The sequence below is a fragment of the Capra hircus genome, chromosome 22, assembly GCF_001704415.2.
Source record: "Capra hircus breed San Clemente chromosome 22, ASM170441v1, whole genome shotgun sequence".
In the NCBI taxonomy this organism is placed as follows: Eukaryota; Metazoa; Chordata; class Mammalia; order Artiodactyla; family Bovidae; genus Capra; species Capra hircus.
In genome coordinates, this window is record NC_030829.1 from 47,909,701 (window position 1) to 48,047,952 (window position 138,252).

General features: G+C 50.0%; 6 protein-coding genes and 1 long non-coding RNA gene across 18 annotated transcripts in view; 4 read left to right on the forward strand and 3 right to left on the reverse strand.

The window, feature by feature from the left end:
- Window positions 444-54,454, forward strand: LOC102171745 (store-operated calcium entry regulator STIMATE). Of its 2 annotated transcripts, none has more exons than XM_018067098.1 (8): window positions 444-757; window positions 36,481-36,529; window positions 38,342-38,437; window positions 41,730-41,851; window positions 46,627-46,739; window positions 47,730-47,807; window positions 48,558-48,707; window positions 50,715-54,454. In XM_018067098.1, exons 1-8 carry the CDS (start codon window positions 598-600, stop codon window positions 50,829-50,831), a joined length of 885 nt encoding a protein of 294 aa, XP_017922587.1. In that variant the 5' UTR covers window positions 444-597; the 3' UTR covers window positions 50,832-54,454. The 2 variants fall into 2 exon arrangements, with proteins under 2 accessions (XP_017922587.1, XP_017922588.1); XM_018067099.1 differs by lacking the exon at window positions 444-757 and adding an exon at window positions 23,624-23,944.
- Window positions 41,861-46,522, reverse strand: LOC108638636. Of its 2 annotated transcripts, none has more exons than XR_001920001.1 (3): window positions 46,016-46,522; window positions 44,342-44,441; window positions 41,861-43,397 (listed from the first exon to the last, which is right to left on the reverse strand). It is a non-coding gene; the product is annotated as an uncharacterized LOC108638636 (long non-coding RNA). The 2 variants fall into 2 exon arrangements; XR_001920000.1 differs by having other exon boundaries at window positions 44,335-44,441.
- Window positions 55,382-57,299, forward strand: MUSTN1 (musculoskeletal, embryonic nuclear protein 1). Its single transcript, XM_018067100.1, has 3 exons — window positions 55,382-56,190; window positions 56,595-56,727; window positions 56,932-57,299. The coding sequence occupies exons 1-3, from the start codon at window positions 56,182-56,184 to the stop codon at window positions 57,036-57,038; spliced, it is 249 nt and encodes an 82-aa protein (XP_017922589.1). The 5' UTR covers window positions 55,382-56,181; the 3' UTR covers window positions 57,039-57,299.
- ITIH4 (inter-alpha-trypsin inhibitor heavy chain family member 4) lies at window positions 59,623-74,630 on the forward strand. Of its 4 annotated transcripts, XM_005695856.3 has the most exons (23): window positions 59,625-59,752; window positions 60,909-61,075; window positions 63,121-63,225; window positions 63,371-63,533; window positions 63,672-63,782; window positions 64,266-64,394; window positions 65,058-65,174; window positions 65,432-65,600; window positions 65,682-65,807; window positions 65,989-66,170; window positions 66,269-66,454; window positions 68,092-68,231; window positions 68,443-68,597; window positions 68,896-68,922; window positions 69,199-69,246; window positions 69,680-69,799; window positions 70,690-70,731; window positions 70,928-70,954; window positions 71,040-71,156; window positions 71,951-72,125; window positions 73,674-73,828; window positions 73,930-74,026; window positions 74,412-74,630. In XM_005695856.3, the coding sequence occupies exons 1-23, from the start codon at window positions 59,666-59,668 to the stop codon at window positions 74,479-74,481; spliced, it is 2,715 nt and encodes a 904-aa protein (XP_005695913.2). In that variant the 5' UTR covers window positions 59,625-59,665; the 3' UTR covers window positions 74,482-74,630. The 4 variants fall into 4 exon arrangements, 3 of the variants coding, with proteins under 3 accessions (XP_005695913.2, XP_013829034.2, XP_013829033.2); XR_001297127.2 differs by lacking the exon at window positions 71,951-72,125 and having other exon boundaries at window positions 59,623-59,752; XM_013973580.2 differs by lacking the exon at window positions 69,199-69,246.
- ITIH3 (inter-alpha-trypsin inhibitor heavy chain 3) lies at window positions 78,106-92,013 on the reverse strand. 2 transcript variants are annotated; one of them, XM_005695858.3, is made up of 22 exons: window positions 91,891-92,013; window positions 91,219-91,239; window positions 90,079-90,245; window positions 89,885-89,989; window positions 89,459-89,621; window positions 88,813-88,926; window positions 87,712-87,837; window positions 87,296-87,412; window positions 86,926-87,094; window positions 86,218-86,343; window positions 85,775-85,956; window positions 83,898-84,083; window positions 83,602-83,741; window positions 82,779-82,933; window positions 82,125-82,142; window positions 81,253-81,276; window positions 80,983-81,018; window positions 80,714-80,827; window positions 80,005-80,209; window positions 79,152-79,324; window positions 78,849-78,960; window positions 78,106-78,533 (listed from the first exon to the last, which is right to left on the reverse strand). In XM_005695858.3, exons 1-22 carry the CDS (start codon window positions 91,981-91,983, stop codon window positions 78,404-78,406), a joined length of 2,676 nt encoding a protein of 891 aa, XP_005695915.2. In that variant the 5' UTR covers window positions 91,984-92,013; the 3' UTR covers window positions 78,106-78,403. The 2 variants fall into 2 exon arrangements, with proteins under 2 accessions (XP_005695915.2, XP_013828976.2); XM_013973522.2 differs by lacking the exon at window positions 91,219-91,239 and having other exon boundaries at window positions 91,891-92,010.
- Window positions 99,221-113,647, reverse strand: ITIH1 (inter-alpha-trypsin inhibitor heavy chain 1). 2 transcript variants are annotated; one of them, XM_005695862.3, is made up of 22 exons: window positions 113,478-113,647; window positions 113,220-113,240; window positions 112,823-112,989; window positions 112,278-112,382; window positions 111,782-111,944; window positions 111,133-111,246; window positions 108,924-109,049; window positions 108,723-108,839; window positions 107,857-108,025; window positions 107,643-107,768; window positions 106,575-106,756; window positions 106,130-106,315; window positions 105,048-105,187; window positions 104,128-104,282; window positions 104,016-104,030; window positions 103,433-103,453; window positions 102,793-102,873; window positions 102,569-102,682; window positions 101,373-101,574; window positions 100,329-100,501; window positions 99,654-99,765; window positions 99,221-99,498 (listed from the first exon to the last, which is right to left on the reverse strand). In XM_005695862.3, the coding sequence occupies exons 1-22, from the start codon at window positions 113,577-113,579 to the stop codon at window positions 99,369-99,371; spliced, it is 2,721 nt and encodes a 906-aa protein (XP_005695919.2). In that variant the 5' UTR covers window positions 113,580-113,647; the 3' UTR covers window positions 99,221-99,368. The 2 variants fall into 2 exon arrangements, with proteins under 2 accessions (XP_005695919.2, XP_013828975.2); XM_013973521.2 differs by lacking the exon at window positions 113,220-113,240 and having other exon boundaries at window positions 113,478-113,617.
- NEK4 (NIMA related kinase 4) overlaps window positions 125,246-138,252 on the forward strand; it is a 29,665-nt gene continuing 16,658 nt past the window's right edge. For 2 of the 5 annotated variants that reach the window (XM_018066706.1, XM_018066707.1), the window contains exons 1-6: window positions 125,246-125,552; window positions 130,289-130,555; window positions 131,491-131,688; window positions 131,879-131,986; window positions 134,573-134,727; window positions 136,171-136,312. In XM_018066706.1, coding sequence (XP_017922195.1) covers window positions 125,460-125,552; window positions 130,289-130,555; window positions 131,491-131,688; window positions 131,879-131,986; window positions 134,573-134,727; window positions 136,171-136,312 — 963 coding nt within the window. In that variant the 5' untranslated portion in view covers window positions 125,246-125,459. The remainder of the gene's footprint in view (window positions 125,553-130,288; window positions 130,556-131,490; window positions 131,689-131,878; window positions 131,987-134,572; window positions 134,728-136,170; window positions 136,313-138,252) is intronic. The other 3 variants (XM_018066705.1, XM_005695865.3, XM_018066708.1) reach the window with 2 other exon arrangements.

The following is a 138,252-nucleotide window of genomic DNA, read 5'->3' on the forward strand; positions in this document are numbered from 1 at the left end:
TAACGAAAGGTAGGACGCCGAACGTCTGGGTTGAAAGGAATATGATCAGTTTTCCTCAACGACCTGCCTCAGAATAATCCAAGCTGCTTACCGAAATGCAAGTTATTGACTACCTCTCAGAACAACTGAATCGGAATCTGAGGGAGGAATTAAGAACTATTTTTTCACAAATTCTTCAGGGGTGAGGGGTTTATCTTGGAGGGAAAAAGATTTTAGACAGATCTTCCCTGCTTCTGCCCTCAGGGCCAGGAGCTCGGGGTCCAGGGCGGGACTCTCAATCCGGTTTGAGTAGCCCGCCTCACCTGGTCCGTCCTACCTGTGGTGGGGACCCAAGACACCGCCCCCTCGCCGACCGGAGCCCCGCCCTTCGAGAGGGAGAGCGGGAGCGGCCAAGGCCCGCCTCCACGCCGGGTGTGGCCAATCAGGAGCTGCGGTCTCAGACGTCGCGTTACGCGCGGCGCTGAGTCGGCCGCGGGGCTGAGGTACCGGCTCCCGGCTCGGACTTGGGGCTCTGGGCTCGGTGGCGCGGCCCCAGCAGGTTGGGAGGCCCGGCGGGCGGGCGGGCGGCGGCGCCCAGCGCCCCTCGCCAGGCCCGCTATGCAGGGCCCTGCTGGCAACTCGAGCCACTCACTGCCGGGAGGGCCGCCCTCCACAGTCGCGTCCGGAGCGGGCCGCTGCGAGAGCGGCGCGCTCATGCACAGTTTCGGCATCTTCCTGCAGGGGCTGCTCGGCGTCGTGGCCTTCAGCACGTTGATGCGTGAGTCCCGGACCCCCGCCCCTCCTGAGGCCTTGCGCCTCAAGCTTCTGGCCCACCGGCCTCAGGGACCCTCCTGTCTGAGGAGTTCAGGCCTTGGGCCCTTTGACGAAGGTTCCTTATTCGCGCGAGCCCAGGCTGGGCATTCCCAGACAACGGGGAGCTCTGGCCCCAGACCCAGGGTCCTGAGTTCCTCATCTTATCGCGTCAGCCTCTAGTCAGGGGTCACTCCTGCTCCTCTCTTCACACCACGCACGCCTCTCTTCTGAGATGTCCCCCTGCAACCGTATCATCGCGAATTAAAGCTACCTCACTTGACAGCCTACGGCCATGACCCGCAGGTGGCATATTCCTTTCAGCCCCCTCTTAAAGTCTCTTCTTAGCCTCCTCTTCACACTTTGAATCCCTATCCCCCAGTCTGGTACTGAGTTTTTTGGTTTTTCTTCACCTTTACGTCAGGATTTACTGTCTCCCGTTTGCATGTAAATACTGTCCTGTCACCTTGCAATACCGGACTTGTTAGGTCGTGCGTTCTGTTCCCAGTACCGCCTACCCCATCTCCCCTTCTTCAGCCTAATTTTCTGTTTTGGTTGGAGCAGGACCCACCCAGACTGCCTTCTTCCCCGCATCTCCTTTTTTTTTCTCCTTTGCCTGAACGGGCTCACCTCTTCCATCTCTGACCCAAGCTTTCCTAATCAAGTTGCATCTCAAGTCTCCCCTGGCTGTTCCCTTTCTCAGCCCACTTTTGTTTATGTTTCAAGTATTCTTCCTTTCTGTGAGACTTGGGCAACTTTAGAAACTTAACAGAGAAGCAGACTCAGAGGGTCTGAGGAGGTCTTAGAATTTCTGTGCTAAATCATCAGGGGCCCTTCCTGGAGAGTTTCATGATGAGGAAGAAAGTCCCAGATAGGCCCTCTGGAAAACCGTAAGTTCCAGCTTGTCATGTGTACCACTGGTGATGGGTTATGTTTCCTTAGTGCACGTCCTTCCTTTTATTAAAGTGATAGGAGGCCTGGTTCCCCTGTGATTGCATTTCAGGGAAGGGAAGAGTTTAACTACTTTTTTACAGAGGTATTCATTCCAAAATGACTTCTCAAAACTTCCCTACTGTTCTCACGTGGGCAGAATGGGAAGTTCCTGCAAAAACTATGCTCCTTGGCATCTGGGAAGGAGCCTGCAGCCATGTGTGTCTCGTAGAGTCCAGTTGCTAGAGTTGCAGCTTTGCTTGTTTATGATGCAGGCCTTCCTTATTTGGGTGAATTCTTCCAGGCTTTAAGTAACCCTGAAGAGGCTGTTCTTGGACACTACTTTTTTTCCTGGTTGCCTGACCTTCGTAAGTCTAGCAGCAAGTCCTGGACTATGTATATTTGCTACATTTTCTCTCCATTTCAATCTCTAGTTGCCTTGCTATATTTTCCCCACTGAACAAATACCCACTTGTTCCCACAGTAATAATATGTGACGATTTAGCCAAAATCAGCTGCTGACTTGAGTGCATGAACTGTATGTGTATGTGTTCGAGACTTTGTATGTGGGTCTGCGCTTCTCTCCCCACGTCTCTCTCCTCCAGCTGGACTTCTTTTCTATCTAAAGGAACTCCAGGTTTAGGTTTGTTCCCTAACCTAAGATTTATTAGCATGGTTTTGGCTGTTTTCATGAGTTTGATTGATACTGATGGCCCCGCTTATTCCCTGGGGTTTGATACTTGTGATTCAGAGAGGGAAATGTGATTATGACAGGGCACAGTTGCTCACAGCTGAGAAGTGTGCCAGGTTGAAAGTTCAGAGTGACAGTGCTGGCCCTGTGAGTCTTCAGGGACACAAACACTTCTGTACTTAATCTTCAGTGTGAGCACAAGTGCAAATCTCACTGTGGCTGGTATATTCCGAATGCAAAGGCAGGACTAGAAGTAGGGGTTTTTTTGCTCAGTGTAAGCTAGACATGGAGGAACTTTGTGGCAATGGGTAGTAGGTCTTGGGACAGTGATAAGTAGGGGTGATGGGGAGAAGAATTGGAAAGGCTTGAGCTGTGACTAGCGTGGACACAGGCATGGACTTGAATTGAGAGCCTTTTTCCCCCCACCTAGAAACAGACAGCAGACCAAGGAGAGTCCCACTGGCCAGGACCAGTCCCGGGAAGTACTTTTCTTCTCTCTTAAACTTGTTGGTTCTATTGAAATAGAACTGTAGGGCTTTTCCATTTTGCAGAGCTGGGAAGAGGAGAAGTCATTTAGAAGCTGCTTTACATTTTGAAATGAACTTTGCTGGGGAAAAGGAAGGGGAAAGAGATGGTCTCAAGGAGGTTCTCTTGCTTGGGTTTGGCTATCTTCCTGGTCACAGGACCTGTTCCTCAATCTGGCACAGCTGCTGTCAGGAGTGCCAGGCTCCCACAACAAGACTGCTCATCTTGTAACCCTTTGAGGGAGGTCTGGGTTTGTTGAGATGAGGCCACTTCATTCTTTATCAATTTCATTATTAGAGGGCCTTCCACCTCTGGGTTTTCTGAAGTGTTTCAGAAATGCATTGGGTGTAGAAGTGGAAGGAATTGCTTTTTTCAAGCATAGTTCATCTCTCTTTTTTGAGGGGGAGGGGGCGCCATTCAACATGTGGGATCTTAGTTATCTGAACAGGGATGAAACCTGTTCCCTCTGCAGTGGAAGGGCGGAGTTCCAACCACTGGACCACCGAGGAAGTCCCCAAGTATATTTTTAATACCAGTCATCTCTCCTCAGCAGTCAAAACTAACAGCCCCTGTCCTCTGTGGAGTTCCAATCGTTTTCCTTCTGGTGCTTTCCTCCTGTGTGGTGAACTGAAGACACTTATGACAACTTCCCAGTTTTGAGGGCTGGTGCTATTCTGTTTTCCTGTTGGACCAGCTTTGTTCTATAGGATGGATCTATTTCTCTGCTAGACAGGCCATATACAGTATGGTTGCCTGGCCTGCATAAGTCTTGCAGCAAATCTTGGACTGTATATGTTTGGTACTTTTTCTCTCCTTTTCAGTCTCTAGTTGTCTTGCTGTAATGTTTTCAATCCCTTCACATCCTGATTTTGGTGAACCCTCAGACCACTGTTTCTATGTTTCTTTTTCTAACCCCCAAATCACTTTTTTTCTCCATTTACAACTTGCTGTGTTTTTTACCTGAAGGAACACCCTCTTATATCTCAGGAGAGGATTTTGATTCTCATGGGGATTTCTCATGCTGATGCGTGGCTCACTGTGTAGGCTTTCAGGTGTCTCAGGCCAGGCAGTTGGGAGTTGATGTGATAGTTGATATGTATAGCTGATTCTTTAAGCTACATAAACATATAAGCCACCATCCACAGGCGTGTGCCAGTGTCAGCATCCCCTTGTTCAGGTGGTGAGCTTTCCAGAGGCTTCAGCTAAGGTACCTTCTGTGTGCAAGGAAAGCCCAACAAACTCAGAGACAAGCTTCTAAAGGGCCTTCCCCCTCTGGGTTTTCTGAAGTGTTTCTGAAATGCATTGGTGTAGAAGTAGAAGGAATTGCTTTAAACGAGGGACCTTTGCCATGCTCTACCTGCCAAGCAGTTCCTCTTGTTTTGGTGACTTTATCTACGGTCTGTGATTTAATTAAGTCACAGCAGAGCTGAGCAGTTCTGGGGCTGCCTTGTGTGTTCCAGCCCAAGTGAGTGGCCCAGCCATCAGCTGAAGGTCATTATTGACCAATGTGTATGTTGGCACTAGGGTTATTTACTCTCAGGACCTGTAAATGCAAAGCCCACTCAAGCCTCCTTCACCGTGCACCGTCAGAATCCTGGCTGAAGTGTAGACAGGATTGCCCTTTTAACAAAGGCATTTATAGAGTTTGGATAAACCTACCTGCCTATTTTCATGTGACAGATTTGGGCACTAGCCAGTTAGGAGAAGGTGTCAGTGTTTTATGAGGACACTGCTGGTGTTGAGAAATGATAGCTTTTTTCCTGAAGTCCAAAGTAACATTACAGACTAGTCTACCCAGCTTTGAGATCTTGATCTTACATAAGAGTCCTTGCCATTTTGTCAAGCAATGAGCTGGCCCCCTTGTGTGTTCTGTACAGATATATGCATGTTGGGACAGCCTTCCTGGGATCACCCCTCCCCACCCCTTTCCAATATTTATCTTAAAAAATGTCAAATATACAGAAAAGACAATAATACAATGAATGCATATCTGCCCTCCACGTAGACTGAGAAATTGTTTACCGTTTGCCACATTTACTTTATCTCTTTATACGTTTTTAGGGAGAAGGGGGTGGTATATTTAAAGATAACTTGAAGCCTCTTGATGAAAGTGAAACAGGAGAGTGAAAAAGTTGGCTTAAAGCTCAACATTCAGAAAACGAAGATCATGGCATCTGGTCCCATCACTTCATGGGAAATAGATGGGGAAACAGTGGAAACAGTGTCAGACTTTATTTTTTGAGCTCCAAAATCACTGCAGATGGTGACTGCAGCCATGAAATTAAAAGACGCTTACTCCTTGGAAGGAAAGTTATGACAAACCTAGACAGTGTATTAAAAAGCAGAGACATTACTTTGCCAACAAAGGTCCGTCTGGTCAAGGCTATGGTTTTTCCAGTGGTCATGTATGGATGTGAGAGTTGGACCGTGAAGAAAGCTGAGCACCGAAGAATTGGTGCGTTTGAACTGTGGTGTTGGAGAAGACTCTTGAGAGTCCCTTGGACTGCAAGGAGGTCCAACCAGTCCATTCTAAAGGAGATGAGTCCTGGGTGTTCTTTGGAAGGAATGATGCTGAAGCTGAAACTCCAATACTTTGGCCACCTCACGAGAAGAGTTGACTCATTGGAAAAGACTCTGATGCTGGGAGGGATTGGGGGCAGGCGGAGAAGGGGACAACAGAGGATGAGATGGCTGGATGGCAGTTTGAGTGAACTCTGGGAGTTGGTGATGGACAGGGAGGCCTGGCGTGCTGCGATTCATGGGGTTGCAAAGAGTCGGACACGACTGAGCGACTGAACTGAACTGAAGCCAGCATCACACTTTATCCCTAAAAACTTCAGTTGAGTCTCCTAAAAATAAGGACAGTTCCCTTCATAACCAGTTTCATGATCACACCTATGAAAATTTATAACCCTGCAAGATCATCTAATAGCCAGTCTGTATTCACACAAACACACAAAAATTCCTCTGTTGTCACAGGTCTCTTATAGCTGGGATTTTGCAAAAACTTATCTGATCAAGGTCCACACATTGCATCTGGTTATGTTTTCGGGGTTTCTTTAGTATTCGTTTATTTGGCTGCCGGCTTAGTTGCTCCAAGGCATGTAGAATCTTAGTTCCCTTACCAGGGATTGAACCCGTGTCAAGGTGGATTCTTAACCACTTGACCACCAGTGAAGTCCCTGGTTATGATTTTAAGTCACTTTTAGGCTGAAAGAATCTCCCCTACATGCACACGTGCGCACACACAAAAACACACACACACAGTTTTCTGTTGTTGTTGTTAACTGACATTGCCTTTGAAAGAGTCCTGGCCAGTTGTGTATGGCGCCCCATCTTCTGGAGTTGTCTGGGTGTTACCTCATTGAGGTGTTTGGGCGGTTTCCTGGACCCCTATGTTTCCTGAGTTTGGTGTGGTGGGACCATTAGCTTGTGATGACTTTTCTTTGCAGTAAGAACACTGCATGAGCAGTGCTGTATGCTTCATGTTCCATGGTACCAGGCAACACATGACATCGGGCAGTCCCATGGTTAGTGATAAGGTCAGTTACTGGGCAAAGAGGGCGTGTTTCTAGCTCTCTCCCTTGTAGGGTACATTGTCCCCTTTGCAGTTAGTATATTATCTCTGTGGCAGTAATGCTTAGAGATCTTGTGGCTATCTTGTTCCCTGGTCACTTCACTTCTGGTAAAATAATGAAATTCAGTGATGGCTGGAATGGAGCTGAAGCTCATGTGTGAAGGTGCCATCTCTGGGCCTGTCACCCAACACGCTGTCAATAATGTCGCTCTCTGTTCCCCCCTCCCCCACACCTGGAGTGCCAGCCAAGGCACAGGAAGAGCATTCTGTCTGTCACAGGCTAGTATTGTATCCAAGGGGGGAAGAAGTGTGGCCAACAGTAGCATGGAGGAAGATGAGGGGCTCTTTTTGGGGGGGGGGTCATTATTTTTAGAAAGCTTTTGGTTTTCTAAATGCTGATTGATCTGGTAGCATTTATCAATAATGGTGATCTACTCCTTTTAAAAAAGTATTTATTTATTTTTGGCCGTGCTGGTCTGCATTGCTGTGTGGGCTGTTCTCTAGTTGCCGGAAGCAGGGTTTACTTTCTAGTTGTGGTGCTTAGGCTTCTCATTGCCGTGGCTTCTCTTGTTGCAGAGCCTGGCCTCTAGGGAGCACGGGCTTCAGTAGTTGTGACACATGGGCTCAATAGTTTCGGCTCCCGGACTCTAGAGCACAGGTTCAATAGTTGTGGCACACCAGCTTAGTTGCTCTGATCCAAACCTGGGATCCAGCCCATGTCCCGTGCCTTCACAGGCAGATTCTTTACCATTGAGCCACCAGGGGAGCCCTACTCCTTTATTTATAATGAAACTTCACCAATTTGGAGTAAAATCGGGGCAAAAGGGAGTTGTCTGAATTGGGGGATAATCAGTTGTAATCAAATGCATCTTTTTAGCCTTTTAAATATCTCTGTTTTTTGTGTTGCCCTATAGGGGCCTGTCAAGCCTCTGCTGCTTTAATGAGCTGTTTAAAATCCTTTGCAATTACTTTAGTACTTCCATGAAGTATCCTGTTGAAGAAATTTTACAAATGGTTAAAAATAGCAGGATCCCTGGCTCTGGAATCCATCTGACCTGGCTTTCATGCCTGCCTCTTCTACCTACTGCCCTTGAAGTGAAAAAGTGAAAATGGCTCAGTCATGTCTGACTCTTTGCGACCTCATGGACTGTACAGTCCTTGGAATTCTCTGGGCCAGAATACTGGAGTGGGTAGCTTTTACCTTCTCCAGGGGATCTTTCCAACCCATGGATCGAACCCAGATCTCCCACATTGTGGGTGGATTCTTTACCAGCTGAGCCGCAAGGGAAGCCTAAGAACACTGGAGTGGGTAGCCTATCTCTTCTCCAGTTCATTTTCCCAACCCAGGAATCAAACTGGCGTCTCCTGCATTGCAGGTGGATTCTTTACCAACTGAGCTATCAGGGAACCTTGGGGGTCAGCTGGTAAAGAATCCGCCTGCCATGCAGGAGACCTGGGTTCGATCCCTGGGTTGGGAAGATCCCCAGAGAGGGGAAAGGCTACCCACTCCAGTATTTTGGCCCGGATCGCAAAGAGTTGGACATGACTGAGTGACTTTCTTTCACTGCCCTTGAGCAGCCCACATATATCTCGAAGCTTTGGTTTCTTCCCCAGCAAGATGGGATGGATGATTTTTCTGGGACTGTGGGGATTAGAAAGTGTGTAAGGAAGCTGGATCAGTGCACATGTTGGGCCCTTCATAGTGGGAGGGGGTGTCATAATCCTTATTGTTATTACAGTGTTCTCATTCAGAGTTCAGTTAAGAACATCTCACAATTGCTGAAATAACTTGTTTTCTGAATCAGGTTAAACATTTTCCTTTCTGTCTTGTTTACTCAACATCTTTACCTTTAGCCCTCTTTTAAATGGTGTGAAATCAGGTTAGCCAAAAAGTTCATTCAGGTTTTCCTGTAAGAGCATACAGAAAAACCTGAACAAACTTTTAGTAGTAAAACCTGAACGAACCAGTAGTGAAAAATTGTAACCCAGCCAGCACAGTGATTGCTCATTCCAAGTTAGCGTGCATCCAGACGGGGTCGCTTTGGTATAAGTAATAATCTCTTTCCTTCTTTTCTTGAGTTTCTGCCTACAGAGTCTCACATGGGCCGTGAGTGGGCAGTGGGTGGACTGGGGCAGCCCATTTACAGGTGACAAGGTCAGAGTCCCTGACTTCATCACCCCAGGTCTCATGGTAGCTGGTGGTGGCACTGGCTGCTGGAGCCTGCATTCCTGCAGCTGGCTCTTTGCTGAGTCCCTAGTGTGCTGGGTTTTGTGCTCAGCTCTTGACGTGCTGCACAGGAACCTTGGTTGTTTTCCCTTCACAACCAAGGACAGTGAGCAGGTGAAGTGTGTAGCACTGGGCCCCTGTTCATAGGTGCAGAGCTGAGATGTGAGCCAAGTCCCTCAGGCCCCAGTAGTTCTCAGCCACTTCCCCTGCCCTCTTTCCACAGGCACGCTTCTGATTACTCTCTTTCCCTGTCTACTTCACCTCATTCTTTTTTCCTGTTGGGATAATTCTGAGTTTCTTTCTTAATAATTCTTTTTAATGCCCAGAGTATTATATGGAACTTCAGACTGTTTTGTGGCTGTTGATAACATTAAGCATGTAAATTTGAAATGACCTACCAGTCCTTTCATGTATGTTTGAGTTACATCTTAGCTTTGCTTTTCTGGCCTTGGCCTTTGTGAAGGGTTTCCCTGGCTGTGCTGGGATGGCGAGCCCACCCTGGGACCAGGGTCTAGCGTCTGAGGCACAGCCTCCCAGGGCCCCAAGGGAGGCATACATGAGTCCATTCTGTGACTGGTGAGGAGGGACTTCCAGGGCCGTTGGTGATTTCAGGTAACCTCAAGTTTTCACAGAATTTGTTTCCCTGGTGCTGTATGACTATAAGGAGAATAGTTAATAATCATAAGAGTTGGGGATGACCCTTAAGAGTTATCCTTTTCTTTGTGTGTAAGTAGAAGTGGTCTGTACACCTGTTTTAGTTCATGCCACTGCTCAGAAGTTATCCATCTAACCCAGAGTTTTTCAGCTTGACACCATTGATATCTTATGCCAGATAATTCTTGGTTTGGGGGGCTATTCTCTGCATTGTAGGATGTTTAACAGCATCTCCAGCCTCAATCCACTGGATGCCAGTGGATGCCATTGTGACAGCCCCAAAATATCTCCAGATATTGCCATTGACCTGTAGGGGGCAAAATTGCCCCTGTTAAGAACTACATTTGTTCAGTTTGTGGATTACTCAGCAGACTCTCTGTGGGCCGTAGTAGAATGGATCTGTTAAATAAAGACCTGGGTGCCAGGTGTGGTGTTGGGTGCTGCCTTGACAAAGAAGAGCTGAGACCTAGTCCCTGTCCCTGAGGTGCTCACAGCTGGAGTGGACTGCGGGAGCCCTGGTAGGTCATCCCAGTGCAGCGTGAAGAGGGCTGTTGACGTTTGAACAGACTTGAGAGGAGGGATGAGAGCTTCTGCCAGGAGACCTTGGGAAGTGTCCCTGAGGAAGACCTGCTTGGTCCCAACACTGGAGGTGAAGGAGATGTGAGGGGCTCTGGATACACAGGGAATGGTGAGAACAAGGTCCAGATAGGAGATCACTGGTGTGGCCATCGGTTCTGGGGGCTGGAGATAATGGGGGCCGAGGCTCCGAGAAAATGAGGCAGTGTGTTTGGAGGGGTTCCAGAGAGCTGCCCTTTTTTTTTTCATTTTCAGGCCTATTTTCTACAGCTTACACTTAAGAAGGGTGGTGAATTAAATCATTGGGTGGCAAGTCAGGTTCTGCATTCACCTCAGGCTCCTTTTGGATTGTTTCTTTAAGAACCTTTAAAGCAGTTTCATCACATTCCTTTTAGATCTCATGGAGTACCCCCAGGGAAGATCTGCTGTTTGTGTCTTTGGGGCTGCAGGAGAAGAAACGGGACCTAGTGACCTTCTCCCAACCCCCTGTTCTATTGGCAGTGCCTCCTGAGATAGGTGTTATGATGATGTGGGCAGACCTGCTGGGCCTGCTCGGTGCCAGGCATAGTGAACTAACCCAATTAGTCCTCACAGTCATCTTGAGAGGTGGGTGCTGATATTGTCTCCATCTCATAGGTAAGGAAACTGAGTCACCAGGAGGTTAAGTAACCTGCCCAAGGTCACATAGCCTGTGAGTAGTAGAGGCAGGCCATGTGGCTCTGGAGACACTGCTTTTACCTAATAAGGGAAATGGTTCCTTATTGGTAACTGGCTTCTGTAGACTGTCCGCTGCACTCCACACAGATAGACATAGTGGAAACACTTCACCCCTGGATTTTTGGTTCAGGCTCAGTTGTGGACAGCTGTCAGGGGTGGTCTCAGAGACCCAGAGGGTAGGCCAATCCTGGGAATTTCTAGCCCCTCTGAGTGGGGCCCCATGCTGTGGTGACATTAGGCTTTGCTAATGAACCTCTCCTATGAGAATCCCAGTCCTCAGTACGTGTTGGACCTCCTGTGCTAGTGCAGTAGGATTGCCAGCCCCTGAAATCACCTGTTTGCCTATTAGGAAAAGGCTTCTCACCAGAGTTACTGTAGCCCCGTCGATGCAACATGGCCTCCCCTGTGTTTCCTTTGATTTAGAGCATCCTCTTCATTCTAAAGGGTGTCTTGTGCCGTAATCGGGTTCCACTCAAGCTGCTTTTCTGGTGGAGGAGGCAGGAGCTGGCGAGGCTTAGCCTGCCCCCAGGGTGTGGTGTCACTTAGGGTCTCGGTGGATGAAGGGTTGCTCAGCTGTCTGGGTTGCTCAGCTAGCGTTTTCTTGGCTCTAAAATTGCTTTTAAAGACTTGATGTTGAGTGTTTGTGGCCTTTGCTATTAACAAGTGATAGGTGTCAAGAACTCTAATGCCTTTTCTCTATTTGGGACATATACGTTTTTTACATGTTCACCTTTCTCAAAATGCTTTACCCCCCACCTCCCAGTCCCAGCTTATATTCTAGTCCATGGACTTATCCAACCTCTTAGCTCATCAGTGTTCTTCACAGGCTTTTCTGTTTTCTTAGAAGACTTTTTCGCTTAATAACATGAAAATGACAGAGAGGTGAGGTGGTCACAACACCTGGATTAAATGACACAAGGCAGGCTGCAGTCCTGCAGGAAGAAATGAACCTTGGCAGCATACGTGCACCTTTTGCCAACCCCACACGCACTGGGAGTGTCTTGGCCCAGGTGGGCTCAGAGCATGAGCACAGGTTTTCTATCTGGGCAGCAAGTTTGGGTCTAAAGTATCTGTAAGTGGTTCCATCGAGGTCACGCATGGAGTGGAGACTCACTCATTGCTCCCTTAAATGCCTGCAGCACAAATGTGCTGCTTCTGCCTGCTGTGCCTTTGCTTCTGTGGTTTCCAGGTAGCAGGCTTGAGGACCGCAGATCTGCTATTTCCAGCTCTGCTGCACCTCTGGCTGGTGATGAGGGGGATAATTGGAGTCCTGAAGACATAGTGTAGGGAGACGTAAATGCGTCTATTTTTTCCTGGCAAGAGGCCTGCTTTTATAATTTTGTCCCCAAATTCTCTGTAAGACATCTCATCAGTTACTAGCAAAAAAAAATTCTAATACTGTTACCTGAAATTAGAGTAAACAGGAATGTTCAGTTGCCCCTCAGTTGGCTTAACAGATTACATACTGATTTGTTTTTCTCAACGTGTGTTTAAGTATATAATTTGCTAATACGCCAGATAGGTCAGACTCTCCAAGGAAATGTCCAACAAGCACTGTAGTCTTGCTAAGGACCTGCCTGAGTTCAAGGGCCACTGCTGCAGATGGAACAGTGTCCTGCGTGCAGCGGTTTTATAGTGCTCTTGTTCTCCCAGCAATGGAGCTTCTCAGGCACGGCATGAACATGGCTCAGGCTGAATTTTGGTCGGCGGTGATGTGAGGTGTGAGGGTGAGGAGAGCTGGGGCCAGGGACCACTGTCTGACCCTGTTCAAAGCAGGTAACCATTGAACCATACCAGGAACTCCTGGATTCTTGCTCCCACTGGCCATGGCTGCCAGTGGTGTTATACTATGGGTCCTCCTTTGCCTGGGAGCTCTTTCTGTGCTGCAGACATTCCAGACACCACTGTCTGTGCTGTAGTCCAGGCCAAGGAGCACAGCCATGATACCAAACACTGGGCTGCAGCAAGATGCTACCTGCTGCTCTTCTCTCAGCCGCCACACCTGCCAGACCCGTTCCTGCCTCCTCCCCTTACTCACAGTCCTCTTTCCCCTAAATGCTTTTCTCCTTCCTCCCACCTTGCCACATTCTCTGCATCTGCTAATAGGTGCTCCTTGACCTTAGCCCATACTGCTCTCCTTTGAAGTTGCAGGACGTAAGTCTGTACTGTACATGTTAGGTCTCTGCGTGGCCCTAGCTGAGCTGGACTGACTTGGCTGCCAGGCAGGTGCTGGTGCCCTGGCCGGGTGCTCAAGGCCAAGGCGGAAACTTGTCCCCTACTGGGAATCTGGTCAGAGAGAGAGCTAGGAGGTGGGGAGACTGAAATTTTTTTCTTCTCTAATCACCGTATGGTTCAGAATGCATTTTCTAAGAAAAACACAGATGTTCTCTTTTAGAATTGTGGTACAATTTGTCAGTGCTGGAGAAATGTAACATTAGTATGCTATTACCAATTCACAGTCCATATTCAGATTTTATAAATTGTCTTTATAGCTATTTTTCCCTGGTCCAGAGTCATACTTTGGATTCAGTTGTCACATCTCTTTAGTCTGGAATCATTCCTTAGCCTTTCTTTATCTTCTTGGCTTTGGTATTTTTGAGGAGTATAGGCCAGTGACTTTGTAGAATGGCCTAGATTAGGTTTGTCTGATGTTTTCTCGTGATTACATCCAGGTTATGTGTTTTTTGGAGGGAATATTCCCCAAGGATTGCTGTGACTTCCTCAGTGTATCGAACCCTCTGGCACCTGATGCTGGTTTATCCCAGCATTGGAATAAGCCAACACCTGACACCTTGGGTGAAGTGGTTCCTCCAGATCTCTCCACTGTGAAGGTAACATTTTCCCCTTGTAAATTAAGTAAATTGTGGCGAGATACTTTGAGACCATGTAAATATAGGGTCTGTTTTCAGTCTTTCTTGTAAAGCCTCCCCTAGGTGGGAGGTAAGAGCCACAGGCTCTGAAGGTGCTTTGGCCAGTTAGAGGTCACATTTATAGTTGTTCATTATGTGCCAAGTCCTAGTACATGCTTTACTCATTTTCTTCTCACATTAACCGCATGAGGTGGGTTCTCATGTATAGCCTATTTTATACCTTGAGAAACTAGTGAATTATCCAACAGTAAGGCAGTCACTAGGTGGGGTACTGGAATTCAGACCTGGTGGGTCTTACTCCAACAGTGGGGCTTCCCGCTGTGAGTGTGCAGTGTTCACATGCAGTTTGTGGCGCAAGGACGCTGCTCCTCCAGCCTCTGGGCTTCGCATGTCTTCTGTGTGTGGAGTTCTTCAACACCATTTGGTTCTCATTGTCCCTCATCGGCTTGGTTTTTCCCTGAGGGCATCATTGCAGTTATTTTCCCTAGACATGATAGATAGACTAGGAAAAATCCAAAGGCTTTTCATCTTGAGATTGGAATCCAGGAGGGCATATCATTGAAGCCAGAGGAATCTTATGTGGATAAATTTAACACTTGAGGTGTGCAAAAGTGGATGAAGAGGCTTTTGCCAGTGAGGGGACCACCAGTATAGAACTCGTCCTATATTTTGGTAAGCAATCAGAAAACAGACCAAAACACTATATGAAACAACTGTTTGCAGAAATTGGACATCAGGTAGCTCAGGAACCATGAGGGAAAGAAAATAATGAAGTGAGCCTTCTGGTTCTCCCCCTCAGTTTTCTCCTGGAGGCAGTTTCCAGGTCTCACAGTAGTGAGGAACAACCCAAATTGAGCCCAGCAGCCTTGCTGAATTGAGAAGACAAAGTTGAGGAAGCCAGAGCAGCTGGAATTTTCAGGGACAATATGGAGAAAAAAGAGCTACATAGGGGAAAAGCTCAAGGCATTTGTTCAGAGGTCTCCATAAGTCCTTTTCTATTGATAGATGTTAATCTGTGTGTGTGCAAGTGAAAATTCAAAGGCAGAGCAAGGAACTGCTGGGAAACTATGAGCCGGACTATTTAAGACAGGAGGTTTTTCTTTCCAGTTAGAGTGAGAGACGTTGTTGAACACTGGGGGCATTCAGGAGAGACCGCAAAAAAATCATGCCCTGTCTAGCCCTAGAGAAAGGGTGCATGGCTTAAAAACAAGCCTTGATACCATATACAAAAATTGAGTAGAAATGCATGATCTAGATGTATTGTAGAAGTGAAAACTATAGCACTTCTAGAAGAAAACGTAAGAGAAAGTCTTTGTGACTTTGGGATAGGGAGAGAGGGAGGAGAGTGGCTGGTTGGTGGAGTTGTCAGAACCTACTGTATTTATGGGTTTAGTTTGCCATCTTATATGGCTGCTGCTTGTAGTGCCACAAAACAGGTGCAACGGTGAAATCAAAGGTCACTGATCACAAGTCACCGTAATAAATATAATAATAATTTAAAAATATGAAATATCAAGAGAATTACCAAAATGTAACACAGAAACATGAAGTGGAGCAAATCTTGGGAAAAATGGCACCGATAGACTTGTTCGACACAGGGTTGCCACATGCCTTCAGTTTGTAAAGAATGTATTATCTGTACAATGAGATCTGCTCACATTCTTATGTTTGCCTCACCTTTAGCAAGCCAGCCTGTTTGCTTGTTGCTTGTATTTAACTGGTAGGAAATTGGAACTTCTGCGTTCCACACAGATTGTTGATACAGGATGAATATCAGACTAATTTGCTATATAATGAGCCTTTGAGTTATGTGTGGGAGTCAAATAGGGGCTAATCTTTTAAATGGAGCCTGCTCATCCTGTGCAGGTGACTTGCTACATGTTTTCAGACTTCTCAGCTCCTTTTTTGTAAGGAGGCAGTTGATGGATCTTTCTTTTTCTCCCTCTTTTAAAAAGGGGCTGTTATCTCAATGCTAAGTGAAAGGAAGTGCTCAAGTTCTAGCTTTATGTAGTACAGAGCTTTGTTCCATAGAGTCTTTGTATAGAATTTTTGCTCGCTGCCCTGAGCTCTCAGTCTTTCCCAAGCCACCTGCTCTTCTCTTGCCCCTAGAAGGTACTTGGGCACAGTTGGCACTTTCCTGATTCTTGGGTCACATTGTTTGGTCATTCCTCAGCAAGTGAGTGGGTTCTGTGCTTACATACCCACACCAGAGGTCAGCCTCTAGCTCTTCTTGCACAGGGTCAGGTGTGGTGAGACACCTAGCTCAGTCTCCTGCCGGTAGCTTGGTTGAGGAGCAAGCCCAGAGGAACCATGTTCCCAGCACTATTGTTGGGCTGAGTCTGAGGACAGGTAGTCAGGCCCGAACTGGGCCCTGTACTGTGCTTCCATTTTTCCCGAGGTCTCATAAATTGTGCCTGGCCTTTCTGATCAGGAGCTGGCATTGGTAGGCCTATTTTAAGTTAGAAATCGTATGATCAAGGCATGTTGATTCTCTCGGGTTGGTTTATGTTCATTCTAGACCTCTAGAGATGCCAAAGAATGTACAGATTACCATACATTTGTGCTCATTTTGCATGTTAGTAAGGCTGTGCTCAAAATCCATCAAGTTAGGCTTCAGTAGTACACAAACCAAGAACTTCCAAATGGAGTTTAGAAAAGGCAGAGGAACCATAGATCAAATTGCCAAAATTCGGTGGATCATAGAGAAAGGAAGGGAAATACAGAAAAACATCTGCTTCATTGACTACACTAAAACCTTTGACTGTGTGGATCACAACAAATTGTGGAAAATTCTGAAAGAAGTGGGAATGCCAGACCACTTTACCTGTCTCCTAAGAAACTTGTATGCAGGTCAAGAAGCAACAGTTAGAACCAGACATGGGTTGCAAATTGGGAAAGGAGGACGTCAAGGCTGTATATTGCCACCCTGCTTATTTAACTTATATGCAGAGCACATCATGCAAAATGCTGGGCTGGATGAAGCTAGAATCAAGATTGCCAGGAGAAATATCAACAACCTCAGATATGCAGATGATGCCACTCTAATGGCAGAAAGAGAAGAGGAACTGAAGAGCCTCCTGATGAGGATGAAAGAGAAGAGTGAAAAAGCTGGCTTAAAACTCAGCATTCAAACAACTAAGGTCATGGCATCCAGACCCATCACTTCATGGCAAATACATGGGGAAAAAGTGGAAGCAGTGACAGATTTTATTTTCTTGGGTTCCAAAATCACTGCGGACCATGACTGCAGCCTTGAAATTAAAAGATGCTTGTCCCTGGAAGGAAAGTTATGACAAACCTAGACAGCATATTAAGCAGAGGCAGCATATTAAGCAGAGGCAGCATAAAAAGCAGAGACATTACTTTGCCAACAAAGGTCTGTGTAGTCAAAGCTATGGTTTTTCCAGCAGTCGTGTATGGATGCGAGAGCTGGATCATAAAGAAGACTGAGTGCTGAAGAACTGATGCCTTTGAATTGTGGTGCTGGAGAAGACTCGTGAGAGTCCCTTGGACAGCAAGGAGATCCAACCAGTCAATCCTAAAGAAAATCAATCCTAATATTCACTGGAAGGACTGATGCTGAAGCTGAAACTCCAATAGTTTGGCCATCTGATGGGAAGAGCTGACTCATTGGAAAAGACCCTGATGCTGGGAAAGACTGAAGGCAGGAGGAGAACAGGGAAACAGAATGAGATGGTTGGATGTCGTCACCAACTCAATGGACATGAGTTTGAGCAAACTCTAGGAGCTAGTGAAAGAGAAGCCTGGCGTACTGCAGTCCATGGGCAATGAGTCAGATACTACTGAATAACTGAACAACAACTTTGGTCCACACCTGCCTTTCCTAGGGTGGCCTGGCGCTCCCTGTCCGGAGGGTTTTGGATACTGATGTTGTCTCTCCCCCTTCACTAGCATACACACTTCTCATTTATCATGCCATCCTTTTACCCAGGCCGCCTGTTGTTCCGAAGTGGGGAAGAGGTGAAGATAGCTATGAGAGAAACCCAAGGTGCCTGAAGCATCTGTCAGACTACTCTAGATGGGATTCGTGCTGCCAGCCTGGAGGACTTATAGATATGTTAGTTTATAGGAGACGGATGAATTCTCTGTTTATGGTCCCAAGGCTCCTTGGATTCAGGTTATTATTGTAAAGTTAAGGCTTCCTCAGCTGCTCTCTGCTGCTCTGACACCTGATTCCCAGACTCTGGGACTAAGAAAATGAACTCTGTTGCTTCTGTTCTGCTCAGACTCTTGCTGGTTACACAACATATGTTGTTGAAAAAGAGAAGATTCTGTGCCAGCTGCCCTGAGTTGAGAAGCTAGGGAAAAGGTCTTCGGCGTTGGTTTATAACTATGGTATCAAGAGAAGAGCTGACCTTCTATTTATCAGTTCACGTCCATCAGTAAAGTTAGAAGATCAGCCCCAGTGCATTCCCAGAGGAGAGTCCTCTGCTGGGTATGTGTGGTGCTGTCACAAAGCAGTGCTGCCTCTCACTTGCGTGGGCATTGGGGGCCTCTCTGGTTTGTGAACATACCTTCCCTCTGTGCCACTTGGTGCTGGCAGCTGGGGAGCACAGAGCCTAGAGTAGCAGCTGGGGGGAGGGGTGCAGGGCCGTGGGGATAGTGGAGGGATGTTGCGCACACTGGGGGACCTGGGGCTTTCCCACTCCCGGCTCTAGCTGCTGGGGCTGTGCTGTGGGAGGCCAAGCAGTGGCAGGAGCAGCCAACCTTGGACAGTGCTTGTCAGAGGAGGCCTGTTGTGGCCTCTCTGTACCAACGAACTTTGCCAGCCAGTCTCAGTTTCCACCTGCATTAAGACTTGAGTTGACTTCTTAACTGTAAGCCTTGAAATTTTGGATAATGCTTGTATTATAAATATATGCACTATTAGCTACCGTCAGTATAAAACAAAGTTCTTGAATGATTTTTCTACCTATACTTAAATTTTCTGAGCAAACTCTTTTGGAGGCTGTTCTTGACTTGTTAATGCTGTCTGGATTACACATAGAGGTTTGCGTTTCACAAGCTTTGCATTTAGTACCAAGGGGCCAAGCCCAGTCAGTCCTGATGCTGGAGCTTGTTTTGTGGGGGTACAGGTCAGCAGTGGCCTGGATTCTGGACCTGAATCCAGGTGACCATTGGCCCATCATTGTTGCCATGGAAGTTGTCTCACCACTGCCTCTGACAGTTGGAGGAGACACCCGCTTGCCCAGCTGCTCAGTGATGAGCTGCAGACTACAGAGTGGTTTTCATCCTTGGAATCCAAGGCTCCAAAATCATTCCAGCTGCTTAGAGTGGTCCAAACGTGGCAGAGAACAGAGCATATAATGGATATATAGGGACGCTGTGTTCACATTTTGGGCCTAGAAGGAGAGGTTACAGGTACAGTTACACATCCTGTGTAGCTTGTCACCTGTGAGACTTCAGCAAGTTCCTTAACTGCACTGAGATTCAGTTTCTTTATCTAAAACATAGGCTAATACTGTCCTTCCAGGGTAGATGTGAGAAGTGGTTCAGTTGGCATAGCCCACGCCTTCAGTCCATGGTGGCTCAGATGGTAAAGCATCTGTCTGCAATGGGGGAGACCCACATTCGATCCCTGGGTTGGAAAGATCCCCTGGAGAAGGAAATGGCAACCTACTCCAATATTCTTGCCTAGAAAATTCCACAGATGGAGGACCCTGGTAGGCTACAGTCCATGGGGTGGCAAAGAGTCAGACACGACTGAGGGACTTCACTTTCTTTTTAGTATTCTGACGATGACCATGATGACGCCATTTCTGATGAGGCTTTCCCAGAAACACTTGTAGGAACTCATGTGAATAAGCCTTGCATGTTGGGTTTAGGAGACGAGGCTGTTTTTCTTCAAAGATGAGATGGGGTTTGGTTGGAGACCCTTTTGGATGTAAACCTGTCCTGGGCTAGTCACCCTCACATAGCTTCCAGTCTGTTCATAGTGGCTGCTGGATAAGGGAGGTGGGGGCCAGGTGGCCCCTTCACCACTGCTAGGGAATGGCCTGAGCGTATATGACCTGCAGAAGGCCAGAGGGCGAGTGGAGTCATCTTTATGAGTGAAACAGTACACTGGGGTTTTCCTCCTAGTGAGATTCTTAAAGCTGAATGAGCCATGTCCTCAGCTTCTGTGTTTAACTCACCATGAGTGGATGTGTAGCTGTACCTGTAACCTCTCCTTCTAGGCCCAAAATGTAAACACAGCGTCCCTATATATCCATTATATGCTCTGTTCTCTGCCACGTTTGGACCACTCTAAGCAGCTGGAATGATTTTGGAGCCTTGGATTCCAAGGATGAAAACCCACTCTGTAGTCTGCAGCTCATCACTGAGCAGCTGGGCAAGCGGGTGTCTCCTCCAACTGTCAGAGGCAGTGGTGAGACAACTTCCCATGCCAACAATGATGGGCCAATGGTCATCTTCCCTGGTGGGACTGGACCCAGGCTGCAGATGTTCCCTCTGAGAAACTTGGACTCTGGGGCCATACCTTTTTCTGTTTGATTAACCATGAGGTGCAGACCTTTTAATGCAGTCAAAGCCTCTTCTCCAGCACAATCAGGATTGCTATTCGTTGGTTAATTTTTAAAAGGCAGAGAATCTGGGAAATCCTATAAAATGTAAATGTATACAATAAACATTTTATTTTAACTTATGCATGTAAGCATCAGATGTGAGGGGAGCCCTGGCCTAGAGCACAGTGACACACATCATCCACCAGGGATGATAAATAGTGCAGTAGTGATCTTGCCCCTGGTTGAAGTGGACTAAATGGACTGAAGTGACATATTTCCCATCTCTAGTGAGTCCTGCCAGCTGGAAGCTTTTCTGTCAGAAGGAAATTTTCTGAATGAGTTGGGTTTGAGGAAGGCTATAAATTACCTAATATGCAAAATTGTATTATTGTTGTTTTTAAATTATTGTTATTGGTAACAGAAGCTTTTTTCTCAGTTAATTGTTTTTAGACCTTTTTTAATTTTCTTATCACAAAGTAATACATGTTCTTTGTAAACAACTAAAGAAAACAGTATGGAAATTTGTAGCATAAAAAACAGAAGTTCCCTATAATTCCATCCTCTAGAAAGCTACCCATGGTAACAGTTTATTGTGTGCCTTCAAATTTCTATATGTATATATAATTTTAAAATAAAAATAGGCTCACATGACACATTGCTATTATGGTCACTGCTTTTTTCCCCCAGGCTTCTCTGTCCTTCACCATCTTCTGGAGTTTGTTCAAACTCATGTCCATTGAGTCAGTGACGCCATCCAACCATCTTTATCCTCTGTCGCCCCCTTCTCCTTCTGCCCTCAGTCTTTCCCAGTGTCAGGGTCTTTTCCATTGAGTCCGCTTTTCGCATCCGATGACCAAAGTATTGGAGTTTCAGCTTCAGCATCAGTCCTTCCAATGAGTATACAGGGTTAATTTCCTTTAGGATTGACTGGTTGGATCTCCTTGCTGTTTAAGGGACTCTCAAGGGTCTTCTCCAACACCACAGTTCAAAAGCATCAATTCTTTGGCACTCAGCTGTCTTTATGGTCCAGTTCTCACATCCATACATGACTGCTGGAAAAACAATAGCTTTGACTATAGATTCCTCTGTCAGCAAAGTGATGCCTCTGCTTTTTAATACACTGTCTAGGTTTGTCATAGCTTTTCTTCCAAGAAGCAAGCATCTTTTAATTTCAAGGCTGCAGTCATGGTCCGCAGTGATTTTTCAGCCCAAGAAAATGAAATCTGTCACTGCTTCCACTTTTTCCCCATGTATTTGCCATGAAGTGATGGGTCTGGATGCCATGATCTTAGTTTTTTGAATGCTGAGTTTTAAGCCAGCTTTTTCACTCTTCTCTTTCATCCTCATCAGGAGGCTCTTCAGTTCCTCTTCTCTTTCTGCCATTAGAGTGGTATCATCTGCATATCTGAGGCTGTTGATATTTCTCCTGGCAATCTTGATTCCAGCTTCTGCATCATCCAGCCCAGCATTTCGCATGATGTGCTCTGCATATAAGTTAAATAATCAGGGTGACAATATATAGCCTTGACGTCCTCCTTTCCCGATTTGCAACCCATCCATTATTCTGTGTCCGGTTCTGTTGCTTCTTGACCTGCATACAAGTTTCTTAGGAGACAGGTAAAGTGGTCTGGCATTCCCATCTGTTTCAGAATTTTCCACAATTTGTTGTGATCCACACAGTCAAAGGTTTTAGTGTAGTCAATGAAGCAGAAGTAGATGTTTTTCTGTATTTCCCTTGCTTTCTTTCTCTATGATCCACTGAATGTTGGCAGTTTGATCTCTGGTTCCTCTACCTTTTCTAAACCCAGCTTGTACAGCTGGAAGTTCTCAGTTCATGTACTACAGAAGCCTAACTTGATGGATTTTGAGCACAGCCTTACTAGCTTGCAAAATGAGCACAAATGTATGGTAGTCTGTACATTCTTTGGCATCTCTAGAGGTCTAGAATGAGCATAAATCAACCCGAGAGAATCAACATGCCTTGATCATGCAATTTCTAACTTGAAATAGGCTTGCCAACACCAGCTCCTGATCAGAAAGGCCAGGCACAGTTTACGAGATCTCAGGAAAAATGGAGGCATAGTACAGGGCCCAGTTGTTGAAGTCTAGCTTGAAGGATTTTGAGCATTACCTTGCTTGGATGTGAAATGAGCGCAATTATGCGGTAGCTTGAACGTTTTTTGGTGTTCCCCTTCTTTGGGATTGGAATGGAGACTGACTTTTTCCAGCCCTGTGGTCACTGCTGAGTTTTCCAAATTTGCTGGCATATTGTGTGAAGCACTTTCACAGCATCATCTTTTAGGACTAGAAATAGCTCCGCTGGAATTCCATCACCTCCACTAGAAACTGTATTGTGGTGTGATTTACATAGCATAAAATTCATCCATTGCAAGTGTACCATCTCTGCCTCCCTTTTTAACACTTGTATTCCATTGTATAACTTACATGTAACCCCTCCCCTATTGATAGCCGTTTACCACTTAAGTCTTACACTCTTGCAGACAAAACGACAATACATTCTTGCACAGAGTTTTGGGTATTTGTGTGAGTGTAGCTATAAAAGAAATTCCTAGAAGTGTATTTTCTGGGCCGCAGTGTATAAATATTTAAAATCAAAGCAGAAATTACCAAAACATCTGCTGTAACTTTATAAGTGATCTGTGAATTGATAGGAAAAAAACGACACACATCTTTGTCCACCAGGAGATTAAATGAAGTTCATAAATGTACTTGGCCAAGAAATCTGGTTAGCAGTGCAGTCACAGCAAATCTCTGATTTCACTAGACCTTCCCAAGGACGCTGGCTCACAGAGTAGAGTTCCACTTCCCCACATTTCCCTAGTGGCTATACCATTTACTTTACTTTTTCTGCTCTTTAACTGAGTGCCTATGTCCTAATATCCTCACTAAGTGTTTTAATCTTTGCTTATTGGGGCAAGAATAATTAATTTGCATTTTAAAAATTGGCCTTATTGGTTTGCATATCTTTTTGTGGGCTTATCAGCCTTTGGCATTTCTTTCCATCCAGTGGTTCCCCACGGAACTCTCCCACCCCTGCCGAGATCATCAGCATTAGAAGATGGCACAGCCACCCTGATCCCAGGGAAGCTGCGCTTCTAATGAGGCCCCATGTTTAGAAGGTTAAGCCTTTTTATTTGCTAGACAGTTTATTCTCTCACTTTTCTTTCACCCTTTGGCAGAACTACTGCTTGGGAGGATTAAAGGTAGATAGCTTAGAACCTAGGCTTTGTCTATCCAGTAAGAGTCCTTACAAAAAGTGTTCATGAACACTTAAACTGATTTCAAACCCGGAGTGTCTGGTTTTTGCGTCTAAGACCAAATATGAGGCCTTGACGGGCCGGTTAATCCTGCCTTGTGGTTAGTTAGAAGGAAGAATGCTTAGGGGTAGTGTCCTCTGGCAGTCTTGCTGGCAGATTACTTTGTCCAAAGCCAAAGAAAAAGCTTAGCAATTTTGGTCCTGTTTCAGGACTAATGGTTTATAAACTAGTCCTCTGGAAGAACTCATTGTGCAAATTCTTGGAACTTACTGAATTAAAAATAGATACCTGGACAGTCCTCAATAACTATGTCTTAAGTAACAGACTGAATGAACTCCTTTGTTCAACAAATATTGCATAGCAACCTGTTAGGAGCCAGGTACCCTCTTGGGTGCTAAAAATGTGAGGATAAACAGAGCAGAAGGTCCTGGTCTTACAGAGCTTACTTTCTAGTTGGGAGAGAAAACAACAATAGTCAGGAGAATACCGAAGAATTTCTGAGATGAGAGCTATTAGTGCTATGAAGAGAATGGAACAGGAAAATGAGATTGAAGGATGGGAGCAATACAGGATGTGCATATCTCAGGTGAGGTGGTCAACAGGGGCTTCCGAGGAGGTGACCTGGAAACTGGGAAAAGAGGGGCCTGACACTTGGCCAACTGGGAGCAAACTGGGAAAAGAGAGTTCCAGACATTTTGAAAATACAGCTGTGGCAAGATGGAGCATGGTGAATGTGGTATGTAGCGAGAAGGCCAGAATGGCCAGAAGGGATGAGGGGAGGAGGTCAGGGAAGCAGGTGGAGCCTGAGTCATATAGTCCCTGGGCCTTGAGAAGGAGCCTGTGTTTTATTCTTTTGCTGTGGGAAGGCTTTGTGTTTGTTTTGTTGTTTTTAAAATTCTTTTAAAGTACACCGCTCTAAGGTATAAAGTTTGACTTTTGGCAGATTTGTTTGCCATGGGAGTTTTAGGTGAAGAGTGGCATAATTTTTTTTTTAAGAGTGGCATAATTTTATGTTAATGTTTAACTATATATATTTTTGAGATTTCCACAAAGAGCTCTGTGGAGGATGGATGGATGGATGGATGGACAGACCGACCAGCAAAAAATAGACTTTTTTAAAAAATTAATTAATTCATTGCGCAGAATCTTGTTTCACCATGCGTGATCTTCAGTCTTTGTTGCGGCATGTGGGATCTTTAGCTGCAGCATGTGGGATCTAGTTCCCCCACCAGGAAGTGAACTGGGGCCCCCTGTTGCTCAAGTGCAGAGTCCCAGCCACTGGACCACCAGGGAAGTCCCTGCAATAGTCTTATTATGGAAAATAGTGTGACTCTCGAGTGGGACATGTAGAAAGAGCCATTGCCCGTGGCCTTTGGAGCTGCTGCTCTGCCACCTCTGTCCCAGGTAAAGGCTAGGAGGTGGGGCAGGAGTGATGGGTTTGAAACCCACAGCCGTGGGCAGGTTAACTTTGGCTCAACCCTGCAGGCTCTGCAGGCCCCCAGCAGCATTTGCACTGGTTTCTGCTCTGACAAGGTGCTCACTGGTCTTAGTGATCAGATTCAGTCTGGGTTCTCCTGACTGGGCCCAGCTGACTCAGCCTCCTCTCTGTGAATCATGTGATTGAAGAGGTGCTGGGGTTCACCCCTGGGGTGTGATTTCTGAAGGCTGTTAAAAAGGTCTCTTTTCAAAGATATCTCTTCCATCAACCTGAAATTCCACCCCTAAAATACCTGGATTTTGAGTATATGAGGACACCTACAAGTCCCTCCCTATATGATGGGAGGCAGCAGAAGTTGACTATCTTGCTTCCCCAAGTGACAGTGGAAGGAGTGGGGGTGTAAAGCAGGTAATTCTGGAAGGTTGCGTGGGGACTGAGAGAGACCCAGGACCTGAGGCCCTGTGTTCTGAGTAGACAGGTCGGGGAGGGGCTGCACAGAGGCCCAGCGAGCCTGCTATGGGAAGAGGGCAGCGGTCCTGGGGATCACTGAAGAGACACTCAGTCCCCTTGCCCTCCCATCTCCTGGCAGTGGCTCTGGGTGAGAGGAGGCAAGTTCATCAGAGGCCTCTCACTCTGTGGGGTGAGCACCCCCAGCTGAACTCTGACCATGGCGCTCCTCACTGAATCCGCCTGCTCAGCCAGCCCTTGGGGCAGAAGCACTGGCCTGCTTTTCCTCCTGAATCACAGCGTGATGACGGGGGTCTCATTCCATGGTGTTTCTTGAATCAGTCAGCGATGTGTCAGTTCAAATTTTTTCCTCACTCTGACTCTAGAAGAAATTCTGCAGCAGCCCCTAGTTGACTTCACGGTGCGTTTCCCATCCTTAGCCAAGAGGAGCATGAGATGTCTTGACAAGAACCAGACTTGACTTTTCCTCGGTGACCTTCAAAGCCTTCCGAGTTGCTCTAGAGTCCTCTTTCCTGACAGTCCTTCAGTGTTTCCTGAGCGTGTCCTGTGTTCCCTGCCTGTCTGTGGTGAGGCTGGAGGCCCAACCCTGCCTGTCTGTGGGCTGCTCCATCCTGGGCTGTGCCCTGATGCTCTGTTCAGAGTGTCCCTGTCACCGCAGTTTGGTGCCTACCTTTCAGAGCACCACAATCTGGAGAGTTCTTCCAGTGGCCATCCTGTGGGGCTGATGGAGGCTGGCAGACCAGGGAACCGCAGCCTGCTGTAGCTTTGTTCTGGTCCCACATGGGAAGTGCAGGCCAGAAGATTTGAAACCAGAAGTACAGTGATGCAATGGCTAATGATCTTGGTTGTATTTAGATGATGGCATTTTAGGTAATTTCACTTTCTCTAGTTTCCAAACTTATCACAATGATTTATTATCTAAAAGAGAAACGAAAGACTTCTGGGAGGCCCTGCATTCACAGCTTGCAGGCAGAGGAGCGCTTTCTTGCTGTGCGCAGGTGGGCCTGCACCTGAAGGCGCATCTTCATCTGACCGCGGTGCCTCTCTGCTCCTTCTTGCTGTGACATGCTCACTACCTGCTAAGGACAGAGCAGTTTTAAATACTCTCTTGTTAATGCTCTAGTGAAATGAATGCAGCAATTTCTTACATTTTATAGAGAGGCAGATTGAGGGCCAGGAAGGTTAAGAGCTTTCTCTGGCCCCACCTTAGTTGCCGGCATGAGATTTTGAGCCCAGAGCTTGCACGCTGAGTGCTAAGCCGTCACTTCCTCTGGCCCATGACGGAGCCTGGTGTGCTCCGCTCCATCTGTTCAGGTCAGTGCCTGCTTTCTTCTAGGTGCTGGGCTGGGTGCGAGGGTATAAACACAAATAAGTTAAGGAAGTGTCTGCCTCCTTAACTAACTGTCTAGTGAGAGAGAGAAACAGATCCTTAGCATTGCATGTGAAGTGTTAATCTGAGGGTGTTCATAGGAGACTTTGGGGAGCCAGAGGAAGGAAGGAGGCTTAGCTCAGTTACAAAGGAGGCATGTCTTAGAGTGGTCTGAACTAAATCTTAAAGAGTTATCCAGGAGAGGAAATATGGGGGCCCTGCCACATTGAAGGGACTGTGTGAGCAATAGCTAGGTCGGGAGATGCCGGACCGTGGGGACCTTGTGTTACCAGCTTGAAAAGTCCAGTTGTGTTCCCTGAGGGGAGGGAGATAGGGTGGACTCTGGAAAGTTTTAAGCAAGGCGTGTCATCTCAGCTCACTCCAGCCACAGTGTAGGGGTGTTTATGGGAAGAGGACCAGAGTCAGGAGGACACATTGATGGCAGGAGATGGTCCTTGGCCTCAGGGAGCCTCCAGGGCCCTCTCTGCCCTTGTGGTCCAAATGTGAATAATACATTTACCTGTCAAATGTGAATAATACATTTCACTGTTGTCGTGAAGAGAAGAAGTAATGATGTGAAATCCTGGACTGAATGCCTGATGCAGGGTAGTGGTGAGGCAATCATACCACTCACCCACTGCAGCTGTTTCGTTTTCACGTTGATCCTATGAAGTCGACAACGGAGGATGCTTAGACCCAGAGGAGTTAAGTGACTTGCTTCAAATAATAAAACTTTTGATAAAGCAGAGACTAGATTTCAGGTTACTTACCCCGAATGGACTGCCTTTAGTTCTTGCTGTAAGAATCACCTGCCTCTTCATTTCTCCTTGAAAGGTGGCACAGTTCAGTTCAGTTCAGTCGCTCAGTCGTGTCTGAGTCTGCGACTCCGTGAACTGCAGCACACCAGGCCTCCCTGTCCATCACCAGCTCCTGAAGTGTACCCAAACTCATGTGCATTGGGTCGATGATGCCATCCAACCATCTCATCCTCTGTCATCCCCTTCTTCTCCTACCTTCAATCTTTCCCAGCATCAGGGTCTTTTCAAATGAGTCAGTTCTTCACATCAGGTGGCCAAAGTATTGGAGTTTTAGCTTCAGCATCAGTCCTTCCAATGAATATTCAGGAGTGATTTCCTTTCAGATGGACTGGATGGATCTCCTTTTAGTCCAAGGGACTCTCAAGAGTCTCCTCCAACACCACAGTTCAAAAGCATCAATTCTGCAGCGCTCAGCTTTCTTTATAGTCCAACTCTCACATCCATACATGACCACTGGAAAAACCATAGCCTTGACTAGACAGACCTTTGTTGGCAAAGTAGTGTCTCTGCTTTTTAATATGTTGTCTAGGTTTGTCATAGTTTTTCTTCCAAGGAGTAAGTGTCTTTGAATTTCATGGCTGAAGTCACCATCTGCAGTGATTTTGGAGCCCCCCAAAATAGTCACTGTATCCACTGTTTCCCCATCTATTTCCCATGAAGTGATGGGACCAGATGCCATGATCTTCGTTTTCTGAATGTTGAGCTTTAAGCCAACTTTTTCACTCTCCTCTTTCACTTTCATCAAGAAGCTCTTTAGTTCTTCACTTTCTGCCATAAGGGTGGTGTCATCTGCATATCTGAGGTTATTGATATTTCTCCCAGCAATCTTGATTCCAGCTTGTACTTCTTCCAGCCCAGCGTTTCTCATGATGTGCTCTACATATAAGTTAAATAAGCAGGGTGACAATATACAGCCTGGACGTACTCCTTTTCCTATTTGGAACCAGTCTGTTGTTCCATGTCCAGTTCGAACTGTTGCTTCCTGACCTGCATACAGATTTCTCAAGAGGCAGGTCAGGTGGTCTGGTATTCCCATCTCTTTCAGAATTTTCCACAGTTTATTGTGATCCACACAGTCAAAGGCTTTGGCATAGTCAATAAAGCAGAAATAGATGTTTTTCTAAATCTCTCTTGCTTTTTCGATGATCCAGGATGTTGGCAATTTGATCTCTGGTTCCTCTGCCTTTTCTAAAACCAGCTTGAACATCTAGAAGTTCACGGTTCACATACTGTTGAAGCCTGGCTTGGAGAATTTTGAGCATTACTTTGCTAGCGTATGCAATTGTGTAGTAGTTTGAGCATTCTTTGGCATTGTTTTATTTGGGATTGGAGAAGGCAATGGCACCCCACTCCAGTACTCTTGCCTGGAAAATCCTATGAACGAAGAAGCCTGGTAGGCTGCAGTCCATGGGGTCGCTAAGAGCCGGATACGACTGAGTGACTTCCCTTTCACTTTTCACTTTCATGCATTGGAGAAGGAAATGGCAACCCACTCCAGTGTTCTTGCCTGGAGAATCCCAGAGACGGGGGAGCCTGGTGGGCTGCCATCTATGGGGTCGCACAGAGTTGGACACGACTGAAGTGACTTAGTAGTAGCAGTATTTGGGATTGGAATGAAAACTGACCTTTTCCAGGCCTGTGGCCACTGCTGAGTTTTCCAAATTTGCTGGCATATAAAGTGTAGCACTTTCACAGCATCATCTTTTAGGATTTGAAATAGCTCAGCTGGAATTCCATCAGCTCCACTAAACTGTCCTAGGCTAGCACTTGGTCACTCAGCCACACCCAGCTGCAGGGGAGGCTGATTACGCAGTCTACATGCTAGCAAAGGGATTTCCTTAGAAAGAGAGGGTCCAGGGGGGTTGGGGTGGGGGTTGGTAAACAGCAGACTTCCTCAGAGTCTTCCTGGAATTTTCTCCCTGCCCAGAAGACACTGAGTACATTTGGGGTTTTCACACCACTAACGGGTGTTAAAGAGGCTCAGCTGTTGGGGTGATCATTTATAATTTAGAGAAAGTGCAAACACACTTCTGGGCTCTTCCTTGACTGCTGGTGAGGTGGATTTACTCACCCCCACCCCCAGGAGTTTCTGTCCTTTGGGATTGGGGTCCTGGGCACTTAGAACCAGCAGTGTGGTTTGAGGTTACTGAAAGAGCCACCTGTCTCAGGTGGCTTGTATTTCACCCCGGCTCCACTGCTAAGGACCTGGTGATCTGGGACACATCACCTCTTCCCCCCACCATTTTCCTCACCAGGACCCACCAGGACCCTTCTGGCTGTGACTCAGAGTTCAAACTGCCTAGTTTATTCAGCAATCCCCAGCTGGCACTGGTGGGGCTGCTTTGCTGCAGGGCTTGCTGTGGAGTTGAGAATGGGGCTGCTTGTGTTTGTCCCAGTAGACAGTCAGTTACCTTTGGGCCCTAGGCCATGGTACAGTTTGAGAAATGAGGCCATCAGAGGTGTCATCCTGGTCAGCAGCCTGTCATTGGGTAGAAGGCTCCAAAATTATGGATTATTTTTCCTGGCTTCAGGTCACTGGAAGGAGAGTGTTTACCCCCAGGAAAGAACAAGAAAGCATGAGCTCACAGTCTCTGGAGCTCCCCCACCCCAGAGGGTAGAAGCCTGCTCACAGAGACCCAGGGTCTCACGTAGGGACCGGTGAGTTTGTGGTCCCAGTGAAGAGCCTGTGACTCTGATTTCTGTAGCCTGTGACATGGCACTGCCCAGGATGTCTTCTGTTGTATCACTTTGTGAAATGCCAGACCCTCAAGTGGTCACTGTGTAGCGTGCCATCACCTTCCAGCTTTAAGAGTATGACTTCAGTCATAAAAATACACACTTCCCACATGTTTTATTTTGTAATTGAATTGCCTCGGTGGATTTTCCTGGCCAAGAGAAGCTCTCTGCCAAGAAGGCTGCCCCATTCATGAGCCTCTTTCTGTACTGTGTTCACAGCAAGGGGTGATTTTATACCCTCATCGTGCTGGTTTGGGAAATACCATGAGATAAAGAGGGGCACAGGGGAATGCCACCTCCTGGGAACCATGTCTACAGAAGCCCAGGTTGCCCCATCGTCGTTCAGTCTCGAACCCTGCTTTCTGTTCCCCTGGCAGTCAGGAGCCTCTTACTGCCCCTTACACGCCTCTCACTCTCCTTCACTCAGGCTGCGCCGACTTGGACCACACATCTCTCTCAAATTGGGTGGTTTAATTTCAAAACGGTTCCACTTTTTACTACTTGGTTTCTAAGTAGAACTGCAGCTGCTCTGTGGAAATTATTTCCCTTCCAATTCTTGTGGTTTGACTTTTAGTGCCACCTCATATGTCTTCTTGTGACCTGAAAGCTCTCTTCCTCCGCTCAGTGAGTCCTTGGAGTATCAGCTGGGCAAGGCTCCAAGGAGGGTGGGGAAAGGGGGTGCCTAGCCCCTGTCCTCTAGGAGCTGACTCAAAGCTGTGTGCAAAACCACGTGGCAGCATTACATGAGCAGTGGCGAGGCTGCCGGTGTGAAACGCAGCATCCACTCACCCCTGCTGCCGTCCAGTTGTGTGGCAGCAAAAGCATGAGACTTCTAAAGCGTGACCAACTGTGCCCTGGTCCTCTCAGGGGAGGGTGTGAGCTGAAGCAGAGAGGAGGGCAGGTGGGAGTCTTGCCAGCCCCATTTGAGCATGCCTGGGAGCCCATGTGCCCTGATGAGTGCCCTCTGCAGCCATGCTTCCAGTGACCACACTGTCAAAGCAAAAAGTCTCATAATACACAATGCAGGCAGGGCTGTGAGGAAATGGGCACTTGTATGAGTTGCTGTAGCCTCTCTGGAGGGCAGTATGACAGAGTCAGTTGTACATAAGCTTTGACGCACACAGTGAACCCACACAGGCAGAGACAGCGCATGGCCTGGACATTGGCTGCAGTGGTGCTTGTAGAATGACTCAGAGATGACACAGCCACGCCAGGGGTACCACGTCACTTCCCGTCTAAGAGATGGGGCCACGTGCACAGTAGCTGAAGCTCCAGGGCTCTGTCAATGACCGCAGCGAGGGCCTGACTCTACAAAGTCTGAGACCATCTGTCTCTCTCTTTACAGAGATACTTGTCCATCTTCTGCTCACCTAGCACCCAGGTGACAGGGATTGGCCCTGAGAAGGGAGACAGAGTGGGATTTCAGTTGGAAGGGAGTGTTTTGAAATCTGAATTTTTTTTTTAAGAAGTAAAGGGAATTCCACTCTTTCACTGCCAAGGCCCAGGTTCAATCCCTGATTGGGGAACTAAGATCTGACAAGCCATGCAGCGTGGCCAAAAAAAGAAAGAGAAAAAGTTTAAAAATTGCTTTATTACTTTTCTAAGAATGCCATAACAAATAATCACAAACTTCTTGGCTTAACATAACAGAAACTTATTCTCTTACAGTCCTAGAAGCCCAAAGTCCAGAATCAATGTGTTGGCAGGACCACAACCCCCTCTAGGGGAGAATCCTTGCCTCTTCCACTTCTGGTGGCTTCCGAAGTTTCCAGGCTCCTGTCTTCACAAGACCGTCTTCTCCTCTGTCATAAGAGTACTTATAATCAGATTTAGGGCCCCCTGCATAATCCAGGATTATCTCTTCGCAAGATCTTTAAGTTAATTATGGTTGCAAAGACCCTTTTTCCAAGTAAGGTCACATTCACAGATATTGAGGGTCAACCTGGATCATAGCAGCCCCCCTTCTTCTTTTTCCTTTTACATAAAGTCACATGACTGGTAGCAGAGACAGGACTCACAACCCATCTCTCTGGCTCTTGGCCCCTACTGCTTTTCTGGAGATGGGGCCCCATGCCTGTCTTCAGGATATGTGTGCTTGAAGGCAAGAGAGCCTGCTTGGGAGCCCGTGAGGGCTCCGTGTCCTGATGGCCCCCTTGTCTGTCACCGCTCTCCACATCCTCACTCTCTTCTTCTTTGTCGCACGAAGGTCTCTGTTAGGTGCTGCTCTGTCAACCTTGGGGTCCAACTCCAGTGTCACTTCTTATCAGGCGCTTGACCTACCCTTAATGTTTGCCTGCTTCCCCTCCACTAGCCCTCCAGCCTCAGGGGATATTGGTGGATATGCTGGAAAGGATGGATTGCATGCTGCTTTGGCTTCTTGCTCCCTCTGAGTTCTCTCCATCCTGTAGGAGCACTAGGAATTGAGAAAAGATGGATTGTCCCAGGGCTGTGCCTGAGAAACTCTGTGGAGCTTCTGAGGGGGCAGCTGCCAGACCTCTGTGGGAAGCAGGTCTGTGTCCATGAGACTGGTTACCTTTCTCCCCGTCCATCAGGGACTCGGGGACAGTTCTTTGTCTCTTCCCTGTAGAGAAGTGTGTCTCCCCAGTTTTCCGTTTCTCACCACCCTAACACCGAAGCCAGAAGTGCAGTGGAACCATGTCAGTTCCCAGCTCTGGAGTCATCCTGGACTGTTTTCTTCCTCTCATACCACCCGCCCCACCCCCCGACCCTGTTGGCTCAGTGTTGAGGATAAACAGCCGGGAGCCCACCTCCTCTCGTCCTCTCTTGCTACCAGCAGGCCACGCCACCACTGCCTCATCCTGGGTTCTCATAGTGGTCTTTGCCTGCTCTCGCTGCTCAGCACAGCACAGCAGGGGCTGAGCCTGTTGAACTGTGGGCCACAACCATGCTGCCCTGCTCCTGCCCCCTGGTCACTGTGGGCAGAGGGGAGCCTTCACCCTGGGAGACCTGACCTCGTGTCCCGTACTTCCCACAGTCCCTGGCCTCAGCCTTCTGTCTGATGACTCTTTCGCAGACATGGGTGATTCTCAGAGAGCGATGCTCGCCTGCCGGGCCTCCTCAGCTGCCCCTGCACACCCGCTTCCGAGACCCCTTTGCTTCTTTCCTGCTCTCCTCTACTGTTGCTATCTGACATGCTGTGTGTTTACTCCTCTCTCCCCACTAGAGTGTAAGGAAGATGGAAATTTTTATTCATTTCATCTCCTGCCAAACGGACCCTCTCACACGGCAGGCCCCTCAATAAAACAGGGATGGGTGAACGGGTTCTTCTGCTCTTGTCCAAATTAGATCTGGGGGAGCTTTCTTAATGTTTCTTCATTCACTTAAATATATCAGAGTCTAAAATACATGTATTTTATATTGTATTCATGTATTGTATACATGTATTTTGTACATATATTCTAGGGAAATGGGGTGGAGAGGGAGAGGGAGAAAGCAGGAGAATCTGAATGTACTCTGCGTCCCGCTGAGGGCGCTCCGGGGTGAGACTGTTCCTAGGCATGGATGGCCTGCACACACTCTTCCTCTCCCTTTCTTGTCGCAGAACCCAGCTACGAGTCACATCACTTTTCCCCATTTTGCTGCATTAGTACAAGTCCATGATAGGGTTGTCTTTTTTTTTTTTTTAATAAAAGCATTATGAACATGGAAGAGTGTTAAGCCATTCAGAATGATATAAAAAGTCTACTCCCTGATCCACAATTCCTTTCATCAAAGGGAGCCCTTGTTAACAGTCACTTAACATTAACCCTAGGGGAAAAAAAAAACCCATGTGTAATATCGGCATAAATGTATATTTTTAAAACATGGATCTGAACAGAATCATGGTAGGCATACTCTTCTGTTATTTGTTAATATAACTCATTAATCTTTTCATATTAATCCATGCAGACATACCTTGTTTCTAGCAACTGCCTGGTGTTGTGTTGTACTGTGATGTATATACTTGACCCCTTATTGATGGTGTTGGCTTCTTCCTGGGTTTTTGTTATGGCAGTATTACAGTGAAGACCTATGCATCTCGGCACATGGTGCAGTAAGACTTGTACAGCATGTACCTGGCCATGCACCGCAGGTTAAGGGATTGTGGGCATCAACAGTTTTAATAGTTAATGCCAGATTGCCCTCTGAATGCAGGCACTGGTTCATTCTCCCAGAGTGTGTTTTCCTCCCAGCTTTTTATTTCAGAAAATGTTAGACCCATGGAAAACGTCTAAATAACGATTTCATGAATACCGAAGTATCCTTCCTCTAGGTTTACCCATTACTGTGTTGCCCTCCGTATTGGTGTGCTAAGACTGCCAGAACAAACTACTGCAGAATAGGTGGATTAAGCAACACAAATTTTTTTCTTCACAATTCTAGAGGGTGAAAGTTCAGGCCAAGGTGTTGGCCAGCGTTATTTCTCCCGAGGCCTCTGCTTGGCTTGAAGGTGGCTGTCTTCTCAGCGTGTCCTGTCACGGCCACCCCTCTGTCTGCGTGTGTCCTAGTCTCCTTTTCTTCTAAGGACACCAGGCATGGTGGATTAGGGCCCACCTGTGTGACCTTGTCTTACCTTTATTATCTCTTTTAAGGTCCCGTCTGCAAATAGTCACATTCTGGGTTCTGGAGGTTAGGACTTCTTCACATGAATTGGGCATGTGAGAGGAGGAGTACAGTTTGGCCCATAACATGGTATTTGCTTCTCTTTACTTTTTATATATCATTCTAATAGAATTACAAATACTTACTATAGAATCATCACTTACATTTGTTTTATTTATCATGTATAATTATAATGTAGGGCTTCCACATTATAAATTATGCCATTTATAATATATCTATTATATATAATTAGTATATATAGCATAATTTCCCCCTAAACCACTTGAAGGTAAGTTGCACCCATTCTGGTACTTCAGCATGTCTCCCAAGAATGAGGGTGTTCTTTTTGGTTGTTTTAACATCCCTTATTTTATGCTATTAGGGACCGATTCCCCTGAGGAGACAAGCAAATGAGCAGGAGGTACCCCAGCCCTGCCTGTCGGCCTTCCCTCCAGACGGCTTGTCCTGGCCCAGTTCCCTCCGCCTCTCTTTCCTGAGCCCCAGCCCTTCAGTGAGCCGGGAGGTTGCTCACTGAACCTCTGGGCCTCCCTCAAACTCCAGATTTTGTGGCCTTGCTGATGTTTTAGATCTGAGATGTGTCAGTGGGGTGACAGAGCTCCTCACAATTTCACTTGCTTTTTGGTCTATCAAAATGTCTCGAAAAACACCAGAAGTTTCTTTTATGTGGATAGGTAATCCTTGCTTTGCAGACTGAGGGCTGCCTGTATTTATTTAGAGAAGTAGGGCTTATTGATTCGGCACTGGTTTCTCCCTCGCTGCCTCCTTCCTCTTCGTGCATCCTCACTGCAGCTTGGGACTCTGCCAGAAGTCGATTCTTGCCTGCTACCATCGTGTCTGTTTCTTCTTCAGTACTTTGTGTAGGAAAACCCCACATACATGGCACTTGCATTGTTGGTTTTAGTAGAGTCATTGTGGAAATAGTCTGCCTGGGGCTTTAACGGAGGACAGGACACTGAGAACGTTTTTGCTTCCATCTGTATAAGCTGTTGTCTGCAGACCTGCCTGAGGTCAAGATTGTCAGTCTGGGGAGCCCTTTGTCATCCATCGTGGTCATGCTGCTGCTGAATGAGCACACCACCCCGACTGTCCTGGGCTGGGAGGGCCCCTGCCTATTGCCTGGGGCTTTGCTTAGTCCATCCTGCCCTCGGAAACCCACCATCTACACCATTCAGAGGTGGTTTTCCACCTCTGTGTCTTTCTGTGTCTATGTCTCTGTTTAGCTCTCTCCCTTGGGTTTTCCTTTCCTCAGAACCCATTCCAAGCTCCATGGCCTGGCACTGAGGACCCTCCCTCCTCTAGTTCCTTCTCAGCCTGTCTTCCTGGTTACCTGATGTATTAAAGTGTTAGTCACTCAGTCGTGTCTGACTCCTTGTGACCCCATGGACTATAGTCTGTCAGGCTTCTCTGTCCGTGGAATTCTCCAGGCAAGAATACTGGAGTAGGTTGCCATTCCCTTCTCCACTGGATATTCCTGACCCAGGGTTCGAACCCATGTCTGCTGCATTGAAAGCAGATTCTTTACCATCTGAGCCACCAGGGAAGCCTGAGCAAGTACCCTGACTCAGTGGTGTGAACACTGAGTGTGCTGAGGATCCCCAGCTTATTAAATGCACTTTGCTTCCTTATCACTGTGGCAAGCTACTGAATATCTGCTCTTTTTTTTCCTTTAGTCAAACGCTTCAGAGAACCAAAGCATGAAAGACGACCATGGAGGATATGGTGGGTATTTAAATATTAACTCATTCCTAGAATACTTTTGACTATTTTGAGTTTTTTTGAGGGGGTGGAGGGGGCATGGAATGTGAGCAGTTATACGTGGCATAAAGTGTTGAAATCCATTAGTCCAGTTTATCGTCATGAGCTGTGTATAATATGAAAGTACTTTTGTTTCTCCAGATAAATGTTGAGCCCACGATAGGGTTAGTGACAGCCAGATGGTGGTGCTTCTGTCATCACTCTGTTGTCCAGTTTTAGGAAATGGACGATGACACAGATGTGTCCGTCCACACTGAAGGCTTTGTTAGTTACTTCTCCCTGTCGATGGACTATGTTAAATCCTTGAATTCTCTATGTGTAGGCAAAAAAGTAATCTAAATGTGGAGATGAGTCAGATGTACCGTGTACATGCTCCTTGCATCAAAACTATAGTCTTTCTTACTCCTAGGATGACCTTGTAGCAGCAGTTTTTCCTTCTAAATATGCTGGTGAGATATTCAGACATAGCCTCCAAAGACAAAACTCCAAAAAAACTAAATTCCTCACAAGGCAACAGGCAGTTCCTCAGGACAACATGATGCCCTCAAGAAGCTGTCCTTCTTGCACCTATCGTAACCATAGCAACTTTCCCTCTGAAGGAAACTTGTGAGAAATCTCTGTGGTGAAGGCCTTTTAGTAACATTTTAGCCTTACTCTTGATTGATCTTCAATACATTGTTTCTGAATGTTGATAATCTTCTCTCAAGTCTTGAGTATTTAGCTTGGGCAGGGGGTCTGGGGGAATGTGGAGTTGAGTTTTCCACATGGTCCCCTGTGGCAGCTCCTACTTTACCATGATTTTAGGAAATGATTTTCAAGCCTCAGTTGCAGGGTTGGTCTGGATAATCTCTAAGGTCCATTGCAGCCCTGAGTCCCACGCCCATCATCCCATCAGTGGCCTGCCCAGTTCTGAAGGCCCAGCCTGGGAGGCCGGGAGAAGCGGCCGCAATCCAGAGGTCCCTCAGCCATGGACTGCAAGTGGTCTCCAAGTGCTCATGGTTGAAGAGAGACTGAGGGCCCATGTTGTCTCCACCATGCTCCTGCCATGTGTCCCAGAGACTACAGAACTTGTTTTTTCTTTTCTAAAACTCCTCTCCTCTAGCCCAAGATTGGCAAGTTATAGCCCACAGCCTCAACCTGTCCACTGTCCATCTCCACAAGTAAAATGTCAGTAGGGGGCTAGTGACCCTGGCTGCCCTTGCACTGCAGTAGCAGAGTGTGTACTCACGCAGAGTACGATGACTCTCACAGCCTAAAATGTCTATCCTCAGACCCTTCACAGGAACGCATGTCCGCCTGGGTCCCACCCATTGTTTAAGCTGCAGCATCTGAAGGTTGCTCAGGGTTCTGGCAGCAGTGCTGGATTCATGCAAGTCTTGTTAAGCTCACATGTCATTGAGTTTTTGCATGAAGTCAGCTGGGGGCTCTTTAAAGGAGAAGCACCTTGGACCTCATCCAAAGCTGTGATCGAGCGTTCTGTTTTGAAGTAACAAAAATGAAAAGGTAGAGACACATATTTTAAATGTGTTTTGTGTGTTTACATCTGTTATAAGTCGGCAGCCTATCAGGGACGCACTGATACTGGTGGTTTTGAAAGGTAGCGGAAAGGCCAAGCCCTAGTTAGTGTTAGCGGCCCCAGAGGAGGGGACTAGTCATTGGAAGGTTGGGGGTCTCCCCAGCAGCATTTTTTGTCTTATTTGAGACTTAACATTTACCCCAAATTGGATAGTACCCTCCTGTCAGAGTGATAACAAGTGTCGATTCTGTTTCGTACAGGTTTTTAGACACTTCCAAACAAGCCATAGGAATGCTGTTCATCCATTTTGCAAATGTATACCTAGCAGATCTCAACGAAGAGGACCCTTGTTCACTGTAAGTGGACCGTATTTGAGTATGAACATCGTCTGGCCCTCCATGCCTTTCCTTCTGTTGCCGGTCATGTTCCCTCTGGCTTCGGGAGGGGGCAACTCTCCTTCATCCCATTTCCCTCTGAGAGGTTGTCGTGTGCATGCTGGATGTTAGGGTTTTGCCCAGTGATGGTGGCCCTGTGCACTGGCTTTCTGCTTATCAACCTAAGTTCTGTCCCTTGGCCTTCTAGTGCCCTTACGTCTCCCAGTTTCCAAGCAGCCCTTGCGCAGCAGCTTGGAAGGAGTGACTGTGCTGAAACAAGACACACAGGGCCTTCTCTGTCAGGTCAGCCACTCGAGGTCAGAGCCATTGTTGACCACCATTGACCTTGTTGACCTGAAGACCATGAGTGGTTCTGCCTCATCAGTGCAGTCAATGTGCCTTCCATACAACCCCCAGAATCATCTGCCGGAAAGCCCAGTTGGGCCATGTCACCTGACCTCTTTGCTAACAACACTCAAACAGTGCCATGGAATGGAAAAGGTCACTCCCCTGCCTTATCCTGGCTTCATCTGCTGCCTTCCTTGCTCAGACTTGGTGCTCCAGCTGTACTGGTCTGCTCCTGGTGGTCCTCAAGCCCACCAGCTGCCTCCTTCCTCTGTGCCTTTGCTTGCACTGCCCTCTGCCTGGAATGCCCCCCAGCTCTGCCCTGCCGTGCCTCTGAGGGAGAGCAGGCTGGAGGGCTGGTGAGTCCCTTGCCAAAAGATTTAGTGTATATTTATGACCATGTTGACTAGAAGATTCCTTTAAGCTTCTCTTGTTTGGTGAGAGTGTGCAATTCTGAGATTCAGTCCAAGTCCAGACTCAAAGAAAGTTGTAAAGTCTTCCCTCCCCAGGGTTTTTCCTAAAGACCTGGATAGGTTCTCATCTGTTTGGTTGTAGTCCCAAAGCAGGGGACTGGAAGGGGAATCGTCTGTAGGGGAGTTGGTTAGGAAAGGGCCTGGTCCTTCCAGTCCTTGAGCCCAGCAGCAAGCTTGTGTTGTCCTCTGGTAAACCATCTTGGTTGGCTGAGATACACTGAGAGCCAGCTGCTCACCCTAGAGGCCCTGGGGTGAGGAACCCTATCTCCTGGTCCCACTGTGGTCATTGTGGGTCGTTGACAAACTGAATCACAGCCAGGATGGAGAAGGGGATGTTAGCTGCTGACAGATCTCAGGTGCTCAGCCAGAGGAGAAGAGGCCCAAAATGGAGATAGGTGTTGTGGAAAGAGCCCTTGGCTGGGAAGCCACACTGTCGAAAGGCGGCTCAACTTCTCTGAGCCTCTGTTTCTTCATCCATATCCCCAGGATCAGTGCGAAGGTTTCATGAGGTGATGGGTACAGGCACCATTGGAAGCCACTGGGGCACTTGTTACAGTCAGAGGAAATTGTCGTTAGAGCTTAGGAAAGACGTGGAGCTCCAGCAGTTGCTCGAAGAGTTGCTAGGGAGAGCAGAGCAGGAGAGAGAATACCTGGCCTGTGGAAGAGTGAGTGCCGGAGTGGGATCTGTTCCAGCCCCACCGTCCTTGCTTTGCCATGTGACTCTTCCCAGATGGGGGAAGGGTTGGGCTGGACCTGGGCCATCTTGGGTTTTTACATATCTACAAGGGAAACCAGTCAGTTCAGGGAGAGGAGAAATTAAAAACAAAGGAGCCCGAGCTGCTCCCAATGGCGACAGGGGTTCCCTGTGCTGGGGGTACTGTTCTGGGTGGGAGTTTGGTCCTTGTGATGTCTCAGGGGCTAGGATTGTAACACCTACTATGTGGCAGACTCTGTTCACCTTTATTGACTCATTGGATCCTCATAACAGCCCTCCAATATGGATATTTTGATTATCCTCAGTTTACAGTTAGAAAATTGAAGCAGAGAGATTTTTATAACTTATTCGAGTTCACACAGCTCGAGAGTGATGGAGTGGGAATTTGAACCCAGCCAGTGTGGTCTGAGGCCCACAGGATACCCTGTTGGCTGCCAGTCTCACCTGTGTTGAGAGGAGGGTCTAGAGCTTCCTGTCTGTGTTCCCAAGATCTGGTACACACTAGGCTGGAATCAGTGTTTGATGAGAGAATGAATGAAAGAATACATACATCTGTGTCAAGCACTCTTGATATTTTCAGGATGGGTCCCAGATGTCAGAACCGCTTGAAACCAGTGTGGTCTAAGCATGAGGGAAGCGTTAGCCTAGGGCCAGAGCTCAGTGTGACCTTGGACAAACTGCTTGGGAAGCAGTCAATATGCCGTCTCTGGTCGGAGAGTGACCCCTTGTGATTTTAAAGAGGAAAAGCAGGCAAGAGGAAAAGGCCGTTGTCCCCTCCCTCTGGTTTTCCCGCCACCCCAGGGCGCTGGTTCCAACATGCTCCCTTGGGTTTCAGAGTACTGTGCACATTATTGAGGCCAGGCTTTGGGGCAGGGGCGTGGGGCTGCCTAAGTATCTCAAGCCTCTCAACTTGGAAGTGCTCTACAGTTAGTTTGTAGTATCTGCAGCTTCTCTGGGGGGTTTCCAAGCTATGTGGCATCCAGGAGGGCACCTGACCCCATGACTGCTTATCTCCTGCTTTGTCTAGAGAGCTGGGGGGACCTATGTTCGGGGCCCTCAGGGAAGGGCTAGTGGGCAAGGGGCCAAGTGAGGGAAGAGGTGTGTGTCGGACAGATAGAAACAGAGCCCACAAGAACAAGAGGTCAGGGTGGGCGTGGTCTTCTGACCCTCCTCTCCTTCCTGCATCATCTTGCCCTTTCCATAGGTGTTTGCTGGGGCTTGCCTCCGTGGCAGGCGCTGAAGCATAGGGATGACCAAGGGTACATGGCCTTGCCCTTTCTGGTCTGAGAAACCCCAGAGGCCATTTCCTACCCTGCTCTGTGCAGCAGCCCCACCTCGGGGCCTTGGGAGGGCTGGGCCTTCAGGGAGTGAGCAGTCGTGGAACAAACTATTTTTATCGATTAAGTTCTGTTTTCCTACTGGCTTCCTTGGCTGCTCCCAGTCACTCTCTCCCAGTCTCTGTTTGGCAGGAATACTTGAGGTCTTTTGAGTCTCTTGTTGCTCTCCCACTTTCCTTGAGCAGGGCACTGTCCTAGGGTGGAGGCCTTCCTGGGCTCCTGGAAGTGACCCCTACAGCCTCCCCTGCACGGGCTCGCTGGAGGCTCCCCCTCCCAGAGCAGGGCCAGACAGGCCCAGGTCCCCAGCCTTGACCTTGACCCAGGAAGCACATGGGGCCTGGCTCCCTGGTGGCTGTTCCCCAGGTGGTGCTTCCTGACGGTGCCGCGGTGCCCTCTCCTCACAGGTACCTCATCAACTTCCTCCTGGACGCCACCGTGGGCATGCTCCTCATCTACGTGGGCGTGCGCGCCGTCAGCGTCCTGGTGGAGTGGCAGCAGTGGGAGTCCCTGCGTTTTGGCGAATATGGTAATGTAGCATGGACACCGGACAGGGGTGTAGAGGGGTCGTCCTGGAGGGGCTCTGCTCCTTGCCCTGTACAGCCCTCCAGGCCGCTGGGTTGGAGAAGGTTCAGGAGCGGGTGGCTGTGTCCCCTGTGTGGTGGAGAGGCTGGTTCTGGAGCCTGAGCTCCATCCTCTTATGTGAGGCAGGTGGGTGGGTACCTGCTTCACTGCCAAGTCCCCAGCCTTGCTGGCAGGAGCCATAGGGTTCACCCTCAAGACAGGGAGGGGACAGGGCCCTCCTCCAGCAGAGGGCACCAGCAGCCCTACATGCGGGGCGGTAAGGCCACCTTCCTCCGCCATGCTTCCCATCGGCCTGCCTTGCTGGAGAGACGGGGTGGCTCTCAGTTTGGGATCTGCTCTTCTTTCTGCTGCATGTCCGTACTTATATTGTCACCAGGCCTTTCCACTACCGGTGCTCACAAGTTCAGGACTGGAGTGTCCATCCCCCACCCCAGGGCCAAGTCACCTTGCCATCGCCTGACCGTGGGCTGGCCCCCCACCTGGCATCCTACATGTACAGTCACCAGGGACAGTAGGGGCATCCTCACTCACAGAGACGGAGCCTAGAACATGTGGCCTGTGGATACTGGCACAGTGTTGACCCACTCCGTCTTGTCAGACTGTGGGGATACAGTATTGGTAGGAAGCTGCCCTCATGCTGGCTCCAAGTGCACACGGGGTGCCTTTTACTTACTACCCCCAGAGAAACAGTTGGATGTGGCCTCAGGGGCTGCTGGTGAGAGGGGCTTCTTTGATCCTTGCCCCACTCTGGGCATCCACCTCTCTCCCACCTTCACAGTGGGCCCTTGCTATCTATGGCCAGGAGCTCCTATTCATGGGCACAGCATCAGTGGAGCCTTTGTCATGAGGGGCACACGGGCCAAGATGGGGAGGACCCACAAGAGACTAGAATTTAAAGGGAGAGCCAGTTCGTGGAGCTGGCTGTGAGTGCCTGGGGTATTTCTAGAAGTCTTAAGTAATTGTTTGTCTCCATTGACAGGAGGTGAGCTCAGGGGAGGGCTTTTCTTAGCCTCGTTACTTGATGCCTGATGAGTCACTGACTTAAGATAGTGTCCGACACACAGCGTGTGCCCCTGTGGCTTGGGGTCTTCCCTGTGGAGAAGCTCCAAGTCACTGATTCCTTAGAATGGAGGACAGAAATGGACCACGCGCCCGTGGACCAAAGCGGCATCATCCTCATTTATAGGATGCGCACCCACAGGGGTTGAGTGACGCTCACCCAGGCAGTGCACAGCTTGGAGGGCCTCTTGGCTGCTACACCAGGATACCCGATCCTCCCACCAGCTCCAGGAACAGTGCTCAGATCGTCTCTGCTGTTAAGATCCCTCCTGGAAGGCAGGACTCTCAAGTCAGCTGTAGCTGAGCGGCGCTAGGGAGAGCTGCTCATACCCAGTCGTGCTGCTCAGTGGCCTGGGAGTGGAGACCAGGCCAGGTCCCGATACGCTGGCCGTCATGGTCGTACCTGTTCCCAGTGTGTTCTGTTTGCATCCCTAAGAGAGATGGAAAGAAGTGGTTGTTTGAGCCTCTTGTTTCTGTGCCACCTTCCTCTACCCACGTGCCTCAACCCCTGCCCTTGGGTCATCCCACCCCCTGACTTCGGGAACCAGAGCCCTCAAGCCAGGGTGTTTCCAGGTGAAGCTGCCCTTTATCGAGGAGCATCTGGTTCCTCCCTGCCCAGGCTGAGGAAGGATCGTGGCTATTCTCAGTTACCTGGTTCCTGTTTTTATTGTTTTCTTTTGCTGCTATAACAAATTACTGCAAAATTATTGGCTTAAAACAGCACAAATGTATTATCTTACAGTCTGTAGTGGAGAAGTCTGACAAAGCGTCTCATGGACTAAAGCCAGATTATCAGCAGGACTGACAATCCTTCTGGAGTCTCTACAAGGAGAACCCGTTTTCTGGCCTTGTCCAGATTCTGGACAGTGACTGTATTTCTTAGTTTGTAGCCCCTTCATTCATTTTCAGGGCCAGTAACCACAGGTTGAGTGCTTCCAAGTGGCACAGTGGTAAAGAATCATCCTGCAATGCGGGAGACCCGAGTTTGATACCTGGGTCAGGAAGATCCCCTGGAGTAGGAAATGGTAACCCACTCCAGTATTCTTGCCTGGAAAAGCCCATGGACAGAGGACACTGGCTTTCTAGAGTTCATGGGGTCACAAAGAGTTGGACACGACTGAGCAACTGATCATACATACACACAACCGCAGGCTGAGCTCTTCTCATATCTCTCGGGCCTTTCACACCTCCTCCACTCTGAGGTGCCCTTGTGATTACTGGGCCACCTGGATAGGCCAGGATGCTCTCCCCATCTTAGTCAGCTTAGCCACTGTTATTGCATTTGCAGCCTTAATTCCCCTCTGCACAGTAGTTGCATAGTCTCAGGCTCTGGGGATTAGGGTGTGGACATGATTCTCTCTGCTGTACCTGTTACCTGGCCCATCCACTTGGGGCAGTAGTTCAAGTAGGGCCCAGAGCTCTCTTCTTAGGCTAGTGAAGGAGAGGGGCTTGTTTTCTGGGTATTCCTGTGGTCCCTAGAAAAGAAGGTGAACTTACTAAGAAAAACATGCGATGTGGGGAATAGACCACGCAGCCCTAAGGGATAAGGCAGGGTTCAGGGAGAGGTAGTGTCTGCAGTCTGAAGACTAGGCTGCTCTTCCCCAGACAGAATTCCTGAAAATGGTCTGTGTCCCTCAGGTACCTGCTGCTTGGGCTTTTGCTACCAGCCTCTGTCCCGGTGCTCCCTCTGGAAGCCTCTCTATGTACAGACAAGTTCCGTTCTTTTGGTCCCATTCCCATGATTTATCCTGAGGAAATAATCCAGCAAAAACACCGAAGTACCTGAGGGTATCTAGTGTGATAATAAAAAGCAGGGCACACGAGAATGCCTGGTTTGTCTCTCCTTGAAAGATGAGGCTGTGGGGAATGCCAGAAAGACTCTCAAATGAAACAAATCAGAAAAACCAGCGCATGTGCTGGTGGTTATGTGGCTATGTGCTGGATGCTCAGGGGACATGGTCTGTGACAGTGGGGTCACATGTGACTTTTCTTTTTTTGCTTTAAAACTTTCTTATTCAAGCATCCACATTGAAAAAAAAAAAGGCAGCTGCAGCTAAGCAGAGTGACTCTGAAACTTAGAGCAGTGAAATTCAGGGGGCAGTGTGAGAACAGCAGGAGGAAAAGCATTTTCTTCTTTTGTTGCCACTTAAGAGTTAGAGCAAATGGGGTGAGCATGATGCAAGCAGATTTTCGTTTGATAGTAAATGTGTTGCCACTTGTCTTGTTGACTTTTAAACACACTAGTCTCAGTTCATTCACTGTCCTACCAGTGCTTCTGTCTGACCATCCCCCATTTCACTGAACAGTTTTTAGCAAGTATTTTGAGCTGCTGTTTTTGAGAACTTTCCTCAATAACGTCAGATAGTTTACCGAAAGGATTACAAAACTCCAGTAAAAATCTAGTTAGGAGAAATTGCGCTTCTGAAATGACTTTTTGGCTCAGATGTGTCTTACCCAGAAGTGAAAGTAAATAGGACACCGCAGGAGACGCACTGAGGTCTTTCTGCCTATTTTCTGTGCACTTCTCCAAGAATTTCCAGAAAAGGGAATGGCCTGGGGTTGTGTCCATTACGGGCTGTGGAAGGCTTCCCCTGGGGCTCCACCACGCACAGCGGGTTGGCCTGGGGACTGCTGGCACCCACCCCCAGATAGGGATTGCTGCGGACACTGTGGAAACAGAAGCCAGAGATCCCTCTGGGGGCCTGGATCAGGGCCGTTGTCTCCCCTGCAGTTACTCTGCAGCCCCCTCCTGGCCACCGTGATCAAGCAGCTTCGAGTGGCTGGGGCACCCCGCCCCCACCCCCCGCCTCGGGTCTCCCGAGCTGAAGGTGTGTGGCTCCCCAGGGACCCATCTCATGGGTTCTCCCTGTCACTGAAGATGGAGGATGTTCACTGGAGGGGTCCTCCACCCTTCATCAAGTCCCTTTTGAATCATTCTGGAGGCGCTTGAGGGGCCAAGTATCTCCCAGTATGGACTGCTGGCCTCTTCTGTTTCTCAAGCACAGTGACTGACGGGATCACAGACAGACATTAGTCACAACCTCCTTACCTGGGGGGGCTTCTCTTTTTGTTTCCTTGTCTCCAGTCCAAGGTGTTTTGGGGTGCCCCTAGACAGAATCTGAATATCGCCCAGAGTCAGGTTTCTTACTTTCAGGGCTAAGGGCAGCAGGAAAGTGAGGGGGAGTGGGGAATGGCGGCGGAAGTGGGATAGGGGTGAGAGGCAAACAAAGAGGTTGTTTACTGCCTTCCTGATTCAGAAACCGCAGCCTGTTCGTGGATGGGGAGAGGATGGATAGCACCACAGCCGCTGGAAACATCAACAATGGATAATAATAGCAGTCTTGCTTAACACAGCTTCTGCTGCCAGTGGACAAAAAGAGCCAGCTTTTCTCAGCCCAAGCAATGGGCACTTACTAACTTTAGTGCCTTTGTAATTATATCTTAAGAGTCTCTTAAAAGAAAGGCCACTTTGGTATCTCCAAATTAGGAATTCTCTGATTTTTGTTTGTTCAAGACAAGCTGATTCTTGTTGCTCTGGAGGGCTCATTTAGGAGCTCTTGGATGGGGTGGGGGATCAGGGCTCATGGGAGCTGTGGGTAATGGGGGAGGGGGTGACCGAGTGACTACCCGAGTGAGTGACCAAGCCCTCTCTCCCTGCAGGAGACCCTCTGCAGTGTGGAGCCTGGGTTGGACAATGTGCCCTTTACATCGTGATCATGATTTTTGAAAAATCTGTCGTTTTCATTGTCCTCCTAATACTTCAGTGGAAGAAGGTTTGCCTCTTGTTCCCTTCTTTACAAACTCCCTGAGCTGTCAAGGAAGACAGTATTCCCCTCTTCCCCAATCCCCACCCCAGCCCTGTTGGGAAACCAAATTGGTTTTCTTTTTAACTCCATGAAGGTACCTGGATTTGGTCTGATGGGGCAGCTCCTGGCCACGTATCAAGGGCAGTAACTTGTCACTTTTCCATATAGCATCCTTCTACCTCCCTTATACACATCTGCTCTAGATTAGGCCTTGGAAATATGTAAAGCCCCGTGAGGATACAGTCCCTGCCCTGCAGTTGCCTGTGCCATCGGGTGACTGGTAAGTGTTGTCAGCAGATGTTCTCTCTCATTCACCTCTCTTGGCCAGTGGTTTAATCAAGCCTTTTGGTGCCACAGACAGTGGTTGGTCGCATGTTCCTGTGGTTCCTAACACTGCCCTCTGGCCCCAGGGCTGTGCAGATTAGACTCCACTGCCCCCAGGAAACCAGCCAAAGTAGCTCAGATCTTTGGTTTTATTTGTGGCCGAGTTTTATTTTTTTTAAAAATAAATTAAGGCTTTTGGGAGCTGTTGTTGTTGAGGAGGTGCTTGGGGTGCAGGATTTCCATTAGAAAGTGGTCAGCGCCTCATTGCTAGTATCTGTGATGACTGTCCACCAACCTCACTCTTTCCAACCTGCTGAAGCCCACACTCCACCCTGTGCCAGCTTTGTAAAGTGCTTCAGCCTCCAGTTCCCCTTCACTTCTCACTTCCACAGCAGGGGAAAGCTACTCAAGGATTACTGCTCCTAGTGGGCTCCTAAGGGGTCCCTCGTTGGCAGTCAAGTCTGGGGACTATGGCCCTGGTTGTGAGGTGTGGTTCTCATCAGGGCTCTAAGGGGAGTATCTTAGCAAAGCCTCCTCTCAGGGCCTCATGGGCCATTCCCTGCCCCTCCCCACCCCCTGGAAACTGTCTCTGTGGCCTTTCCCCCACCTCACTAAGTCTGCTTCTCTTTACAGGTGGCCCTGTTGAATCCCATTGAAAACCCAGACTTGAAGCTGGCCATCGTCATGCTGATCGTCCCCTTCTTTGTCAATGTCAGTGCCTTACTGCATTCCTTAACCTCTGTTTGCTCCATGCCTTCCCGTGTTCCTTTCAAAATTCTGACAGAGAAAACACCTTCTAGCACTTGGGTGCCTGCATGCAAGTATTTGCCAGCTCTCATCCCCACCAGACCTAGAAACATCCGGATTACTTCCTCAACATGCAGATCCTGCTTTGGGGCCTCTGTGCAAAGTGGAGGGTCCTGGGATCTTTGTCCTGCCCTCCCTACCAGGGAACTGCCGCATATGTAACAGTGACTTCTAGATTAAGACCGTTAGGAATGAAGACTGTCAGGAATTTTCCTGACTGCAGGGCTCCTAGAGAAACTCATAAGCACACTGGCTAGAAATTAGGAAATAAGGAAAGAAATGGCAAAGGAACCTGGGGGTGACAGATGTGGCAGGTGTGCCACCCAGCGACTCAGCCCAGAGGAGGAGCCCCTACCAGGAGTCCAAAGACCTTGGTTCAGGCCCTGCTCTGCCAAGTGCTCGGACACCCGGGGCAGGCTGTCCCCATCAGTCACCAGCAGAGAGCCCCTTGGAGCAAAACTCTTAAAGGGCGTAGGGATTGGAAGTCTCTTCCTTGACTTCTGAGAGGGAGCAAGGGCCTGCATGATGTCTTCCTCTCCCTAGTTGTTAACGCTGTGATCTGGAACGGGGCTGAGGAGGATGGGTGTTTGAGCTGCTTGCCTTTGCTTTCATAAGTGTCTTATCCCAGAGTGACCTGCATTTTTCTTCCCATAGGCTCTGATGTTTTGGGTAGTGGACAATTTCCTCATGAGAAAGGGAAGGACGAAAGCTAAGCTAGAAGAAAGAGGAGCCAACCAGGACTCGAGGAACGGGAGCAAGGTCCGCTACCGAAGGGCCGCATCCCATGAGGAGTCAGAGTCTGAGGTAGGGCTGAGCCCTCGTGCCGCTGACCCAGGAAGGGTCTGGTTTTGTGTTTGACTGTGGCCGTCTCTTGAATGCTGAGTCACAGCCCCACCAGGGGGAGGGAGAGGAAGCCGACAGCTCTCGTCCAGCTGGGACTTGTTCCTGCTGTCCCCTGGTCCTTCCTCGGGACCTGAAGAGTCTGGTGAGGGGTGGCCCTTTTCCAGCAACCCCTCCATCGGTGGAGCAAGACAGGAAAGGGAGGAGCGACATTGTTCCAGGGAAGCTGGCAAGGACTAGTGGGTGTGGTTGTCCTTCAAGCATCAAGGCATTTGAATCCCTGCCCATCTCTCCAGAGCAAGGGAAGTGTTGGCTAAACCAACTGGCAACTTCTGTGGGGGTAGCCAGGCCTCCCAGGGAGAACCTCATCTCCCCTTATTTTCAAGTTTCCTAAGTTGAAACATTTGGGCCTCAGGGAGATTGGTGGCCATAAATAGGAGCCAGGAGGCAAGGTTGTATGTCCAAGGCAGGCCTGTAGGTGCATGACACCATGGGTGTGGGTGACAGAAATGGCTGAGGAGGTCTTCTCGGAGAGGCCTTCACACTTGGGGATGAACGGCCCGTCTTAGCAGGCAGTGATATATTTGAGATTGAAGTGAAGTGAAGTGAAAGTTGCTCAGTCGTATCCAACTCTTTGTGACCCCATGGACTGCATAGTCCATGGGATTCTCCAGGCCAGAATACTGGAGTTGGTAGCCTTTCCCTTCTCCAGGGGATCTTCCCAACCCAGGGATCAAACCCAGGTTTCCCGCATTGCAGGCGGATTCTTTACCACCTGAGCCACAAAGGAAGCCCATTTTGAGATAGAGGCATTGACAAAACCCTGCAAGAACTTGGAACAGTTGGTTTAGCCTCTTGGGGCATCCTGGAGAGTGCTTTGAAAACCACCTAGATGGAGGACAGAGGGGAAGCCTGCCTCTTCTCTAGGCGCTCCTCAAATCTTGCATGAGGCCTGTCGGGTTGTAAGAACATGGTGAACATTATGAAGGACAAACAACGTTTTAGGCAGAAGCAGCTGCTCCTGAGGCGTCATGGTCCTGTGGTTTGGTGTTTGGGTAATAATGTGAAATTCACTGTGGCCAGAGTAGCATGTATTCCAGAGGGTAGGATAGCATGACAGGAAGTAGGTTACAGGCTGAGGTCTGCGCTAACTGGGCAAGGTGGTTTGTGATCCAGAGCAAGGAATGGGCACGCGTTTGTACAGGTGCCAGGGAGCCAGAGAGAGTGTTCTATCAGGGGACCAGGACTGGGGGCAGGAAGCCCTGCAGGGAGGGTAGTGAGAGCACCCTGCCCTGGAGGAGGATAAGCTGCCCCTGCGCAGCTGTGCTCTGGGCCTCCATCTTGGCCTGGGCTGTCCCCGTCCTTCCCCGGTGCTCCAAGGCCTGAGCAGCCAGGCAGGTGGGCCGGGAGTGCTGTCTGCTCTAGGTGCCCTAGCTGTGTGGCCGTGTTGTTCTAGGGGCTCAGAAGAGCAGAGGGCTCCTGTTTGTCTTCAGAAGTTTGTGATGTTGGCTCATAGCAGCCACTCTGAAATGGCCCTGCTTTGTGTGTGCCCCACAGGTGTTTTCCTTTCAAAAGGGGACTTTTCAGTATGCTTATGCTATATTTGAACCAATTTCAAGGACCTGGAACTCCATATGCCAACACTGGGCTTTTTGGCCAGTGTGACCTAGTGCTAAGTTTGCTCTGATGGTGGTTGGGTCCCAGCCGGAGGTTGGATGGAGAAGCAGGAGCAGAGGGAGGCGTGTCCACTCTGCACTGGTGTCAGCACCCGTGGGGGCATGTGGTGTAAATAAGGTCAGGCGAGGGGCCTCGTCTCACTCTGTTAAGGGGGACCTCCCCATCTCCCTCTGCTAATAAACCTGACACTTGAGGCCTCCTGGGCAGGTTGGCGTTCTAGACCGGGGTCCAGGGTGGCCAGGTGAAGAGGGCATCGCTGGTGGTGACTCAGGGCCATGCCTCTCCACCACTCAGATCCTGATCTCAGCTGATGACGAGATGGAGGAGTCAGACGTGGAGGAGGACCTCCGGAGACTGACGCCCCTGAAGCCCGCGAAGAAAAAGAAGCACCGCTTCGGGCTGCCTGTATGATGCATTCCCAAGCCAGGGTCGGGTGGGAGCCCGTGGCCGGCCACCGGTCAGCCGAGGGTTGCTCGGCCGCGTCTTTCCTCCCCTCCTCTCTCTGCCCCTCTTCTACCTCCGCTCCTCCCACGGCCTCAGCCACTCCCAGATACTGTGACCCGGGGAGGGGGGCTGCTGGCTTCACGCGGCAGCTGGAGGTCCCCACTCAGTTGCACTACAAACACTGACCAAATATGCAAGTGAGGCGTTTTGTTTGTGTGTTGTCGTCCCAAGTGGTGGTGTGAGGGACCCGGAAGCCCTGTCCCGCATCTGGCCGTGTGGCCTTGAGGCTGAGGACTTACCTGCATGTGGACCGTGGGTGGAGCCTCTCGCCAGGGCTTCAGGGGGGAGTGTGAAGACGGAACATGTTTGGGGGCTGAGTTACTCATTGACCAAGTTGGAGCAGTGACGCTTTCTTACTCGAAATGGCTTTTGTAACTATTGATTTCTATGGCTGGTTTTATGAGCTGTCACAGTGTTAATGTTTTTTGAGTATGTGTTTATTTCCTATGGGACTAATGGGCAAAACATAGATTTTTAAGTCTTCCGTATGCTATTGACTTTTATATGTTTAAGTTATATTTTCATACTATTGTATTTAAAAGCTCTTTTTTACCCCCAAAGAAATGGGTTTGTTTGCCTTTCATGGGACATGAGCTGGTGGGAGGAAATAGTTGGGAGTTTTTTTATTTGGAATATCGTTAGGTAATCTGCGATCCGATGTGGTAAATAATTCCAGTAGGAAGGGAGGTGGGGCTTTATCTGAAATCAGCAAACCCAGTTGTTCTGCAGAGGTCAGGCCTGAGCAGGAGGCAGCTGGTCCGAATGTAGATCCAGGGCCTGTGAGGGTGGAACAGGAAGGGCTCTGCCCAGGGCCCAGCAGCACTTGGCACTTCAGCTGGCAAGTTAGAGTCTTGGTGAAATGTGACTGAAAAGGGAGCATAAGAGGATATTGTATCCAGAGAAATTGAGACTCCAAGGCCACTCCTGTTTGTCCCCTGCATCTCTTCAGAACCTCCAGATCTGAAGTTTAAAGTGCAGTCTTGGCCTCCCCGCCTCCCATGGTGCAAGCTTCAGAGCCAGACTCTGGACCCCCCTCTGGGAGCATCCTCTCAGGCTATCCTGTGCCTGTCAGCTTAGTGTTGTCTACTTGTCTTGTGCAGCAGTCTAGAGAATGCCTGTCTGACCATGAGATCCTGTTTTTTACATCCTCCAGAGCAGCGGGGTGGCTGGGCACGAGGTGGGGCAGGTGGAGGTGAGTGAGCTCGCTGTCTGCATCCACAGGCAGGACGAAGTGCTTCTTTCTAAACTTGTGGCCCCCACTCCTCAGAATGAGCCTAGGCCCCATGGCTTTGGGAGTCTGCTGCCCGGCAGTGGAATGGACTGACCCAGGTATTTGCCTGCTGTGGGAGCAGCAAGGCAAAGCAGCCCGGTGTTTTGTCCCAGCCCAGGATTGGCCTGAAAGTTTAGGAATAGAGAACTTCATGGCGAAGGTGCAAGTTGGAAGTGAGATTAGTGCAGGGAGCCCATACTACCCAGAACCTTCCTTTTAGACCTACATAACAATGTGTTTCACTCAAGCAGGTTGGGTCTGAATTGTAACATGTGAGCCACAGTCTTAAACCAGGCATCCTGGGTCTATCCTCTGCCTCCTGCAGTCCCACCTGTGTGGGTCGTAAGGGCACAAACTTTGGAGAGGACTTCTCAGCCTGTCATTCTCTTAAGAGTCCAGAAGCAGGAGGGCCAGAGGAACCTGGACCTGAACTGCCATGGGCGGCGACTCTGCTTGGGTGGGTGCCAGTGGCCACAGGAGAGGAAGGTGAGATTGCAGCCCATCTCCACTCTCCCTTCACCCTGTTCTCATCCCATGTTCTTCCCCCTCCAACCTTCAGCTGTGTTAGTGGGCAGCTCTGCACTGGGAAGACCAGGCCTGACTCTGATCCTGGTAGGTGGTAGGCATCGCTGACTCGTCTTACTTTGTCCTCCTGTTGCCTTTCGTTTTGAATAACCTGTGGTCACACTGGTTTCCTGCACCTCACTGAGCCCAGAATCTGAGCTTTTCTTTCAGTCTTCAGATCCTGATGTTTCCAAACTAGCAACAGTGGGCAGGAGACACACAGGCTGTGAAGGATAGAGACTGGGTTATACAGATACCAGATGATCTGCTCGTCCCAGTGCCTGCTGGGCAGTAGGTTTTGGGGACCAAGAGGCACTGAGCAAGTGGTGGTTTCTCCCTGTATCCTGATTTTCAAAGGAGTTTAGACTCTGAGTGGCAGTTGTGTGGTAGCTGACTGCCTAGGGCATGGACATTTACCAGAGTCTAGTTATACAGGGCATCGTTGGCATGCTTGGCCTTACTCTCTGTGCGCACTCACACGCACACAGTTTGTATCCCCCAGGAGTGCCTCCTGCGGTTACTGAGGGCTTTTCTGTGGCGCACTGTCCCGAGATAGTGGGAATGGTGGGCTGTGGCCAGGACTTAATTCCCAGCTGGCCTCCCTCCCTGGGGTAAGCTTTCTCTCCAACTGCTCCAAGGTGCCTTATGAGGTGCAGCCCTTCACCTGCCCCAGGGCAAGCGTCGTCATGTTTGAGAAGCCACGGAACACCAGCTGGATGTTGTGCACTGTCCATCTGGTTTGTCTGAATTTGGACCTCAGCCATGCCACCTTTCATGGAAACTTGTAAGTCAAGGCCAGGAGCAAGTTTCTTGTAACTGATGGAAGTAACCTGATGAAGTAGAATTGTCACGTCTACCATCTGAATGAAAGAGACCACCATTGCCCGTTTTCCCTTTGGCTGCCAGTGGATGTTGTCGGTGGCAAGGAGGAATGTTGATGAGATCCCCGGTGACAGTGGCTTTTTGGTCTGCTCAGTCCAAAAGCCTACCATGTGAAGTCCCACTAATGAGCCTTCAGGCACGCTGGTGGCCTCCAGCCTCAAGCTTTAACTTGTGCCTCTTCCTGACAACAAGGAGTCATAGGTTAATGTTGACCATGCCTGTAAAGGGAATATATGTAAAGGTTCAAATTCAAGTTCTTTCTTCCCCTCGGCAGCGTGGGCCTGGAGGCTGCAGCCCAGAGTCCCCGACTGAAGGCTGCCCCAGGAGCCTGGAGGGAGCAGCAGGTGTCAGCATCTCACTCTGCCCTCCAGACGGCAATCCACTGGCCATTTTGCTGCCAGGTGAACATCAATGACTCTGGGAACTTGCCATCAGCCAGAGCAGCCACCCTGGAGGGTGCAGGGCTGGCCTTTAAAAGTTTCACACACTTCCAGCGAGGAACAGAAAGCTGTCTGTTTTACCCTGCAAAACATTGGTAGCTCCAAGGGGCTTTGCTTTGGGGGAGGGCCTTTGAGCTCCTGAGTGGGTGGGTGGGTTGTTTTAATTTGGTTTCTCTTTTCATGACGTTTGTTAGGAGTCAGACCTATGTGAGCAAACCGTGGCCTCCCAGTGGAGGTGGTTCAATTTGTGGTGTTATGAGTCACAGAAACACATTTTTGAAGTGAAAGGGAAGGTGATGTACTTACACTGTAAAATGGTTTACAATAAAGTTTGACATATTATTACAGTTTCTAAAAAAAGAAACTATCACTCTTGTGGTTGTTGGTTGTGTGTTCTGTGGAGCTGAAACAGCTTGGTGGGGTCAAGAAAATGTCCCCAGTGAGTTAGAAAGTTCTTCCCAGAAAACAGAGTGAGAATGAATCTGACCTCTCCTTACGGCGGATGTGGGAGCCAAAACCTGCCGAGGGGAAGAAAACAAACATGCTCACGCCGTTTTGTCTTTCCTGCTAATGTGAGTGAAAGCTCCTCTGCCTCCCTCACCCCCAGGAGTGTGTGGTACCTTAGAGATGGGGTGTAAGGGGTGAACATCCCACATCCTTGTTCCTCAGGCTGCAGGGCTGGAAGGCAGGTGCCTCCCTGGGCAGCACTGGCTGTGGAGGCAGAGCTGAAGAACCAGGAGCCGGCAGCACAGGCCAGGCCTGTCCTCATTGCCTCTTGGCCCCTGTTTGGAGTCCTGGATTCGTACTGGCAGCTGTCTGAAGGCATTCCTCATGTCAGCACTCGTCTCAGATGGAACCTGGCAGGGCTCACGTTGGCCTCCCAGAGCCAAGACCAGGCAGGGGGAATTAGGGTGGGATGAGATCTGACAGCAATGGAGTGGCGTTCCAGGTAGCCAAACGTCAGTGCCTGGTTGGTTCCGTCTGCTTGGAGCCTTCAAGGATAAAAATGTGCTCCATCACAAACTGACAAGGAGCCTGGGTATGTTCGACCCAACAGGACAGACTCTGAGTGCGCATCTACATCTACATCCACTCCTACCCTGACCCCAGGCCTAGAGCCCTGCCATGTGCCCTGGGGGTCTCCCCTTCAAGGACGGGGTGTTTGAAACTAGCAGAGGAGAGTTAAGTGACCTTCAGGGTCCCTGTCCATCTGTCTATGACTGGAGTGAGCTTCACTGTTGCCCACCCTCTCATAACCTAAATGTTTTTGGGCCAGTTGCCCTTCAGTGACCTCATCTCAGTCAGAGGCTCTGTGCTGTTTCCTTCAGCTCCCCTCATGGTTTCCTCCCAGCCCTTCCTGGGCACTTTGCCCCTTCTTTTATCCCTCTGCTAATAAACTCGCACTGGGAGCTGGACAGAGAATGGGAGCATCAGTAAAACTGTTGACAGGGCAGCTCCCAGGCTTCCCTTGGCCGCAGTTTCTCCACCTGGGAGCCAGGTGCAGGCCCCATGCTCTGAGTGCACTGTGATGGCTCAGCAAGCTGGCCGTGAGCACATGCTCCCCAGTGGCAGACGCAGGAAGCCTCCTCCCCATGTGGAGCTGGAAAGTCTCTTTCCTGTGGAATCCAGGGAGAGGGTAGAGGAGAGAGAAAAACAAGCTCAGAGTTGTCCACGCTGGCCCAGGGCCCTCCCTTTCCTCGGGGACACCCCCATGCTGGGATGGACTATCGCAGATAGACAGCTCGGACAGCCACATGCACGTTACAGGACCTGCATTCGTAAACACAAGTTGCTGCCAGGCCCAGCGCCTCCCTCCCACAAGAGAGCAGCTGTCCCCGAGGGTACGGGGTCTCCCCAGCTGTCTACTGTCACCAGGACTGCAGCCCCCCAGGCAGAAGTGCTCAGAAGCCCCTATCATCTCCAAGAATAAACTCTGAAGCCAGCGGCTGCGTGGATCTGAATCATCAGGGAGCTGTCAGAGGAGGGGGAGTGACTTCCCGGGACAGGCAAGCGGACTATATAAGCCCCAGAGGGCTGGGCGCTGCTTAAATCTCTTCCACAGCCTTTGCCTGCCAGGGAGCAGCTCCCCACAGCACCCACCATGTCCCAGGTAGGAGGGCCCAGCTCAAGGCCTGCTGGTGCCAGGGGGCAGGGGTGGGGTGGGGGAGGTGGACACTGTCAACTCTGGCAGCTGCGTCTTGAGCTGATCTCAGGGCATAAACACAGAAGGCTCTGCCTCCCCTGGAAGGCCAGGGCTCAGAGAGGTCAGGCAGACAGATGGTATGAGGCTGTGACAGCTGTGGCCCCAGAGCTCCTGGTCTGTGGGGAGAGGATGGAGACCTGGGGTAGAGGGTATGACATGCAGTCAGGAAAGCTTCCTGAAAGAGAAGTGATGCCTTGCATTAGCTGAAGTTAAGTGAGCAGGGAAGAGGGGTCTGGGCCAAGGCATGATCATGGGAAAGGGCCCTCAGCCTCAAGGCCTCAGGTTGTAAGATGAGGCTTGGGCTCCCCGAGGCTGGCGCTCAGGAAGCCCCCATCAAGAAGAAGCGGCCCCCTGTGAAGGAGGAGGACCTGAAGGGGGCCCGAGGGAACCTGACCAGGAACCAGGAAATCAAGTCCAAGACCTACCAGGTCATGCGGGAATGTGGTGAGTGTTCTCAGGATGATGGGGGCCTGGGCGCAGATGTGTGTCTGTGGGAAGGAGGATGGGTTGGGCGCAGGAGGGTCCCATGGGTCCTTGTTCTAAGAGTTCAGAGCTTGTGGGCTTGGGGTGGTGCTTACCACAGAGGGGGCCTCTCCTCTAGGAAGCCAGGCCTGCCCCTGACCCACCTCCTCCCCATCCTTCCCGCAGAGCAAGCTGGTTCTACCGCCCCGTCGGTGTTCAGCCGCGCCCGGACTGGCGCTGAGACGGTGTTTGAAAAGCCCAAAGCTGGACCCGCCAAGAGTGTCTTTGGCTGAGAAGTGCATGCCACCCCACCCCTTACCACAGGCACCACTGCGACACAGGAACCTTTCCCAAGAACTGTTTTTTTTTTTTCCCAAGAACTCTTTTTTTTTTTCCCAAGAACTCTTTTTTTATGCCAGAACACACCTTCTCACCTGCCACCTTGGGGAATGCCACCCCTGCCCCACAGCCCTGGCCCCTCAGCCCAGGGACTCTGCACTCACACCTGAGAAACACCAATAAAGAGAATGCCCAAGTGGCCCCAGCATTTGAAAGGTGTTGGTTGGTCACTGGCTATGGCCACTAAATGCCAGGGAGGGGAAGGGAGGGCAGGGTGGGTGTGGGGCACGTTTTCCACCCGTCTTGGCTCTGGGCAAGTCCCAGAGGATAATGCAGGTGCTGTTATGCCCACCGCCACATGCCACAGAGAACCTTGGGTGTGGAGACCTGGTGCTGACCTGTGTGACTTCAAACCATCTCCCCTCCTCTTCTGAGTCACAGTTTCCCCTTGTATGTGACAAGGGGCCCTACTGTGTAGAGCAGGCCACAGTCACAGTGCTCAGAGTGAAGCAGGTGGGGGCCTGGGGCTCACCCTGTCCCCACCCTTCACAGAAGCCATCGCGATGCCTCCAGGGACCCCAAGGTTCGATGGAACTCGGGGTCCTCAAATCTCCCTCCCCCTTGTTCACATTGCCCACTGCCATCTCGCATCCCCTCAGACACAAGCAGGTGAAGGCTCCTCTCCGGCCAGTGGCTGTCCACTCCCTGAGCCACTGTCCCCTCACCCCAACTGAGTGAGCCTCCCCCTCGCCACTCCCACAGATCTGCCTGAGTCACGGAACACCAGGGTTTCAGGTTTTGTGTGATTCTTCCCGCTTCAGGCCTCAAATGTCCCTCAGCACCTGGAGCTGTCGGATTCAGGGCACTAGAGAGGCCTGTCCAGCTGTGACAGCAAGACCCCAGACAGTCCAGGCTAGACCAGCAGGACCTGGGCTTACAGTGCCTGGCTTGGGGCCGATGTCTGCAAGGAAGTCTCGCCCGTCCCCTAAGCAGGTGGAGCGGGCTGCACAAAGCCTTTCTCATGTTCCCAGCCAGCCCTGCCTCCTTATATAGCTTTTTCAGGCTGGGCCCAAGGGAGCAGACCTTCTGTGGGGGCCAGGCCTGGGCCTGCCCACTGGGCCCTCTGGGGAGGCCCTTCCTGCAGATTGCTGAAGGGCTGTGTTCTCCCATGTCATTCCGATCACTTCCAGAGCCAAGGGGCGGGCGGTGCAGATGTGCACAGAGGTTCAGCTGAAGTCATGTAAAGAAAGGGAGTGTTTACTTGTAGCCACAGACCCAGCTCCCTTCCCTCGGGGCAGGTGCTGCTGGTGTTGACAGAGGCAGGGCTAATGGAGGAGCCCCCTTCCTGCCCTGTGACTATCCCAAGTGGGACCTGAAGATGGCACCCTCCCTCATCCCCTATCCCCAGAAGAATGTCACTGAGTCCTCCTTCCGACCCAGGGTTTGGCACCTGGCCACTTTTCTGAAGCATCTTTAGCCCATATGTGGCCCAAGACTCAGGAACTGAGCTCTCCCAGATCCACAGGGAGACAAGCACCAGCTGTGTCCCCATCCCCTAATATTTGCTTTATTGCTGTTATGAAAACAGTCTTTCAACTTTATTACAGAAAAATTGAAAAAAGCCATCCTTAATCCTACCACAGACCCTCCAGCCATCCTCCTGTGGCCTGGGCCCATGACAACAGCACTGCCCTGGTGGTGGCTTGCTGACAGATCGGCGTTCTGCCCTTCCTCACTGCAGGAGTGATTCACGGGCTCCCTTGGCACAACTGACCTCCACATAGGCGACTTGAGTGTACATGCCACCACCCTGAATTGCCCCCTTCAGGAACTCCGTGCTTCCCTCTCAGGAAACTCCCCACAGCCTGATCTCTGGGCCACAACATGGGGCATCTTTGTGACTCTCGGTTTGTATTGCCAAATGCAGATCTTGTTTTGGACGCCTTGCTGGAACTGCACCAAGATTCCTGGCTAGAATAATGGGGCCCGAACAGCATCCTGGGTACCCTCCCTAGCAGAGAGAAGGGGGGACCCTTGGCCTAGCCCCTCTCCTCCCATAAGTAAGATGTATCCACCCTGCCTTAGCCCCAGCAGATCTTGCTCCAATCAGGTGCCCCGAGGGCTGCTTAGTGCCCTTGGGTCCCAGTGACCAGTCACACTGACCTTTTTTCAAGGCCCCCTGCCTCCCAGAAACCATACTTCTGCCCTCCTCTTCCCAGCAATGCCTCTCCTCTAAGGCTGGGCTTACGGAGAGCCAGCCAGTTCACTGCTGTGCCCCCCACCCCTGGGGAGCTTTTTGGTGGGATAACCGGTGTGAGGGGTGGTGGTGGCTTGCTTAGATTCTGGACCTTTCAGAAGGGGTGCCCGTACTCAACTCCCACCCAAGCCTGCTCCTGGGTTCCCATCCCCAGCCAATGTCCACAGGACATTTGTAGCTTGCCTGCTTATCTTGAGGCCCCTGTGGTATTTGGCTTTGCACATCCCAGTTTCCCAGAACCTGCCCCCGCAGGGGCGGGGCAGCGAGCAAGTTACTAATTCCGCACTTCGTCTCACAGTTCAGAAGCGACCGGCCACAGCCAGAATGGAGACCCCAGCCCCTGGCCGCACCCACAGCGTCGTGCTGGTCCTGCTCTCGCTGGCCGTCCTCCACACCAGCAAGGCCCAAAAGGTGACATCCGTGAGGCCTGTGTGTGTGCACCCTAGTGTGAATGGGGCAAGTGAGTGAAGGCGAGGAGAGCCTTGGTCTGTGTGAGCGTGGGTCAGTGTGTGTGCAGAGAAGGGGTGCTGTCCTAAGGGGTCTTTGGAGAATTCCCCCATTTACTGGGAGGGGTGATCCTGTTATTTCCCAGTTCCCAGGGAGGAACTACAGCCTAGCAGGTTGCCCTGGAGGGCGGCAGTAGGTAGGGTGGGTAAAAATGGACCTCAGGAGCCCTGCTTACCCCTCCCTCCTGTCAGCCGGACCTCGCGGAAGTTATTGATGCTTTGTGTGTCTCTTTTTCCTCCTCTGTAGAACAGTAGCAGAACAAGGTCACAGTAATAGGACTATTCAGAGGTTTGTGGTGAAGAGGAAACCTTTAGTATTACAAAGTGCTGAGTACAGTGTCTGGCACCAGACAGACAGACACTCACGTGTAAACGAGGCACTCAGCCTGCCGTGCACCTCTGTGCTGAACACAAGTATGCCACGTGCAAGCAGGCGAGAGCCGTGTCGGCTCTGCCTGTGTACACATACCCTTCCTTGGAGACTGCACACCTGGGGCAAAATACACATGCTTGGGGGAGTGCCCCCGGGGACGGATGGAGCAACAAGGGAAGCCCCACGGCTGTGGAGAAAAGGACAAAGCAGAAGATGCTCAGGCTTAGAGGTGGACCTTCCCTACCTCCAAGTCTCCCAGCTCCCGCAGGCCCCTGGGGGGAGGCTGGTGGGCACCGTTTTCCCAGTCACTGGACTTGTGCACTGCCCTTTCACTGGGCAGGACTAAGATGGCATGGAAGCTGCTGCCGCTCATCTCTGCCTCAAGGATAAGTCCCTCCCAGACACAGTGGGGCTCAGGCTCCACCTCTTGCCTGCTTTTTCTCCAAGGAGCGCTGTGGCCCCCACTTGACAAGACAGGACAGTCCCTGCCCAGTAGGATCTCTGCACTGTTGGGTGGGGAATGAAACACACAGCAGCCTCTGATTTGAGATCAAAGTTCACAATGCTTCATGCGATTCTTCTTGGTCTGTGGCTCGGTTGGGGTTGGGGGCCAGGGCTTGGTGTGGGACCAAGGTCAAGACCCACTCTTGAAGAGCATTAAACAGTCCCACCCTTTCCTCCTTCACAGGTCCAGAATGACATTGACATCTACAGCCTCACTGTGGACTCTAAGGTCTCCTCCCGATTCGCCCACACAGTCATCACCAGCCGGGTGGTCAACAAGGCTGATGCCGTGCGGGAGGCCACCTTCCAGATGGAGCTGCCCAAGAAAGCCTTCATCACCAACTTCTCCATGTAGGTGCCCTCCTACACTCTTCCTGGTCTCCCCTCCCCAACCCGCAGTCTGACACCATGGCCCCTGTGTTCTCTTCCTAATGTGAGATGTGCCAGGATATAAGCCTGAGGTGTGTGCAGTTCACCTGTAGGCAATACAGAGGTCAGAGGCTTCTAGGAACTTCATGCATTCTCAGAGACCCTTCCCTGCCTCCATCCTTTCATCCCTTCCTCCTTCCCATTCTGCCTCCCTCATTCCACCCCTCTACCCATTCCTACCTCTTTCCCTCCGTCTATCCCTCTCCCTTCCTCCCTCCCTCTGTTGGTCCCTCCCACCTTCTGTCTCTCCATCTATTCATCCATCTGTTTTCCCTGAGTTCTGCCCAGGTGCCAGATGGAGAACCACAGCCTCTTTATGTCTTTGCCTTTGAGAAGTACAGACTTGGGGCATCCTGAGGCCAAGCCCAGGCAGAAGGGAATCACCAAAAGGCAGATTCCAACCCAGAACACAGAAAACTTTTTAACTTCTTAAGCCCCTACAATGAAGCAATGCCTCAGGGAGGGCGATCACCTCCTTGTCACAGAAGTTCTGACCCAGGCTGGTCCACCTGCCCCATAGTGGGATACTGCAAAGGATGGTTCTTCTCTAAGCCAGAAGCTGTGTTGGGAGGCCGCTGGGGTTTCCGTAAGCTGGTGACTCTGTAAGCTGGTGATGATCGTCACTTTGTCCTCTGCTTTCCTCCCCCACCCTTCCCAACTGAGTTTTGCAATGTTTGCTGAATGCCAGAGAACTCTCTGTCTCTGGCCCTGCAGGAGAGGCAGTGATTGAGAACAGGCCAGAGAGGGGCTGATCCTAGAAACTCAGGGAGGGTGATGGGTGGGGCAGAGGCCTAGCATCTCAGGCAGAGTCCCCAGTGTACCCTGGGACCTCTGAACACCTGCGATGGGGGCAGGATCCTTGTGGTTGGTTCCTTAGCTCTCTGCCCACCCCACTCCGTCAGCCCTTCTTTCTCTAACCAGGAGCCAGGCCTGTGCGGCCCAGCCTGCAGTGTAAGCTTCACAGGCTGCACCCCACTTCCCATGTGGGTGCTGTGGCTGGCAAGCTGCAAGGTTCCAGGCCCATTTCATCTTCCGAAGGCCCAGAACATGCACCCCTCTCTGGGCCCAGCTCCTGTGGCTGCATGAGATAGGGAAGCAGGGGGCAGGGCAGTGTGCCTTGCTCCCCGACATGGCTAGGAGCCCCAGTTGGGCATCTGGAAGGAGGAGCCCTGCAGCCCAGCACCAGCCCCACTGTAGCCCAGGGTTAAATTGTGACCAGGAAGGTGGGGAGGAGGGACACTGGCCCCAATATCCTGGCTGTCCCCTCCCGCCTGGAGACTCTTACACTTTCACACCACCCCCGGATGGAGCAGACTTATGTTTGCCTGCCATTTCTCTCTCAGTCCCTCAAATGGCCACTAGGATTGTTTCTACCCACCAAGGAGCCCCATCCCCCAGTCATCCAAAACCTTCCCCAGGAACCAGCCTCTCTGCAGTGTGGCCTGCCCTTTGTTGGCAAAAAGAGAGGCAGCCGTGGAGAGAGGGGTCAGAGCCTTCAGCCCTGTGTCTCCGCTGGCCTGGGAGCCAGCATCTCCCTCCTCAGCTTGCCCCACCCAGCTGGACACAAGGCTGAGTGAAATGAGGCTCAGAGCTCTCGCTGGTGGCTGACTGGTTCCTCTGGAGACAGTCTATAGGGCGGAAGGGGCAACTGGAATGTGGAGCCAGACAGGAACGGAGGAGAGAGGCCAGGTGCTTGCTCAGCCCTGCCTCCTCCTTCATCCCAGTTGTTCAGGAAAAGGCATATCATCCAACACAGTGCGTAGCTCAGGGTAGATGGAGGTCTGCAGAGCCCCTGACCACCCCGGGGCCCCACGCAGAGCTGTGTCCGCAGTAGGTGTGTAAGAGACGCGTGGTCTTGGGTTAAGATAGGAGTCACTCTGTCGGAAGGCACGGTAAGTCCCAGAGAAGGTGGGATTGCAGTGGGCCTCACCTGCCAGGCTCTCACAACTCACTCCCTCCTGCCCCAGGGTCATCGATGGTGTGACCTACCCAGGTAACATCAAGGAGAAGGCTGCAGCCCAGGAGCAGTACAGCGCGGCCATGGCCAGGGGCGAGAGTGCTGGCCTTGTCACGTGAGTCCAAGGGGGTGGGAGGATCCCTCTGGGGGTGGAGTCAAGGCTGCCCCCAACTTCAGCTGTTGAGCATTGCTCCCCCTCCAGGGGCCATACCCACCCCCACCCCAAGTCTGAGGGGCACATCCGACGCCCTCTTCCCCAGGGCCACTGGGAGAAAGACCGAGCAGTTCCAGGTGTCCGTCAGCGTGGCTCCCGCTGCCAAGGTCACCTTCGAGCTGGTGTATGAGGAGTTGCTGGCCCGTCACCTAGGAGTGTATGAGCTGCTGCTGAAAGTCCGGCCCCAGCAGCTGGTCAAACACCTGCAGGTACATGGCACCGCTTTCTTCTAGAAGGCCTCCTTGATGACCTCACTCTGCTAAGGGCGGACCCAGCTTCCCCCTCTGCCTCCTGTGAGGGCCAGCCCTGGCTCCCAGCAGACCCAGTAACCCGCTTCTTGCTTCTAGATGGACATTCACATCTTCGAGCCTGAGGGCATCAGCTTTCTGGAGACAGAGAGCACCTTCATGACCAATGAACTGGCAGAGGCCCTCACCACCTCACAGAACAAGACCAAGGTGGGCCTGCTAGGGTCTGCGGGTGAGGGTTCCCAGGGGCCTATCTTGAGGCTGGACTTCCAGAGAGCGGAACTGCTGATCAGAATCTCTGAGCTGGAGGGACTTGTGAGGTTCCTATGTCCATGCTGTCATTTGGCAGACAGGGAGGGCAAGGCCCAGGGACGGATGGTGGGTGCTGGTTTGAACCCTGAGCTCAGGAGAGAAGACTGATGTGAGGGTCCCCAGACCAGGTAGGGAGGAGGGGCTGGCTGGACCACACACATCCTGGGCCCAGCCTCTGCTTGTACAAAAATGTGAGCAGGAGATTCACTCACACCCCCTCCCCTATATGGAGGTCATCTGGCCGACAGCTCAGCCTGAGAGAAAGTCTCCTGGAACTTGACCTAAGACTGCCTCCTGGAATTGTCTCTTCAGATAGGGATGAGGGGTGTTATTAATACCACCGTGATGCTCCTTCCAACTTCAGCCAGGTCATTTTTCCAGGCTCACGTCCGATTCAAGCCAACACTGTCACAGCAGCAAAAGTCTCCGGAGAAGCAGGACACAGTCCTAGATGGCAACTTCATTGTCCGCTACGATGTGGACCGGCCTGTCTCCGGGGGTTCCATTCAGGTATGTGGGCTCCAGGCAAGAGCTGAGCCACCAAAAAGTCCATTCACCCTCAAGGACCTGAGCCTGGGTGTTCTTGAAGAAAAGACAGAATAACCACCCCTGGTTATCAGTGCACCAGGTATTGCATGGATAGAACACAGGCAGTTTAGTTGTGTTGTTGCTGAAACTGTTCCCTTCCAGAGGGGGAGAAAAGTTCATCTCTGCTGAAGAGCTATTGGGTGGGGTTTCCCTCGTTGCCCTGGCTGCCAAGAGGTTCACAGTTCACTTTATGCTCAATCGCAGTAGCTTCTTTCACATAAGTTTCTGGCCACATTGTGCTTCCCTTTTACCTTTCTGATGGGCCTTGTTTTTGGAGTCTTCACCTCTTTGATGGATCTCAGGTATACTATGTCTGAACCTTTTAGTATAAGCTGCCTCAAATAATTAAATAGGTAAAGTAAGGGTAGAGTTCTGGTGGGCCAGGTCTAAGCAGGGAAGCCTTTGTAAGGGAGGTGCTGGATCAAGCCAAGCAGTATGGCAGGAATCTGGGGAGGTTCATGGTGGAATAGGGCCGGAAGGAACTGGGATAAAGAGTGCAGCAGAACCCCAGGCTTGGGGGCGAGGAGGCTGGTTGGGGACAGAGCTGCAGCTCTTACACCTGGGTGTGTCTCACTCTGGTCACAGATTGAGAATGGCTACTTTGTGCACTACTTTGCCCCTGATAGCCTGTCCACGATGCCCAAGAATGTGATCTTTGTCATCGACAAGAGCGGCTCCATGATGGGCAGGAAAATAAAGCAGGTAGGTCCCGTGGGCCAGGTAGGGGTTCTGAAAGCTCGCAGACATCTAACACCATCAGCTTTGGTCCAGCAGGCAAACCAGACCTGCCCTCCCTCTTCTAAGTAGGATGCTCCCGTGGATTGAGGTTGGTCTTGCTGCTAGAACATTCCCCACGTCCTCACTCCAGCTGTGAGCCTTAAGGTGCAGTCTAAGGGCATAGGAGCCACCAGGGAGGCCCCACTGAGACACCCACCATGTGTCCCCTTGCCCTGACCCAGACCCAGGAAGCCCTCATCAAGATCCTGGATGACCTCAGTCCCCATGACCAGTTCAACCTCATCAGCTTCAGTGCGGAAGCAACCAAGTGGAAACCTTTGCTAGTGCCAGCCTCGACTGAGAACGTGAATGAGGCCAAGAGCTACGCCACTGGCATCCGGGCCCAGGGAGGTGAGTGCTTGTGTAGCCCTGCATGGTAGACACTTCTGGGGCACCCTGCTGGGAGCCCCTCTGAGGGTGTGTGCCCCACAGGGACCAATATAAATGATGCGATGCTGATGGCCGTGCAGCTGCTGGAGAAAGCCAACCGGGAGGAGCTGTTGCCTGCAGGGAGCATCACCCTCATCATCCTCCTCACTGATGGCGACCCCACTGCAGGTGAGGCACTGCCAGCACCCCCCTGGCGCACTGCCCGGGAGAAGCTGGGTTTCAGCCTGGCATGCTGTGGAACCTGGGGCAGGGAGAAGGGTCTTTTAGGCCTCTTTGGCTCTGAGATTCCAGAAATATCCATTGAGCCAATCACCGTTTTCTCACCCCTTTCCGAAACCACTGGGTCCAGGGGAGACCGACCCTTTGAAAATCCAGGAGAACGTGCGAAAAGCTGTAAATGGCCAGCATAGTCTCTTCTGCCTGGGCTTCGGCTTCGATGTCAGCTACGCCTTCCTGGAGAAGATGGCACTAGAAAACGGCGGCCTGGCCCGGCGCATCTATGAGGACTCAGACTCCGCCCTGCAGCTGCAGGTGCCCACACACCCTGACTGGGCTGTGTGAGCAAGGGATGGCACAGCCAGGTGGGCAGACCCTAGCCCGGCCCTCATGAAACCCCCCCTGCCCTGCAGGACTTTTACCAGGAGGTGGCCAACCCACTGATGATGTCAGTGGCCTTTGAGTACCCGAGCAATGCTGTGGAGTCGGTCACGCAGGACGCCTTCCGGGTGTTCTTCAAGGGCTCCGAGTTGGTAGTGGCTGGGAAGCTCCGGGACCACAGCCCTGACGTGCTCTCAGCCCAAGTCCGGGGGCAGCTGGTAAGTGTGACTGGCCATTCTGGAGGGGAAGAGCAGCTGGGACAGGCAGTCAGAGGGGCTGGCCTCAAACCCCAGCCCTGCCGGCTCCAGCCCATTGACCTTGAGCAAGTTACAGAGTGCCCTCTGCCACCTGTGGGTGATGCAGCCCCACTGTGTTGGTTCCCGGTGGAGATTAACTAGATGATGTAATTTTCTGAGGGCGCCTGCGCAGCGCTGGCATGTGGTAGGCACATAACGGTCAGCCAGTACAGCTGCTGCTGTTGTTCCCAAGGGCACCAGCTGCTTGGTATCCCCTCCTGACCTCACCCAAGCAGTCAGGCAGGGAAGGCTACTCCCATTTCACAGATTAGCAGTCTGACCTCCAGGCAGAGCAGCCAGTTTGCCGAGGGTCCCGCTACTGCCACGTCAAGAGCCCAGCTCAGCAGGTGGTATCCTGTCCCTGCACAGCCTTCCCTGCCTCTCATTCCACAAAGGGAATCACAGCCCCTCTCCAGGCGCTGGGGGTACTGCCCTCATGAGAGAGATAGCCTGGGTAAATCGTCACACAAGCAAGGAGCTGCGGGCTGGATAAACTCGGGAAGTCAGGGAAGCAGAGCTGGAAGCCCCAGCTTGGCCTGGGGATCAGGGAGGGCTTCTGAGGGAGGCTCACCGGAGACTGAGGGGTAAGTGGGAGGTGGCAGAGGTCAGATGGTGGAAGGACAGAGGAATATTTCATGATTTTGTGGCAGGTAGGCAGCATGTGTGGGGAGAAGAGCAGGTGGGCAAGGCAAATGGGCATGGGGGTGCCCAGGGCCTCATCTCAGAAGCAGCCAAGTGTCAGGATAGGCAGAGCACATCCTATGGCAAGCCTGCCCAGCTTCACACCCAGCTCTGGCACCTCCCAGAGGTGAGACCTGGAGCATGGCACTAAACCTCCCTGTGCCTCAGTTTCCTGGTTTGTACCCATGAAAATAAGTCAACCTCACCCACCTTATAAGGCTGCATTGGGGATTAAGGTTTTGCCCTGTGTAAACACTCTCTATGTGTCAGCTGCTCATACTGTCCTGGTATCCAGGAGTTCTTAAAGTGCAGAACCCAAGGTGACTTGGTGTAGTTCACAAACAAACATGTCTTTCTTTTAGTAGTTATGTAGTTAATGTGTTGTGAAAAAATAGCTCAAACACCAGACCTAAGGTTTCACAGGTCTTGTTGCTTGGGGCAAGAGTGTTAGTCTATTTAAAATTCATCCGAGGGACTTCCATGGCAGTCTAGTGGTTAGGACTCCATGCTGTCACTACCAAGGGCCTGGATTCAATCCCTGATTGAGGAACTAAGATCTCACATGCCACATGGCACAGCCAAAAACAGAAAAGAATAGCTGTATGTGTGGAGAGGGCAAAAAAATTCAGGCAGCTCCTGGTTCTGTGCCCATTGTTTTACACCTGGGATAGTCTTCTCCATGTTTTCTCCACCTCCTTATCATCCTTGGAGGCTCTATGACTGAGCCTCTCACACCCCTAAGCATCCTCCGTACCCTCTGCTCTACTTGCAACCAACGCCACCTCAACCAGGTTTCTCGTGGCGGGCTGGGCAGCACCAGGCCAGGTGCTGGCATCACGCCCTCACTGCTTCTGCCCTCACTGGGCCCTTCTTTCCAGCACGGGGAGAACATCACCTTTGTGATGGAGTCCCATGTGGCCGAGCAGGAGGAGATGTTCCGGGGCCCCAAGTACATCTTCCACAGCTTCATGGAGAGACTCTGGGCATACCTGACCATCCAGCAACTGCTTGAGCAAATGTGGGTGAACGCATCCTCCAGGGGCCCCCCGGGTGGCCACCCACGGCCTCAGCACCTCCCCAGGCTCTTCACTGGCAGGGCTGGCACAGCTGGCACAGGCATCTCCTGGGCAGGGAGACTTGAGGTGGTGGTAACCCCGGAAGGGTCTGGGAGGGAGGGAGACTCTGAGCACCTGGGGGCTTGCCGAGCCACTGGCCTTCTCTACCTGCAGGGTCTCTGCGTTAGATGCTGAGAAGCAGGCTCTTGAGGCCCGTGCACTGAGCTTGTCACTCAGCTACAGCTTTGTCACCCCCCTCACGTCCATGGTGATCACCAAACCTGAAGGTCAAGAACAGTCTCAGGTTGCTGAGAAGCCTGTGGAGGATGGTGGGTGTGGCAGCAGAGTTCTGACCCAGCATTCTCCCCAGCCCCTCCCCAACATCACAACCAAGACTCCACCCCTGCCACCCACAGACTCCCAGAAAACTCATCCCTGTTTCATTGATGAGGAAACTGAGGCTAGGCCTCCTGACCTCCTCCCGCACCCCACCCCCCCGCCGCCGCATGTTCACTGTACCCTGTGTAGCGCTGGGGCTGGGAAACAAGGTTAAATAGAAATACTTCAGATGTATCCAAACCACCCTGACAGTGTGTCTCTCTTTCTCCCTGTTTTTGTCTTATTCAGAAAGCAGAGACAGGAGAGTTCCCCTAGGTAAGAGCCTAATGCCCTCTAAGGCTGGCCTTGGTAACTCTTGGTTGACACAGGGCCTATGGTTCGGCGACCATATGGTGACTAGCTAGCGCCTCTCCCACCCAGCCCTGCTCAGGAGGGGTGTCGTCTGCCCAAGCATGCTGGTGCGCTTAGTTACCTGTTCATTCAGATACTGGCTGTCACTCAGGCCCCATCCTGGGCATTAGAGACACAGAGACACTGGGGGTCCCAGAAACATGCATTCAAGAAGCAAACTCAAGTTTCTCTGATTTCCAGGGCCCATGGGGTTTGGTCAGTCCATGGACAGAGCATCCTGGAAAACAGGTAGCAAAAGAGGAGAGGGTAGAGGAAGGGGATACTGACAGAACCTTGATCCTGGCTCCAGACTGGGCTCTGCCCTGGCTGTGGACAGAGGGAGTGACTTACTAGACTCACCCACCTGGTAGCAGGGCTGGGACTCAAATCCAGTTGTGTTTGATTAGGAGGCAGCAGTGCAGACCCTTTCTTTGTCTTTTCTAAAAGAAGACGCTGGAGAGGAAAAGATAGTTTGAGGGCACTACCAGAGCGGGGAAGGAGGGCCAATATTCTAGCAGGGAGGAGTTCGAGAAGGGCCCTTCGTTCCAACCCTGAGTGATAGGGGAGAGGAGGGGACCCACCTGCCCCCTCCATGTCCCTCTTCTGGGGTGAGTCCCAGCGCCCAGGCTGTGGGGACCCATGACTCTGCTTGAGAAAACAGTTTGTGTGAACTTTGTCAAAGGCGGAGGTTTGAAACTGTTAAACAGCCCTCCAAGATTGGGAGTACCTGGACGTTTTCTTGCTCCTCCTCCTCCATTCTACCGCACGACCTCGAGATTGGTGCTACCAGAGCTGACGTTACGTAAGCCACTTTCTGACCCTCTGAGGGCCAAGTTTCCTCAAGATGAACCTGCCCATAGTGTTAGATGAGATAAATCACCAAGCCCAGGGCTAAGCAGACCAGGGAGGTTTTCTGGAAGGTATGACATTAATTGGGCTTCCCAGGTAGCTCAGCTGGTAAAAAATCTGCCTGCAATGCAGGAGACCACAGTTTGATTCCTGGGTCGGGAAGATCCCCGGAGAAGGGATAGACTACTCACTCCAGTATTCTTGGGTTTCCCTAGTGGCCCAGATGGCAAAGAATCCACCTGCAGTGTGGGAGACCTGGGTATAATCCCTGAGTTGGGAAGATCCCCTTGAGGAGGGCATGGCAACCCACTCCAGTATTCTTGCCTGGATAATCCCCATAGGAGGAGCCTAGCGGGCTACAGTCCAGAGGGTCGCAAAGAGTCGGATGCCACTAAGCGACTAAGCACAGCACAGCACAGCACATGACGTTAAATAGCGTGTCCTTTATTTTTACTGAATTGAATTCGTTACACTCTGGAGGCTGGCTCACTAGGGATGGAACGTTCTAGAAAAGGAAGATTTCCTCCATTCCCAAAGCCAAGAGTAGTCCCTTGAGCTGTTTTCTGATCTCCAGACCTAGACTCAGACACAGCTGCAGGGCCAGGCTGGACCCCATCTCCTTAGTTTTTTCCCTGACAGCATGCTCTTCTGGTTGAAAAAATCTCTTTGCAAAAGTAGTTCTAGACTGGGTGTGTGTTTGTGGCAGGGTTCGTGGAGTTGGAGCTTGGTGGGTGGCAGGTAGCAGTGATGGCTGGAGGGCTTGCCATTTGCTTCGAATCCTGACTGCCTTCTCCCTTTCTGTTCCTGAACTCACGCCTGCTCCTGCACCGTCACCTACCTCAGGTCCTGGTGGAGCATCTTACGACATGGATTTCAGAATCAAAGGTGCCCCCAAGCTGCAGTAGATTCTGGCCCTATGGCAGAGAGACCTGGAAGGGGAGGGCCCAGGGAGCTCTCTGAACCCGTCACATAGGTTTCCTGATGGAGAGGGAACCCTGAACACCCGTTGGCTTTTCCATTCCTCAACCCTGCCCCTCCCCAGGAAAAGGCTGCCTAAACCAAGACTTTTTTCTTATTTCAGGAACAACCCTGACAGCCCCACCCTTCGGTAAGTGCCACCCCATCTCAGCCTCCCTCCCCATCCTCGCCCCTACCCAGTTTTACCTGCCCCCAGAACACACCTGCTGTCCCAGCTCCCATCCAGGCTCCTTCTGTCATCCTGCCACTGCCTGGGCAGAGTGTGGACCAGCTTTGTGTGGACTTCCGGCGCCCTCAGGAGCTAGTGAACCTGCTGTCGGACCCTGACCAAGGTGAGAGGCGCATACCCAGTTATCCACCCAAAGAAATCTAGTCACAGCGCACCCCTCAGCTTCCTACCTCAGAAACTGGGACACCTACCCACAGACTCCCAGGCAGCTGGCATCCCGGGCAGGCGCCGCCCGAGCTCTGACACTTGTACTCATATGTCTGCCCCACGACCTCTCACTGGGCACCACTTATGTGGGCCTGAATGACCTACACCCCAAGGTGACCAGAGGTGGGCTTGCCCCTAGGTACTGCCATACTTCAGGGTGAGGAGACACCTGGGCATAGCCTGTAGTCAGCGCCCAAAATGTAGTGGAGAGAAGCCCAGGAGAGGAGACAGGAGCTGTTTGATGGCCAAGACGTAGGGCTGCGTGGGGTTGTATGGGGGTGACGGGGCCTTGGCGGAGAAGTGGGGGTCCGTGAGGCCGAGAAAGGGGTAGGCAGAAGCACAGAGCCCTGAGGGAGGCTGGTGGAGCTGGAAAAGGTATGGAGGAGGGAGGTGCACTGGCCAGACCTGCCCTCCAGCCCCCGGAAGGCAGAGCTGATCTGGCCATCTGAAGGTGGCCGTCACTGAAGACCGGGGGCCCCTTCAAAGCCAAGGGTACCCAAGGGCTGAGTGGAAAGATGGTGGGAAGCAGGCCGACAGCGTGAGGGGAGGCAAGGAAGGGGACCAGCAGGTGAGTGGGTGAAGAGCAGCTCTGGGGGTTGTAGCCGGGGAGGGCCTGGGGGGGAACCTCCTGTTCAGGCCAATGCCCAGCTGGAGCCACAGCTTCGACCTCTCTGCTCCCGGCCCTCTCAGGGGTTGAGGTAACTGGCCACTATGAGACAGCAAAGGCCTGCTTCTCGTGGATTGAGGTGACCTTCGAGAACCCCCAGCTGCAGGTCCATGCGTCCCCTGAGCATGTGGTTATTACTCGAAACCGAAGAAATTCTGCATACAAGTGGAAGGAAACACTGTACTCAGTGATGCCCGGGTGAGCATTAGGCGGTGGCCACTTTCCACTTTTTTGGGCTGGGCACGAGTGCTCTGCAGTGAGCCACACCCACAGGAGGGGCAGCAATGTGAGAGTCCTTCATGTCCCCCTCCAGCTCTGGAGGGTGCCAGGGGTTGACCTGGGGACCTGGCTGTGCTCACACCTAACCCAGGTCACTGTCTGGTACAGGGGACAGCGTGGTTTGGAGCTGCTCTGCTGCTGACCCTGAGTGACCATAGGCAGGGTGTTCTACCCCCTCATCCCTAACTAGGGCTAATCATCTGAGCCCTCAGCCGGAGGGCTGAGACGCTGGTCTCATGAGAGCATGTGGTCAGGGAGCACTTTGCCCATAGATGGTGCAGTGCCCGCTGGGCACACAGGAAACTGTGCTCCCTACCTGATAAGGTAACCATGATGATGAGAGACTGGAGGGCACTGTCCACCAGGGGGGGTTAGGAATGTCGTTCTTAGCCTTGAGATCTGACAAGGAGAGACAAGTCCCACTGACATCAACACCAGGCAGCTAGAGGGTAGCAGAGGTAGACTGCAACTTCTTGTGGAGCTGCCTCTCTGTGGAGCCTGGAAGAGCTGTGTCCAGCTCTGGGAGTCATGAGCTTGAGGGAGAGTCCAAGGACCCAGGCCCTCTTCAAGCAGTGTCCTCTGGACTTCCCGTCCATGCTGAGAACAGAGAACCTTGTCCACTTCCTCTGTCAGCCCCTCCAGAGAAACTGGTTCCCACTTGGTAAGTGAGTACAGACCTCGGGAATCTGAGGGGCTCCCCTTTAAAAGCTCCCAGTTTCATAAAAGGTCTTAAAGTCTCCTGTTATCTGGTAGATGCGGAAAGATCAATAGCATTTCTGTGCTTTGGACAAACACACTAGAAGATGAAATAAAGGATTCCTATCAGTCGTGGTGCTTGAACATTCACGTACTTTCATGACCTCAGAAGGTCCACATAAAGAAAAGTAGACCATAGCTTTTACATTGAACGGTGTTAACAAGACAGTGTAAGTTTAGGGTGGTTCCATTGAAAATAACCTCAGAGTCACAGCAGGGGTTTATTCAACATGCAACGTTCCTGAGAAAATGAAAACAGTAATAACTCCAGAGGTTATTCTAAGTAAAAAAGGAAGTCATTCCAGAGGGACTTGCCCTTCTAGATCTTAAAACACACAATTAAACACTAATCATCAGAAGAAAGTGGCACTGGCCAAAAGAACAAAAGAGACAGAGGAAATGTATCCATGAACCCCTAAGTCATATAAAACTAATTTGTGAGAAATCAAATCTAAGAAAGCCAGAGGGAGAGGAACCATTATTTTAGGTTATACACAATGCCAGGATAACCAGGTGTCAGTGAGTTAGCATTGGTCCCAGGTTCCCAGGTGACTGAGGAAACTGAAGCCCACAAGACTGAGGGCCCTTGCCTGGAAGGCCACGCTAGGAGATCCTGAGGACAGAAGGGCAGCCCCCACCCGTGGCCCTCCCAGGTCCCCAGTGGGCATCTCCAGGCCTCCCATCCTACTCAGAATACGGCTTTGCCCACAGCCTCAAGGTGACCATGGACAAGGCGGGGCTCCTGTTGCTCAGCAGACCAGACAGGGTGACCATCGGCCTGCTGTTCTGGGATGGCCCCGGAAAGGGGCTCCGGCTTCTCCTGCAGGACACTGACCGCTTCTCCAGCCACGTCAGCGGGACCCTTGGTACGTGGCCCAGGCTTGGGAAACCCTCAGAAGTCACCTCTGCCTATGAACCCAGCCTCCCTCTGTCTTTTTTCTTCTCTGACCCACCCTTTGTATCTCAGGCCAGTTTTACCAGGACGTGCTCTGGGGGCCTCTGGACACAGCAGATGACCGCAAGCGAACACTGAAGGTCCAGGGGCGTGACTACTCTGCCACCAGGTGACTCAGTACAACTCCACTGAGCCCAGCCACAGGTTGGGGCTGGGAGCTAGGCTCTGGGACCCCCACTTCTCTGTCCCTCCCCAGGAACCAGACAGTCAGGTGTCAGGTCAGACAAGTCTGACCCAGCTTTCAGTCACCCCACAAAGGATGGTCATCTAAGACCCACAGGAAACACATTAGCCCAGAGACCACTGGGAAACTCTCCCTGAATTCCTGGACCCTAGGGACCACACATCACTGGGTCCCCTTGGGTGACCTGCGCTGGAAGGAAGTCTCAGAGGCCCTGAGACCCTCCACCTTTCACATTCCTATCCCCAGCTGTCTCCCTCTCTTCCTACCACACCTGACACATGCTGACCATCTGTCTGTCTGTCCATCCCAGAGAGCTCAAGCTGGATTACCAAGAGAGTCCTCCAGGCAAAGAGATTTCCTGCTGGTCTGTGGAGCTGTAGTTCTGGAAGGAGCTACACCCACCACCCCCTGCCGCCGCCCTATGTGCAGATGGTTGCCACCCAGTGATCACAGGGCTACTCTGGGCCCTGGAACATTGTAGGGAGAGGTATTTGCACTCAATAAAATAAAGAGAGATGGTGTGAGCCCAGGGAGTGGGCATCTCTGGTTTCATCTGGCCAAATCCCCAAGCATCAAGGTCATGTCCTAGACATGTAGCGTCATGTACCATTAGAATCATCCACCGTTAGCCACTCAAAGGCCTATGGCCAGTAAGGCCCACAGAGAGCGTTCAGTCCTATCCCTTCACTTTACAGGCTGGGAAACTATGATTTAGAGTGATTGAAACTGTTAAAATGTTGCTCTTGCTGGGGCCATGGAGCCAGAGAACTCTGGGGAACAGGATTCATTCTGCTTTATGGTGACACAGGGTCCATGAAAAGAATAAAAGGGTGACCTGGGTAGAAGTTCATTACAGGCCAGCTCCCGACATTCTCAGCCACCTGTGGGGCCCTTTTGCAGTAGGATTTGCAGGATACAATTTGGTTTTCACACCTGTGCTCAGAAACAGGCCTGTCTTCTCACTGCCTGGCAGAGACACTGGCAGGGGAAGACCAGGGAGACAGAGATGAGGCCCTAGTCCCAGGAGGGAAGCAAGGTCTGTTCCCAGGAGCCTGGGTCATTGAGGGGCTTCTGTCCAGGCCTAGGGTTAGACACCCCAAACATCCCACCCAATTCCTGCACAGGCAAAGCATACTTTCAAAATATTTATAATTATTTCACCTACTTCTTCAAAAATGACACAAGTATTTGGCTTACAAATAAAAGGTATATCAGTTCAGTTCAGTTCAGTCACTCAGTCGTGTCCGACTCTTTGCGACCCCATGAATCGCAGCACGCCAGGCCTCCCTGTCCATCACCATCTCCCGGAGTTCACTCAAACTCATGTCCATCGAATCCGTGATGCCATCTGGCCATCTCATCCTTGGTCATCCCCTTCTCCTCCTGCCCCCAGTCCCTCCCAGCATCAGAGTCTTTTCCAATGAGTCAACTCTATATATATGAGAATGAAAAGGAGAGAAGAGCCAAGAAGAGGAGAGTTGAATCAGAGGCACTGATTCAGTAGGGGAAGCTGCAGCAGCGGGAAGCTTTGCTTCTAGCTTTCTGGCCGCCAGGGTGAAGCAAAGAATGAGTTCATTTTAACTTGCTAAGAGGGAGCAAACCAGATATGGAAAACATTCTTTTCCCAGCTCTTGAGTTATACAGGGTGTTTTCTGAGTGAGTCTTTATAGGAGGGTAGAGGAGAGGCTGGTGGGAGGAAGAGGTTTCCAGCAGCAGGTTTTGCAACACTCAGGGACACTTTCCTGCGTTGCTGCCTCCCCATCAAGCCTGGTGGCCGGCAGGGGCCTCGGACTGAGTCACTTTGTGAGGATCATTTTCAGAGGCTCAGAGATGAGCTCAGCGAGATCAGGGAGTAGCATCAGGGGCTCCATCGGACTCACTGTGGGCTTGCTCTGACGTACCAGGACGAAACACTGGCCCCTGGGCTGGGCTGTGAACTGGTGCCCCTGCAGGGGGGTCCTGGGTGGCTTTCTGGCCCAGCCAGCACCTGACAGCCATGCGTTGTGAACCACTGGAAGTAGGTCCACGCCGTCGTTGTTTTGTTCACCGCATGCTTTCCAGCACCTACTTGGGCCAAGCCCCGGCAGAGTGCTGCAGGTACCTTGGGCACCTGACAGAGCTGCCACCCAGAGAACAAGTGGGTGCCACAAGAAGCCCAGAGGGACACAACTTGCCCAACCTGAGGAGCAGCGGGGAAGGCTTCCTGGGAGTGGCGTGGTTGGGGCTGGGTTGGGATTGAGTTTTGAAGAACTTAAAGAAGTTCGCCCCGTGGAAAAGGAGGGCAAGGATGCTAGGCCTAGAGCCAGGACACTGCACTGAGTTCAGCAAGGTGAAGGGAAGCCCGTGCTGTGGGGTGAGGTGGAAGGGGATGCTGGCAAGATGGGGAACAGCCCCAGGCCAGTGCCGGCTGCACCTCACCATGGAGCTCTGCTGCTATCCTGAAAGCTCGGAGAGCTATCAAAGGCCGTAGGCAGGGACAGACCTAGTCAGGACTGGGGAGAAAACAGTCTGCCTAGTCTTGGCCTCTGTCGACAGACCCCCTGACTGTGTGTTGGAAGAAGGGCCAGAATTTGGGCTGGGGAGGTCTTCCTGCCTTTCTTCCAACCCCCTGGACTTGGTCATCAGTGGGAGCAGCAGGACAAAGATTAGGTGTCTCAGGAGGACCAGAAATCACCATGCTGATGCCTCTTTACATGCTCCATCTGGCCAGACCCTTCTTCCCATTTCACAGATGTGAATACTGACCTCAAGATAACTGGTTTAAAGCTGCATGGCTTCTCAGCCAATTGGGGACTGAATGAGTGGTAGGGTCTGCCCACCTCAGGCTGTCCCATTTCAGGCCAGGCCCTTTCTGCCAGCCCAGGCCTCTGCTACATTCAGTCTGGAGCTGTGTCTCACCTTCTCACCAGAGCAGTGACAATGCCTGGGGAGCTCTTCTGGGGATGGATGTTTCACCCTGGGTTGCCCTTCCCAATGCCCACTCCAAGCCCCCAGGCCCGGGTGGGCCCTGGGCCAGCCGTGTTCCGGCTCAGACAGAAGGATCCCTGGAGTGGGAGGCAGCCAAACTTCCTGGTCACCCACAGCCAGACCCCACCCCAGCCAGCCCCACTGCATTAGAGACCCTTCCCAACCTGACTGCAACCTCCTCCAGTCTTATTGCATCCCCTGCACCACTTCCTTCAGCAGGGTACCCCCGACCCTGCACGCCCTCCACCCCTTAGGCAGCGAGAACAGCAGGAGCTGAGGGTCTGGGGAAGGAGGGATTATGTTTGCAGAACTGAAAGCAGTCTGTGTGCCTGGAATCCAGATTGAAAGGAAACCCCTGTGTGTGCAGGGCTGATGAAACTGGAGGGACAGACGGCAGGGAGGACTTTTGTCTTTGTCCCAAGAATCCTAGGTGGGAGATGTCATTTATAGGGTTTCAGGCAGCAAGTGATGACCAGTCCTGCTCTGTAAAAGAGCTCTCTCTGGGAGTAGGAAGGCCTGGCAGGGAAGGGTGCTGTTGCTCAGGTGGGAGAGGCTTGTCCAGGCTGACAGCCCGCAGAGCCGGTTCTCTAGGAACCTCTGTCTGACCCCCATCCCACCCCCCCAGGACTTACAGGGTGCAGCAGCAGGTGGTCACCATAACGAGTGATCGGAGGATCCCAGGGAATCCCCAGTGAAGCTGAAGACAAACTGGAGCACCCATGCAAACAGGAACTGAGTTACTAAGCTGTGTGCCCCCAGATCCTAGCCTGAAATGTTGGGTTTAGCTGCTGAATGGATGGGTTGTGAAGGGGTGGGCAGGTGGATGAGCCAGTGGGTGGATGGTGAGATGATCGAGAGTGGAGAGATGGATGGCACAATTAGTGGCAGGCTGAATCCGCATTGGAGCATCTCTGCTCCTGTATCATAGAACAAGCTTCAGCCCTGATGAGAGCTCCTGAGCCAGGGACCCTTGACTTTTCCTCCATCCTTCCTAAACTCTGAAAGGCAGTCAGTCCTTCCCGACTTCTCAGAGGCCCTTTGTTCCGGAATCGATTTTATTTTTTCCTTCCCCCACTGTTCTGTGTTTGACTCCTATAGTAACCCCCCAACCAGCCACATTGATGGAGAGGCCCAGGAAGTTGCCTTCCTAGCAGCCTTCATTTGAGCTGCCTGTCCCCTGGAGCAGGGGCTGATGGAAGCAGGCAGAGGCTGGGGGCAGTCCAGTTCCTCCTTGGCCTTTATTGTCACAGCCTTTCATCACGCCCCACTCTGTGCCTCTGTTCCAGATGCCAGGCAGGCTGGGCCGGCCATCTCAGCAGGAGTTGGCGTGTCAACTCAGAACAGGCTGGGGACAATGTAGTCTCTGTGGATGCCATCGATCAGCCCTTGCCCATTGTTGTGGACGAACCAGCAGGCAACATTCCTGCCGACGCTGATGTCCTTCCTGTAGTCCTTCTGGGAGCCCCTGAAAGAAAGGAGAGAAAAGCTGCGATGTGCGGGGTAGGCAAGACGGCCACGTTCATGGACCTAAAGTTGAAAGGGGGTGTGAATTTGCCAATTATAGGAGTTCCGACTCTGGTCAAGAATGAGGTCATGTGGTTTCTCCTTCTAGGGGGCCAGATTTGGCTTTTCCCTGATTAGAGGGAGCCAAAAGCCCAGAGGGAAACAAGGGTATCCCATGGAAGACAAGAGCCAGCCAGGCTGATGTGCGTAGGTGGAGAGAGCTCTTCCCTCCTATCTCGTACCCAGCAGTCTGAAGACATCAGCAGGGTCCCCTCACCTGGTGACTGTCAGCTGATGGTTCTTCACCACCATTGTGGCATCTGGCTTTGTGGGGTCAGAGCCTGGGTGGACATCAGACACTTGAAAGTCAAAGGGGTGGAAGAATTGTCCTAGGAATAAAAACATTCACACTGTCAACCCTACCTCTGCCATACATGACAAGGTTACTGGCCTTCCAGATTGATGCAAAGGCTGGGTAGGGTGTTGAGTGCTGGGTCCAGGGTGACTAAGATGGCCCTTTCACGTGGCTTTTTCCCTCCACCATGTGTCCTGAACAACCTGAAGCTTGAAGATTTCATACCCAGCAGCCCATGTGTCTGTGCTGACATCCCACGGCTGTCCACCACATAGAAGCCAAGGAAATCATGGTGGGCAGGCTCTTTCTTCCACACCTGATGCAGGACAACTACAAAAGCAACCCCATCTCCAAAGGAGACCACCATGCTCTTCTTCCTGTTGATCATCACAGATAGCCTAAAAGAGAAGAAAAGGTCAGCAGTGGGGCCCAGTGGCCATGATACCAGGCGTCTGAATCAAGGGCAGAGCAGGAAACGTGACCTCTAAGAGCACAGACTCCAGAAACTCTCTCAGGGTTGTTGGAGAGAAGATTCTTATGCACAATATCTATGCCCTGCACTGAGTGGGTCCCTGCCACTCCATAAGCAGACGAGGGGCTGTCCTGGGGGTCTGGAGACCTGGGATCAAGCCCTAGCTAGGCCACTGGGCTTCCTGTGTGATGTTTGGTAGGTTCTGCCCCTGTCTGAACCTCCATGGGACTAACACTGTAGCCCTGCCCACCCAGCTTGGGGGTGACCTGAAGGTGCAAGAGAGGCAGAGGAGTTTGAGAACAAGTGAGCTCAGCCAGCGCTGATGCACACAGGGATCTTTGTCATCATCAGCCTGCCAGATCCACCTGATGCTTCCATCCACACAGCCCTTCCCTCAAGTTGTCCTATGAACTGTCCAGCCACCTATCTGCCTTTGGTGGGGATCCCAGGGGGTGGGCTGGGGGCCACCATGTTCACCTTTCCCAGAGCGGGGGCTGAGGCCACTGGTCTCTCCTGTTAACCCTGTGGATCTTCTGTGATTTGTTCAAATTCCCCCTAATTCCCTCACACTCCTTCACCCCTCAAGACCTAGCAGCAGGGCTTTACCCATCCTGTGTGACCATGACCGTGTCCAGCCAGCTGAACGTGCTCAGTGAGTCCCCATTCCACAGGATGATATTCTCTGGTGTCACCTCAATCCGGAAGTCCATCTGAGCACTGGCAATGCCCAGTTTGCCAAAGTAAGTCCTCCTGTTCTGGGAGTCTGAGCTGCCTCTCTTCTCACCAATGATCTGCCCGTTAACTGTGAGGCCTGCCAGATGGGCGGGGCAACGAGAGACCAGCAACACCTAAGTCCAGACTGTTCTTTTAGGGTCACAGCTTCCCCTTCAGCCAGCCCTCCTGAGGAATAACAGTGGGGGACCCAGGTCTCTCAATTGAGACACCAGGATCTGAGAGCCAGTCCTATCTGTTCCTAGACATATTGGGATCACACCGGTGGCCGAAGGCCCACATTGTGGAACTGCCCCTTGTCTGGGCCAGGGAGTGTTGTCCAGAGAAACACTATTCCTCACGCCCAGGGTGAGTCCTACCCATAGGCCCAGGCAGCCCTTAACTCTAACCGTCTCCCCATTACCCCTGCCCTGGGGAGATGAGGTGAGCCTGTGGCTGTGGATGGAATATGAAATCCCTACAGGATGGAATCTACCTTTAAAGATGGGTGCATTTGGGGCAGAGTGAGCCTGGCCCATGTTTCCACCCTGGGGGCTCCAGGCCGTCTCAGGAAGAGCCCCTGGCCCCAGTCCATGGCCCCCACCTGTGACAGGGTCCTGAATGAGACGCAGCACTGTGCCTGGGTCTTCATCAATATTGAAGCAGATGGCATCGTCCTTCTCTGGAATTTGGATGATGAAATGGGGGTCCCCATCCACTGAGAACACACAGAGAAGAGGCTGGCTCTTGGGATCTCTCCTGTTCCAGGGACCTCCCCTTGCCTCCTAGTCCCTGTGAGATGGACTCCTAGACAGGCAGGAGGTGCTCAGCCCTAGGCCCAGAGCCTCGACCTGGGGGAGCTGGGAAACTCACCATAGTAGTAGGGTGTCTTGGGACCCTGGTAGCTGGCTGTGGACGAAAGAAAGAGAGGGCTGAGCGAAACAAACAGGCCAGGGGAGGCACCAAGACCCCCACCCAGAGTTTGGTTCACGCCCCTCACCTTCAGGCTCCCTAATGCTCTTAACCTCCCCCCATCTCCTGAGGAACCCCCAACCATCTGCCTGTTCCAGGGAGCTGATTCAGGAAGGACTCCTGAGGGGAACAACACAGGGCCGTGCTCTGTGGCAGCTGGCACATACTCACTCAGGTAAGCCATGGAGGGGATCACTGAAAAAAGAAGCCAAAGGGCAGGTGTGAGCAAGGTCTAGGGGGTTCCCTCCCCTGAACCCCAGGCTCTCTGTCATGAGCAATGCTGTCTGCCACCCCTGAACTACAGTCCCGAGGCTGGAGTAGAATGAGGCTCACAGGTGACTGTTGTCCTCAGTAGCAACACACTCACTGACACGCACCTACACACACACTCACACACACGTGCACCAGTGACTACATCTCACAGGGCTGTTCAGAGGGCAGAGTCATGACCAGTCGAAATATGCTGCTTGGTTAGAACAGCGCGTGTGGATAGAGACAAGGCAGGCCGGTAGGGGCTGGGGACGTCCTGCCTGATGGTGTGGGGACGAGGTTCCAGTTCCATAATGAGACAAGCGCAGAGTGCTATGAACTCCAGAGCCGGTGCCAGAACTAGGCTGCCTGGGCCAAAGTCCTGGCTGGGTCCCCTGCTGAACGAGTCCTTGAGCAAAGGAACTTAACTCCCCCGTGCCTCAGTTTCCTCTCTGTAAATGGGAACTGTAAGAGACCTCCCTCAAAGCTTTGCTGTGGGGTTACTGAGTAACTAACTGAGTTACTCATTCTTGCAGTTCACAGAATACTTTCATCCCAATTGTCCCTCCTCGGGCAGGGAAGCCCCCCTACATCAGCTGATGAGAACCCTGAGGCTCAGAGTGAAGAGAGCCCTGCCCTGGCCCCTGGTGAGTTGGCAGTAGAGCTGGGAGCTGAGCTCAGGTGTCCTGGTGGCCCCTTCCTGGGTGGTGGGTCCCCAGGGTGTTTGGAAAGGCCTCCTTGGTCCTCTCTTGACCTCCTCCTGGGAAACTCACCAGCCGCTGGCTAAAGCTCACCTTCTGCATCCAGAGGCCCTGTAAGGGAGGAAGAGGAGACCATGGAGTTGGAGGCCACAGAACCCCAGGGTCAGGGCTCTTGTGACTGACTCACCACCTGGCCAGCCAGCCATGGGCCATGTGTGCCCCCACAGGAACCAGGAGCTCCTGGAGGCAGAGGCCTGGCCCAGACTGGCTCTTTACTTCCCATATCTCCCAATGCCAATTGCAGGGATCCTCAGGACACGGCACTCATGGCGTCTGGTTGACCAGGCCTGGTCCCAGCCGCCAGCTCTCATGGCCTCTTACTCTCACAATCCCCAGGTGCTGGCTCCAGGCCGAACTTTTAGGCCGAACTTTTAGGTCGAACTTTTAGGTGCTTTGTCTTATCTAACTGAACCCTTCCATGCTGCAGCCTCAGTCCTTTTCCTAGAAATGACCCTGGACACCCTGCCCCCTTTAGAGACTTCAAGACTCTTCCTATTCATGCCTGCATTCCACTGTTCACACTAATGGCTCCCCTCCCTCTATAACACCCTCCCTGGTCCTTGGCCAGTTTTCCTCTGATGCCTCCTAGACCTGCCTTTCTCAGCAGGCCCACTTCTTTTCAGGGCAGCCAGGGTCAGGGGCCTGGAAGAAGGCATCCAAGTTGTGGCCCCCACCATCTGTGCCTACCTTCCCCGGGCTTGTTGGCAATGGCCGTCTGGTTCTCATTGTCCTCAGGCTTGGTCACCACCATGGAGGTCAGTGGAGTCACAAAGTGGTACTTGAGGGACAGCTCCAAGGCCTGGGCCGTGAGATTCTCCTTCTCCTCACCCCAGGCGTTCTTGCTGTGGGCACGGGCAGGGTGGGAGGGTCACCCCAAGACCCCCTCCACCTCTCCCAGTGGATGTCCCCTAGGATGGAGCCCACTAGCAGTCAGAGAAAATGGTTTCATCAGCTCCCTGGGATAGATGGACCTGCCCTGATTCCTCTCTGGGCCTGTTTCTCCAGGTGAAAGCCACAAGGGGCTCAACATGGCCACAGCCAGTCGGTCATCATGGTGTTCACATGCTGAGTGCCAGCATCTTTCCCAGCCAATCCTGCCCAACAGAAGGCTGACACGGCCCCCTCGCATGGCCAACCTCTGCCCCCTGGGCTGAGGGCTGAGGTCTCAGCCTTAGGTTATGTTCCTCCTCAGCATCTCTGCAGACCCGTGCTGGATGTGGGGGACAGGATGCCAAGGCTCATCCCTGCCCTCAAGATGCTCCCAGGCTCCTACCTGAGCCCCACATCACAGACTCTCTCTGCTCCAGGAAAAACAGGCTATGGGGGCCTGGCCAAAAGGAGGATTGGGCAGCTGTGGTGGGCATGGAGGTGCACATCCCAAGGTGAAAGTTTCCTCCTCTTGGGCTCTCCTGGAGCATAGCCAGCACAGGGAGTCGTGCACAGGTAGGTGCTGGGGCAAGGCTGGGAGTCAGGGCAGGGCCTCGCTGTGTGAGGGGTGGGCCAGGGTCACCGTTTCTCCAGCAGCTGCTCGATGGTGAGGTAGGCCCAGAGCCGCTCAATGTAGTCCCCAAAAATGTAGTCCTGCTCCTGCAGGGCCTTCTCCATCTCCTTCATGTCCACCTCCTCAGTGAAGGTCAGGTCGTTGATGGCCTGGGATGGGGGTGGGAGGAGGCGAGAGGCTAGTTGCCTGGAGCCAGGTGGGCCTGGTTCAGAGGCTGCTTCTGCTGGGCCATCATGCAGGAGGCTGGAGCCCCGTCGGTAGGTCTCCCACCCCCAGCGCACAAGAAGGCCCTTGGCTCAGCTTACCCCGTGGCCTTTCACAGCTGCCTTAAAGCTGTTCATGTCCTCATCTGCCAGGCGCCCGGCTACCACGATCTCAGAGCCATCATAGAAGTGCTGGTAACTGTTCTGGGTGAGGTCCAGGATGGCATTCTGAGGGTACTCTGCCTCCACGCCTGTCAGCAGTGGGTTGGCCACCTCCTCATAGAAGCCCTAGAGTTCAGATGGGGCCCTGATCATCTCAGGCCACCAGCGCAGGCAGGGAGAGGACAAGGTGGGCAGGCTCCCACTGGTGCTTCTGCAGGTGGTTGGATCTCTCAAGCTGGGCCAGTCCAGCTCCTGATCTCCACTTCCACCTGGCCCTGACTGTGTCCTTCAGTTTGGGGGACCTCCTCCTCAATGTGCCCCCCGTCCCAATTAGAGAATGGGAAGAATAGAAAAGGAAAGGACAGAGTTCTTGACACATAGGATTCAAGAAATGTTTGTTCGTTGGTATGAAAGTAAAAAGGAGAAGAGAAAGGGTGGAGGCTGACTAGAGAAGCTGACGTGGAGTGAGAGCACGGAGACCAGGAGACTAACAGGAGAAAGGCCGGGGGTTCCACTGCAGAGGTGGAGAGGCACCTGCCTGTGCTGGGGAGGAGAGGGGCTACCAGCTTCAGCAAATGGAAATGCAGGTCATGAGTTACATTTGAATAACAGGTAAATGACAGGTTACTCTTTAGTATAAGTACAGCTGTCATAGGGACACATTTTGTAACCCCAAAATACACAGGTGACAATCCTTACTCCGTACTTTAGGACATGACCTTAAATTTGGAGAAAAGCTCTTTACAGAGATCAAGTTAAAATGAGTTGTTTAGGATAGACTCCAATCCAATATGACTGGTGTCCTTGAAAGAGGGCAGTTTGGACCCAGAGGCAGACATACCCACAGAGAAAATGATATGAAGATATACAAGGAGAAAATGGCCATCGACAGGCCAAGGAGAGAGGCCTAGAGTAGAGCCTTCCCTCCCGACTCTCAAAAGGAACCAGCCTTGCCAGCATCTTGATCTTGGACGTCCAGCCTCTAGACATGTGAGACAATAAATGTCTGCTGTGGAAGCCACCCAGGTAGGGCTTCCCTGATGGCTCAGATGGTAAAGAGTCCACCTGAAATGCAGAAGATCCAAGTTCGATCCCTGGGTCGGGAAGATCCCCTGGAGAAGGGATGGCAGCCCACTCCAGTATTCTTGCCTGGAGAATTCCACGGACAGAGAAGCCTGATGGGGTCACAAACAGTCAGACATGACAGAGCAACTAATGCTAACAATGGCCTGTGGATGCCGCCCAGGTACGGTAATTTGTTAAGGCAGCACTAGCGAACTAAATATGGGGCTTCTCAGGTGGCACTAGTGGTAAAGAGCCCTCCTGCCAATGCAGGGGACATAAGAGACAGGGGTTCGATTCCTGGGTCAGAAGATCCCCTGGAGTAGGGTGTGGCAACCCCCTCCAGTATTCCTTCCTGGAGAATCCCATGGACAGAGGAGCCTTGTGGTCTAGAGTCCATAGCGTCACACAGAGTCAGACATGACTGAAGCAACTTAGCATGGCAAGTAAACTAAGTACAGTGTCCTGTTCAGTGTTTGGAGCATGCTTGCTAAAAAATTATTCATTGTTTATGAGAAGTTCCTATTTAACTGGAGGTCTTGTATCTGATATGGCAGTCCTACGGAGGAAGCAGATCTGTTCTGTGCAGCCTGTGGACAAAATCAGAACCTGTACTGATGGGTAAGAGGTGACCAGAGATAGATTTCAACCTGAGAGGAAGTTCTTTCTAATAACTTGAATTGTCACTCAGTGGAACAGCTTCTTGAGGAAGTAGTGAGCTTCCCATTCCCGGAGGTATGTGAGGCAAGGCCCACCTGCAATTGCAAGCTGGCATCGGAATCCTCATAAATGCGCCGGGCAAGCCCATGGTTCTCCAAGGCCATATTTTCCAGGAAGTTATAATTCAGATTGTTGCCAAAGCCCAGGTTATACAAGGGGAACTTGCCGCCGATGGCATTCCGCACATTCTCTTGGATTTTTTCAGGCCTGCTTTCTCCTGCGGGAGAAGGGGGTATTTACGCTGCAGCCAGAGCCCCAGCGACTGTCTGGACCAGCTCTGTCTGCAGAGATCTGACCCCTGCCTCTGCAGAGCTGGCAGAGTCATGGCTACAAGCCCTCAGTGAGCAGACGCTGGGGTGAACAGAGCCCTTCAGGGGCTCACAGACCACAGGGGACCCTGGGGAGAGCTGCCCAAGGTCGTGCAGCACACCGGCTATAGAGCCAGGAGCGGCAGCCAGAGCCACACACGCCGCCTCACCCACATTGGCGTCCCCGTCGGTCAGCATGATGATAATGGAGGTGCTCCTCTCTGGGACTGTATGCTCCTCCCGGGCCTTGTTCAGCATACTGATGCCCCTCAGCAGCGCGTCGTTGATGTTGGTCACTGGCACACAGATGGAGGCACCATGAGAGGGCATCCTCAGGGTGCCGGGGGAGGCAGTCGAGACAACCGTCCCTGCTCATGTGCCCAAAGACCCTGCCTGCCTGTGCACGGTGGTACTGAGTAAATATTGGCTGGATGACTCAGTGAGTGCTGAACGGATGACTTAGTCTTTCAAATGAGTAAGAGGACCAGCCTCTCAGGGCTGCTGCAAGGACAGATGCACATGGTGACTGTAAGAACACATTGTGATTGGAGAACAGTCAAGTGGACTGCCAGCCCCTCTCACAGGGAGGAGTGGGGAGCAGTATAGACGTCACTTGTCATCTTTCATATGAAACCGCCATGGATAAGAGTTCTCTGTGGCATTACCTTGTGGGGATCATAGGTTAGAAAGAAATGGGTTTCCCTAGATCACAGAGAAGACACCGCAGTGTCAAGCCTGAGGACTCTCCATCCCACCTCTACCCGCAGCTTGGATCCGCAGGGCCCAGACCTGCAGAGTCTCTGCTGCCAAGGCAGAAGGGAAACAGGCTGCTCAGGCAGAGAGGAACGGCAGGATGTAGCTCCCTCCCCTGTTCTTACTTCCTCGATCATGAATATCCATCACAAATTTCCTGGCTTCCTGGATGTTCTCAGGAGTGGCTGGAACTAAACTGTCTTTCCAGGTGGTCACGTCTCCACTGAACAGGATGAAATTCAAGTAGTCATCCTGTTTGACATCCTCCAGAATTTTGAGGAGGGCATCCTTTGTCTGGGAAGGAGGAAGACAAGCAGACAAGATGTGTTGCCGGCCCGGGCCCCTGCCGTCTGCAAGAAAAAAGGCAGATGCTTTGTGCCTTTTAAAAATCCCGCCCTCCTTCCTTCTTTTTCACTGGAATATTAGCTTCATCCACTTTAAAAATATCTCCCTGTGTCTCTCATCCATCACCCACTCTTGCACCAAGGAGAGTACCTGCTCCATTTTCCGACCGTACATGGAGCCACTGACGTCAATCACAAAGACCACGCTCTTGGGCACCACCGGAAGGCCTTGAGGTGCAAAGAAGTGCACGAAGTAGCCATTGACGATCTGGAAAGGGGAGAGAGACGAGACCAGTGGCCCTTTAGCAACCTCACATTGGCTACCCTTGCAAATAGAACCCAGACTTTTAGCAGCCCCAAATAAAGATGTCCTTTCTCCACCTCCAGGGGGCCACCACACAAAGGCTCTGGTCTGCCTGTGGTCCTCATGCCTTGCGGGAACTTCATGCTTGGGCTGAAGATCAAGGTTGTTTTACTAGATGAAGCTGCAGTCCCTCCACACATCAGCCCTCACCAACCAAAGTAGGGGATGGATCAGCCTGGCAGAGCCAGTTGGCAGGTACCTACTTGCACATTGGCGGGAGACTCTCTGTTCACATCATAGGTGATGATGAAATCTCCTTTGAGGAGGGAGTCTGTGCAGGTTGGGCAGGAACGCTGTTGGTCCAAGCTGGGTTTGAAGGACACATGGCCCTGAGGGAGGGTGATGGAGGGCCTCTCTCAGCTTGGGCAGGGCCTGCCCTCTGCAGACCTCAGTCTGGGGCTGCCCTGGGCACTCAGCAAAGTGCCTGAGTCCTGCCGCCCTCTGGAGTGCTCTGGCCTTCCTAAGCACCTCTCTCCCTCTTGGAGATCAGGAGCCCCTTGGAGGCTAGAGGCCTTATCTGAGCCAGGCTTTCACTCTCCTGGTTCACAAGTCCCTTAGCTCTGCCTGCACCTAGAAGCCACTTAGGGAGGAGAATTCTGCTCTATGAAAATGAACTTCACATTGGGTGACACTGTGTGCTTTTTGTCAAGAGGAGCAAGGAAGGAGCAGAGTAGAGAGTGAGGAGGGGGCCCTGGGAGGGGACACCGCCTGCAGAGGTCATCAGCCCTCGGAGTGTGTGCTCCTCGAGCCTCGCCCTGGGAGTCCTGACTGAGGTTTGCTGTCCGTGTAAACATGTATTCATCCACTACCCATGATCAGCAAGACCCCTGGAATTGCTGGGGACCTTGGGGTCCAGAGCCAACCACAAGCACCAAGAATGAATTTCCCTTTCTTCTTTCACCACTCGTGTGGAGTCAGATCTGAAAAACTCCCTCAGGTCTCTGTCTCCTTCTCTGTAAAACAGGGACCAGCAGCCTGCCCTACCTGCTTTCCCGAAGTGAAATGGGATCAGGCTTCATAAATGGTTTCTCTGTCCCCTCCGCAGTGCAGGTGAGACCCCAGTCCCTCTGGCAGGTCAACACCAGCATCTAGCATCTCCCTGCCTCTAGCATCCTGCCTCCTGACCCGGGTGGCCTAGGAGAAAGGGGATGTTACAGGCTTCTCCCCCTCCCTGACCCCTGCCTCATACCTACACACACACTCTCTCTCTCCCCCTTGCATCTGTCAAACCCCCAGGTTCAAACTAGATTCAGTGTTCCTGCCCCTGCTCCCTCCTCCCCAGGCCCCAGAGGCATCTATACCACCTTTTTCCCTGAGAAGGACTTGGTGAGGGCACTGCCCAAGAGGTCATTGGTGATGAACGAGGCTTCAGCATCCAGGGTGCTGATGCCCTGAGGCTCGAAGATGTCTACCGTGATCTGAAACAGCCAAGTGTCAGGAGATGTCACTTAGTGACAGTGCCAAGCCCAGCCTCCAGGACAACAAGAGTGAGGAGATGAGTCAGTGTGGTGCAGGGACCAGCCACTAGGACAATTCTGTGACACCCAAGCCTGCTGCCTCCCAGCAAGAAGATGACCACTTGGGTTTGCAGCTGGGTACTCTGACCCCAAAGCTCTTCTACTCCCTGCCATATGGTGCCCCAGAGTCTAAAAGCATTTCCTTTGGCTTTGCATTCTGGTGTAGGTAAAAATGCCCAAGTAACCAGTTACCAGCATTACAGAAACACTTGGTGATGTTGCCCTCAAGGGCCCAGCACCCAACTTGGATAATCCAGGTGCAGTCTGGCCTCCTCCCTTTGGCCCAAGTGCGGTGGGCAGCACCACTGCAATTCCCCCATGCCTCCTTGGCCGGGTGCTGGGGCCTGGACTCCTATATTCCTCCTGTGGGCTCTGCCCAGGGCTCTTTCTGGCACCCCATCCCCTCAGGGGCTGCAAGCGAGTGGCCAATTACCTCAAAGTGCTTGACCAGTTGCTTGGGCTGGACCTTGAGGTACATCTCGTACTTGCCCTTATGCCTCTTGAGCAGCTCCTCGTAGGTTAGCTCAAAAGTGACCTTGCTGCCTGCAGCCACATTGACTGAGACCGTGAATTTCTCCAGCTTCCTCCCAGAGGCCCTGAATGGGGATGAGAAACAATGACTGCCCCAGAAAGAGCACAGCCCCCCGCTTCCTGGGCCTTTGGTTTCCAGTCCCTTCCCCTTGGGGGAGCCCCCTACCCAGACTGAGCCTCGGTTGCCTCAACTTTAAAGTAAGATAACGTTGTAAGAATTACAGCACATTTTGCTATGTAATAATAATAGCTGCTGTTCTCTTGTTAGTGTCTCTGAGGGCCCTCACAGCCCTGACATTCTCCCCAAGGCCTGGGGGTCCACACTTACTTGACCAGGCCAGCTGTCTTGCCCTGGGACACGGCCTTCTCGTATTGCTTCTTGGCAACTTCCTTCTCCTTGACGTTCCCAGGGTAGGTAACACCATCGATGGTCCTGCAGAGATAGAGAGTTGGAGAAGGAGGGGCTCAGGCTGAGCCAGATTTCCCTCCCCGCCCAGAGCCAGAAGCTGTGGTGACACCCACAAGGTGAAGTTGGTGATGAAGGCTGTCTTGGGCAGCTCCACATCGAAGGACACCTCCTTGGCCGTGTTTGCATGGTTGACGGCCCTTGTGGTGACGACATTGTGAGCGAAGCGGGAGGTCACCTTGCAGTTGACCTTGGTGCTGTAGACCTCGATGCCATCGACCGCCTGCAGAAGAGGGACAGTGTATCAGCGGACGGTGACCAGCCAGCCTGAGGCCCCTGGAAACCAGGACCTCCTCCTGGCTGCTCCCCTTCAAGCTCCCCTTTGTGGGCTCCAAAGCTCCTGCCTGGTAAGTGGCCCCTCCAGTCTCCCAGTCATACATGTCAGAAGCCTGGGCAGTATCTTTGGTTGCTATCTTTAATTGGCCACCACTGTTGTGATGGCCACTCTGCCTCCTTAACTTATAATCTGGTTTACATGCAGCTGTAGCCAGTGAGATGGTGTAAAAACTCAAATTTGGCCTGTCCTTCTCCTGTTTAGAGTCCTTCTATTCTCCCTACCACCTCCAGGACAGCCTTCCCCATGGCTCTGGGGGCCGCTGGGCAGGTCCTGCCCTCTCTGCTCTGTCCATGTCCCTACCATGCTGGCTCCTAGCTCTTCCCACTCATCTTCCAGAGCTCAGCTTAGAAAGAGCATGTCCACACACACTCCAGTCTGCTTCCTGTGTCCTTTGGTAGCTGCCTGGTTCTGTCTCCCAAACAGACCCTTATTTCCTGCACCAAGGGCGATGCATGGGGACGGCCTTCGTGCCCCCCAACACCCTCTTTCCAACGGGACCATGGGCCAAGGGATGTTCTAGGGAGACATCTGGATTGAACATGGATATAAAGATGCTTCATGAAGGCATCAAAGGGCCATCCACTGTGTGTCTCTTGCCCCATGCATGGGGTCTGACAAATGCTCAGTAAGTGTTTGTGGGAAGAAGGACCCGTGGAGGGGTGGTCCTCCATTGCATCAGCAAGTCTGAGGGGGCATGGTTCCTGGAGCTCTCTCCCAGGGCTCAGGAGGCAGCAGGGGGCTGCCAGGGAAGGGGACCATGAGGGGGTTTGCCAGCTGGAGGGACCTTCCCCTGTGGCCCACTTCTTCCGCTGTTGGGCAACCAGCTCTGCCCTGACCCATCTCTTGTGAAAGTTCTCACCCCTTCCGGGAGGCTCCGTTTCTGGAAAAAACAAAGACAAACACAGGGGTCGGGCCAAGGCCAAGGCTACTGTGGCCTGGATAGAGGCTCCGGGCTGAGGCCAGGGTTCAGCAGTGACCACCTCCCCCATCACACACGCACACCTTGAGGGGCCTCCAGATGGAGGACCCACCCAGAGCCACATGTCAGAGTAGAAAGGGCTCTGAGTAGATGGGGAAATTGAGGTCCAGGGGGGAGGTCTAGGGGAGCGTGTCAGGGAGGACCAAAGTCAGTGCTCTCCCCCTGCACCATATACACCGACTCATTCTGCCCCTCCCTAGGCCCCAGGCCTCCTCCAGACCCCACCACCACTGTACCCCATGCAGCTCAGCCTGGCCATTCCTAGAGGCCTCTCCCCTTGTCTATATATGAACCTCAGAGCCTCTCAGTGAGGTGAGCTGATCGTGGTGCATCACCCACCTGACAGGTTTGCAAACAGAGGCCCTAGAGATTTAAGCTCCCCCGGGGAAGCTGTCTGATCAGATTTGACAGCAGGTCTGGGGCCCAGGTCCCCCTACACTCTGCCCTGTTCCTTGCAGCTCACTGCCCAGCCTCTGCCTCCTCCTCATTCTACAGAGGACTGCCCAGTGTGGCCTCCCTGCCTGCCTATTGGTGAAGAAGGGGCAGACTTACCCTGAGCAGCCGGGATGGGTTTCTAGGGAAGCCAGAGACTGCCAAGCCGGAGAGCAGGGCCAAGATGAGGCAGAGCCACCGAGCCAACGCCATTGCTGCGCATGCTGGCCTGGCCCCGGGCTCCTTATATGAGCAAGCCTGATGTTTTCCCAAGTGGGGTCATCGACCTGCATCGGGGGCGGGAGGAGCAGGAGGCAGGAGGTTCCCCTGGGAAGCTGGGCATGGGTGGAGTGATGGGCCTGGATCTACCTGTACCAAGGTAACCCAGTGGGTATCATCCACAGTGTTAGGGCCTCACATCCAGCGGCTGCGGGACACGGAGCCCCCTGGGGAAGCCAGAAGCATTGTGTTGACAAATGGGCCCAGAAACCTGCTGGGCCGGGGCGATGATGATGGAATATGGACTCACATTTAAAGCAAAAGGCATCTCAGCATTGTCGCCACATCATGAGCACAGCCTCTGGGGTCTGGCCTCCTAGATCACAGTTATCTCCCCTCCCTTCTCTAGGCAGCCAGGGCCCAAAACCAGACTTACCACCCTGAGACTCGGATCTCCATGGCTGACGCCTTCCTCATTACCTTTTATGATTCCTGTGCCCCTTGGGAAAGATAATCCCCAAGTCCTGTGATCCAGCTCCAGGTTGCTTTCTGAAGGTAACTTTTCCCACCTTCCACTTCTCTGTACCTCACATCTCTTCTCTCTGCCAGCCCATGTCCCTCCAAATGTCTCCTTTCTCTTTTGTCCCCTAGCCGAGCACAGACAGCCCTGCTCCAGGCTCCAAGCTCCCAAAGGGCCTACATTCTACTGTTAATGTTTGGTTGAGGTTCGCATGATTGGATCTGATCACTGTCTCTAGACTCTGAGCACCTGGAGGACCAGGCCACGTGTTGTGGTCCTCCCTGTGTTCTCAGTCTGGCCAGGAACTCAGCTGCCCTTGGCCCATTGGAGGATCATTCTCCCAGAAGTCCCGAGTGAGGCTGGAGTTGTGGTCTCCAGGACCATGGCAGCCTCAGAGGCAGGGTCTTAGCGCCTCCCAGTGGGGTCTGGGTCCTTCTGGACCATCCCAGAGCCCTGCCAGCCCCTAGAACTTCCAGAGTGGCCATCATGTGCCGGCCATACTTTTCTGAACAAAATGATCCCAGTAACCCCACCCACCCCCCCCCCCCCACTTGGCCACTACTGAGCAGAGATAATGAGAATGCCTAGTCACAGGATAGCTCATGTATGGATCAGACTATGGTCTTGACTGAAAGCCAAGACTTCATTTGTCTGTGATATGTACAGACAGAGTTGACTCCTGTGGGCAGAGAAACAGAGTGAGGAAACAGAAGCTAGGAGGCAGCAGAAGCCACAAGGAAAGAGGGGACCAGTAACTGGAAGTGGCAGCAGCTATAGAAGCAGAGACAGAGAGTTGCCAACTTAGCAAAATGGTGGTAGATCAACAAAGGGAACTGCTGATGCCCAGCTGGGGGTCCCTGCTCTCCTCCGGCCTCTTGAATTCTTATAGTGACCCCTACTACCAGCAGGCACCCAGCTCTGGGCTGACACCTGGGAGCAGAGAGAAGGGCCCTTCCACATGATTCATGCGATCACCTTCAGTGTCTGCAGTCACTGACCACTAGGCCCTGGGGCTGTGGCAGAACTGTTGTCCTGCCAGCATTGCCCAGCAGCCCCTCCACATGCCTGCCCCCAGCCCCTTTCCTCCAGGCTACCACCTCATCCCCCAATACTTAGAGCTTTGTGGGAAGAACAACTCATAATAGGAAATTCTGAGGTTGCTTAAGAGGCCCCCAAGGGACATCTGGGGGCTTGAGAGAGCCAGAGTCATCAGACAGAATTTGGAATTAAATGGAATCTAAGACATCTTCAGGTTCACCCTATTTCTACTCTATAGGATGGGAAAAAGAGGCCCAAGTTAGGCAGGGCTTTGCTCAGGGTGACCAGCCAGCTGGCAGGCCATGGCCCTCCCTTAAGAAGCCCAGAATACTCCAGACAGTGGGCTAGGCTCTGAACCTTCACGGGCTGTCCCTCAAGGCTCTGTGTCCCTGGGCCTGGGGCAGCCCTGGGCCTCAGCCTCTGTGCTGTCAATATGAGTCCTCATTTGGGGCAGGAACCAGACAGAAGCCAGAAAAGCAGAAATGCTCTGGAAAGGAGGGAGTAGAGGCCCATCACACTTCTCCAGGAGGGCCAGTGGCTCCCCAGAGTACAAGGTCATCTCCCCGCACCCTGTAACGTCACATTTCAACTGGGACCCCAGACAAAGCCAGGGAAGAAATTCTGAAGGGGTCATTCCAGGCCCCATTGTAAGGAGTCAGTGGGCTGCTATACATGAAGTCAGAGCTTCTGAGCAATGGCTGTCTCTGCTTTGGGGAGATTTGCCTGCTCCCAGAAGTGCCAACCCCCAGCTGGGAAATCCAGTGGAGGGTGGAAGCCTGGGAACTGGTTCCTGAGGCCCTGACTGCAGTGAGTGAGCCTCTAGTTCCTGGCAGGATTTCTTCAGGATTCCAAGTCCATATATTATATTTCTTTTTTTTTTTTCACATGCTCATGTTAAGTAATACTTAGAAAGATCTAGATCTGGAGTGGCAGCTGCATGGTGCTGGAGAGACTTTGAGGAGATACCCTACTTCCAATGGCAAAGGAGAAGTCTCAGCAAGATGGTAGGAGGGGTAAAATCATGAAATCGCATTTAGAATCAAACCCCATACCCACCAGAGACCCTCAGAGGGCTCAAACAAACCTTGGGCAAACCAGGACCCAGAGACCCGACAGAGACTAAGACAGAACTGTGTTTGAGTGTCTCCTGTGGGGTACGGGTCAGCAGTGGACTGCTGCAGGGGCAGGGTCGCTGGGTGCAGCAGACCTGGGTCTGGCATAAGCCCTTTTGGAGGAGGTCGCCATCAACCCCACCATAGAGCTGGGAAACAGAGTCATGGAGGGCACAAACAGAACCTTGTGCACACCAGGACCCAGGAGAAAGGAGCAGCGACCCCACAAGAGACTGACCCAGACTCGCCCGTGAGTGTCCAGGAGCCTCCGGCAGAGGCGTGGGTCAGTGGTGGCCTGCTGCAGAGTTGGGGGCCCTGAGTGCAGCAGTGCGTGCATGGGACCTTTTGAAGGAGGTTGCCATCATCTTCATTACCTCTACCATAGTTTGGTCACAGGTCAAATAACAGGGAGGAAACAACCCCACCCATCAACAGCAAATTGGGTTAAAGATTTACTAAGCATGCCCCTGCCCATCAGAACAAGACCTAGTTTCCCCCTCAGTCAGTCTCTCCCATCAGGAAGCTTTCCTAAGCCTCTTATCCTTCTCCATCAGAAGACAGGCTGAATGAAAACAACAATCACAGAAAACTAACCAATCTGATCACATGGACCACAGCCTTGTCTAACTCAATGAAACTATGAGCCATGCCCTGTGGGGCCACCCAAGATAGACAGATCATGGTGGAAAGCTCTGACTAAATGTGGTCCACTGGAGAAGGGAATGGCAAACCACTCAGTATTCTTGTCTTGAGAACCCCATGAACAGTATGAAAATGGCAAAAAGATAGGACACTGGAAAATGAACTCCCCAGGTTGGTAGGTGTCCAATATGCTACTGGAAATCAGTGGAGAAATAGCTCCAGAAAGAATGAAGAGACAGAGCCAAAGCAAAAACAACACCTAGATGTGGATGTGACTGGTGATGGAAGTAAATTCCGATGCTGTAAAGAGCAATATTGCATAGGAACCTGCAATATTGTTAGGTCCACGAATCAAGGCAAATTGGAAGTGGTCAAACAGGAGATGGCAAGAGTGAACATAAACATTTTAGGAATCAACAAACTAAAATGGACTGGAATGGGTGAATTTAACTCAGATGACCATTATACCTACTACTGTGGGCAAGAATCTCGTAGAAGAAATGGAGTAGCCCTCACAGTCAACAAGAGTCTGAAATGCAGTAGTTGGATGCAATCTCAAAAATTACAAAATGATCTCTGTTCATTTCCAAGGCAAACCATTCACTATCACAGTATAATCCAAGCCTATGCCCTGACCAATAATGCTGAAGAAGCTGAACTTGAATGGTTCTATGAAGACCTACAAGACCTTCTAGAACTGACACCCAAAAAAGATGTCCTTTTCATTATAGGAGACTGTAATGCAAAAGTAGGAAGTCAAGAAATATGTGGAGTAACAGGCAAATTTGGCCTTGTAGTACAGAATGAAGCAGGGCAAAGGCTAATAGAGTCTTGCCAAGAGAACACACTGGTCATAGCAAACACCCTCTTCCAACAACACAAGAGAAGACTCTACACATGGACATCACCAGATGGTCAATACCGAAATAAGATTGATTATATTCTTTGCAACCAAAGATGGAGCAGCTCTATACAGTCAGCAAAAACAAGACTGGGAGCTGACAGTGGCTCAGATCATGAACTCTTTATTGCCAAATTCAGACTTAAATTGAACAAATAGGGAAAACCACTAGATCATTCAGGTATGACCTAAATCAAATCCCTTATGATTATACAGTGGAAGTGACAAATAGATTCAAGGGATTAGATCTGATAGTGTGCCTGAAGAACTATGGACAGAGGTTCGTGACATTGTACAGGAGGCAGAGATCAAGACCATCCACAAGAAAAAGAAATGCAAAAAGGCAAAATGGTTGTCTGAGGAGGCCTTACAAATAGCCGTGAAAAGAAGAGAAGCGAAAGCCAAAGGAGAAAAAGGAAAGATATACCTATTTGATTTCAGAATTCCAAAGAATATCAAGGAGAGATAAAAAAGCCTCCCTCAATTATCAACACAAAGAAATAGAGGAAAACACTAGAATGGGAAAGACTAGAGATCTCTTCAAGAAAATTAGAGATACCAAGGGAACATTTCATGCAAAGATGGGCACAATAAAGGACAGAAATGGTATGGACCTAACAGAAGCAGAAGATATTAAGAAGAGGTGGCAAGAATACACAGAAAAACTATACAAAAAATATCTTCATGACCCAGATAACCATGATGGTGTGATCACTCACCTAGAGCCAGACATCCTGGAAGGCGAAGTCAAGTGGGCCTTAGGAAACATCACTATGAACAAAGCTAGTGGAGGCGATGGAATTCCAGTTGAGCTGTGATGATGCTGCGAAAGTGCTGTACTCAATATGCCAGCAAATTTGGAAAACTCAGCAGTGGCCACAGGACTGGAAAAAGGCAGTTTTCATTCCAATCCCAAAGAAAGACAATGCCAAAGTATGCTCAAACTACCGCACAATTGCACGCATCTCACACTCTAGCAAAGTAATGCTCAAAATTCTCCAAGCCAGGCTTCAACAGCATGTGAACCGTGAACTTCCAGATGTTCAAGCTGGATTTAGAAAAGGCAGAGGAACCAGAGATCAAATTGCCAATATCTGTTGGATCATGGAAAAAGCAAGAGAGTTCCAGAAAAACATCTATTTCTGCTTTATTGACTATGCCAAAGTCTTTGACTGTGTGGATCACAACAAACTGTGGAAAATTCTTTAAGAGATGGAAATAGCAGACCACCTGACCTGCCTCCTGAGAAATCTGTATGCAAGTCAGGAAGCAATAATTAGAACTGGACATGGAACAACAGACCGGTTCCAAATTAGAAAGGAGTATGTCAAGTCTGTATATTGTCACCCTGCTTGTTTAACTTATATGATATACTTATATCATGAGAGTATATCATGCTTCCTTCAGTCCAGCATGAAACACAGCTGGAATCAAAATTGCTGGGAGAAATATCAATAACCTCAGATATGCAGATAACACCACCCTTATGGCAGAAAGCAAAGAAGAACTAAAGAGCCTCTTTAGTGATGAAAGTGAAAAGATGAAAGTGAAAGAAGAGAGTGAAAAAGTTGACTCAAAACTCAACGTTCAGAAAAGTAAGATCATGGCATCTGGTCCCATCACTTCATGGCAAATAGATGGGGGAACAATGGGAACAATGACAGACTTTACTTTTTTTGGGCTCCAAAATCACTGCAGATGGTGACTGCAGCCATGAAATTAAAAGACGCTTGCTCTTTGGAAGAAAAATCAAGACCAACCTAGACAGCATATTAAAAAGCAGAGACATTAGTTTGCCAACAAAGGTCTGTCTAGTCAAAGCTGTATTTTCCAGTAGTAATGTATGGATGTGAGAATTGAAATATAAAGCTGAGCGCCAAAGAATTGATGCTTTTGAACTGTGGTGTTGGAGAAGACTCTTGAGAGTCCCTTGGACAGCAAGGAGATCCAACCAATCCATCCTAAAGAAGATCAGTCCTGAGTGTTCATTGGAAGGACTGATGCTGAAACTCCTATACTTCAGCCACCTGATACAAAGAACTGACTCATTTGAAAAGACCTTGATGCTGGGAAAGATTGAAAGTAGGAGGAGAAGGGGACGACAGAGGATAAGATGGCTGGATGGCATCACCGACTCCATGGACATGAGTCTGAGTAAACTCTGGAAGTTGGTAATGGACAGGAAGGCCTGGCATGCTACCGTCCATAGGGTTGCAAAGAGTCGGACACAACTGAGCAACTGAAGTGAACTGAACTGAGAAAGATCTAGAACAAGCTTTGGCCATTAGCCACCAGAGAATTTACATGGAGTGGTTAAGCACATAGATGCTGATGCCAGATACCATGGGTTCAAATCCCAGCTCCACCACTTAAACCATGAGGGGCTTGGGACAGGTTACCTAACCTCATCTATTAACAGTCATGACAAAAGTGTCCCTTAGGGCTGTTGGGAGCATGGAAGTGAAAGTACGTCAGTCCGCGTGTCCAACTCTTAGCGACCCCTTGGACTGCAGCTCCCAGGCTCCTCTGTCCATTAGATTCTCCAGGCAAGAATACTGGAGTGAGTTGCCCTTCCCTTCTCCAGGGGGTCTTCTCAACCCAAGGATTGAACCCAAGGTCTCCCACTTTGCAGGGAGATTCTTTACCGTCTCAGGCACCAGGGAAGCCCTAGCGCTGTTGGGAGTGTATATTCAGTTGATTCAGCAAAGGCACTGAAAACAGTACCTGACTGCAGGAAGCACTGGGGCAGCTTCAGCCATTGTGGGCCATTCCTATACAATCTGCCAGCGTGTCCTTTGGTCTCTGGACCAATAGGGGAAGCCATGTGCATGGGACACTTGGGCATTCAGAGGGCACAGGGCCAGACGGCTACAGGGAATGGGGGTGGGGTGGAGGCAGAGTTGGTGCAGGCTCCCTCCTGGCCTCCAGGTCTGCTGTGACCCCTGAGCCCTTCTGAGGAACAACATCTTGGGTTGCCTCCTTGCCCCCCCCCATTCCCCAAAAGCAGACAGGCTGAGCTAGACATAGCCTCTCTTTAATGGAAGTCATGAGTGCTTTGACAAAGGAGACCGGCTTGGACAGGAAGGTGTGGCCAGTGCAGCAGGTCAGGATGCTACCCTGCCCCTCTGCCGTGGTCCTAAGGGAGGATGGGTGTGCTGGCTGGGGCTCAGAAGATGTCAGGGACGATATAGTCGGTGTGCACGCCGTCAATCAGCCCATCCCCATTGTTGTGGATGAACCAGCAGGTCACCTCAGCCCCATGGCGGGGGTCCTTCCTGTAGTCTTTTTGCAAGCCCCTGAGGAGAAACATGCCAGCTGGGGTCACCTTTTGGATCCAGCAGGGCTGTGCCTCCCCAGGAAGCCCACCCGACCCATGTGACACCTGGAAGAAGACCTGGGCCAATGGCAGAGAAGGCCAAGGGCAGAGATGCTGGGGGAAAAGCCCACCCACCTGGTAACCGTCAGGCGGCGGTTCTTCACCACCATTGTGGCGTCTGTCTTTGTGGGGTCAGAGCCTGGGTGGAGGTCAGACACTTTATAATCGAAGGGGTGGAAGAATTGTCCTGGAAAGGCATACAGGAGACCGTGGTTACCTGCAGGGTCCTTGCTGCCTTGTACTCACTAGGTGCTCACTGGAGATTTACAGTTATTGGCACAATTTTTTCCCAAGGGCTTGACTGTTTCTGATAAATTTTAACTCCAAAGCCACCTCTAGTTCACTTACTATAAAGAAGCAGATATGTTGCTTCTATAGGAATTCCAAAGGAATATGGCTGGGGAGAGGGGAGTGAGGGGGTAAGAGAGCAGGGTCTGCAGGAAGACCACAAAGAAAAGTGGTGTGGCCATGACCCATCCCACCCAGGAGGTATCTGGGGGTCCACTGGGCCTTTCTATTTTCTAATTGGACCTCTCCTTACTTGCTCTCAGGCTCACTTAAACTTTAGTTTCACTGTGTTTGATTACAGCCCCTTTGAGGGACAAGCTGTCACCAGGACCATCTTTGGAGCTCTGAGCCTTGGAGGCCACTTTGGAGGTGCACCTGTCCTGGTGCCTCGCAAAGCTGACCCACGGTGAGTCCTAACACCCCACCCCCCACAGCTCTGCCAGCCCGGCCAGCCATACGTACCCAGCAGCCCGTGTGTCCGTGCTGACATCCGGTGACTATCCAGCACATAGAAGCCCAGGAAGTCCTGGTGGACGGCACTCCCCCTCCACACCCGGTGCAGGACGACCTCGAAGGTGCCCCCGTCCTCCACAGACACCACCAGGTTCCTCTTCCTGTTGATGGTCACCAGCACCCTGTGGGGGCGGGTGCCATGAGGGTGGCTGCGGCTTCACTGCACCCCTCCATTCAGCTGCTCTTGTCCTTGGGACCCAGCTCTTATGACCCCCTCTCCTCTGAGGTGGTTGAGTATTTCTTGCTCCACACTCCTTCCCACATGGTGCTGCTGTGTACATTGTGTACAGGCCCTGTGCTAAGTGCTCCATTGAAATTGTATCATTCAATTCCCCCTTTGATCCTGTGAGGACCACAGCTCAAAGAGGTTAAGAGGTTGCTCGAGTTCACATAGCTGGTGAGTGACAGAGCCAGGACTTCCTCTCCAGCCTGTCTAGCATGAGTCTGTGTTCTTCGACTCATCATTTGGTCCACTATACTGGACCCTGCCCACCTCTCCCTATAGCTCTGCTGCCCAGCACTGGGCTCTGATGCTCGGCAGTGTTTATAGAATAAATGAGTGAAGGAAAGAACAAACACTAAAGAAGTCATACTAAGACAGATGCTGAAAGACAAGCCCAGAGAACACAAGTTCAGCAGAGGAAGAGACCAGGATGTGTTCAGGGAAGAGGTGGCCCTTGCGCTGGGCCTGGGAGGATGAGTTGCTTGGTGTGGTGGAGACAGGACTGTGGGGCAAGGGTGCCACAGGAGCTCAGGCAGCCAGGCCCGGAGACACGCATCCCGGAACCAAAGGAATTTGGGAGTGAGGGGTCGGGAATGGTTCACAGGGCCCAACATGTGTGCACGGAGGCCTTATGACCTCACTCACTGACAGAGCTCAGGGAAGGAGGGCCCACAGGCTCGGGTGGCGGGGCTGGCTCTGGGGCTTCATGCCTTGGTCCTCACCACACTCACCCCTGCCTCCCTTCCCAGGCCCCTGCCCAAGCTGGTTACTCATTTTGCCGCAGGAAGGCCTGGTCCCTCCAGGAGAACACGGGCCCGCCAGACCCAGGGTTCAGCGTAATGTTCTGAGGAGTCACTTCCAGCTGGAAGTCAGTTGCGGGGTTTGCGATCCCCAGCCGCCCGAAGTATGTGCCCTCGTGCTTCCCAGGGCTCCCGGCCTCGTTGCCGATGAGCTGCCCGTTCACTGAGAAGCCTGAAGTAGGGTGAAGGGTCATCAGGTCGGGGTCCAGCTCTCACCAGAACCCTGCCAGCCAGCCTTTGCTCCTTCCCTCCCTCTTTGGTCACTGAGAGCCTCAGCACCCAAGGAGGTAGGCCTTCAGGACAGGTGCCGGCCACATACAGCACTGCCTGCCTCCCTTCCCACCACCCTCTCTGAGATTTAGAATGCTCAGTTCTGGGCTCTGAAGGAGGTCTCGCCTCCCCAGAACAGGCCTTGGGGCTGCTCCTTCTCCATGATACAGGGCAGGTGCTGTAGGTGAGTTTTGGGGCCTCTCCACAGAGGCCTCCTCTGAACTGGGCAGCCAGCAGCCCCCTCCCCATTGTCACCATCCCAAAACTATCCTTGGCTCATGCTCTGAAATGGTCAGCTAAGAATCTGTTCACCTATTTATCTCCCTTCCCTAAACTCCATAAGAGCAAGGACTCTGTCTGGGTTTCCACTGTGTCCCCAGCCCTGTGGATGTGCTCAACAAACGTGTGCAGATGACCTGAATGGACTGGGAGGATGCGAGAAGCATCCAACATATGGAGAGGGCATTGTTCCCATCACCGGAGCCTGGGGAGGGTAGGTCAACCCCAAGACCTGGGCAGCCATGCAGGGCCAAGGGAGCGGTATGCAGCAGGGTCACAGGATAATTCACAGGACTTGGTACAAAATGAAAATGAGGGGCCCCTCCTTCAAAAATTAAGAATTGCAGGATGCAACAGCTGAGCATTAAATCAAGCATGGAGCCCTTCCCAGTGCATGGTTCCATGTACCTGCACAGGTCACATGCCCACGAAGCTGGCCTTGTATAGCGCCCAGGCAGGTGGATGGGGTGTGATGGCTGAGCCCAGCCAGGTGGCGGGTACACTGGATGTGGGGAGTGGAGGCCACAACCACTGTCCTCCCTGGTTGTGGCTGAACGTTGAGGGCAGAGGAGCCCGGGCCCCACCCTCTCTGGCAGAGGGTGTGATGTCACCCGTACCTGTGTCAGGATCCTGCACCAGGCTCAGGACCACACCAGGCTCCTCGTTGATGTTGAAGCACAGAGTGTCCTCTTTCTGGGGCACGTGGATGAGGAAGTGTGGGTCAGTATCCACTGAGGGCACAGCATGGAGTCCGTTAGATTGAGCCTTAGGTAGATGGGGCCAGCTGGGGACAAGGGTTCAGCCAGGCAGGAGTGTCCCTCAGACCCTCCCAAGGACTCACCGCCAGTCACTTGGTCTGGCACCTTCTCGATGTTGAGGCTGGAGTGCGTTGGAGCAGGCTGAGAGGCCGCTAGCATGAAGGCTGAGCAGCAAGAGTGAATGGCCTTTAGAAGGGAGGCCGCCAGGCCTTCCCTGGAGCAGGTGGCTCCTTCTCTGGGGCCCCTCCCACCCAGGCAGGCTGGCCCAAGGCCGCGGGTACACAAGTGGACAGGGAGACTTTGACACCTCTCGGGATGTGGGGTTGGAAGTTTGGCCCAGAGCAGTGGCCTGGCTTGGAGAAGAAAATGGCAACCCACTCCAGTATTCTTGTCTGGGAAATCCCATCGACAGAGGAGCCCAGTGGGCTATAGTCCATGGGGTTGCAAGAGTCAGACATGACTGAGCAACTAAACCACCACCACCGTGGCCTGGCCCTGGCTTGGTCTCCTTCATGAGGACCTGGTGGGTTGGTGGCTCCGGGGTGGGGAGGCCAGGCCCGGGTCAGGGGGGGAGTTCTGAGGGCTCCCAGTGAGAGGGAGCAAGGAGCATTGGAGCAGAGAAAGACAGCCTTAGATGGGCGACGCCCTGGGCTTTGCTCAGGACTGAGGGTGGTACCGTGGAGCAGAGGTAAGATGTGCGTTGTCAGGGTGATGGCCACTTACTCTTTCTGGGTCCCACCATCTCTGTAGAGGACAAGGACAGAGGACAGTGTCACCCTCCCCACTCCAAGGGCAACTGGGCCCAGAGGTCAGTCAGGCCTGGGCAGCCTTCCTCCTGGGGGTCCCAGCCCTCCTCCTGTGGGACTCAGCCCCCTCCTAGGGGTCCCAGCACTCCTCCTGGGGGTCCCAGCCCTCCTCCTGGGGGTCCCAGCCCTCCTCCTGGGGGTCCCAGCCCTCCTCCTGTGGGACTCAGCCCCCTCCTAGGGGTCCCAGTCCTCCTCCTGGGGGTCCCAGCTCTCCTCCTGGGGGTCCCAGCCCTCCTTGCAGATGGATGCTCACACTAAGGGCCCCAAAGGAGGCCCGGGAGTGGAGGGGTTCAGGCTGTATGAGGGCCCCCCAAACACTCAGGTGGCAACAGTTTGGTTGCAACAAAGCGGGGAAGGGCATCTCAGGGAAGGAAGAGACCAAGAAAGGCTGGAGCTGGGCAGGTGTGGGGTGGGGAACTCTGTGTCTGGTGGCCAGAACGGCGCCACTTGCCCAGCCACCCAGAGCCCCTTGCAAAAGTCAACATGATTTAAAAACTCACCCAAGGGCAGAGAATCTAGAAAGGAGAGAAAGGAAAGAGAATTAACACCCTGGAGGCTTTTGGTTCTCAGAAGCCTCCCCATGCCCACAGTCTCCCCTCAGCCAGCCCATACCATCCAGGGGCTTATCAATGATGGGCTCCAGGCCGTCCTGGTCTGCCATGCCCCTGACGGTCATGGAGGTCAGTGGGGTCACGAACTGATAGGCCAGCGACATCTGCAGGGCCTTGGCTGACACATTGGCTTTCTCCTTGCCCTCCAGCTTCATCCTGCGAGACAGACACCGGCTCCAGGCCCGCAGCTTGGACGACAGTAAACTTGCATTCCCTTGTCCTTTCCTGCCGTTGTTCACTTGTTCAGCAGGCATGTAATAAGCCCCTGCCATGGCCCCACTCAGGGGCTATCTTCAAGGACCTCATGATTTAATGTCTCTCATAGAGAAATAGGTTTCCCTGGTGACTCAGGGAATACGGGAGACCTGCCTGCAATGTGGGAGACCCGGGTTCAATCCCTGGGTTGGGAAGATCCTGTGTTCTTGCCTGGAGAATTCCATGGACAGAGGAGCCTGGTGGGCTATAGTTCATGCGGTTGCAGAGTCGGACATGACTGAGTGACTAACACTTTCATAGAGAAAACCTAGAGGTTTGGTAGAGCTGGGGGATGTGCCCCAGAATTCAACAGCTGTGACATTCTGGCCAATGGTCTAACCTCTCTGAACCCTGGTGTGCTCGGCATGTTGTGAGGATGAACTGAGTGTGTCTGGACACAGCAGCCCCACAGGCAAGGTCAGCACCACCCACAGAGCTAAGTAGGAGCAAACTGCAGGCCGCCCTGTGCCCCCCAGCAGGCCCCGCCTACATAGACTGCCTGGTTGATATTAACTCAGGGAGTAAAGTCAGAGAAGAGTAAATCTGACCTGCTCACATGCTTCAAGACTCAGAACCACCCCCTTCTTAGTTCAAAGACCCAGGGGTTGAGGGGGTGCTCTTGGGGGGTTGTGTCCCCATTCCCCTAGGCAGCCAATGGGCTGGTACCGCTTGGCCAGCAGCTCCTGGATGGTCAGATAGGCCCACAGGCGTTCAACGTGGTTCTCCAGCATGTGGCCCCGTTCTCGGAGCAGTTTCTTCATCTCTTCCTCGTCCACCAGGCAGGTTGTCATGAATTCTTGCCCTTCCTGAGAGAGGCGAGGGGGAGAGAGGCGAGGGGGGGAGAGGCTGTGAGCCTTTCTCAGCATTCCATCCCCCGTCTTTCCTAAGCCTGCACTTCTCATCCTTGCCCATCCATTCCTTCCATAAAAGTTGCCAAGCACCCTCTATGAGCCAAGCTGACCCAGGCCTTGGGGATCCCAGGGGAGGAGTATCAGGCTCTGCTCTCATGGAGTTAGTCTCTCTGGGGGATGCCAGCAAACAGCTGGCCTGTCCACCATGCAACTGTGTCCACCCCGCCCTGCTCCTCTAGATGCCCATTCAAGTTGCCATAGCACACAAGTGTGCCTTTTCTCCCCAGCCACAATATGTGGGCACCTCTTCCCAGGGGTTTGCCATGCACCAGGCACTGCATAAGCCTACTGCATGGATTATTTCATTTACTCCACACAACTCTCCAGTGCAGTTTTACCCTCATAGTACAGAAAGGCCTAGAGACCTGGACCCATTTGATCAATGTCACCCACCTGGAGCCAAGGTCTAGCTCAGCTTTCCTCACTGAAAGCCGCAGTCCTGAACCCTCAGCTACACCACACGGCTAGACTCCAGGTCTCTAGGACCCCCTAGCGTGCATGTGCACACATCCACTGCACTGTGGTACAAAGCTGAGGGCGTAGTAGGTGCTCAGGAAATAGTGTCACTTGAGAAGGAAGACGCTAGCCTCTTACTGCCTCATGCTTTGGGAGGAATGACATGGGGAATAACAGGTGGTCCAGTTGGCTGGAGGGATGACCACTTATCAAGGCCACTTGAGCCTGCCCTCAGGATGACTGCGTTGGGAGAATGTTCAGCCCTGGGGTGTGTGTGGCATGGTGGGGTGAGGACACTCCTCTGGGGAAAGAGAGGCTGCCAGGGGCACAGGGGTGGGGAGCTTCTGAGTGCCTCTCCACCCTTTGCAGCCCTCTATTTACCGCCTTAGCTCGCATGTCCGCCTTGAAGCTGCTCAGTTTGTGGTCAGCAATGCGCCCCGCCACCATGATTTCCGAGCCTTCGTAGTACTGTTTATGGCGGTGCTGGGTCAGGTCTGAGACGGCTTCCTGGGGGTACAGCAACTCCACATCCCTCAGGAGGGGGTTGGCTACCTGCTCATAGAAACCCTGCAGGAACAGGGGGGTGCAGCCTCAGAGCTGGTGGGTCACCATAGGCATCCAGCAGGAAACCCCCTCACAAAGTGGTATGTCAGGATCCCTGCCTTATAGAAGGAATTGCAGGCTCAGGGGTTAAGGAACTGGCTCAAGGCCCCACAGCTAAGTTGAACTCTATACCAGAGCTTTATCTGCTCTGGGCTGGTGGGTACATGGCTGCCAAGGCTCTGATCCCCATGGCATGACTTTGAGGGGCTGTGCGGGAGGAGACCTGCAGCTGCTGGGTGGCGTCATGGTCCTCGTAGATTCTCTGGACACGTCCGTTGTTCTCCAGGGACATGACCTCCAGGAAGTTCAAGTCCACATCATGGCCGAAGCCCAAGTTGTAGAGTGGGAACCTGCCCTTGATGGCATCTCGGACATTCTTGAGGATTTGGGTACGATCCGTCACCCCTACAGCCACACGGTCAGGTAGAGATGGGATGCGTGTGGGACATGAGGGCACCTTGGGGCACCCTCTGGGGGCCAAGCCTCCCATCTCAGACCATCTCCAGTCTCCACTAGCCTCTTGAGGCCACACCTCTTGCTATCTCCCCTGGGTGATGCAACAGCTGCTAACAGAGCTCCTAGAAGACTGCCCATTTCCATGGATCCATCATGAGCAAGTCTGATTTAAATCCTCCACGGCTCCTCCCATGGCCTGTGAGGGCCTGCTGACCTTTCCACTCTGTTTTACCTGCTTTACACATGCCTGCACTTCCTGCACAGGCCTTGCCGGTGCATAAACCTTGTTTTGTTCAAGCTGCCCCTTCCGCCAGGGATGCCTTCCTGCTTCTCCTCTCCTCCTTCCAGCTGGAACTCAGGGCTCACTTCCTCCAGGAGGCCTTCTGAGATTCTGCCTGGGTCAGGTGCCCCTTGTCTGTTGTCCTTTGGCCTCCTGGCACCCTGTTCTTTCAGAGCCCTTGACAGAGCATCTGTTCCTGGGTCTGCCTCCCCCAGTGGACCCTGGACTCCTTAAGGGCAAAGATGTCTCTTGTTCTCTTAGTGTCTCTCCTTGGTCCCTACTTCTGTGCTTGGCGAGGTGCTGAAAACACAGTTCATTAAATTCAGCCTAGGAGTCCTGCCCCTCCTTTTGGGCCCTGTGCAACCCCTGTCATGCAGAAACTCTCCCAGTTTCCCACCTCAGGACAGAGGAGCACCTTGGACTTTATGGTCTGAACTCTGCTCTTAGACAAGTGCTCAGCTTTACCCTTAGCCTCTCTGCCCCCAGATGGCATCCCCAGTGCCTTCCATAATGAGCAGACCCAACACCTCCCAGGGTATCCCTGATGGCACTTACCCTCTGTGGGCTCGCCATCTGTCAACATGATGAGAATTGAGGCATGGTTGCTGAGTTCTGGGAGGCTTTGCTGAGCTTTGTTCAAGATCTCAATTCCTCTAAGCAGACCTCCATTCAGGTTTGTAGCTGCAAAAAAAGAGAAAGCAGATCAGTGTGTGCCTTCAGTCTGAGGGACAGAGGTGGCATCAAGCTGGCCCCAGACCCCTGCCCCTACCCCCGGCCAGGGAGAATTGCTGCACGAAATTCCGAGCTGCCTCCAGGTTGGCAGGAGATGCCTGCACCAGCGAACCCTTCCACGACTGCACTGCAGACCCAAAGAGGACCAGGTCGAAGTAGTCCCCTGGCCGCATGTCCCCCAGGATTTTATGGAGCGCCTCCTTGGTCTGTAAGGATAGAATAGTCAGTGGAGGGACAGGGCCCCAGGATGGTGCCTTTTGTAATCTCCAGATGCCCAATTAAAAGACCCACAGTGTTAGAGGCATGTGGCAGACAAGTGGGAGGGGCAAGAAAGCCACTGGTGACGGGAGAGGAGCCTCCTGCTGAGTGAGCCCTGGGGTGGCTGAGGGCATGGAGGAGACAAAGGGACCCAGTGGGAAGGGGAAATGACCAGGATTTCAGGGGCCAGGGTTAAGACAGAGGACCCCAGGGGGCTGAGCTTCTAAAACCCTGCTTGTCCACCAATGGTTTCACTGTGCCATGGACAGGGCACAGAGCATGCGTGTCGGGGGGAGGCTGCTGCCAGCTGCAAGCCATCTCTGGGACCCCTGTAATCGTCCCCACATGCCTAGAACACAGGTCTCATCTTCCAAGCCCTCCCCCACTGGTAAACCTCACGACCCTGTGGGCCCTGTCACTTTGCTCCTATTTTTGCCATCGAGGAGAAGTGAGTGTACTTGCTCACGGTTGCACAGTGAGAAGTGGCTGATTCCAGAGCCCCTGACCACTGGGATTTCCTGTTAGATTACCCTGCCTCTGACCAGGGACAGAAGTCCCAAACCCAGTCTCTGGGGGCAAAGCCAGTTTGGGGTGGGCGATGGGGTTGAAGAAGCTCCCGCTGGGCTGTTTAGAGCCACCATTTACCTGCTTCACTTTCTGGCCTTCCATGGAGCTGCTGATGTCAATCACAAAAACCACATTCTTGTTCAGTTTTGTTAGGTTTTGGGGAGCAAAGAAGTGGGCAAAGTAGTTATTGGCGACCTGAAACACAAACAGGTGAGTGAGGCTGCTCTCACAAGGACCCCTGTCTGCCCTGTAAGTCTCAGGCCAGAAGTTCAGACTCACCAGGAGGTCGCAGGCATTGTCCCGATTGACATCGTAAGTCACCTTGAAGTCCCCGTTCAGCAAGGTTGTAGAGCACGTGGGGCAAGTTTGCTGCTGGCTCACTGTGGGGCGGAAAAGCACGTGACCCTGGAATAAGCGAGAGTGTGAGGCATTACTGGTTTGCAATGACAACGTAAGATGTGTGCATGTGTGTGTGTGTGTCGTGTGTAGCCATAGGAATGAGTCTCATGCAACTCTCACCCTGCTGCTGAGAGTGCACGCCTGTGCGGGGTAGGAGAGAAGACCTGTTTCTTTGCTCACATGCTTCTGAATCATTGGAATTTTCCACAATAAGTATCACCACTTCAGGTACACAATGAAAAACATAATAACAGCAGCATATTGGAAATTCCCTGGCAATCCAGTGGTCAGGACTCAGCTTTCATTGCTGGGGACCCAGGTTCAATCCCTGGTTGGGGAACTTAAATCCCGCAAGCCACAAGGTGTGGCCAAAAATTTAAATAATACCAGGATGAGAGACACTGGGTATCTCATAATGTTCAGTGAAAAAACAACACTGTGCTGGAAACTGGAACCTGCCTGGATAAGACAAGGAGAAGGAAGGGCCCAGAGTGGGAGCTGCAGCCTGGTTGAACTTGCTGCTGGTGCTCAGGGAAATTTGGGGTGGTTTGCTGGAAAACTCAGCAGTGGCCACAGGACTGGAAAAGGTCAGTTTTCATTCCAACCCCAAAGAAAGGCAATGCTAAAGAATGCTCAAACTACCACACAATTGCACTCATCTCACATGCTAGTAAAGTAATGCTCAAAATTCTCCAAGCCAGCCTTCAGCAATACGTGAACCATGTTATGCACCTCCAGATATTCAAGCTAGATTTAGAAAAGGCAAAGGAACCAGAGATCAAATTGCCAACATCTGCTGGATCATCAAAAAAGCAAGAAAGTTTCAGAAAAAAAACATCTATTTCTGCTTTATTGACTATGCCAAAGCCTTTGACTGTGTGGATCACAATAAACTGTGGAAAATTCTGAAGGAGATGGGAATACCAGACCATCTGACCTGCCTCTTGAGAAACCTATATGCAGGTCAGGAAGCAACAGTTAGAACTGGACATGGAACAAAACACTGGTTCCAGATAAGAAAAGGAGTACGTCAAGGCTGTATATTATCACCCTGCTTATTTAACTTATATGCAGAGTACATCATGAGAAATGCTGGGCTGTAGGAAGCACAAGCTGGAATCAAGACTGCTGGGAGAAATAACCTCAGATATGCAGATGACACCACCCTTATGGCAGAAAGTGAAGAAGAGCTAAAGAGCCTCTTGATGAAAGTGAAAGAGAAGAGTGAAAATGTTGAGTAAGCTCCAGGAGTTGGAGATGGACAGGGAGGCCTGGCGTACTGTGGTTCATGGGGTCTAAAAGAGATGGACACGACTGAGCGACTGAACTGAACTGAACTGTCCTCAATACATTTCTATACTTCTGTACTTTCCACATTTTATTTAAGGACCCTTTTCTTTTCATGTTTTGTTTGTTGGTTATAAAAGTAAAATATGTTCATTAAAGATATTTGAAAAGAATTATTAGGAAGATAAAGACCATTCCCTTGGTTCCCTACTGAAAGCAAGCATGTTTGCTAGCACTCCACCGTGTCACATTTTGTTTCTAAGGAACCCCTCCAAAACTGTAGGAGACATTTCTTCTAAGTGAACTGTTACAGTCACTACCAAATGTGGATGGGAAATAAATGGTTTGCTCCTGGCTCTAGTTGAGGGCAAGTTAGGAAGTGGGGCACTAGCTGGGTATCACCCACTCATATGCCACACTCCTCAGGAACCGGGGTAGGAGCAAGCAGGGTGCTCCTGGAATTCCTGTAGATGGGTGGGAAGTGACAAGTGGTAAGTGACTGGGTAGGCCAACATCCTTGGCAAACTTAATCATGTTTCCAAGAACACTGGGGCTTGGATTGCTGAGGTTTACTCGTGTGCCCTATATACCATGAATGCTTTCCCAGGAGTATGAGGTAAGCAAAGAGGAAAATGAGGCTTAAGCAAGCCAACAACTCACCGCAGACCAGGCAGACAGACCCTCCCCAGCCTTAGGCTTTTGAGAATCAGAAGTGGTGAGTTCTCCTCTCTCTCTCCCTTAGGGCAGCCTGCAGCCCCTGCCTGGTTGAGTTAGGCTGAGAAGTCTCTGCCATCTGACGCACCTTTTTCCCTGAGAAGGACTTCTTGATAAGTTGGGCAGCCAGTTTCTTGGGAAGGAAGGAGGCCTCGACATCCAGCTTCCTGATCCCCTGGGGCTCAAAGATGTCCACGTCGATCTGTGGCATTGAAACAATTGCTGCACCAAGGCTCGCATTGGGAACCATCATCAAGCCTTAGCCAAGAGCCAGTGTGTATCCTGGCCGCCCACCGTACGCAGCGCCCACCCAGCTCTCAGCGCAGGGCCTGGCATGTCACAGGCACTCCCAAAATACTGGCCAAATGAAGGTGTGCAGGCCTGTGCCCCTCAACTCGGCCACCACTAACGTGCCAGCCACAATGACAGCCTCTCAGGCTGCCTGGGACTTTCCTATAAAATCCCTGAACGTTCACTATCTCTCGTGATCTTGGCGGCACTTCTGGGACACACAGAACCCCCATTTAACAGATGAGCAAGCTGAGGTTCAGAAGAAGGCTGGAGGGTTCGGGGAGCCACAGAGAGCCACTGGAGCCCACCCGGAAGAGTCAGTGCCCTCCCTGTGTGCCCAGGACTGCACACGGAGAGTGCTGAGCTTACATGTGCAGCCGCAGTGAGGGAAAGGCAAGAGCCTGGCTCCCGAGACCTACGCCTGCCTGTGGTCACCCGCGAGCTACCTCAAAAAGCTGCACCAGCTGCTTGGGCTTGACTTTGATGACAATGTCGTACTGCATGAGCTTCCGCCTCAGCACCTCCTCGTACGTCAGCCGGAATGTTGCCTTGCTCCGTGGACCGACCATGACGTGGATGGAGAACTCTTCCATAGTTCTCCCTGAGGCCCTGGATGTGCCACCAGGGCCAAAATCAGACAGACACATGGTAAGTGACGTGCGGGTCCTTGTCACTTAAAACATACTCCTCAGGGTCAATTTCTCTTATTTCTAGTGCTTCTCCCAGCCTTCTTTGACCTGCCTTAGCTGACTGGCCAGAGTCAGGGCCCCCCTTCTCCAGAGGTCTTGTCCAACACACCTGTGCCAGCAGTGGGTTTGACCAGTTTACTCCCATCCCCTCATCCGGGGCTGCCCTCCACCCAAGGCACCTTGCAGCCTTCAGATCCATGCTGGCGGAGGGTGGGTGGCACCAGAGATTGGGCCGGCAGGGCCCAGAGCTCACCTGACAAGTCCTGCATTCTCTCCTGAGATGGCTGCTTTCCGGTATTGCTTCCATGCGGTCACTTTGTCCTTTATGTCTCCAGTGAAGGCATTTTCATCTGCTGTGCTGCTGGGAGGAAGAAGCCCTCAGGGCAGTGCCCCTCCCCACCACATAGGGTCTTGAGTGGGGGGCACTCCCAGCTCGGGGGGTGGGGGAGAATGGCGGCAGGGGGCGGCACCGAGGAGACCCTGTCCAGGTGAGCACTTGGGGGAGGGCTTCCCCTGCCGGTCTCCCACTGACCCCAGAGTTGCTCAGGGACACTAGCACGGAGGTGGGCAGCCCTGGCCACAGGGTCCAGCAGTAAGCCTTGGGTGCTGGCCTGTGCTCCTGGGCCCTAGGCTAAAAACATACTGTCAGAGGCTTTGGTTTGCTCTCCATGATGGCAGCCCAGAGCGGGCCCTGAAGGGCTTTTCAGTCCCTCAGAGCTGGGCCTGGCTTGTGGCCCTTGAGGATGAGGGGAAGCCCTGGCTGTGGGCTGGGCCTGGTGAACCAGGCAAGGCACGCACATGGTAAAGTCACTGATGAAGGCCGTCTTGGGTATTTCTACGTTGAAGGACACTTCCTTGGCTGTGTCAGCACTGTTGATCACTTGGCTGGTGATGACGTAGTGGGCGAAGCGAGAGGTGACTTTGCAGTTGACTTTCAAACTGCGGATGACCACACCATCGACAGCCTAAAGTGGGATGTGCAGGAGGTGGCCTAGGATGGTGGCCCCCCAGCACCCAGCTCTGACATGGGTGCTATTCTGCATGCCTGAAATGGTGCCATGGGAATTGAGGTGGCTGGAGAGCCCCTGGTTGTGGGAGTCGGGAGTCCCCCTGCCCAGGGGCATGCCCTGAAGCCTGGGGGAAACTGGCTGTAATAATGGCCCCACCACAGACCCCTTTCGAGACCCACACTCACTGCGTCCACAGCCATTCGCTTCTGTAAAACAAAACCAGGGCAAGTGTGAATGCAAGCGCTCAGGGGACCAGGGCCTATCTATTAAGGGATGGGAGTGGGATATAGCCTGTGTCCTCAACACCCCAGCTTCATCTCCCCAGTGCTGCTAGGGGGTCCTCTCCCTTCAGAGGAAGTCGAGGTGAGTAGGGAGAGCCCCCATCCCTGGGCTCCCTTCCAGGCTCAGCTGCCTGGTTCTGGCCCAGGGGTATACCCACATACCTTGCCACCTTTGGGACTGTGTGTGGGTGAACCCTGAGCGGCCACGGCCTGCAGGGCGAGCAGGGACACCAGGCACACGCAGAGGAGCCCCCGCAGCCCCATGGTGCCGCGCGTGATCTCAAGGCTCCTGCTGCCTTGTCACCTCACTCAGACCGTGAATCAATACAATGCTGGATAAACACGGATTAAACATTAGACAAGGTCAAGGCAAGTATTACAATTTGAGGGATCAAAAATTGACAGTGAAAGCTTTCTCTAGGGGGATTCCCAGCTGTGTAAACTCCCGACCAGACTCAGACTGTGCCCCTCAGATAGAACCGCACTCGGCCAGCGTGAATTGTGAATTTTAATCCTGGATCTGCAGCACAGGGACAATACCAGTGATAGGTGGCAGGTGTCAAGAAGCCACAATTAAAAATGAATTTCTCTTCATTAGATGTTCTTGTCAAAATTCTTTAATCATCAACAAACTTTTCAGACAGTCCTATATTCACCTGGGAGGCAGATATGATGACTTAGAAAGTGTCTGCCCACATCCTTGTTTCTGATGGCACCAACTCTAGCCATTCTGCCAGGGGCCATCTGGACAGTGCTGAGGATACTGTAATGGCTGACGCACCTTCTAGGACGTCAGCTTTGGAGAGAAGAGCAGAAGCAAACCTCATCGTTTCTCCTGGGCAGGGATGCAGAGGAACAGGGAAGAGCGGAGACAAAGACGAATGCCGTGCTTTCATGATGAAGGGTGGGCTACGAGCCACCTTTTGCTCTCAGCCCTTTATGGTCTAGTTTTATCCTCAATGTGTCCCTGGGATGTTGGCCCCACAGCAAATGAAAGAGGAGGTATTCAAACCCACATCTGTCAGATGCCAAAGCCGAAGTCTTATCATGCAACGAGAAATGCCCTCTGTGTTATTAGGAAGCAAGAAGAAGCAGCCAAAGACCCCAGAGAGCCATCCTGTCCCTGCAGTCTCTTGAATTTTATGCACAAACCCTCCCTGTCCCCGACAAGCCCCAGCACACTGGGCAGACACGACTCTGGTCAACCCCCTCCATGGCCCTGGTTGGGATGTACTGGCTGCCACGACCCTGATGTGGTGAGGGGGCCCAGAAGCTTCTTTGATCTCTGTTTACTTGTCCTGGACTTTGTCTTATACAGCAGCTTCTGGGAAAGGGTTTATTGTCCCTTCTCGCCTGTTTTCTGGCCTTTGTGGGAGGTGAGATGGATCAACATGAAACTGCACACTGGGGGTTGTGTTGATTTCCTGCACAAATATCGATCATGCCCTGTGTTGGGCTGGGTACAGTGTCAGCACCAGGACATTACAACGATGAGACTCAAGTGCCTCACTGTGTTCAGTAAGGTGAAGTAGAAAGTGTTAGTCGCTCAGCCTGTCCAACTCTTGGTGGCCCCATGGACTGTAGCCCACCAGGCTTCTCTGTCCATGGGATTCTCTAGGCAAGAATACTGGAGTGGGTATCCATTCCCTTCTCCAGGATATCTTCCCAGCCTAGGGACTGAACCCGGGTCTCCTGCATTACAGGCAGATTGATACCCACAAATCCTCTGAGTTCTCTTTCTTGCCAGTTTCAAGGGCTGTGGGTAAGTTCCTCTTGGTTCTGAGCTCCACTCTCTGTGTCAAGCTCCTAATTGAATTGGCTTTCCAGTCTGGGGCAGGTCAACTTGAACTAGCAGATGGTTCCACCCAGAACCCAAGCCTCTAGCTATCAGTTTTATCCGCTGTTCTTCATTTGATTGCAGTCCCAGTCCACATTTCTTGGGGTCAACTGGTTCAGTCCTTTCCCTGCTCCCCAGTTCTACACTGGGAATTGCTGGCACGTCACACAAGGCCTTCACTTGGCTAGTTACTGTTAGTTTCTATTAGTGTGCACATGAGGTCTAGACTGTAGCCACTAGGAATCTCGGTAGCCAAAGCCACAAAACTGGTGGAGCACTTAAAACCTGTTAGAGAACACCCACCTAACTCTAGTGCTTAATCACTTCAGTTGTGTCCAACTCTGCAACTCCATGGACTGTAGCCTGTCAGCCTCTTCTGTCCATGGGAGCATCCAGGCAAGAATACTGGAGCGGGTGCAATTTCCCCAGGGGATCCTTCTGACCCAGGGATCAAACCTCTGTCTACTGGGTCTCCTGCATTGGCAAGCAAATTCTTTACCACTGAGAAGCCCCAGAGAAGCCCCAGGACAGCCCTCTAAGGTATTAATTTGGCTCTCAGTCAGTCAGTTCAGTCGCTCAGTCATGTCTAACTCTTTGTGACCCCATGGACTGCAGCATGCCAGGCTTCCCTGTCCATCACCAACTCCCGGAGTGTACTCAAACTCATGTCCATTGAGTCAGTGACACCATTCAACCATCTCATCCTCTGATGTCCCCTTCTTTTCCTCCCTTCAATCTTTCCCAGCATCAGGGTCTTTTCATATGAGTCAGTTCTTCCCAGCAGGTGGCCAAAGTATTGGAGTTTCAGCTTCAGCATCAGTCCTTCCAATGAATATTCAGGACTGATCTCCTTTAGGATTGACTGGTTGGATCTCCTTGCAGTCCAAGGGACTCTCAAGAATCTTCTCCATCACCACAGTACAAAAGCATCAATTCTTCAGTGTTCAGCTTTCTTTATAGTCCAACTCTCACATCCATACATGACTACTGAAAAAAACATAACTTTGACTAGACAGACCTTTGTTGGCAAAGTAATGTCTGTGCTTTTTAATATGCTGTCTAAGTTGCTCATAACTTTTCTGCCGGGGTCCAGCCCCAGTGGATCCAGGGAATTCGAAGGTGGGGACGGCATCGGCGTCCTTGGAAAAATACATATTTAATTACAGATATATATAGAGATTAGAAACAGATAGTGTAGTAGGAAAATTAGTGGAGAAAAAGAGGCTGAATAACTTGGTTTGCCTGGAATAGCATCTATGCTCCAGATGGGAATTCAGCCAGAGAAACGGGGAGCAAGAAAGAAACGACATGGGGGAATCAGTCTTTCTGGAAACTGATCCAATTTTTTTATTTTTGGGTTTGCTTATATACCTTTTGTTACATATAGGGATGAATACAGAGTCACGTGGGGGTCAGCAGTCCTGACCTTTATCAAAATCAGGTGCTTCACATAAATGTATAAAAAAAAGGTCTTAGGGATATTACGTCATCTTCTGGCCATGAGACTTGCTGACATTTTATGATCCTTTCTTTCTGATAACTAAAAAATTTATTTTTCCAAGGGTGTTTTTTCTTAAACCAGGCACCACCCTCCAAATAAAGTTGCATTCCTATAGGGTGAGGGTGTAGTGAGTTACAATCAAGAAAGGAATTTCTTTAACCCAAGGTTAACATGATTAATCTTAAAGGTTAATACTTATTTCTCCTGTATGCTTAAAGGTTAATGCTTATTTCTCCTATATGCTAGTTATATTCATTATAAGGGCAGGGAATATGGAGATTTAGCAGCAAACATCAGCCCAACAAATGAAAATCCTTTCACCAATGTTCCCCTTAAGATCTATTTAGTCTTAAGACAGTGATAAAGTTACATTTTTACATAGCAAGAACACAGTGATTTATAACAAAGTACAGTGATCTATTACAAAAGAGAAAATTCATTAACTCAAAAAGACTAGTATTGCTAACCTTAAAAACTACTATATTTCCTTTTCTATATTCCAAATACATTGATTAATATATTCCCGGGTGCCTAAGGATATGGAGGCCTGGCGGCAATCATTGACTCAACAATGAGAAAAGCCCTATGCTAATTAAGACTCTCAAAATACTCCAAAACTCTCTGTGCTGTTTATGGTTGAGAGGTAGTAAACAATCATGTGGTAGTGGCAGGAGTATGGATAATCCTGTCACACAAGCTAGTTTGCCAGCAGAGAGGTTTGACCTGAGACATCCTTGTCACACACAGGGCAGGGAATTAGCAGCAATTATTGGCACAACAAATGAAAAACCCTTCACCAATATAATTCCTAACCAACCCACTATACTAATAATTCCCAACTCCCCAAAAGAATTTGCCTCTAGTAAGTCTAAAACATCTCGTGCCTCTCAGATTGGGAGGCTGTAAACAATCACATGTGGCCAGACGAACCTATACAGGTGGGCTAGATAATCTTCAGAGGAGTCCATAAGCTGAAACACTCTTGTCACGCCCAGGAATTTTTATTGACTTGGAGCTGCAAGTTAACTCCTTCTCTGAGAGAAATGGTTATGGGGGAGAGCCCCCTGTAAAGTCAGAGGTGTAGGTGAGAGCATAAAACACTCTGATTTGGGGGTAGATGCTCGGGAACAGGGGGTTTCCTGAGGCTTGATCACGCCTTTGCGTATTCCAAGCCTCCTTCCTCATGACCTTTGCCATGGGTGGAGTTCCTCACTCTGGCCCTCGGCACTTTGCCTCCAAGGAGCAAGTGTCTTTTAATTTCATGGTTGCAGTCACCATCTGTAGTGACTTTGGAGCCCCCCAAAATAAAGTATCTCACTGTTTCCACTGTTTCCCCATCTATTTGCCATGAAGTGATGGGACCAGATGCCATGATCTTCGTTTTCTGAATGTTGAGCTTTAAGCCAACTTTTTCACTCTCCTCTTTCACTTTCATCAAGAGGCTCTTTAGTTCTTCACTTTCTGCCATAAGGGTGGTGTCATCTGTGTATTGATATTTCTCCCAGCAATGTTGATTCCAGCTTGTGCTTCATCCAGTCCAGTCCTTAGAGACCCAAAACAGCTAAAGCAATGGGATCGTTTCAAATAATTGAGTGCGCCACCTTCTGGCACAACTGCATATTTTATATCCAAGAACTCTGGATCTGGCAGTTGTAATTATCTACGAAAATGGTAAAATCTCACAAAGACAATCTGGAGTTACAGTGGCTGATATGAGAAAGGTTCCAGTTAGACACTTAAGAAGTGCATTTGAAAGCAAGGGTTCCCAAATCAAACAAACAGAATGGGATACCTATTTTAATTGGTATGCAGAAACCTCCAAAAGCCTTCAAGATTTCATAATACCTTCACTGAGAGACTCATGGCTAATGAAAAATTAAAGACACAGAGGCACCTAAAAGAAAAGGCTATATAGGATTGATGCAACTTTGACTGCTCCCCTCTGTCTTCCTTTACTTGGGTATTCATTCTATTAATTCTCTGTCTGATTTGTCTTTTCACGCTGAAGAGACTACAAGTCCGTAAACAGAAGTCCACCAAGTTAGTGGCCTTACAGATGTCCTAATATCTACCCTCAAAGGAGGGCTCCTGTGTGAGCCCCTCTCAGTGTTGGTGGGACTCCTGAGAGATTTTCTGGTAAAGCTATTTTATTTCCTTAAATAGCCTAGGGAAAATTAAAATTAATAGATAACCTTAAGAAATTCTGGTAGATTCTGGAGACTGAAGGTAGGATCCTGGGAGAACTGGTAAACGCAGTGAACAGTGAGAATACTAACCAGATTCAGCTCTCCTGAATCTCTCTCTGTAGTGTCCAGACAAGCCAAGCAGGGGAGCGGGGAAGGAGACAACTTGATGTTGTACTTGGCTTTACTGTTTGTCCTGGCTGAAAATTAACAAGATTTATTTGAAAGGACTTTCCCCCACCGTCCGCCCCAAGTTAGCTCTTTAACCAGAAACTGGCCAAATTGGAAGTTAATATTCAGAGCCTGATAAGAATTTTTTTGGGAGGGGTGGGGGGGTGCTTCTCTAAGTTAAACGTACACAAAGGGAAAGAAAAAACTGAGCAAGCAAAGAAATCTTCTGAAGCCTTTGTGGAAGGATTTACTGAAACATTTCAAAGATAGATAGCTGTAAGTCTAAAAATAGGGATCTTATTGATTTCTTTCTTAGTTGAAGATTTTCTCCCTGATACAAAGAAGTAAATTGAGAAAAATATAGTTAGTTGTATGGTGAGGGGGTGTGGTGGGGGGTGTCAATCAATAATGTCATTTAAGTTACAACCCAATCCCCTGAGGAATTAAAAACAACTGTCCTTACCTTCCAAATTTTTGCAAAGCCAGAAATGCAGCTTCAGAAACAATTAAAATCCACCTGTCTTTTTTAACCAGTCGTCAAACCTGCCCTCAATTTAGCTCAGTCCCTCAGTTGTGTCCGACTCTTTGTGACCCCATGGACTGCAGCATGCCAGGCCTCCCTGTCCATCACCAACTCCCGGAGTTTACTCAAACTCATGTCGATTGAGTCGGTGATGCCATCCAAGCATCTCATCCTCTGTCGTCCCCTTCTCCTCCTGCCTTCAATCTTTCCCAGCATCAGGGTCTTTTCAAATAAGTCAGTTCTTCCCATCAGGTGGCCAAAGTATTGGAGTTTCAGCATCAGCATCAGTCCTTCCAATGTATATTCAGGACTGATCTCCTTTAGGATGGACTGGTTGGATCTCCTTGCAGTCCAAGGGACTCTCAAGAGTCTTCTCCAACATCACAGTTCAAAAGCATCAATTCTTCGGTACTCAGCTTTGTTTATAGTCCAACTCTCACATCCATACATGATTACTTGAAAAACCATAACCTTGACTAGATGGACCTCTGTAGGCAAAGTAATGTCTGTGCTTTTTAATATGCTGTCTAGTTTGGTCATAACTTTTCTTTCAAACAGTAAGCATCTTTAAATTGGTGCAGTCACCATCTGCAGTGATTTTGGAGCCCCCCCAAATAAAGTCTGTCACTGTTTCCACTGTTTCCCCATCTATTTGCCATGAAGTGATGGGACCAGATGCCATGATCTTAGTTTTCTGAAAGTTGAGTTTTGAGTCAACTTTTTCACTCTCCTCTTTCACTTGCAGCAAGAGGCTCTTTAGTTCCTTTTCACTTTCTGCCATAAGGGTAGTGTCATCTACATATCTGAGGTTATTGATATTTCTCTCGGCAATCTTGATTCCAGCCTGTGCTTCATCCAGCCCAGCATTTCTCATGATGTACTCTGTATGTAAGTTAAACAAGCAGGGTGACAGTATACAGCCTTGACGTACTCATTTCCCTATTTGGAACCAGTCTGCTGTTCCATGTCCAGTTCTAACTGTTGCTTCCTGACCTGCATACAGATTTCTCAAGAGGCAGGTCAGGTGGTCTGGTATTCCTATCTCTTTAAGAATTTCCAACAGTTTGTGGTGATCCACACAGTCAAAGGCTTTGGCATAGTCAATAAAGCAGAAATAGATGTTTTTCTGGAACTCTCTTGCTTTTTCCATGATCCAACAGATATTGGCAATTTGATCTCTGGTTCCTCTGCCTTTTCTAAATCCAGCTTGAACATCTGAAAGTTCACAGTTCACATACTGTTGAAGCCTGGCTTGGAGAATTTTGAGCATTACTTTGCTAGCGTGTGAGATGAGTGCAATTGTGCAGTAGTTTGAGCATTCTTTGGCATTGTTTTATTTGGGATTGGAATGAAAACTGACCTTTTCCAGTCCTGTGGCCACTGCTGAGTTTTCCAAATTTGCTGGCATATTGAGTGCAGGACTTTCACAGCATAATCTTTCAGGATTTGAAATAGCTTACCTGGAATTCCATCACCTCCACTAGCTTTGTTTGTAGTGATGTTTCCTAAGGCCCACTGACTTCGCCTTCCAAGATGTCTGGCTCTAGGTGAGTGACCATACCATCGTCATTATCTGGGTCATGAAGATCTTTTTTGTATAGTTTTTCTGTGTATTCTTGCCACCTCTTCTTAATATCTTCTGCTTCTGTTAGGCCCATACCATTTCTGTCCTTTATTGAGCCCATCTTTGCATGAAATGTTCCCCTGGTATCTCTAATTTTCTTGAAGAGATCTCTAGTCTTTCCCATTCTATTGTTTTCCTGTTTCTTCGCACTGATCACTGAGGAAGGCTTTCTTATCTCTCCTTGCTATTCTTTGGAACTCTGCATTCAAATGGGTATATCTTTCCTTTTCTCCTTTGCTTTTTGCTTCTCTTCTTTTCACAGCTATTTGTAAGGCCTCCTCACACAGCCATTTTGCTTTTCTGCATTTCTTTTTCTTGGGGACGGTGTTGATCCCTGTCTCCAGTACAGTGTCACAAACCTGCCCTATTTTATCTCAAAAAGCTAAAAATTTTGCACCTAACAAAAAAAGTCTTTGGAGGAATTTGCATTTCCGCTGTGCCTTTGAGATGTACTGTTCTTATCTGGTCTTCTCCAGAAGTCTTATTGAGGTTATCTCTTTGAAATGGTAACTTCAAAGAGATAATTCTTATCAGAAGGAAACAAAAGGGGAACACTTTATTTGGAATTTAGGCAAATGAAAAATCTTAAGTGTCTTCTCTACAAATTAGTAAAAAGCTTTAACCATTTGAACAGTTAACCTTAACTTATTCTGTCTGCCAAGGACACAATTTGGATCCACTTTCTTCTATAACTAGTGAATTTTGTAATTTTGCACCTGATTCATGGCTAAAATTTTACAACAAAAGCTATAAGCTCTCTGTTTGCATCAGTCTGTATGTTGATGTGTGTTTCCATATGTATGTTGTAGATGTGTGTTTTTTTCCTACTTTAAGAAAGTATTGCCAAAATAATTTGTTTAAAAATTCTATTTAATTGGCTTAAAGAAAAATTAAGGACATTGACTGAAGAAAAATGCACAAAAATCTAAAAGTTTTTAAGATTTACAAAAAGATATTTATTTTTCTCTGTGCTGGGTCATTGTTGCTACGTGGGGATTTTCTCTGGTTGCAGAGAGCAGGGGCCACTCTATGTGGTGCACGGGCTTCTCACTGCAGGGGCTTCTCTTGTTGCAGAGCACGGGCTCTAGGCACGTGGGCTTCAGTAGCTGTGGCTTGTGGCCTCAGTAGTTGTGAAGCACAGGCCCAGTTTCTCTGAAGCATGTGGGATCTTCCCGGATCAGGAATCTAACCCATTTCTCCTGAACTGGCAGGTGGATTCTTTACCACTTAGCCACCAGGGAAGCCCCTTTTAATTGAGATTTATTCAGGGAATCTTTCTGTGGACCATAGCCCGGAAGACATCCTCTCAGCTCTGAGGAACTGCCCTCATGAGGTAAGGGAGGAGCCAGGATACACAGTTTTCTGCTGGAAAAAAAAGATATGTAGTCTAACACAAAAGATTATGGATAATTGGGCCTTCCCTGGCAGTCCAATGGTTAAGACTCCAAGCTGAGGGCATGGGTTCCATCCCAGGTTGGGGAACTAAGATCCCACATGCTGCACAGTGAGGCCAAAAAAAAAAAAAAAAAAAAGACTATAAGATTCTTTTATTTTACTAACTTGAAATTTTTTAGTATTTACTTTTTTAATTATTTATTTATTTGGCTCTGCCAGGTCTTAGTTCTGTTGCAGGAAGGGGGACCCCTTCCAGGGCCCGAAACTGGCCTCTTGTCTAACACTCAGAAATGAATTGTCCGAGGAGACACATGTGCTGACAAAGCAAGAGATTTTATTGGGAAAGGGCACCTGGGTGGAGAGCAGTAGGGTAAGGGAACCCAGGAGAACTGCTCTGTCACATGGCTTGCAGTCTTGGGTTTTATGATGATGGGATTAGTTTCCACGTTGTCCTTAGCCAATCATTCTGACTCAGAGTCCTTCCTGGTGGTGCACACCTTGTTCAGCCAAGATGGATGCCAGAGAGAAGGATTCTGGGAGGTGGTCAGACAGGTGGTGTCTCCTTTCGACCTTTCCCGAACTCTTCTGGTTGGTGGAGGCTTATTAGTTCCCTGTTCCTTACCAGGACTGCCTGTCGTAAAACAACTCATGCAAGTGGTTACTGTGGTGCCTGGCCAGGGTGGGTGGTTTCAATCAATGTGTTTCCCCTAACAGTTCTGGATTTTTAGTTGTGGCACATGAAGTCTTAGTTGCATCATGCAGGATCTAGTGCCCTGACCAGGGATCAAATGTGTGCCCCTCTGTACTGGAAGCATAGAGTCTTGTTGTAGGCAAGAGCCAATTCTGACTCCAAGATGGGTCTGTTTCTTTGACTTTAACCTTTGTTTTTCATCACTTTTGTTACTGTGTGCCATGTCACTTCAGTTGTGTCTGACTCTTAGTGATCCTATGGACTGTAGCCCACTGGGCTTTTCTGTCCATGGGAATTCTCCAAGCAAGAATACTGGAGTGGGTTGCCATGTCCTATTCCAAGGCATCTTCCTTGGCCAGGGATCAATCCCACATGTCTTACATCTCCTGCGTTGGCAATCAGGTTCTTTATCTTCAGCTTTATGATGCTGAAGCTGAAGCTGCAATACTTTGGCCACCTGGTGTGAAGAGCCGACTCATTAGAAAAGACCCTGATACTGGGAATGATTGAAGGCAGGAGGAGAATGGGATAACAGAGGATGAAATGGTTGGATGGCATCACCAATTCAATGGACATGATTTTGAGCAAGCTCCAGGAGATGGTGAAGGACAGGGAAGCCTGGTGTGTTTCAATCTATGGGGTCACAAAGAGTCGGACATGACTGAGCAACTGAACAACCAAGATGCTGTCCATTCCAGGAGATATCTGCAAGATAATGGTTTTTACTTCTTCAACTCCTCCCCCTCTTTGTTCTATAAAAGAACCTGGCATCCAGACCTGGACAAGTCTGCCATCTTTCTGTCAGCTGCCTTTTGAAATAAAATTGTATTCCTTGCCTTCACACCTCATCTCTGAGTTAATTGGCCTGTCAGTGCAGCGAGCACATGGAGCTTGGACTCTGTAACAGTCTTAGCTACTGGACAACCATCAAGTCCTTGGATTTTATTTTTTTAACAAAAACAAAAATGGCGTCTCAGATGGCTGCTAGTGGTAAAAACCTGCCTGCCAATGCAGATTAGAGGTTAAGAGACATGTGTTTGATCACTGGGTCGGGAAGATCCCATGGAGGACCCACTCCAGTATTCTTGCCTGGATAATCCCATGGACAGAGGAGCCTGGTGGGCTGCAGTCCATACAGTTGCACAGAGTCAGTCACAACTGAAGCAACTTAGCATGAATGTGTTACACTATGCATTCTCAACAGGGGCAATATCAACCCCATCCCCCCAAACTGGAAAAATCCGCCTGGCCCCCCCACACACAAAAATCTTACACTTCAATTGGATTTTAGGACATTAAGAAAGAGACTCTGGGGTTGTAAGCAGACACACACACACACACACACACACACACACACACACAGGATTTACAATTTTAACTTTTGTTAGGTAAATGTCTTAGGAAAGGGAGATACTCGTTGGAACAAATGATAAATTCTTTTGGCAGCTTTGAGCTTTCACAAGCAGGCCATTTAAGGTGGGCCAGTCCTCTAGGGTACTGCCTTAAGTTGTTAGAAACCATATCAAAATTTGGTCAAGTCACTTAGTGCAGGGGTTTGAATGGAGTCCTTCTGAATATCTTTTGCAGTTCTCAATATGCAAGCTGAATTATTAGGAGCGAAGTGTACTGATATTCCAATTTTGCAATGCACAAAAAATTAAGACAGACTGCTGTGTGTATACATTAACTATCTTGTGATAAAGTAAATATAACAAATGTTACTTGTAGAATCTAGTCTGTCCTGAGTCCCCTAATAGAAATGTGAGTTCCTGGAAGGCAGGGACTTCTTCGGCATGGCACAGGGCAAGCAGTCAGTAAATATGTATTTGCGGAGGGAATACCTGCAAAGCTTTTAAAGCAAATAAACGCTCACTAACAGGAAGCATTTGTGTTCTATTGTTGCAGGCAACCCGGAAGTTCCTCAGTAGAACTGAGGCCGAGGGTGCGCGCGCATAAATGGCGCGGTCGCTCTGGCCTCTAGACGCCTCAGTTCTGTGGTAGGTCCTCCAGGCGGCCGAGCATGCGCAGGGCTGCGCCCTCTGGGATCGCTATGGCAGCGGCGTCGCGGTGGGTCGGGCCTCCGCTCTGGCGCCCGGGCAGGGGCGCCTCAGCGGCCGCGGGTACCACATCCTCTCGGGCATGAGCGGAGTCTCCCGCCGCCGCTCGCCGCCCCGCCCGCTTCTGCCGCCGCATCCCGGCTGTGGGTCCGCGCCAGGATCATGCCCCTGACCGCCTACTGCTACCTGCGTGTCGTGGGCAAAGGCAGCTACGGGGAGGTGACGCTTGTGAGGCACCGGCGGGACGGCAGGCAGGTCGGCGGAGTTGGGGCCCGGCAAGGGAAGGGGGCAGGCAGGGATTCGCCGAAGGCGCCGTCCAAGGGCTGAGCCCCGCTTGTGTGAAGGGGACGCACCTCGCACCTCGGATGGCACTTCCTCAGGAAAATCGTCCCAGACCATCAAGACTAGGACAGCCCTTCCTGTCATATGCGCCCCGAACTCCCTGGCATTCTCTTTGTAGTCGTAGTTGGCTTTCTTAATCTGCACACTTTCCCCCAACTTTCCTTAGTTCCGTGAGAGCATCCATTCCCAGGACCTAAAGGCAAGTATTCCTGGCAAGTATTCCTCTTTCTTCTTTTCTCAGCTATTTGTAAGTCCTCTTCAGACAGCCATTTTGCCTTTTTGCATTTCTGTTTCTTGGGGATGGTCTTGATCCCTGCCTCCTGTACAATGTCACAAACCTCTATCCATAGTTCTTCAGGCACTCTTGTCTATCAGATCTTATACCTTGAATCTATTTGTGACTTCCACTGTATAATTGTAGGGGATTTGATTTAGGTCATACCTGAATGGTCTAGTGGTTTTCCCTATTTCTTTAATTTAAGTCTGCATTTGGCAATAAGGAGTTCATGATCTGAGCCACAGTCAGCGCCCGGTCTTGTTTTTGCTGACTGTATAGAGCTTCTCCATCTTTGGTTGCAAAGAATATAATCAATTTGATTTCTGTTTGACCATCTGGTGATGTCCATGTGTAGCATCTTCTCTTGTGTTGTTGGAAGAGAGTGTTTGCTGTGACCAGTGCGTTCTCTTGGCCAAACTGTGTTAGCCCTTTGATCAGCTTTGTTTTGTACTCCAAGGCCAAATTTGCCTGTTACTCCAGATATTTCTTGACTTCCTATTTCTGCATTCCAGTCCCCTATAATGAAAAGGACATCTTTTTTGGGTGTTAGTTGTAGAAGCTCTTGTAGGTCTTCATAGATCTGGTCAGCTTCAGCTTCTTCAGCATTATTGGTCAGGGCATAGACTTGGATTACCCTGATATTGAATGATTTGCCTTGGAAACTAAGAGAGATCATTCTGTCATTTTTGAGATTGCATCCAACTACTGCATTTCAGACTCTTGTTGACTGTGAGGGCTACTCCATTTCTTCTAAGGGATTCTTGCCCACAGTAGTAGGTATAATGGTCATCTGAGTTAAATTCACCCTTTCTGATTTTAGTTCACTGATTCCTAAAATGTTGATGTTCACTCTTGCCATCTCCTGATGCAAAAAGTCAGAATGGTTGTCTGAGGAGGCCTTACAAATAGCTGTGAAAAGAAGAGAAGTGAAAGGCAAAGGAGAAAAGGAAAGCTATACTCATTTGAACACAGAGTTCCAAAGAATATCATGGAGAGATAAAGCCTTCCTCAGCGATCAGTGGAAAGAAACAGAGGAAAACAATAGAATGGGAAAGACTAGAGATTTCTTCAAGAAAATTAGAGCTACCAAGGGAATATTTCATGCAAAGATGGGCGCAATAAAGGACAGAAATGGTATGGACCTAACAGAAACAGAAGATATTAAGAAGAGGTAGCAAGAATACACAGAGTGATACAAAAAGATCTTCACGACCCAGATAACCAAGATGGTGTGATCACTCACCTAGAGCCAGACATCCTAAAATGCGAAACCAAGTGGGCCTTAGGAAGCATCACTTTGAGCAAAGCTAGTGGAGGTAATGGAATTCCAGTTGAGCTCTTCCAAATCCTAAAAGATGCTGTGAAAGTCCTGCACTCAGTATGCCAGCAAATTTGGATAACTCAGCAATGGCCACAGGACTGGAAAAGTTCAGTTTTCATTCCAGTTCCAAAGAAAGGCAATGCCAAAGAATGCTCAAACTACTGCACAATTGCACTCATCTCACATGCTGGCAGAGTAATTCTCAAAATTCTCTAAGCTAGGCTTCAACAGTATGTGAACTGTGAACTTTCAGATGTTCAAGCTGGATTTAGAAAAGGCAGAGGAACCAGAGATCAAATTGCCAATATCTGTTGGATCATGGAAAAAGCAAGAGAGTTCCAGAAAAACATCTATTTCTGCTTTATTGACTATGCCAAAGCCTTTGACTTGTGGATCACAACAAACTGTGGAAAATTCTGAAAGAGATGGGACTGCCAGACCACCTTACCTGCCTCCTGAGTAATCTGTATGCAGGTCGAGAAGCAACAGTTAGAACTGGACATGGAACAACAGACTGGTTCCAAATTGGGAAAGGAGTACATCAAGGCTGTATATTGTCACCCTGCTTGTTTAACTTACGTGCAGAGTACATCATGAGGTATGCCAGGCTTGATGAAGCATAGGCTGAAATCAGGATTGCTGAGAGAAATATCAATAACCTCAGATATGCAAATAATACTACCCTTATGGCAGAAAGCAAAGATCTAAAAAGCCTCTTGATCCAAGTGAAAGAGGAGAGTGAAAAAGTTGGCTCAAAACTCAACATTCAGAGAACTAAGATCATGGCATCTGGTCCCCTCACTTCATGGCAAATAGATGGGGAAACAGTGGAAACAGTGACAGACTTTATCTGGGGGGGCCCAAAATCACTGCAGATGGTGATTGCAGCCATGAAATTAAAAGACATTTACTCCTTGGAAGAAAAGTTATGACCAACCTAGACAGCATGTTTAAAAGCAGAGACATTACTTTGCCAGCAAAGATCAGTCTAGTCAAGGCTGTAGTTTTTCCAGTAGTCATGTGTGGATGTGCTGCTGCTGATGCTAAGTTGCGTCAGCTGTGTTCGACTCTGTGACCCCGTAGATGGCAGCCCACTGGGCTCCCCCTGGGATTCTCCAGGCAAGAACACTGGAGTGGGTTGCGATTTCCTTCTGCAGTGCATGAAAGTGAAAAGTGAAAGTGAAGTTGCTCAGTTGTGTCTGACTCTTAGTGACCCCATGGACTGCAGCCTACTAGGCTCCTCCGTCCATGGGATTTTCCAGGCAAGAATACTGGAGTGGGGTGCCATTGCCTTCTCCGGTATGGATGTGAGAGTTGGACTATAAAGAAAGCTAAGCGCTGAATAATTGATGTTTTTGAACTGTGGTATTGGAGAAGACTCTTGAGAGTCTCTTAGACTCCTCAGAGATCCAACCAGTCCATCCTAAAGGAAATCCTCATTGGAAAGACTGATGCTAAAGCTGAAACTCCAATACTTTGGCCACCTGATGGGAAGAACTGACTCATTTGAAAAGACCCTGATACTGGGAAATATTGAAGGCAGAAGGAGGGGACGACAGAGGATTTGGTGGTTGGATCGCATCGCCAACTTGATGGACATGAGTTTGAGTAAGCTCCGGGAGTTGGTGATGAACAGGGAAGCCTGTTATGCTGCAGTCCATGGGGTTGCAAAGAGTCGGACACAACTGAGTGACTGAACTGAAATGATTTCTCTTTCAGTGAAGGGCCCCATACTCCATCTGACCTGGAGACCACTGAACTCTTAAAACTCAGCTTATTACCTTTCCTCCAAACCTGCTCTCCCGGTCCCCATTTCAGGGAGTAGCACCACCAACCATCCTGTTGCCCAGGCTGGACACCTGGGAATCATTCTGGGATCCCCCTTTCCCTTCCCTCATTCCCACCACCTTATTTGTCTGTCCACTAAGCCAGCTGGCCTCTTTTCATCTCCACGGGTACCTTTCCCATCCAGGATATCATTATTTCTAGTTAAGCTGTGGCCATAGCCTCCGGCTTGTCCTCCCTGCCATTATACTTCCCCTTCTCCGATTCATCACTTTCATTACAGTCTCAATGAGCATTCTAAAACGTGCCTCTAATGTTGCACTTTATCCCGGTACCCTCAGGATAATGAACCAGTTCTTTAATGTGGTTTATAAAAAAGATAAGCATGTAATGTATTGGGACAAATTGGGACAATTTGAAAACTGAAAGGAGGCACTATTAATAATTACACCAGGACAATGTGACTGCCCCACACAAACTGGGAGGAGATGTCCCCATAAGTATAAGGTCCTCTTGCCTATTTTGCCTTGTTTCAGGTGCTGGTCACTCTGCCTGGAACACCAGTACAGGCAGAAGAGATTGATTCATTGGGCAATGAGGACTGGGGATTTTTTGAGCTGAGGATGCGATATTGGCAGTAATAATAGCACGTCACATTTGAGCAGTAGTTTACATTTTGCAAAACACATTTATGGTGTTTGTTGAATAATGAATTATTTAGTATATCGGTTGATTGAGGGCAATGTATTAGGTGCTGAAGGACATTGACTTTTTTATTTTTAAGTAAGAGTGGTTTTGGACATTGAGGATAAGTGATTTTTAGCCTTATTGGACCGTGGATCCCTTTGAGAATCTAATGCAATCCATGGACCCATTCTGTCTGCAGATATATATTCAAGTCATATTCTATGCACCTTTGTAGGAGGAACTAAGAGGTTAAAGAATCTCTTCTACAGATTTTATGATTGATTCAGTGGTATATTAATGTGGACTCATTTTTTAGCCACTAATGAAATTGTAAAATGCAGATGGAAAGTATAAATTTTTTTGTGACCCCGTACCCTGCTCTAAGTCTAACCTGTAAAAAGTATCATTAATGATAACAAATGTTTTCCCCAATTTAGTGCTTTGTGAATAATAAAAAGGTTATGTTGCAGTCTCCACAAGGTTGTTTTTGAGGACACTTAGGAGACACCTTAAATATGTTTGAATCTATAATACTGTATGTTTGTTTCCATATTGTAAAAACATGTGTTTTCTTTGCAGTATGTCATCAAAAAGCTGAACCTCCGAAATGCCTCCAGCCGAGAGCGGCGAGCTGCTGAACAGGAAGCTCAGCTCTTGTCTCAGCTGAAGCATCCCAACATTGTCACCTACAAGGAGTCGTGGGAGGGTGGGGACGGTTTGCTGTACATCGTCATGGGCTTCTGTGAAGGAGGTGATCTGTACCGAAAGCTCAAAGAGCAGAAAGGGAGGCTTCTGCCTGAGAGTCAGGTGGTGGAGTGGTTTGTTCAGATCGCCATGGCTCTGCAGGTACTGTTGGGATTCAGAGCATTTCACTTGCTCCAAGGTGACAGAAGGATGGCTGGGGGGATTTTAGGGAAATTATTCCCCAGATTTATTCATGAAAAAAAAGAAAAAACGTTTAAAAACTCCCATTTATGATGACCTAGTCCCTCTTGCTTTAGCATTGGAATATTTCTGAATAAGTAAATACTATATTGAAGCAGACATGGATTTTATCTGATGGCTGGGGAAGATAGTTCTCTTTTCATTTAAATATTATAGCAAAATCCATTTTAAGGGCCCTTAATTGAGAAAAACCGAAGAATGACCTTGTTATCTGTTGGTCAGCTGTGTCATACTGAATGGTGGTTGAGCTAATTAATGTGCCTAAACTCTGGGGCTTTGGGCTTTAACTCTGCTGTGGCAGAATTAGTAGAAATGTGGAATATGTTTGTGTTTTAATATATGTATTTTCAAAAGTGAGACTGTTCATGAAATGTCACTCTGGGACTAGTCTGATTTGTCCCGAATTTACTTGTCCAATTTAAATATAAGTTTTTTCATTCTAAAATAAAAGTGATGTTGTTATAGTTGAAAACATTATTAACCTGAAGATTTCATGAGCCTGAGAGGAATGTTCATCTAACTTTGTCTAAGTTGTCTACCTTCAGTGGCAGTTTGAAAGCATGCTTTTTAACTGAGTCCATATAATGCTAGGTGGTATGACTGTCAAGGCGCCAGGAACAATTGTGAAGGAAGTTGGGCAAATTAATGCACAGAACTTAATTTCTTACTTTGGAAAGCTGTAAATTAGACCTTTTGTTTACAGACTATAAAGCAATAGTGTTTTGATGTGTAGGTAACTAAGGCTCTTTAACTTACAGAATTGTTGATGGTATATAAGAAGTCAAAAATAAGTTGACAAGTGTATTTATATTGAATACAATGTTCCTTTTCTTCAGTATTTACATGAAAAACACATCCTCCACCGAGATCTAAAAACCCAAAATGTCTTCCTGACAAGAACAAATATCATCAAAGTGGGTGACCTTGGAATTGCCCGAGTGCTTGAGAACCACTGTGACATGGCTAGCACCCTCATTGGCACACCGTACTATATGAGCCCTGAACTGTTTTCAAACAAACCCTACAACTACAAGGTAGGATTGGGCTATTTCTGCCAGCTCACTTTGTCTCTAGGGCAGTATTCATAATTTTAGAATCCATCAGAATAGTAAGTCAGAAGAATTCTCTGTGAATTAATTTACGGAAAATGTCTTTTTTTTTTTAAGAGGAAAATGTAAAGAAGGCATTCTGATATTTCACCATTTACTAATTTTTTTTTTCTAGTCTGATATTTGGGCTCTGGGATGCTGTGTTTATGAAATGGCCACCCTGAAGCATGCTTTCAATGCAAAAGACATGAATTCTTTAGTTTATCGGATTATTGAAGGAAAGGTAAAGAATGTTTTGGAACTAATTGTTTTTAATATACGGAGCAAGGTTAATTTAATCTAACTTTGAAAGTAGCTACTGGTAAAAGGGATAATTGGGTGGATAGTTAAGCATGGTGGGTCCCATGTGTGGGGAAGGTTGAACTATAGGAGAAGGAACTGATCTTTCCTTGATATTAATTTAAGGTGGCTGAGTGGGTCTGAAGAATTGGCTTCTTGAAAACCGCAACCTTATAGCCTTAGGATGTGCAGATGCCCTGAGGCTATTGGTTGTGTCTTCTAAGTACCTTATGGATAAATGAACCCCATTTACAACGAGTCTACTCTGTCTGAACTTGTTCCTTTGATAATCATTATAATCACTGAACAGATGTTAGAGTGACGAATCTTATATATGAATTTCATGAGGCTTGTTGCTATCTGCAGTGTCAGGCATCCACACACCTTTAAGTTTTGAGGCTGTGGATCACTTGCTGATTTTAATATTACACCAAGACACATTCAATGTTTTAATTTGAAAAAAAATTAAAAAACACATAAAAAGTAAAATTTGCTTTTTATGTCCACTACTTAATAATTCTACTAAACCAAAAAGGAAAGGGGTGAAATTTCTCTCTTATCATCCATTTCCATTCCTTGGATATAACCGTTGGTGACCATTTGTTGCATAACCTTCCTGGCTTTCCCTGTCTTTATACAGACTTTGCTCTGGGTATGTATGTTTAAAAAAGTAACTGAAGTGAAATCAGGCTACACACACTGTTAATACACAACCCGCTTTTCTGACTTAACATATGAGGGACATCTTTCCAGGTTGGTATCTGTAAATCTTTTATTTTTTTAAAGGCTACCTGGTATTTTATTAGGAGGGTATGGGACTTCCCAGGTGGCACTAGTGGTAAAGAATCCACCTGCCAATGCAGGAGATGCAAGAGACACAGGTTTATTTTATTTTATTTTTAAAATTTATTTTTAATATAAATTTATTTATTTTAATTGGAGGCTAATTACTTTACAATATTGTATTGGTTTTGCCATACATCAACATGAATCTGCCATGGGTGCACACGAGTTCCCCATCCTGAACCCCCCTCCCACCTCCCTCCCCATCCCATCCCTCTGGGTCGTCTCAGTGCACCAGCCCCGAGCACCCTGTCTCATGCATCGATCCTGGACTGGCGATTCGTTTCACATATGGTATTAAAGATGTTTCAATTCCATTCTCCCAAATCATCCCACCCTCGCCCTCTCCCACAGAGTCAAAAAGACTGTTCTATACATCTGTGTCTCTTTTGCTATCTTGCATACAGGATTATCGTTACCAGCTTTCTAAATTCCATATATATGCATTAGTATACTATATTGGTGTTTTTCTTTATGGCTTACTTCACTCTGTATAATAGGCTCCAGTTTCATCCACCTCATTAGAACTGATTCAAATGTATTCTTTTTAATGGCTGAGTGTATATGTACCACAGCTTTCTTATCCATTCGTCTGCTGATGGACATCTAGGTTGCTTCCATGTCCTGGCTATTATGAACAGTGCTGCAATGAACATTGGGGTATACGTGTCTCTTTCAATTCTGGTTTCCTCAGTGTGTATGCCCAGCAGTGGGATTCCTGGGTCATATGGCAGTTCTATTTCCAGTTTTTTAAGGAATCTCCACACTGTTCTCCATAGTGGCTGTACTAGTTTGCATTCCCACCAACGATGTAAGAGGGTTCTCTTTTCTCCACACCCTCTGCAGCATTTATTGCTTGTAGACTTTTGGATAGCAGCCATTCTGACTGGCGTGAAATGGAAAAACAGTGGTTAGATGCCACGAAGTAGGTGGCAATGCCTTAACTGTATGCATGTTGTCAGGCCTGAGAGCCTCTTCCATCCTTGTCAAGGGGAGCGCTAACCCTCTCTCCTTTCATACAACACAAGACGCAGGTTTAATCTCTGGATCCGGAAGATTTCCCTGGAGTAGGAAATGGCAACTCACTGCAGTATTCTTGCCTGGGAAGTCCCATGGACAGAGGAGCCTGGTGGGCTACAGTCTGTGGGGTTGCAAAGAGTTGGACATGGCTGAGTGCACATGCATGCACGCACACACACACACACACCATACTGTATTCCTCAAGTACCCTATGGGTAGCCATTTACGTCACACACACACCCCATACTCTATTCCTCAAGTACCCTATGGGTAGCCATTTACATCACACACACACACACACACACACACACACACACACACACACCCACCCACCCCATATTCTATTCCTCAAGTACCCTATGGATGGCCATTTATGTTGTTTCCAGTCATTCACTATTACAAGAACAACACTGAAGTGGATATCCTGGCATCTAAATCTTTAGGAACTCATGCTCTTGTTTATAAAGTAGATAATCCTCAAATGGAATTGCTGGTTTGAAAGATAAATCGTACAACTTGCTGTTATAACCAAGATGCCAGGTCAGCTTCCTATAAACTAATATGCTGGTTATTAATGATTTTTAAAAATGTACATTGGGAAATCTCTACTGTCTTTTACTTTTCTTAAGACTGTTAGTCATCCCTGTGGTTTGATTTCTCTTTGTAGCTGCCACCGATGCCAAAAGATTACAGCCCAGAGCTGGCAGAACTGATAAGAACTATGCTGAGCAAGAGACCTGAAGAAAGACCTTCTGTGAGGAGCATCTTGAGGCAGCCTTACATAAAGCGCCAAATATCCTTGTTTCTGGAGGCCACGAAGGCGTAAGATATTTCCCTTGGAAATAGCTGGGCTAAATAGATGGAATAAAAGAGGGTGGTTTTTATAATTTTCATGTGTGAGAATTTATGGTGAGTTTTTTAAAAACTTGAAGTAGAATTGCATGATTAAAACAAGTGTTGAGTTTAATTGGTAAACTCAGAAATGTGGAAAACCATTGGAGGAATCACTTTCGCATTCCTCTGAGAGTTCCAAAGCATATTGAGTATGAGTCCTTTAAAAGGATGTATGTTTTACAAATCATATTAAAATGACAGATCATCTAAGAAGCCTATTACATTATGTGCTGTGTAAGATAATAGTCGCATTTAAAAAATAGCACTCAAATTTCATAGGGCTTTTATAAGGTTCCTTCTTCACTCATATAGAATTCTTTGACCTGCAGGTCCTACCTTCGCTAAATAGCTGTTCCAGGATCTAAGACTTAAAGCTGGACCAGACCTTCACAGTCTCTGCCTTTTGACTTGTTAATTTGGAGGCAATGTTAGAGAGGCCCCAGGGAATAAAGGAGGACCATATTTTTGTTTATATTACCTATAATTTACCACCAGCAGACCTTTAGCCTTCTGTACCTTTGGTCTTCAGGCTCTCCTTGAATTCTCCAAAGGTTTAGCTCCATTGTAAAACAGTTGGGGATATTATTCCTGTAAACATTTATTCTGCAAGTGAAGGCTGAGTATACTAACCATTTTTACTTTTAAACTTGGCAAAGCAATTGTGTGTTATTACAAACATGAAAATTGAAGATGAAAATAATCCTGGTATTTTTAACTGTGAGGCAGTTTTTCATAGATGTAAAATTTTAGAACAGTGTTATATTTACAGAAAAGTTGCAGAGATAAAGCAGAGAGCTTCTATATAACCCTCACTCAGTTCCCCTATCAACATCTATATTACCATGGTACATTTGTCAGAACCAAGAAAGCATCAGTATCTGATGTTGACTAAACGACAGACTTTATTTGGCTTTCACCAGTTTTTCTACTAATGTCCTTCTTTTTGCTTCAGGATCCAGTCCAGCATACCATATTACTCCTCATTTCACTTAGTCAACTTGGGTCTCTGACAGTTTCTTAGTTTCTTTGTTTTTCATGACCGTCATTGTTTTTGGAGGTTACTGGTCAAGTGTTTTGTTGAATGCTCCTTGGTTTTTAGAAGACTCTTCTCCATAAAAGGAGCAGTTATATGGGAATTCCCTGCCAGTCCAGTGGTTAGGATTCCAGACGTCCACTGCAGGAGGCCCAGGTTCTGTCTCTTGTCGGGGAACTCAAATTTGTGGTGTGGCCAAAAAAGAAAAGAAGAAAAAAATAAAAAAGGAGAAGTTCTATAAAGGAGTTGTAACATGTATACACATTTCCTCACACATATAGAAACCTTTAAACTTCATTGTATTAATAATAACTTTTTCTTCTTTCTTCCTCATAAAGAAAAACCTCCAAAAATAATGTTAAAAATGGTGACTCTAAATCCAAGCCTGTGGATGCAGTGGTTCCTGGAAAGCCTGAATTAAGTCATGAAGTAGCTCCCCCTCAACCACACTCTTCTGAGAGCTCTAAGACATATGTAGTGGTATGTATCTTTTTAAAGGATATGAGTTCTAGAAATTATTAAAATGGTAGGTTAGTTATGATTAAGTTTCATTAGATTTCTGTTAATTTTATAGTATAAAGAAGGAATACTGGGGAAGTAATCAAATGCCTATTATTAATAAAATGTTTGTGAAGTCAGTGCTATAATAACTTTAAGAAGGTTTTTTTTAATTGAGGTAAAATTTATATAAAATAAAATTAACCATTTCACAGTGAACAGTTAATTGCATTCATTATAGTCACAGTACTGTGTAGCCATCACCTCCATCACATCATTCCAAAACAGTTTCGCCACCCAGGAGGAAACCCCGTACTCATTAAGTTGTCACTGCTCATTCGCTCCTCTGTCCAATCCCTATAAAACACCAGTGTGTCTTCTGTTTGTACGGGTTTGCCTGTTCTGAATATTTGATATAAATGGAATCATACAATATGTAAACTTTTGTATCTGGCTTCTTTCACTTAACATGTTTTTGAGGTTCATCCAGGTAGCATGTATCAATACTTCATTTATTCTTATGTCTGAGTAGTACTCCATTGTATTTGTATACCACAATTTATTTATCCATTCATTCACTGGTAGGTATTGGGTTGTTTTCATCTTTTGGCTATTGCTCTGAATACTTGTGTACAATATTTGTTTGAGTATCTGTTTTTAATTCTTTTGGGTATAATATCTAGGAAAGGAATTGCTGGATCATATTGTAATCCGATGTTTAACTTTTTGAGGAATCACCATACTGTTTTTCCTTAGTGTTTCATTTTACATTTTTACCAGCAATTCCTGAGAAATCCAATTTCTCTTCAACTTCACCAACTCTTGTTATTTTCTATTTTTCCAATTCTAGCCATCCTAGTGGATGTGAAGTGGTATGTTATTGTAATTTTGATTCGCCCTTGACTAATGATATAGAACTTTTTGGCCATTTGAAAGCCTTCTTTGGAGAAATATCTATTAAGTCCTTTGCCCATTTTTTAATTGGCTTCTTTTTTTATGGTTGAGTCCGAAGAGTTCTTTCTATAGTATGAATACTAGATCCTCATTAGATATATGATTTAGAAATATCTCCTTCTGTTCTATAGGTTGTCCTTTCAATATCTTGATAGATAATATCCTCTTATGCACAATTTTCAATTTTGATGATGTCTGATATATATTTTTTCTTTAGTTGCCCATACTCATATCTAAGAATACCTTGCCAAATCCAAGGTCATGAAGATATATGCCTGTGTTTGCTTATAGGATTTTTATAGTTTTAGCTCATATATTTACATATTGATCCATTCACAATTTTGTATTATCATAAAATATTTGTTGTTTAATTGCTAAGTTGTGTCCAACTCTTTGTGACCCCATGGACTGTAGCCCACCAGGCTCCTCTGTCCATGGGATTTCCCAAGCAAGAATACTCAAGTGGGTTGCTATTTCCTTCTCCAGGGGATTTTCCCAACCCAGGGATCGAACCTGCGTCTCCTACATATGTAATGTAAAATTTGCCATTTATACCATTTTTAACCAATTAATTTCACTTTGTACCATGTTAAAGCGTACAGTTCAGTAGTCTTAATTACATTCACAATGTTGTGCTGCCATTCACCATATCTTCCAAAACCTTTCATCATTCCAAACAGAAATGCTGTTCCCTGATGCTCCTACTCCCAAACTCCGGTAACCCTGGCAGACAGAAACCTACTTTCTGTCTCTGAATTTGCCTATTTTAGGTGCCTCATATAAATGGAATCATACACATGTTTTCCTCTATGTCTAGCTCCTAGTTTATTCCACTTAGCAAGTTTTCAAAGATTATTCATATTGTAGCATGTTATCAGAACTGCATTCCTTTCTATGGCTTTATGATATTTCATTATATGTATACACCATATTTATTTAATCATTCACCTGCTAATGGCCATTTGGAT

Coding starts and splice junctions, on each gene's coding strand:
- MUSTN1 (XM_018067100.1), top strand. Junction 56,728..56,931: donor CCAGGTCATGCGGGAATGTG/GTGAGTGTTCTC, acceptor TCCTTCCCGCAG/AGCAAGCTGGTTCTACCGCC.
- ITIH3 (XM_005695858.3), bottom strand. CDS start 91,983: ATGGCGTTGGCTCGGTGGCTCTGCCTCATCTTGGCCCTGCTCTCCGGC. Junction 89,622..89,884: donor AAGACAGCTGGCCTGGTCAA/GTAAGTGTGGAC, acceptor ATCCCCATTCAG/GGCCTCTGGGAGGAAGCTGG. Junction 81,019..81,252: donor CCCCTCCATGGCTTACCTGA/GTGAGTATGTGC, acceptor TTTCGTCCACAG/CCAGCTACCAGGGTCCCAAG.
- LOC102171745 (XM_018067098.1), top strand. CDS start 598: ATGCAGGGCCCTGCTGGCAACTCGAGCCACTCACTGCCGGGAGGGCCG. Junction 758..36,480: donor GGCCTTCAGCACGTTGATGC/GTGAGTCCCGGA, acceptor TTTTTCCTTTAG/TCAAACGCTTCAGAGAACCA. Junction 38,438..41,729: donor GAAGAGGACCCTTGTTCACT/GTAAGTGGACCG, acceptor CTCTCCTCACAG/GTACCTCATCAACTTCCTCC.
- ITIH4 (XM_005695856.3), top strand. CDS start 59,666: ATGGAGACCCCAGCCCCTGGCCGCACCCACAGCGTCGTGCTGGTCCTG. Junction 59,753..60,908: donor ACACCAGCAAGGCCCAAAAG/GTGACATCCGTG, acceptor CCTCCTTCACAG/GTCCAGAATGACATTGACAT. Junction 65,808..65,988: donor TGATGGCGACCCCACTGCAG/GTGAGGCACTGC, acceptor CACTGGGTCCAG/GGGAGACCGACCCTTTGAAA.
- ITIH1 (XM_005695862.3), bottom strand. CDS start 113,579: ATGGGGCTGCGGGGGCTCCTCTGCGTGTGCCTGGTGTCCCTGCTCGCC. Junction 108,840..108,923: donor ACAATGCCTGCGACCTCCTG/GTGAGTCTGAAC, acceptor TTTGTGTTTCAG/GTCGCCAATAACTACTTTGC. Junction 108,026..108,722: donor AAGGCCAGAAAGTGAAGCAG/GTAAATGGTGGC, acceptor CTATCCTTACAG/ACCAAGGAGGCGCTCCATAA.